The sequence below is a fragment of the Aythya fuligula genome, chromosome 3 (assembly GCF_009819795.1).
Source record: "Aythya fuligula isolate bAytFul2 chromosome 3, bAytFul2.pri, whole genome shotgun sequence".
NCBI classification, from domain to species: Eukaryota; Metazoa; Chordata; class Aves; order Anseriformes; family Anatidae; genus Aythya; species Aythya fuligula.
The window spans coordinates 15,879,857-16,001,752 of NC_045561.1; the positions used below are offsets into that span (position 1 = coordinate 15,879,857).

A 121,896-nucleotide genomic window follows, 5' to 3' on the forward strand; every position below is an offset into this window, starting at 1 on the left:
AAATAAAGTAAATTGTCACACATCAATCATTAGCATATTTGCCTAAGAACCAGTGTGCAGAATTCATGCAAAATCAACAGCTTATTCAAGTAAATACATATTCATCATTATTCTATGTGAAATATTGCTTTCTGAGTGTATTCACTGAATGCTAACTACATTTCTAACAAATATACCAAAATAACTGTTCTTCTGTTACTATGGAGAGGGAAAGGAGAAAGTACTGTGTTTGAGGACTAATTATGAAGTCTTTAGAGTAAGAACAAGATAATGTGATTCCCTTGTATACATACATACACACACACACATACACATATATATATAATTTAACAGTCCAACATTTTACATTCAAGGTTTTGGAGAGAGAAATGGAAAATTGCTGACGAGTTGGTCTGGAGACAAACTGAAGAGTTGTTTTATGGGAGGGACGTTTTTGTCAGTCTGAGATACAAAAGGGGAAAGGATAATTCTCAGCTGAAGTGAAGCAAATGTGAGAGCAGATTTAGAATTAGCAAATATGCTACCTCTTAAATTGATTCTAGCTCACTGGACACAATCATGGCTATAATAGCCGATCCCTTCCACATCTTCTGCAGCCCTGCTAGCAACACCAAGCAAGGAGATATATATATATGTATATCCTTGAAGGAATCAGTATGCATATGTGTGCACATACACACCTGCAGACACACAGTCATTCGATTCCTGATCTACATAATATGATTTTCTTGTAGCAAGTAGGATACAGTTGCTCCACTTCACTCCCCTGATCCATTACAAGGAACTAGCTTTACATGTTTTATTGCCATGGGTGTAGAAAAACTCGACTGCAAGTCCCACTGATCAGAGAGCCAATAAGGTGAGGAACGCTCCCCGCAATATGGAGCCTGCAGAAGCATTGCCAAGCAGGGATTGCAGCACTGCCAAGTGTCACTGCAGCAAGGCGCAGAGAGGCTCAATACTGTGTTAAATAGAAGTTGGGATGTGCTGCATTTCCTAGTATAGCTAAAAATAACATTTTACTCTTTATCACCTTTTTGCAAAGGATTGCTAAGCACTTTGCACAAATTAATGACGTTCAGGTTGCAAGCACCCTTGTGTTGTAGTTTTCCATATGGTTGAGGTTTTTTTTTTCATTCCTAATAGCACGTTGCTCTCATTATTGTGCAGTAGACTTTTTGTTTCTGCACATCAGGCCTGGGTTCTTATAAGAAAGTGATTATACTTGCCTAAATGGAGATTCTGGTGACAAGATAATTTACAGCGCTCCGTTGCATAATCATGGAGCCAAGGTCAGGGAAACCTTTGATGTAGCATAATGAGGGCAGTTGTAAATAAAGCACACATCATGAAAGGGTTTAGTCTTAGTGAGAACAGACAGACAAGAAAGAATAGACAAGAAAGAACCTCCAGCACTCTTGCCATGGTGAAATCTTATTCCCTTCTTGTCTCCACAGATACTGTGGTTGGCTAATTAGAGAACCACTATCAATCCAATCTCACTTTTTCCCAACTTTACTGTAATTTCTACATTTGAGAAGCTGGTGTAATGAAACTGCACTACTACAGCTTCCCATTCATCAGCAGGAAACAGAACAACAAAGGGAAATGGGCTAAAAATAATTAAGAAACCAGATCAGGTGTCATGTGCATGCATCTGTGTGGGTATGTAGGCATGCAGGTCATGGAGGTAGCAGCAATAGCAGAAGGGGAGATAAGAACCACCAGTATTTTTATCTCAACGTGTGGATGCTCATAGATGTGCTCACAGCATACTTAGTAGAGAGGCAAAAATGCCTAAGCAAACTGTGATCCAATTATACTATAAAATCAGACTTTTATAAAATCAGCATTGGCGTTATTTCACATGCACTGCCATTGCTTTGCATCTGTGCAGTAACACCAGAGCTTTTCAGAAAGTTATTGGAGCTACTTTTGCACCTCGTCTGCACAGGCAGGCTGGGTGTGAGGCACAGGGTGGCTGCTTATGGGCACTGCTCCAGACAGCGCAGACACAACTGGTCCAGGACCCTTCTACAGATATATTGGTCAGACACACAGATGCCTTGGATAATCAGAGCTGCTCTCTAGTATCTGCTCAGATGAGATCACTGAGAGGAGTGGCAGGCCCAGGACAAAAGGTTGAGATAAATGAGTGGCTCTAAAGGAGTTAATGCAAAGGGTTCCCCAGCATTACTACCAGTCAGCCTAAACAAACAATTATTTGCCTATATTCCAGGAAAAACCTTAACTATGTAACTTGCAGCTCAGCTAAAATGTGTATAAAGAAGTGATAACAGGCCAAAACCTCAAGCCACTGTAAATCAACAGTATTTGCTTGCCTCTGTTGAAACACCCACTCTTTATTTCAGCTAAGGAGTTAACACCCAGTATCTTAATATGCATTTATGTTCATATTTGCACTTTGAAGGGCTAGGTAGATTATGCAGCTGGCACATGTCATACTAAATGTCACTTCCGAAAGCTAAAAGACCTACCTGGAAATAACCATTCAGAGCAACTGCCTGACATGTATAACCTCTCTGGAAAAGCCTTCCCACCCAAAGCACCTTCTTGTGATTAATCTTTCAGATAGGCAACACACAGCTCTATTTTTAAAAGCAAATTTTAAAGGAGAGAATACATTCATGAAAAGAGGAAAATGTGAAAAAATTAGCAGCTTAAAGCACTGCAAGATACAGGGAAAGAATACATCAACAGACCCCTTCAGAGACCACAGCTGTAGTCCCTCTCTTGAGTATTACCTCCTGGCAGAGACTGGGTTCATCCTTAGGATCCAGACTCAGTGCCAATCACTCCAGAGTGTTATTAAGATGCCTGGCACCATGGCAGAATTCAAGTCAGTGTTTCTTTGCCACATGTTGGAGTGGGCTAGGTGGCAAAGGTTGATGTGAAAAGTGAGCTAGCTGCCCTGTAATGACAGGGTCTCGCATCATGCAAGCTCAGAAATTAACCTCAAATAAAAAAGGTGTGCACTATTTTCTTTCACACTTTGTCTGATCCTGCCCTGCTATGCAACATGAACTATGAGTGTATAAGCACTGAAATCTGGCAGGATTTGTGATTGTTTCACAAAGACTTGTCATCCTCCTTTACCAGATAACTCCCTGTAAGACATGATGGAGGGGGAGTTGGAACACATCATATTAGAATGAATATAAATGGTAATGATCGTGCTCTTCCACAGCACTTTCACTCCAAAAAAATCTGTTAATTAACCTTGAATCCAGCAGGCTTGCCAGTCAGCATTACGGCATTTGAATTGGTAAATCTTTCAAACCCCTACTTCTAAAAGACAAGATCCTGTAACCTTTATTTATGTTAAACATTAACTTATTCTGTGAGAAACCTTTAGAAATCAATAGGGATTGGGCTACATGAGTAAAACTGGTAGAATCTGATACCAATTACAAACTAAAACTGGGCCTCAGTTGGGTATTTCTGTCTGCTTTTTTCTTTTTTATTCAGTCTTTCCATATTCCTCTTCCCCTCTGTCTGCACCCAAGAAAATACAGAATCTTCCCTCTTTAGAAGCCATTTGAGTGTTTCCTTTTCTCTTTAATCCAAAAACTGAATATTTCTTGTTAAAGGAAGGTAATATTTGACAAAAAGTGGTAGATCTGAGTGTATTTCTAAACCTGGACAGAGACCATCCTTTTTGACAAAATGGAAGCAATAATTCATGGCTTTTAAACATGAAGTACTTTATCTTTTTGAACAAAAAGCGTAGCTGAAATTACTACAGAAAGCATTAAGAAAAGCAGTCGGGGCTTAAACAAAAGGAGATACGAAATCAGCAATTTTTCTTTTTACCAAGTTGTGCAGAGGAAGAGGTGGATGGAAACAAGTGGACTTATTTTCCATTTGTGCTTCCTTTCCTCAAGTTTCTCCAGCAGCAGAACAGCCTGCTGGTTTGTTAGAGGAACTGAAAGCCCACAGATACTAGTATAGAGAAGAATATCAGTGTGATGTGAAAGGGAGATGGGAAAGAAAAATCCTCCGGCCTTTTATTTTGAGACAGCTCAACATTAAATTACATTTTGCTGCACAGGGAAGCCTTGTACCCTGAGAGCTGCAGCTCGGGTTTCTGTGTCTTCTCTTTGGTCCTGCCTCTTAGGTTGGACTCCTCCTAAAATATCACTGCCAGATGCCACATACAGCACACTCCTCACCCCAACCCAGCCAAAAAGACATATTTTGGGCCAGGAAAGCTGGAGGGCAGTGGGGACAACTCCCCCTGACCTGGCAGGGAAGCAGCTCGGCCTTCAACCACCAGGGTCAGCCCAGCACACTGAAGGACAGACAGCTTAGGTTAGACAACCCACTCAGAACATCAATTTTTTTGACTTCTCCTGATGAAAGAATTGTGTGTTAGTGTATTTTTTCAAATCAGACACTGCCTAGCTGATTAAAATTCCTGGAAACCTAGCAAGGTGAAAAACGAGGTGCATCTGGATGTTGTTTTCTGCTCATGCCCTAAAGCCATGTCAGGTTGACATAAGGTACACAGTATCCCTCCCATCCTTCTTCTTCAGTGGTGTCCTGGTTTCCATGGAAAAGGAAACCGTGAGCATAGGGTGAAAGGGAATTGCAGCATGGTCAGGCAGATGACAGGGGAAAGAGGTCTGCGGGCACCTGCCTGGCGGTAGGGACAAAGCCAGCAAGCCAGGAGTGGCTTCCTCTTTCTGCAGATACAGACAAAAAGATGTATTGCTTAGTGTAGTGTTGCCTCTCCAAGCTGTTAATTCATTTCATGTTCCTTTCAAGCTCTTCTTCTGTGCAGAAAATTTTAGAAGGAAATGCCACTGGATTACACAGCTGCTGTCTGCCTGGGCTTTAAATACGCCAATTTGCATCAGTCTGTGGGCAGTGCTGAGAACAGGCTGGAAGTTACTGCAGCCTTCCTATGTTACTAGTGGCATCTTACTTGCAAATCTGAAACAATTGAAGGGAAAACGTATAGCAGAACTATAGAGAGACAGCTCTGAGGTACTAAAAATAATATTTCTTCTGAGAAAAATGTGTGTGAGACCCAGTACTCCTGGGGGAAGCCCTACAAGATGTCAGCAGGAAGCTATAATAACTGATGGAAGAAAAATAGGGTTCCTGAAATAAAAAAAGCCCCCATCTGTGTAACTAATCAGGCCAGGAATTAAAGATATTGAGAACAAGCCTATTAGTAAGCATATTGAAAACTTTAAAAAATTTGAAAGATAAATGGAACCAGTATCGGGGTACTACCAGAAAGCTGAGTCCTACCCTTGCTTTGCAGACTCAGATAATTTGGGTAAGAACCCATCTGCAGAAATGCCAGTCAAAAGCAAAGCTCTAAAGCTTTGCAGTTACCACTCCTGTTAACAGAAGCAGGCAAATTGTTATGGGAGGCATCTCCTTGTAGCATCAGTACAAAATTTTCTAGTGTTGCCTTTGTAGTGTGCAAGCAGGTTTTCATCTCTGAGAGAACTGCTATACTGCTGCTCAGTCTTTGGGTTATGCAAGGACTTGGTGCCTTGGCAGACTGAGAAGAAGAGAAGGCAATGTGAACAGTCTGAAAATTGGCTGTCTGCTTTAACTCTTGTTAAATCAGTTCTGGTGTAAGAATTGTCTCTTGAGAACCAGACAGAGATGTTGGGCTAGGATTCCTACATGAAGGAACTGCCTTGCACGTTGGCTGCACATCCTTGTTTTAGGACTGATATGTAAGTGCAAATGAAGTGATTCAAATTTAGAATATCCTCAGACGTATGTCCAAAAGGAAAGCATAAGCATCTGCTAGTGATGGATAGAGCACACACAGATTAGAAGACAAGGCAACACTGATAATTTACTGTCATTTGCCCTTCTTTGTACAATTTTTAAAAGGTATATTACTGGGAAAATGCTGTATGTATGCAGTGCTTCCTTAGAGGAAGTTAGTAAACCCTTAAGATATACTCTGTCAAACAAAGTTGATAAAGCACAACATTATTTACTAACCATCATTCTACAGGTGCCAACCTTTGAGTGGTTACTAATGTCATTTCAAATATTTAAATTTTTTAAATATTTCTTTCAACAATTTCAAAAATTTGTTTCAACAATATTTACAATATTGGCTACTTAGGAGTGCCTAACTCCAAAATTACATGCTTCGTTTCAGTTGGCACATTTGAGGAGATGAGGGTCCAGTGTCACAATCTGGCCCTAGGCTGAAGCACTTACAAGGCCTTAATTGATAAATTCACATCTCTGTTTTCAAACAGATGTATGAGATGAAGAGAAGAGCAGACTCTAGAGTTAGCACTCAAAAACTTAAGTAAAGATGATATAGAATTATTTATAGAAACTAACTTGGACAGCTGCAGCTATGATTATCTTGTGGGAATCATTAAGGCCCTGTTTGACATTCAAGTAAGTTCTTGTTTCTGGTGGCAAGAAAGAAAGACAGCGTGTACTTTAAAGAAATTACAGGATTTAGAAATGCAGATGAAAGATTCAGAACTATCCTATTTTCTGTTCCCACTGCCCTCTTACTAACTGGAAACATTATAACAAGGAGGATAGTGGCTTCTGAGCTACAACACAGAAAAAAATGAATGTTAATTGCAGAAGAACCAAAGTATATACCTGAACAACGAGGATTAAGAGAGAAAGAATAATATTATATCACTTTTGAATCCGGGACTACCCATCGTTAGTCAGACTGTATAGAGCCCAACCTCATGTTTATTTTATATGCAGTATTAAGCAAATGACTGAATGGGGCTGCTTCTTTCACAGACCTGTGCAGTCTATTAAAAAGGCAGTATACGTTCACTGCCATGCTTTTAGGCACGTAACATAAAATTATCCTACAAACAATGGCACTTTCTATAGATTTGTGTTTCACACCTCTCCCCCTCCTTCTAACAGGACATAACTTTTCTGTGTAGCCCCTCTAGTCCCTCTTTATAAGCTACAGGAGCAGGAGTAAGCAGAACCCCACTGCTGCTGCTGACCTCGCAGTTGCCTCCACAGCCATGTCTGCAGCCACGGCAGAGATGCTCCCTGTGCTTATGTTATTGAACACATAAGTGAATAGGCTTTGGATCACGTCAGCTGCCCTCCTTCCTCCCTGACTCCTCCCAGTTGTCCCATGATAGCCGTACAATCGGCTTGGAGTTTCCACTATAGCTTTAGGGGAGCTGAAAACACATGTGCATTTTGCTCCTTGTTAATGCTTCAGCAGCACTCAAACATAAGGTATGGACCTTACTGACTCTAGAACATGAGAATTTGAGTAAATGCTTGCAAGTGTTAAAAATAGCTTTAGTCATCTGGGTTTATGCCTGTTGGACTCCCATTTGTTCATGATTATCTACCAGCCATACAGAACAATATTTCCACTTGTGGGTAGTGGGAAGAAATGCTCAAATACTACAAAGATAATATAAAAGTATGTAAAATATGAGTAGATTAGAATAAAATAAACAGAAAAGGATGTGTTGGGAAATGATCCTTTTATTTGAAACTTGGTGTTTCCCTTAGCATGGCAGAGACTGAGGTTTTTTGCTCTCTTGGTGCGTTATAAATCCTGTGATTTTCTCTAGACACAAGGTGTAGCGAGAACAGTGTAAGTGGGTGAAAAATATAAAACCTGGCAGACTGAATGGTCATAGATGTACTGCTTTTTACCAGCTCATTGCATGGATTATTTCTATATTTATATATTTGTGCTGGTTGTATGCCTACGAAAGATGTATGTTATAAATAGAAATCTCAAAAAACAGCACATCGAAGTATGTCTTCACCTGTTGCATGCTGCCAAATTCTTCTTAGGAATTGGCTCTCACATTCTGGGTAGTTTTTAAGGAGTTGATTTTGACCTTTAAAAAAAAATGTGAGTTGTATAGAAGTTCTGAAGCTACATACATTAAAGCCTGAGATGCTCAGATACTGCAGTATCTGGACTGACTGGTACCATATAAAGCTATCAGAAGTCAGTAGTTTACACAGGTTGTATTGACTAACATCTTACTTTGAAATTTAGCTGGAAATAAAGCCAAAAACCATTCTTATCAGAGTGAATTCCAAAAGGTTTTTGTTATGCAAGTCCCTCCATCCCTTCAGGCAGTCTTTTCTAGAATGAAGAGGCTGCGTTTCAAGTTAATTGAGAATATTAGACAAGATTCCAATTGGTCTGGTTTTCTTTTACTAGACTAGATCTGTAATTCATAATTTCTGGCACATCCCCCTTAAATGAGCAATATGTCACATCCCTGTTGTAAATGCTGCAACCTCAGGACTGAATATGTACAGCCTGTAAATTATACAGGGGTCTTCAGCCTCTGCCCATAATTTCTAGTTCTACCTATATGTTCCTATTTGATTTAGCAAAGACGGCTCCCTTAGGTATCTGCTCAGCCTCTGTGTGAATTGACTCACTGGAAACAGTTCTTGGCACATGTATTACAAAGAAATGAAAGGAAAAGTTGGGAAACTGGATGGAAAATGATCAGAAATAAGTTACATGAAATAACTCTTCTGTACTAGTTAATCTCTTAAAGTTTTCTCTTATATTGCATTTTGTCAGTGTATACCTCTCAAATGCTTAACTACTCCAAAATGATTGTTTTTTGGTTATTCTTACAGGAGCTAAGCAGATTGATGTTCAGGCTGTCCGTTCTGGGTGCCCTTTGGTAAGTATTACCTGCTCATTCTGACAGCTGACAACAAATCTGTTGTTACCATTTATGTGTCTTTCTCTAGGGTTTAAGAGGAAATATTTCATCTGAAATATTCATACTGCAAAGTTCAGATATTTTCTTTCCATCTGATATGCATTCTGGTCCTCTGAAAAAAAATAAAAATAAAAACAGTGGTGTTTTTAACAGTTTCTCAGAGTCTGCTCTTCAATGCATATGACATTTGTCTTCAGTTTTCATGTCTGCAACTCATCTATACAGAAAGGTGTTACAGCAAGGAGTTTACATGCTTACTGACATGTCATGCCAGGGAGATTGATTTAGGTTGGTAAAGGAATCCAACGCTTCCATTTGTTGTTGTTGTTATTGTTTTTGGCAGTGGTGGTTGGTTTTTTTTTGGGTGGGTGGAGTGGGGTAGGGGATGTTCCTATACTTTGGGAACACACTTACCTGCTATGTGATCTGAATTAACCTTTTCTTAGACCACATCCTCTAATTTGCCATTCCACAGCTTCTGTTGCTTTTGCTGAAAAAGCTTCCCTGAGAATGTAAGTCTCATTTCTTCACTGCCTATCAAGGTCACTATCGCTCTTAGAATCAAAATACCACAGTGGAAATCTCCAACTCATTCTCTTTTAGACCCATGTGGGCATCAATTTCCAAAGATAAAAATCTCTTTCCCAATTAAAACATGTTTCCTAATCTCCTGCAATTACACCAGGAAATGATACGCTGCCCTGCACAGCCTCCTTGCTTCTCTTCAGCTTTCAGCCACATTTTACATTTATAGGGGCTCTAGGGCAGACACACCTCCATGCAGTCACACTCTTTCCCATCTTTAGCCCTCTGCAGCAAGCCCACCCCATCAGGTGGTCACGTTCTTCCTGGGACAATTTGATACCTCAAGCTTCATTCTTAAGTTAATTGAAACTTACTTCACCTTCCTTTTGGAGGTACCCTAAAGGATTGTAGAGAGGTATTTCTAGAGGAGTTATACCTACCAAGATACAAATCACTGAGTCATAAACTAAAAGTCTACAAAAGAAATCGAAGCAGTTCCACAATGGAGATTCTCCCTTGCCTTCTCCCCCTGCCCCCTTTTTTATTTACATGCATAAATTTCAAAGTGCAAAGTGAATTTAAAAGTGGAAGCAAAGACAAAAATAGAAGGACAACCTAAATCACTAATTGAGGAATTCTAGACTGACTCTGACATGGAAGTAGGTACTCTTGTGTAGAACAGAAGGAAAAGAAAAATGTTGCAGAAAAGTAAGAGAAACATGTATAAAACTAAATGCTAGTCATACACATTAGTCCACTTGTGAATTATGATAATTAACCCACAGTAAAACCAGACAGGAGTATTAATCGATCACCGATCTTGAGAATGTGAAGAGGGCTGACCAAGTCCCTAGGTAATGAGCAGACCACACAGTTATGAGATGAACAAGAGGAGTGTAAAATATCCTGCAAGATGTTAAGTTGTTTGAAAGATGTTTGCCCCTCCATATAATAGAAAGCAGCATGGGCGAAAGGACTGGTGATACAAGCAGGAACTGAGATCGTTGGGAAGAAAGGCTGCTATGGGTATGTTCTCAGTGATCTTTCTGATGCTATGCACTTACAAAACTAAGTAAAGGCATTCTGAATTCCTTGGAAAAAATCCCTTGATTTCATGCCAGTCTGCTCTGAAGACATCAAATCTTGTTTTGAAGCCAGTAAGGTTATATAGGGTAAGGGCAGAAACTGGATCCCTATTCAGGGAGATGCTTATAGTTCTCCAAAGGATGACAGGTAATAACACAAATGGAGCTTTTGCTCTTTAAACTTGACATTAATAATGCCAAGTTATTCCCCTTTCCACACTTTATTACGACTAGATGCTTTTGTTATTCATAGTAACAATTACTGGTAGTGTATTAGTGCCTAGAGATCTCGACTGAGATAGTCCCATTGTAACAAGCACTGTGCAAACACCTCATAAGATAGAGAGCGCGCAGCCTCGCCCTCCCCGGGAGCTCATCTCTAAAAAGACAAAGCAATCAAGTGGCAGGAGGAGTCCGGAGTGCCGAGAGATGGGAAGGGAATCATCCAAAGGTCACAACTCAATGTCAGAAGGGAAAGCAGAACGAGGCAAGCAGCCAGACCAGTGCATTGGTGACACTTTCCCATGGACCTGACTTGGATGAGTCTGGCTCTTTCCAAAGAAAACTTGCACAAAACCTCCAAACAGGTTTCATACGTATGCTTTCACTTCGTGACACAGATGTTTATGGGCCTCTCTAATATGTCAGTTACCTAAACAACATGACGGACTAAATTTTTAAACTGGCACCTGGTAAAACATAACTGAGCAATATGAGCCCGTGTACAGCCAGCTTGAATAGTTTTGTCTGGTTTTGCTGCGTGCATGCTTGGTTCTCTCCTGTTATATCTAATTATTTGATATTGGCATATAACTGTTGCTTCCCTCAGCTCCAGCTGAAGGCCATGAATGTCCAGTGAGAAACACAAAAGCATGTTTGATACAAGGAACTCCAGTCTGAACGTCAGCCTTTCATCTGAAGGGAACACAAAGCACTTTCCACAAGTTCACAAGGTCCATTCAGCTGCAGGAGATGGCAACCTTGATAACTGGCACATAGCTGCTGCAGGGCAGGGACATGGGAACTTTGATCAAGGACCTGAGCACAAATTTTCACTGCTACCAGGAGTTACAAAACCTGTAATAGCAAATAGTGAATCAGGGAAGAACAATCAGTGGGATTTTGTTTGTTTGTTTTAAGAGAATTTCAGCTGTTTCTTGCATATTGAATACATAGAAATGCACCTGAACAACCTGGGACAAGTTAAAATGCATACACTTCAGAGAACCTAAATGCTACAATATCATTAAACAATGAAAAAAAAAATAAAAAGAAAAAAAAAATGCAATTTTAAGAGGAATCAGTTCTTTTTTCTGTTTTTGTTTATTTTGCACTGTACTCATGTTTTCCAACTTCTTAATAGCGGATACTAGAACTTAATCTTTGTCTAGAAAGTGGTATTTTAACATTATTATTGTCAAAGCAAGAAGTAAGCCATTTCATCTGACTAAACAGCATAAGAAAGGCCTTTGAATTGCTAGAAAGTTAAATCTCAAATTGCAGATTTCAGTGTTAAATATAATACACCACAAGAAATTTTATCACAAAAGATTAGAATCAGCATTAACTTGGCTTGGCTTCCACTTTGTAAAGCCCATTGCACTCCTGAGAGGGGAAATCCTTCCTGTGCAGGTGGAAAATAACTGCAAACTTTGCCCTGCAGTGAGTATGCAAGAAGCTGACACAGTAAAAAAGGTGCAGAAAGGATCTGGCTTGAAACACAATAGCAGACTTAGAGGCACTGATAAATGAAAAGTAATTCCAAGATTAGGATCACAATCAAAAAAATAACACCGACATTCTCTGGTATGAGGCTGAAAATAGATTCCATATAAAAACTGTTAATAGAATGTATCAATATTTTTCATTCTTGGATGTCTTTGAATAAATACAGCACATTAAAATAAAAGCCATTTTTAAGAACTTCCTGAAATTTAGATGCGGAAACTACGCAATTAGTGTTTTCAGTTTTCAAACCAAAACTGCAGTTTTAAAGATTATGAAGTTGCAATTCCTTCACACTTTTTTCCTTCCATCTGTCTGATCTTGTCCCCGCTTCTTGTAAAAATACTACAAGCGAGGAAAAAGAAAACAACTTTCTTTGCCTGAAAACCAAACTGACTTACAGTCAGATAATTCAAATGTTCCAAACTCTGTGGGAAATTTAGAGAAAGCGCTGAGAAATGTTTACCATTTTCAGGCATTCCTAGTACTCAGTCAATCTTTAAATTTCACTGATCAGGACATATCTAAAATTTTGAACTCTGTGAAGGATTGCTATAGACAGATTTTTTTTCCCCTTTTCAATTAAAAATAAAAATAAAAAATGAATTAATCTGAAACACAAATAATAATAATAATAATAATAATAAAAAGACAAAGCAAATGGAAGAAGTGAAAACTCTGTGTGAGTTTTCTCAGGTTGCCTAACATCTGTTAACGGTACAGTGTATACAAACACCTGTAATAAATTCGGCTAACAGTAAAAGTACACGTGGGAAAAAAAAGCAATTATTGTGTTGATACATTAGACATTAAAGCCTTGTAGCTTAATAGAAGTTGTAGAGTTAAACTGCTTGTAAGAACAGGCTTAGCACTACCGAGTTGTTACAAAGCACATCAACCTGCATGCAGAGCTGCTCATAAATGGCACATAAGCATTCTCTCGTTTCAGGCATCTCAGCCAAAAAAAATAACACCTAGGCTCCGTAGGGCAACTTTACTCTAAATATTCACTCCAGTCCAAATGGGCCAGAGATTTTGCTGCCTAACTTTGTAACTCCCATGCTCTCTTTCTGAAACAAACTGCTCAGGGCGTGCAGCCCAGGACACTCCCACCCTGAGAGAGGAATGCAGAAGACCATGTAGGATAGCACCACCTAGTGCCTAATATCACGGTAATACCACTGGTGAAAACCACAAGGAGAATAAAAACAAACACAGAAGTTTTAATAGCAGCGTGCCATGTCCAGTTTAGCTTTATTCTTGTCGTTTCTATGTCCTGGGAGATGTCTCATCTTGAACAAATATTGCTGTAATTAGGAAAGTTAGTTTAAATTCAAGATACTGGTTTGGGGTAAAACATAATCCTCTGTTTTAAAATAGGCAGGTCATTTATTAGAATTTGCACTCCAAACACCATAAATGTGCAGTGTATCTGGAAATCCAAAACACCAAAAACTCAGTTCTGCAACCATGACTCAAGTGAATAATCATGAGACATCTGTGGGACTACTTCCAGGAGCAGGAAAAGCAGCATATGTCTCCGAAAGTGCTTAGAGAAGTACAGTTCTGCCAATTTTATCACAAACCTCCTATCTGCTGGTTTGAGCCTCAGCTTCAGGAGTCAAGCACTTCCATGCGAATCGGAATTTTAATCTAAAAAGAAAAATGACTTTTCTAACTCTGAAGTTTAGAGAATTGCTTGGGAAAATGTGAGGCATTGAGAACCCTCCAATCTAGAAATCATCACAAGTAATGAAACATATTTTAAAATGTGTGAAGGCAACTGAGGGGGTGTGGGTATGAGGGTGAGGAGATGGCAATCCTGAGCAAACCCTTTGAACCTCGCCGTCGGGTGCAGTGGATCGGGAAATCAGCCTTTCAGCAAAGACCATTACACCCCAAACTCTAGAGGCTTTGCTCTGCTGCTGCTGCTGCCTTCTGCTATTTCTGAACCATGCTGTGAAAGAGGCTGGAAAGCAGCTCTCCATTGCTCCAGGGAGTAAAGAGGAAGAGAGGGAATACTGACAAATCCTATTTATTTTTCACAGGTTAAATGTGGCAACTGCAGGTAATTACAGTTGCATTAAATGGTACAACTTGTAAATACAACACATCTTCAGCAGAGAAGTAGCCTAAACACATATACAACCAAATCTAATTATATGGTTTGTTTCTTCGCATTTCCACAATAATTCTGTGTTTTCTGGGATAGCAGAATGAAGCAAACTGAAGTAGCAAAAGTATCCTCTTCACTGGCAGGAATCCAGCGGGTCATAAGGTCATGATATGCTATAGGAAATTCATTTTACTGTGTTATTGTTGGTCTTTTCACCATTAAGTGAATTTTTCTTTGCTGTTCATGTCACTTGTATCCTTCAGTTTGTAGCCAGTGCAGCATCTAGGCTACATCTTCAAGCAGAGGACTTTTGCAGGCTGATCCCACGGTGGCTCTATGTAAACGTTTGCTCCTGTGGGGCAGCAGGCAGGTCTTCCCTGTTCCTCCTGGTGGCTCCTGAAAGCATCTTTTGGCACTGCACTTTCCATCTGCTCTGCTTTCTCTTTTATTTGCCATTAGGGTCTACTCCGTGTTTTTCCCATTCTGCCCGTAGCATTAGTAGCACTCTGAAACAGACTTTATCTGGGTGGGAAATGATCGGTGAATTTTTAAATACCATTATTGATTTCACATTAATTCTCTTTATGAACCAGGAAAAGCTTTTATGCAGGGCTGTAATACCCAAGAAACCAATGACAAGTTGTTTAAAGACTACCGCCTGGAAGCAGCCTGATAGATCAACTAGTTTATTTTCCTTATTTTTACGCATATTCTTCAAACATACTGTATCTTCACTGACTAGTATTATCCATCCTGAAGGACATAACACAAAAGTGATTGCATTTTACCTGCAGCAGAGGTCACTACCTCTTGGACTTCTGCTACAACAGGTATGGATATCTTGCCCAGAGCCATTTCCTTCCTTTCCTTCAGTGGCACATGGTCAGAACAGAATGATTGCCTCTGCATCAGCCAACACCACTTCCGAAGCTTCTGTTTTAGGGCATCGAACCTGTAAAAGGGCAAGTGATTATTTTGTATATTTGCCTGTTGCATTAATTTATTTCACATCCTGTAAATCTGCTTCTGGATGCAGATTATTGACTGCTCTTTAGCAAATAATATTTTAGTGATTCTTTGGCCTCAGAAAATTACCTTTGAAATGTTTTATACAAGAGTATTCATTATGAGCAATTAATGTACTGAAAATGTCAGCACCTCGAGAAGGCATTTTATAGAAGATGAGTAAATTTACATTCGCGTATCATTCAAGCTTTCTGCACTTTTAATTTTTCTAAAACGTATGTCTTACCCATTGTTGTACAATCACATGAATTTGATAACCTGAATGAAATAATGTCCAAAAATGCCTTACTTTTATTTTAGAAAAGTAAAGCAATCAATTAAGAGTTGTTTTCTCTCTCATTGTTTTTAGATGTGATATCTGGGAGTTTGATAGCAACCCGCCGTACTTACCCTGGACTATCTCTTTGCATGCTTTTTAGTCAGAAGCCAAAAAAAAAAAAAAGGTTCAGACTGAGCTGCAGTCTACACACAGGCATTTATGTAAAGTTAGAATAGAATTTTGTATCAACAAATACATTGAAATACATTGAAAGGGCTACTTGTGCCCACTTATCCTGATATTAAGTTATAAAACGTAGTATGATTCAAAATTTTTTAAAACTTTTCCCTTTAACATGTGGAAGGAGCAGAGATTGTTTTGCTTCATTTAGTAAGGTTCATGTCTTAAAAACGATGCATTACAGTTCAAACACTCCAGAAAGTATTTTAAAGATACTGCCAGCTAATTAAATTTCAGGAGCAGCAGATTCTAATCTAACTTGCAGTAACATGTGAAGTAGCAGTATCGGTCACTTTGGCTGGTTTACAATGCTGGGAGATTAGAGCATAGGTCACTTTGCATGACTAACTACAGTTACGGGTAGCAAATACCTCTCCTGTCATGTCATTGCACCACACCTATGGGAAGACGAGCAGGACAGTTGAGCGCATTGTTAGTTACTGCTTGGCAGGAAAAAGGCCCCCCAAACCAGAAGAAACTTCATCTCTGAACTCGAAAGGTCATCCATCAACTTCCTACTTGGTTTAAAATATGCATTCTTCCAAGCCACAATACAAAACCGATTGCTTTCCTTTTTGGAAGGAGAAAGGCACAAAAAGGCTTATATCCATGAAAAAAAAGCTTACTGACTTGGCTTTTTTTTTTGGGGGGGAGAGGGGGGGGAGGAGGAGGGGATAGCACCGACTGAGATAATTGCTAGCTTTAATACTGAGTTAGCATGTATTTGAGACAAAAATAATTAGATGGCAAACAGATTAGGAATAAATATGATGCCAGTTATGTGTCTCATACACATAAGGGAATATACTTAATGTTGGAGTAAAGAGAAGGTCTGTATTTCAATTCAGTTATATTTGGCAGACCAATTAGAATTGCTCACTCACTATAATACAAATATTTTCTCTCTGCATGTACGATAGTAATGGATATTTCTCCCCTTTTATCTTACGGTATGAGTGATGAACAGGATGATTCTAATTAAAACCAACACCAAACATTCCATTCTCCAATCTTCATCTTTTTTTTTCTTTTCATCTTCACTAACTACTCTTGCACACCTCCAAAAAATTTGACTCATAAATCAGACTGTTAGCTTCTTTCTCCCACACCTCACAGGCTGAAGTTTGAAAGATAAAAGACATGTAAACATAGTCCTATACAAGGTCTTGCAACAGAACGTAGCTGCCAAGGCACTCATACAGGCCAGGGAAACTATACAATTGTGACGGCTAGACCTCCAGTATCCACTCAAACATCTTCAGAGCTATGAAAAATTGACCCGCTTATTCCACAGTCCAACACTGCCCAGCGTTAGCTATTGCAATGACATGTTGAAACAGAGTTTATACAAAGAACGTTTGATTTGATGCGTTTTCTCCCTTTCATTTTCTGATCACATATCATTGAAGAAAATAAAATGCCCTACTTCAACAGCAATAATGCTACATAAGCAGATATAAATCTAAAAAGAAACAAACTTGCATCAAAATGTACCTGGTTTTGCCAGGCAACATTACAAGACAAAGTAATTCATTTAATCATACACAGTAGTAAGATCACCAGTTCGATAAAAAAAGAAATATCAGATGTTAAGAAATGGAGATTACAAAACAAACAATAAAGTTTGAACATTTATAAACTTCTAGAACAACAGCTGGCCTACCTATCTCAGTCATGTACTTGCAGTGACTGTCAATAACCCATGTACACAAAACAGCACAGACACATTACTTCCGTTTATCCAATTCCTAATAGGAAAATTCTCTAAAATGTCAGAGTAGTCTTGTCATATTCAAATTTTCCTTCTCACGTTAGCCAACTGAGACTTGAAAATACATGAGAATCTCAGTTTTCCCATTTTCCACTTCTGCTTTGCTGTGGAGAAAAGCACAGAAATATAAGCTGAGGAAACAGAAGATGCAAGATTTTCAGTGCCTCAGCAAATCTGGCTTCACAGTACTGGACACAGACAGGTGGAGGAAAAACAGTTGATTAAACACATTTAAACCAGCTGTTTTGTAAACTGTCCTTACTGTGCTGTCACCTATACTGTATAAATTACTTCAAGGCCTAGATCACACTGATGCTCATAATCAGCAGACAATGGAGAGGGTTTTACAGTGCTACTGATGTCTTTTATACACACATTCTTCTAAAATTCTTCTCCGTCTCTGCTTGTCACCATAAAACAGATGAGATCCCAAGACAACTATCCCAATAGGCAAGTGGGAGAGAGCAGAGCATTTTCCATACGCAGCACAGTTATTCTTTATTGGTTAATTTGGATGAATTTCTGTTTTTATGTCCTTTGCATAATGAAAAGTTACATATCTTTTAGTATTTATGTTTGCCTGTGGGGGTTACATGGAGTCAAGACCAGAGAACACCTGCCTATAGGGCACAGACCACACACTCTGCTCAGGAGGCAGTGCAAGCCCTCAGTTCCCTTCAACTGCAAAATCCTTGACTCTTCCAGGAATACAACCCACCATTCCACCCCTCACCTTGGTGAGTATAAACACTGTAAGACTAGTTAGTTAGTTAGTGGCAAATAAACTTTGAAGACTCATTACAAGGATTGCCATGCTGAAAGTGAAACAAATCGGTATTCCACCCAAAACAGCCTTTACATGAAGTCCCGGAGCCCTCGGATTGGCATAAACTGAAGGACTGCACTGATCCAGCAACATTACAGTGAAAGGCGTTGACAATGGTGTATCTGAAGAAAGGGAGAGCTCACCCACTGAGGGCAAGAGGACAGAATTCAGATCTCACTAAAGAAACCAGGTCAGTGGGGAGATGAAAAGATCACAGCCAAGCTTTTGACTAATGTGATAAAGATGGGATAGGAAAACCTTCTAGATCCAGAGTAATCTGAGGTGACAGACGAGCGAGGATTCAAAAAGAGATACCTGCAGCATGTTGCCATGAAAAAGCATTATGTTTTGTCAAAGTTATCCTCAGCAAAACACTTCCTGCTGTTGATTAGCTCACTCTGCTGAGGTATAGGAATGTTTACCTCTGAAGTATTGTACAAATAGGAGCACAAATGTCCCCAGTATTTGGATAACTGGAAAAAACACACAACACTAGTGAAATCTGTAGGTATTGGTCTTTCCTAAATACATGCTAAATACACGTGATTCCAGGATCACAGTAATCCAAGCCTCCTTCACCACACAGGATCCATGCTTTCCCACCACTTACCTGTGCTAACACCTGCACATGTGCCTGAAAACTAGCTGCACTTTCAGCTAGATTATTTTTCAGCTGTATTACCTCCTTGATCTGCCTAACTGTACTGCTACATAAATGCTAGTTGACAGAATAGGGGGACAGGTTAGGAAAAATTAAAAGGAAAAGGTTGCCTGAGAAGAGCAGGATTGTTTTTTAATGGCAATGAGAGTTTAGACCCTAACTACAAAACACTCTTAAGGATATCCAAAAAGCTTTCCTGGGGAAATACCTGGGCAACCTGTCTAGTGGGTGGCATCTCTGCCCATGGCAGGGGGTTGGAGTTTGATTATCTTTAAGGTCCCTTCCAACCCAAGCCATTCTATGACTCTATGAACCACTAGCAAGGGTATCTTATGAATGAGGGAAAAGGCCTAGTTGAGCCATGACTGACAAATCCAACTGAGGGCAACAAGGACATAGACTCCTCTTGTCCAGCTGCCCAATCTAGAGAAGGAGCAAACTGGCAAGATGTACAAATATGATATGCTACACTTTTTTTTTTTTTTTCCCATCAGCTGTTAGTGTGCTTATGGGAATTCATTTCACAATCCTTTTACATCGAAAGAAGTCCTCTGAAGAAAAGGATACAGTTTTGGAGGAGACCTATAATAGCATTGGTCTAGCAAAGAAAGACAGCAATATTCTGCATATTATTATATGCAGAATTATTATTATTATGCTTTGTAAAAATGGAGAGTTCAGAATCCTACTGATAGTTTTTTTAGGGAGAAATATGCCATAGGTCAGCAAAAAAAAAAACAAACAAACGCTGAAGAAACTATTTTTTTTCATAGGTAGGTCTAAATCTGGAGTCAGGCTCTATATTCCAGCGTCCTTCTATCAAACAATTGATTTTCTGGTTGGTAGTATTGGAGGTGCTTCTTGTAAGCTTTTTTTGCTCAGGGTCTGACTCAATTCAGTGTGTTGAAAGATTTGTTTAGGCTGCGTGCTCTCCAAGGCAATATAAGAAGACATACCTGCAGTATCTGGGGGCAGAAAACCCCAACTCTACAGACAACCTGTCATATGGATGTGTTACTGGTGCAACGAGCAGAACAAAAGTAGACTCCAAGAAATAGGAACTGAGCGCAAGACAAATTTGAAACTAGAAATTAACAAAAAGATCTAGTGAAAATTCTCAAATCTAAGCCACAGACTTGAGAGGAACTACAGGTATAAGGTGTAGCCCATGTTTTTTTTTTTTGTTTTTTTTTTTTTTTTTTAAATCCCTGTACAGATATGTTTGAAAAGGGAAAGTGAAAAGCAAACCTTGAGTGGATGTTGACTGATGAGTCAAAACATTATCTCAATATTAAATACCTAGTCAAATAATTTGGAAGAATCATGCTGTTTTGACAGGTCACCCTTAAAATTACATGGTTTACATCCATTGGATTTTAAATTAATTTTAGCACAGCAGCTTTGTATCAATTAAGACTATTTGAAATACCTAAATTCAGTGCAATCCAGAGAACCAAAATTGGAGACTTCAGTGAAAGGCAGTGGGCACTGGGAGAACAAGGCTGAAAATGTAGGTTGAACGCCTGAGATAGTTCTACCATCATATGCAGTGGATTTCCTCCACTTTACCTCTTCAGCATAAACTCCTCTTATTGACTTTGGGTTGGTCTGTACAGTGAAATCTTTGCCATAATACTACCTTAAAACTGTCATTCAGACTTCATCTCTAACACAAGCTCTTGCTCCTTTCACTTTGAGACATGTTGTGCTCCTCATTTATAGCTGGGATTGAACACTCTTTCTCAAAACCGTACTGAAACAAAGGCAGCAGTTTCCCACACGTTCCCTGCACAGAGCAGAAAGCCGCACAAGTGAGCACATCCCTAAGCCCAGCTACAAGCCTGCTTATGTCTGTCAAGGGCGATGGGGTTAGTCCCAGTGTGACAGCCCTGTCAGAGGCCAGCACCCACAGCTTTGCACTAGCTGTTGGGTGAAGGCCCACAGGAACTGCATACCACCTCCCTCCTCACTCGTGGAGCAGCTGTACAAAACTGGGTGCTTTTCCCATCAGTTATCACTCGTACTTACCCTCCCTCCCCTGAAAATAAACCGAAGAAAATCCTGAAGCAGGTAAGGTATATATGCATACATGGTTTTGAAACATTACCATAGAGTGCTGTACTGATGCTTTAAAAAATCCCTACAGGACTTGTCAGCAGTTACCTTAAAAAAATTAATATATATATATAAAAAAACTGAAGCAGTGTTCAGGTTTCCATAAACATTTTGGTAGGGCAGAATCAAAATTAGGATGTTAAATAACCAAGTCCCAAGACCCAAGTGCTTATAGAAACAATATATTTTTTCTTTTCCTGAGGTCTTTACTCATTCTGCAGAAACCACATTGGTACAGCAACAGACAGCATCCCAGTCACAGTCATCTATGACGCAAGCCACTAAGGTGAGCTGAAATACAGCTAGATTTCTGGAGACGTGGATTCCAGGTAAACGGCAGGGACTTCCAAGAATCATTTGCTGTAACACGTGGAAGACTTAGCTGAAGCAGGGGTCAGAGCAACTGCAGCAAAATGGCATTAATACTTTCAGCTGCACAGTAAGCAGGTTCAACCAGTTCTAGATCCCACTATTTCTGAAATGCTCAGATCTTCCAAGCTTATGAGAAACAACCCTCTAGGTTTAAAGTCAGTAGTCGCCAGTGGGTCAGTCCAAAATCTTCAGTATAGTATTTTTAGGCCAGGGATATATTAATGGCTTATGAGATAGAAATAATAGGCAGAAGTCTTCTGCTCCTGAAAGCAGAAATGTGACACTGTAGAGAAAGCCTTAGATAAAGACTCCTGTACACTAGGTTCTATTCCTGGCCCTGTTAATAGCCTGTGAATGCTCTCAGGCAAGCCATTTCAACCCTTTGTGCCTCACTTTCATCTGTAAGGAGAGGGATACACACGTGGCTCTTTTGCAAAGCCCTCTGAACTGATTAAAAAGTGCGACAGAAAACTGACTTGTATTTCTTCTTCAAATCTAGGAGCTGTATGTAGCAGAAGGCTCTGTGGTGGGCTTTGTGTAACAAGCTGCAACAGTAGTCTCAATATTTCTTGTTCTCTCAAATACTAGGAAGCAAAGACGAGTAAAAATATTGTGTTCCACTTAACTGCAAACCAACAATTTTGTATTTTTCAATTTGCTGATTCTGAACAATTTGTAAATAGATTTAAGCCTTTGTATACAATTTAAGGTCTGCTCTTACTTATCTGTAAACCCCTTAGAAGCAATCCACAGACCACTATCCATTGAAATCTTCTATTCTAGACTTGTTTTGATCAACCGTTGAAGCAATACTCACATCCTCAGTCTCTGAAGCAAGGCCTTTCATGATGCTTTTGAATGGGCACGTTAAGGGGAATGAAATAGCGGGGATTCCAGCAGATCACCCTGGCCTGAATCATCCTGATCGAACAGTTTACACTGGCCCACATCCATTTGTAAACCCAGATTATTCTCTGACCCCACCATCTTGTTTCTTCTTCATTCTGAGATTTTGGAAAGGAAATGCTTAGCTGTACTGTCCCTTTACTTGAACAGATCTTCAAGTTGTTCATAACAATCTTCACTTCAGAAGTCATCTGAACCAGAGTTGCTCATCTGTCTCTGCAGGTTACCCTCGCAAATAAATAGGAAACTCATTATCAGTATTTCCTTCAGTACTACTGCCTGCACTACTTCTCTCTATGAAGTAGCCTCATTAGCTAAGCAGTTCTAACTACTCAATGTTAACACATAATTAACATGTTACTGTCATCACTAAGCACTCCATGGCATCCCTTTCTGCATTCAGAAAGGAAGTTGATTTCTTCAAAGCAGCAGCCAACCCTTCATGTACATACAGAGAACTAAGTATCTTTAATGCTTCAATACATCTACATTTGAAATGAACTGGCACACAACAGCTCTGCCCAAACTGCTTAAGCTGAAAGTGGCCCAAGTAAACTCTTTACCAGGTCTTGTGCCTTGCTGTTCACAGGTCACCAAAAGGTGGTTGGTGGCAAAGAACCCGTCTGACAAGCTTTTTTTTTTTTTTGCATAATTATCTATAATATAAATCACATTATGGTTTAGTTCCACGTTCTGTTCGCTCTCTTTCCAATTTAAATAAAGAAAAGCTACGTTGACAAAGGCAACATTAACTTGCCACTATGAATTGCACCCACATTCAGAAAAGCTTTTATTAGCATATCATACAGGATGGCTTAAATCATCTCCACAGTAGTCAGTACAACGTAGCCTTAATATTAGTTTGGACTGCATCACAGAAGGGTTTTTCCTCTCAGACACTACATGGCAGTAACAAATGGTTGGGATGACTATGTATAAGAATTTAAGGACTTACAAAAATGAAATTAGGATAATCAACTCCCAGCCATCACAGACAGAATAGTTTTGTTATGAGGAAAAAAGAGGAATACTAGTAAAAACTGAAGACTTTTCAGGCTTTCTAATGTGTAGCCATGAGCACTAGATTAGTGCAGCTATTTTGATACTCCATGCCTTGTAAGCCAAATGAAAGCGCCCACAATATCACTTTTTGCAACAGTGATTTATTTAATAGCTTTACACAGGTTGTCTTACTCAGCATATGAGGTTATTACCACATCAACTCAGAACATTTTTCAAACTTTTGCGTAGCTTTCTAGAGATTGCCCTCAATCCCTCTTGGCTAAATCAGTAAGAATACATATTGGAGCTGCTTACATGTAGTCACAGTATTTCTCTCCATTTACAGTATTTTGCTGGATTCCCACCATTACATCTTTAACACAGATTACCACATTAGACAATTACAAGAAGTGTTTTTATGCCAAGAAATCATTGGGTTTCAAAGTAGTTCAAGTCAAGATTTGAAGTGACGTAAGTCAAAAGTCCGCTCTGGTTCAAGGTTTCAAAGTTTTATTCTAATATCAGAATGTTAGATTATTTTATGCTTTAGGTAAGAGCTAGTTCAAGGGTCAAGATGGATGATGAGCATGTTTTCAAAAATTTGGACAGGGTACTAGAAAATCAGGTTATACTATATTGCACAACTGCAGGTAAGTTGGAGTCACTAAGGATTCATTTGGTGGATCTTGGTGAAGACAACACAACCAGAAAACTTTAACAGAAATACAAGTAAACTTCTGTATTTGCGTAGTTACTCATTTTTTATATATGCTACTAAATATAGTTTGCATAGTTCATTAATAGGCTATATAAGACTATAGGTTTTCAAGTGATACGAAATCCCTTAACTGTGTACTATAAAATAGGCGGTTTGTTACTATGGATCACCCTTTCTGCTTGAAAATTAAAGCAGTTTTATACTGCTGTTACCTGAAAATGTATTTTACATGTACATTCTAATGGAAGCTTATATACTAGCCTGGTAATTATGACAGAAACTGCCCCCAAGTAGAGTGACAACTGATCTCTTTTCCTGTGAAGTTCTCTTCACAAGTGCTTACCTTTATTATTTCCCCTCCCTTTAAGGGACAGTAGTAAGAATTACTTTTTTGATGCATGGAAAATAATTCTTCAGTTTCTTCCACCATTCTTCAGGGCAACAAAATAATAAGTCAAAGAAGTCCTTAACAGTTACGACAAGATTTCTTCATTTTTATTTGTATTTACACATATACATATATACACACAGAGGCTTGGTTTCTGACCTGGTATGAACTTAAAAGCAAGGTTTCACTGTTTTTTACCTGAAAGCATAAACATTTTAAGATTTTTTTTTTTTAAACAGAGCATTCACTTCTTTAGGTTCCATTACATCTTCACGTCTGCTTCAAACAACCTTCTGCCTAATGTGCTTTTAATTACAACCCTTTGTTTACATTTCATGCCATGATAACACACCAGGTCCTGATTCCGCAGAGGCTTCCAGGCGCTTGGATTAAGCGGGACCATGCACAGACCAACCTTTGCATGGCTAGAAGCAGATTACACAGAGAAGATCCAGATTCTTACCGCTTGGATTTTGCCATTGGATTAGGTGAAGCCTGAAAAGTAAAAAACATAGGTTAACTTTACTTACTTTTTTACAGATTTCAGGTCACCAGGTGGGCACTAACATAATAAAGGAGAAGCCTCGCACAGCGTCATCCCCAAATAAACACATTATTACGTTAGGAAGAGCGTTCACACAGAGAAATACGCCCATCCCCGAACGAAAGAGTTGCTGACAGCCCCTCAGGAAGCCAGCAGCCACCCTCCCACCCTGCCCGGCGCCCACACCCAGCAGCAGCAGGTTACCAAGGCGCAGCGCACACACACAACAAGGCACTCCGGGCGGCGGCCCTTTGCCCGCCTCCTTCCCCTTTTACACACGGCTGAGGGCCCCCAGAGCTCTCCGAGCGCCCTCCTCCAGCGGGAGGCTCGCAGTGAGGCGGCCCCGTTCCCGTCAGCATGGCGCTGCGGGCGCAGGCCCCGTCCCTCCCGGTGCCCGCCATGGCGGCCCACGCAGCGCCGCGCAGCCTCGCCTCAGCGCACCCCCCCCTTCCCCTCCCGCCGCCCTTATATCGGGCTCCGCCACCCCACCCCGCGCCGCGCCGCTCGCCCGCCCCTCCCTGCCCCGCGCCCGATAGAAGCGGCGCGCCCATTGGCCGCCCCGCCGCCGGCCGGCTGTGTGGGAGGCGGCGATTGGCGGAGCGCGGCCGCCAGCGGCTGCCTCCCCGCGAGTGTGTGTCTCCGGCAGTGTCAATGGCTCCTCCTGCCACGGAGCAGCGACGGGCTTGAGCCGGGCCGGGCCGGGGGCTCCTTTAAGAGAGCGCTGCTCGGGGGGGGCCGCCGAGGGGGGCGCCGAGACATCGTCCCCCGCAGCTCAGCGCTCGGGAGACCTCCGCGGCTCCTCCGCCTCTCGAGCACAGCCGGGAAGGAGGAGGAGAAGGAGGAGAAGGAGGCGAGGAGGCGGCGGCAGCGGGACCCGCACCCGGAGCCCCCTCCTTCCTGCGCCCGCTGCGGCGAGGCGGCCGCCCCGGGGCTCCCTCCTTCCCCCGCGAGCAGGCGCCGGTTGCCGGAGGACCCCCCCCCCCCTTTCCTTCCTTCCTCCTCCTCCTCCTCCTCCCTGCCCTGCCGCCACCCACACGAAGCCGGCAAATGAACTCGGTCCGAGCCGCCAACAGGAGACCCAGGCGAGTGTCCAGGCCGCGCCCGGTGCAGCAGCAGCAGCAGCAGCAGCAGCAGGAGAGGAACAACGCCGCCGCCGCCGCCGCCGGGGATCGGGGTAAGGCGGGCAGCGCCGAGCCCAGCGGGGAGGTGGTGGTGGTGGTAGGGGGGGGGGGGGCGCCGGGCCCGGCCGGGCAGCGGCAGGAAAAGCCCAGGCGGCGGCAGCGGGGGCTCCCGCTCAGGCCGCGCTTTGTTTGGCTCGGGCTCTGCCCCGGCTCGGGGCTGCGGGCCCTGCCGCCGAGCGGGAGGGAGGGAGAGGAGGAAAGAGGAGGGGAGGGGAGGGCTCGGCCCCGGCCCTCAGCCCCCAGCCGCGCTCCCACGCCCGCTGGGGAGGGTGGGGGGCGACCCCCCCCCTTCCCCCCGTGGCGGAACGGGGCCAAACGCGGCCCGGGGGCGGCGTCCCGGAGCCCCGCGGCCCTCCGCAGCCCGGCCTCGCCTCGCCTTGCTGCGCAGTTGGGCGCCCGGGCTTCGGTTACGGGGAGGGTGAAGGGGGGGGGGGGGGGCCGGGCGGCCATTTGGTGACCTCCCTCCGCCGCGCCGCCCCCCGGCCGCGGGCCCTGGCGCCTCGAGCCCTGAGGGCCGTGAGGGAGGGGGCCGGGGCCGGGGCCGGGGCTCGGCCTGGGCGCTGTTGACAATCGGAGCGCAGGCAGGGAAGCGGCACCATTGTCTGAGGGGCCGGCGGGGCTGAGCGGAGCGGGGCTGAGCTGAGCCGAGGGATAACGCCGAGGGGGGAGCCCGGCCCTTAATGGAGGCCGGAGCCCGATCGCTGGGCGCTGCTGAGGGGGGCGGCGACGACGACGAGGAGCCGAAAGAGGGGGGGGGGGGGGGGGGGGGGGGGGGCGTCCCTGAGGCCCGGGGCTGGCACCGCCGCAGGAGCGGGTCCTGTCCTCGGGGGGTGCCAGCAGCGTGCTCCCTGCATTCGCGGATTTTTTTTTTTTTTTTTTTAATATTTTTATTCCCGTTTATTTATTTATTTATTTAATTATTTATTTCCTAAAGGCGAGATGGGGGTGGGATTGGAGGAGACATTTTGCATGTCTTATCTGGTGGATGGGGGGGAATTTTTTAATTTTTCCTGCGCTGGCTGTCACAACTCTCGCAGGATGAAGGCGAGGCTGAGCCCGCGGTGCAGTTTTAGGCGTACGAATGTCTTCTTAAAATCCCTCCCCCCCCCCCAAAAAAAAAAAAAAAAAGCAAAAAAAAAAAAAAAGCCCTCATTGTCAGCTGAATGTCTTTTGTTTGAGTATCCAGGATATCGCATCGAGAGCGAGGTATTTTAGCTGTGGAGATGCGTCACCGTAAATATCCCGGCGTGTTTGTGGCAATCAAAGGGTTTTAATCGAACGAAGTAAATAAAATTCAAGCCGAGGAAGTATTTTTAATTCTCCATTCCTCCCCTCTCCCCTCCCTCCCCTTCCTTCCCCCGCCCCCCCTCGCACACATTGGTCAGAGCAAAGAATGTTCCCCGGACCAGCTCGCTGTGTCTATACCAGAGGATGTGATGTCTTATGCCCAATTATGGGGCTTGTGTAAATCTTCCCAAATCTTCGGCAATTATATAATTAAAATGACTTCACTGGTAAACTGACATTACAAAAAAAAAAAAAAAAAAAAAAGCACTTCCTTCTCTCAATGATACGCACTGAGGATTTTCATCGCTGACGTTCTGTACGCACAACACAGAATTTTTTCCAGCCCCTGAGTTTTCTTCGTATTTTAAACAGATGAAAATACAGCCTCTAAGAGGCACCCGGAAAGGCGTGCTTATAAATTACACGCTGTGATTGTTCAGTTTTACGTTAGACTGCCTGTCTCAAACCATTCACATGTTACTAATTTGCTAAAGATCCAGGCAGAAACTTTTCCTGTTAAAATATGAGACTGCAGTTTATTTGCATTACTCTGATATTTTGTGGAACTCTGGGTTTACCTTTTTATTTTATTTTATATATATATATTTTTTCTTACATTGTTACTGCTGTTTACCACTCAGTGGTGGTAACTGCTGAAATTACTGCTCCATATGGGTCACTGCTAGCTTTTTCCTTCCATTTTTGAAGGTCAGTTGCACTAAGGTCTGGCTTGCTGAAAAATGCATTATTAGCATTAAGGGCTTTTGTGTTAATTTCATATTTACATTTAGGGTATCTCTAGCACATTTCCTATTCCCATCTCAGAACTTGTATGGTCAGATTCAGTATCTCTGGAAGCGAATGCCACTTTTACCTGTGACTTTGATGGCTTTGTACAGGGCTGTTACTGGAGAGGATAAGGAAGAATGCTACCAAATGAGGAGTCAGTATAAAAGGGTTAAACTATACCACACAAGTCAGCACTGACTTTTTTCACCTTTATTCCCAAGCAATGTAGGTCGTCTTAAAAAAAGTCTGTATAAAAGAAGCAGTGTAAGTTATTAGCCGAGGGTTTCTATTAAAATCAGATTTAAATTTGTTTTAAAATTATTATTAGATAATGTGAGTGTGCCTGTGATTAAATTAAAATTATTTTTTTGTTAAAATTGATTCTGCTCGTCCTTCACATCACAGTAAGGAGGATCTTACAAATACTGTAGAACAGAGTATATAGTGCAGCATGTAGTTAATCTTTGGAACTTCTTGTTGTTTCGTATCATTAAGGTGGATTGCTTAGTAAAATGAGTGCTAGATCCTGAACTTTATTTATTATTTAATGCTGCATAAGTACACTGTGTTTGCATCTGTGCAACAGCTGTTAAAATTTCATTATTGTGTAAAAATCTAGTTATGACTCCTTTTATTAATACATTGCTAGGAAAAAAAAAGGTAAAGAAATTCCCTGTCAAAGGTTCCTTGTAAAGGTTTAAAAATCAAATAAAGCTGTGTTGTATAATGTGAGATTATTCTTAATTTAATATATTTTATACATGTAGTATGAATAGATCTAATGAACGTATAATGGTGCTATCTATATTATAGATTGGTAAATAATGATTGTGTACCTTTATTCTGATTACTTTGGGGAAAGGAGATCATAAAAATCCCCCCCCCCCCAACTTACTGTGTTGTACAGCCAAGATAAGATGTCATCAGAATATAGTTCCCAAGATGTTTTGCCTTATGTTCTGCTGTTCACACCTCCCTCCATCTAAATTAGCCACTCTGGCTATACTATGCTACTTCTGTTTTACCTTCTCCCTCCTGATCTTTCCACAGTCACCAGTGGCGTTGCCAGTGGTTTCTTCTGTGGTTTTGGAATTCTGCATGAAGGATACAGAATGGATGGGTCCTTTCATTTTATTTAGGACAATGGTCTGTCCAGAAGGAAATTGAGACTGGCTGACGTCTGTGTTTAAAATATTCCTATGTTTGCTTATAGTGCTTTTTATTTATTTATCTATTTTCTGTTTGGCTGCAGTTTTAGGAAGAAAACAAGGTTAGACGCTTTAAAAAAAAAAGTCAGAATGCAGCTAAACTTAACCTCAAAGCTATCATGTATGATATTTGTTTTTTTCTTGTTTTTACTCCTCTCAAAATTATAACTGCATTAGTGCACATGTGCTTCTTCATGATGTCAGCACATTACTGTCTGTGGTATTAATGAGGTTCTGAGCGTTATGTCCAGTATTAAGTGTTTTCAGGATTGGACCTTGCATGTTGTTAAGCACCACATGTGTAGCACCATCACAGCTGGTGGGGTTGCCGTGATCCTGCTTGCCTCTTTTATATGGTTTTGGTATTCACGTGACAAGGCAGTGAGCTGGCTGTGCCAAAAAATAAATGCTTTTTTTTTTTTTTTTTTTTTTTTTCTTTCCCAGGTGTAGTGCCAGTACAAGGGAAGGGATAACACTGAATGCCTGTGGGTGTGGTGGGACGGTGGCAGCTCCAATTTAGATTGGGCTAAGTTGGGTCAATACTTACGCAGTTGGGGCATATGGAATACAGCTCGTATACCTACCTGGCAAGCTTGCTCATTTTTTTCCTCCCTGTTCTGTTTTCCAAACAAAACAAGACTTTCATACCCGTACATTCTGTCTGTCTGTCACTCTGCAACTTCTGAATTTGTTAGCTCATTCCAGCCAGATTTGACAAAGGGGTGTGAAGTTCTTAAGTTTTGTGGAAATAGTTGAATGGGCAGAGAAAGAAGACAATGAGGGAAAGACAGTTGTAACTTATCCTCCCTACCCATGCCAAGAAGCAACAGCCAGCTGGCCTGTCAGCACACAAGGTAATTGAATTAGTCACTTGTCTGTATAGGGGACACGAGTGCTTGAAGTACTGAGGGGAAGAGTAGGTTAGGCTGTGCAAGACACAAACATGTAGAAACTAAGCTCCAGTAGATCTCTTGCTCACACAGCTTGAATTTTGTAATGTTAAGATAAATATCTTGGGAAAGTTAAGGAGTCTTGATTTGGCCCTGTTTCAAGTGCATGTGTGTAAGCGTGTGCGAGATTATTTTTTATTTTTTAATATATGCACCAAAAGGGCTACGTTGGTGTGTGCTGGCCTGTAGCAGTGACTGAATTAAATGACTCTTATTCTGAAGCAGATGCCCAGACTTGCATCAAAATAGCTAAATTGGTTTCAGTTTTTGTAGGATCATCCCTTATGGCAAGAAGTCAAGAAGTCGGGCATCAGTTGCTCCAGGTGGAAAGAAATCTAATACAGGTTTTTCCATATTCCTTAAAATAGAGTTCTAGGCTGTGAAAAAATATGTTTACATACAGATGCGTAATCATTGTTTCTGCAGCAAAAAGTTTCTAAAGTCCGCCTTGCAGTTAAAAAATTAGGTTTTATGAACTTGGTACTGCAAGCCCTACTTTTCCTTCTCAAATCCTGATTTTTCATCATGAGTACAAAAGAGGCGTACTTGTTTACTTGTCCTATATGAAGGACAATAGTACAAGTGCATAAATTTATGCTAAAGATTATGTATCTCTTTTGCAAAGATCAAAGCTGAGTATATTTGTTTTTGCTAATAATGCTAATTGCCCATAGTTTTGGTGTATTTTTCATAATTCATCAGAATATTAACATATGTTAGTTTCTGAGAACCAGCAAGTCTTTTCAGATTTTGTTTCTGTGTTCCAAAACCCTTGAGCTGAATAGTTGAGGTTAGCTAAATGAAGTCTCCTCCACTGGTTTATTTACCACCTTCCTGCTGTGTGGGAGCGTTACGCTCTGTCCCCTTCCTGCTCCAGCGCTACCTGGGAGCAGCACAGTTATGGAGTGGACCAAAGCTGTCCAGCACGTGTCAGGCTTATTGCAGGTGTGCAGGGCATTACACATAATAGACATTATGGGCACTGAATATGAAGAATTTAATGTATATGCATAGAATCAGAGTACCGTGAATGTTTTGTCAGCCCGGCAGCTGCCTGGGAACGTCAGACTTGCTGCTTACTTTACATAGCAGCTTCCTCACCAGCACTGTAAATCTGGTGTGCCCGGCGAGTGCTTCAGTTTGCAGTGTACATACAAAGTGACTGCGGTGTGTGGAGGTCTGTTCGGCGCAGTAAGTGTACTTATTTTGCATATGCACACTGCTATCAGTGAGGAGGCCAAGGGCAGCCACTGCAGTGAATACAACCCCTTTGGTCACCATCTGCTCTGGGTTGCTTCTACAGAGGAAGTTGTCTTGGGAGTATGCTCCAGGTGTATTGTAATGCGGGTCACCTGTGGCAGAGCTCAAACTTCCTTTTACAGCTTGTGGCTGGGAACTGTTTGATCTGCCATAAAGAGGGGGTAGTGTATTCCTCTAAGATTTCTAAATCATGCTGTTTGTAACGCGCAATGGTAAACACACTTAACGTCAAGTAAGTAAAGTAAATCAGAACTGTGTAGTATGTGGTTAATAAAAACAAAGGAAAGAAGATGTAACTGAACTAATAGGAATTTATAAAATGAAAGGTTTGTTTGCAGTTGATTTTTGTCATTACTTAATCCTCTTCTGTTTTCAGACCATTAAGTACTAATGCTGATTTTTTATTATGTGGTGCTTTTCTTTTTAGCACTTGAAAAGGAGGGGAAATATACTTAGCATTTTTTATTATTGTTGTAAACTTCAGTATGTGAACATATCCCTAGAATTTTAGTTTGAGTCCTTTGTATACAGTGAAATTATAAAACGCCTGTTAAAATTTTACTTTTAGGAAGCATTTTGAATTGCTGTAAAAGAGGAAGGCGAGGTCTAGATATAAATCCTGAAGTAGAGAAGGCACTGCATGGGTATCTTTAATTTTACTTCCTACTGGAAAGTTTAACAAACTCTTTTGAGGCGGTTAAAATCTCTGCCTTTGGAATGCTTCTAAGAAGGTAACTAACTGTTGCATAGCAATCCTTGTGGCTCTTCTCAGTACATAAGGTTTGCTTGTTGTGCTGCTGCCTGTTCTTAAAATGTTATTGTTCATAGAAGCTGCTAGGATGCAGGCAAGCAACAAATGACCACTTGTAAACCATTTAGTCCTTTCAGCAGGCTTTTAAGGACTGCTCCTTATGCAGTCCTCTGAGGTATTTCCTTGAGCTGCATTTTGACAAGATAACTAAGTTATTTTAGAGCTTCTTCACTAGAGGAAGGGGTTGTCTCGCTATTCCTGCTTCTAAGCATGTTTTTATACCTGGCCTTGTGTTGTCACTCCTCTGGTTTAGGCCAACCCTGAACCAGAATGCCATGGAAGCTAAGATTCAAGAAAAAACAAACAAAACCACCACCACCTGAATAGTTTGTTGCTGGTTAAGCACTTGGAACCGGCCAACTGCAGAGTTCAGTGTGTATGAGATGTGGTCCTCAGGTACGCACCTGGGAATGGGGGGAAAGGAAGCGGGACTGCCCCTTGTTGTCATGGCTAATATCTGTTCAAGCAGTTGTCAAGTGCTAAAAAGAATGGTATTTATCTTCCAGTGCAAGTGATTCTGTGTTCCAAAACTGATTAAATTTTATAGCTCTGTCAGGTCAGCATCAGCCTAGTGTTGATTAAGTACATAGTTTTTCCCCTTTTTTGTTTTTCCTGACTTAATCGAACCTCATAGGTATAAGGATTAGTGCTGTTACTTAATGATTGTTTTTGCAATTGTTAGTGAAAACTGATTTGGAAAATGATCTAAACCTCTTAGCAGACAGTGCTCTTGGGCTGGGAGATGGGGAATGGCTGGAAAATATTGGGAGTGGAAGGAAGGAATACACATTCATTACTCTGGCTGTAGGCTGCTAGAAGGGTAGTCTCCCTCTGGTTCCTGAACACTGCGTAGGGAAACAAGCATTCCTGGGAACGAGGTTGGGAAGCAAAAGGTCTTTTATTTTTGTCCTACTGTGAATTGCCATTACAGGGCAAAATTAAAAACTGCACTTGGAGATATTGCACTTGTTTTGAATAACCACTGTCCAGATCAACAGAAGAGCTGAACTTGCAGTCTCATGATCATCATGCTGTGTGCATGCTTTTATACCAAGGGGCTGGTTAGCATGAATAGGTCATGTTACAGTAACTATTTCCTTTTGGTAATCCTGGTTTGTAGTGTTTGGAAACAGCCTGCTTGCCTTAAGGGCTCTGACTTGTGGGTTTTCTTCTGTTGTGTGCATTTAGAGGCAGAAGTTTGTGAGTTTAGTCTCTGCTTTCTGAACAGGGGTGAGCTCTAACTCTACAGATTGTCTAAATTTGGAGCTATCTTTGTATTTGGACAGGCTATTGCAGGATGACAGGTTACCAGATGTCAGCTGATCTGTGATATCTGATGCACCATAATTGTTCATGTGTATGCTCTTAGCCTGTGGCAAGTGGAAGGTAATTTGAGTTAGCTTGACCCTCTTTCATTACCTTCTTTCAAGGCACTCCCTTGTCCACGTGGATTGTTAGACCTGCTGGAGTGCCTGGCTAAAACAATAATCCAGTTTCTGTCTCCAAGCTAGTTTGAGCGTATCTGTACAACAGTAAGATGAGGGCTTCGCCAGAGTTTGCTTTATCGTTGCTGTTTTGAGACTACACCTTTCTGAAGGAATGATTACTACAAAGATGCTACCCTGAGAATCAGTCAGATGTTATAATTACCAGGTGTGTTTTTCTCTCGGCAAAACTTATGAAAGCTTCATTAGCACATCATAAAATACTACAGTAGGTTGGTTATTTCACAGTATCTCGGTGTACTTCTTTCTCGTGTTTAAAGAAGTAGGTTTTACTTTGCAATTACCAAAGCATCATCTTAAAGAAGTCAGTTGTTCTAATGCCGCAGTAGTGCTTTTTGGGTGTTCTGGTTCAAAGCTCACTGAAATCCTGCCTAGCTAAAAGATTCCCGTTGACCACAAAATGGCACCTGAGTTTCATCTGAATTGACACGAAAGGTAAAACAGTCAACTTTGTTCGTAGTGCTTAGTTATATGAAATTTGAGTTTGTGACAGTAAATATGTAGCTATCAAATCTGCCTCATCAATAATTATTAAGCATATAAAATACTACTTAAATGCACATGGGACAAGAAATGTCTCAGTAGTCAGGTGTTGCCATTCTGTCTTGCTCCCTGACTAAATTTCCAGGGCTCCCAAAAAAGAACATAGAAGTGCTTCTTGAACCTACATCAGTTCCCACTCTTTCCCAAGACAAATCTGGTTAGTTAATTACTGCATTACTGATCCTACATCTGTATGACAAATAGTGTCCTTCCCATTTTTCCTTATTTAGCAGATAAGAATTTCTAAGCGAAAACTACATAAAATGTACAGCTCCTAAGTTTGTTGTACTTGGGGAAAAATGGACGGAGAAGTGTAACTCTTGGTATTCGGCCTTCTGGAGACACAGGCCTTGGTGCTGAATTAATGTAGTTCTCTGAGAAATAAACAGTTTTGAAGGTGGTCTATCAACATAGCTTTAGAGTAGGCTGCAATTGATTTAAAAATAAATAAATAAAAACAAAACAAAACATTTCATGCTGCAGAAACACAGCAAAACTTCTAATTTTAATCATTTTTCTGTGATCTGAGGACAAAACAGATGCTTTTTGGCTCAGTAACTCTTCCCCGATTATCATGAAAGCAAGAGTCAAAAAGATGTTCCAACAGCTGATGTATCTGCACTTCAAACTAGATGTAATAACCATCCAGATGAACATATCTGCTGTTTCCTTGAGTTGTTGCTATCTTGGAGGTGGATGGACAACAGCTTTAAATGGCTGTTACATTAAAGACTTTTGCAAGGTGTGACGTTTCATCTTGTTCTGAAGGTGATAAGACCTGTTGTTCAAAACAACGAGAGCTTACTCTAGAATTTCACTTGCTCAGTTACTTGACCTGCATTGACTGCAGCGTCAGTGTTGATCACCGATAGTGACAGAAGATCTGAGCTCCATCCTTTCTCACCTGGAAGGTTGCAAGACTGAAGGTCTTTAAGGTGGCTGTTGTATGTGAAAAGGAGTAGCAAGTGTTCCATCACCAAACAACCATCTTGTTCTGATCCCTTTGGTTCCTCTCTGTGTCCATTTTTAACTCTGCAAAGGTATACGGTAACGGAGCCTCTAAGGCATATGCTTCAGGTCGCTGCTGAGAGAACCTCCTTCAATGCAAGTTTTGAAGCCGTTTGGCTAGCTAAACATCGGTGAGAAGGCAGGAGATGAATGTTTTTGGCTACTCTTGTAGTCTGGATGGCTAGAGGAGTTGGTATGGTTGTGATAACGGTTAATATCTGAGTGACTTCAGGTGACCTTCAAGAGTAAGTTTAGACCCTTTCATATCTTGCCAAATTTCTCAGTCACGGCAGCTCGTGATCAATAATATGTTGATATACTTGATGGTGTATCCACTACCAGTGTGGATATTTTGCCATGGTCAAACTTTTCAATTATTTAAATCTTTTAATTTAAAGTAAAGGGAATACCTGACTAGGTTCACTGGGTATCTAATGAAGTCCTGTTTGAAGAGAAAGTTGTCATGGTGCATGTCAGTATGATCCTGCCTCTCCCATTTTGCCTAAGTGACTTTTCAACAACTGAGTTTGAATGAAACTCATTTTTAATGTTAGCAGGAAATGAAGTTTTTTTGACAGCTCTCTCATCTAAACCTTTTTTTTTTTTTTTTTTTCCTGAATTCAACAGAAGTGGGAGAGATAAAATTCTGACTTTCAGTTATAGGCAAAATAACCTCAATGTGTAACTTGAAAAGAAAATATATTGGGTATGTAAATGTTGAAAGAAATACTTTATCTTTTGGAGGCTTTTTGCTTTGGTAGAGCTATTAACTATAGCTTCTGTAGTTGGAGTGAAAATAAGACACATATAAAGGAAGTGTGAACTTACAAAAATCTGTTTGAAATTAACTTTCCTTTTTTATTTTTGACATGTTATTCAATTTATTTTGAAATTTTCAATATTGACACTGTATTAGTTCAGTTTAAGTTAAACCTTAATTTTTCATGCTCACTTCATTAATTTTTCTGCTTATGTTTTCTGGACAACTTTACCAAGAAACTGAAGACTTGAGCATCTACTCTGCTGTGGGTTGCTTTAACAAATTAATACAGTGGAAGTTAAAAATGGTTTGCATGTGGCAAAATCACATTTTTTAACTATTTGAAAGGCATACCAGGCAATACCTGCCCTTCACTGATGCTGTAGAAGTGGATTAATTCCCATTTTCTTGGGCAGATCCCAACAGGCAGCATAGCTTGTCATTTACTTGTCTCCTTAATGGCGAAGATCAGAGTGCTATGAGCAGCCAATGTATTTTTTAAATGTGAGGTTTTAAAGTGTTACACAGTCAGGTGGAATTAAGAATAATGGTTGGAAACAGTGAGCATCCTAGTGAGTTGGACACAGCAATTTTCAGACTGAATATACTTTGGTTGCTGCCCTGTTGATTCTCCTTACCCGCAAGGTAGGACCTCCAGAACTCCTCTCTCCTACTGGTGTTAGCAAGCAGGTAACAGTCCCCTGGAGAAGTACTCTAACGCCTGGGGAAGGCAGAAATTTTCAACTGTTCCTATCACTTGAATGATGCCACTTGCATAATGAGCGGGTTTTAAATAGTAGGAGAAATCTGAAAGTCATCTGTTTTGGTGTCTTTGAAGTTCTGATGCTGTTGCAGTCACTAAAATTCTGCGTATGTACCGAGTTAAACATTCGCTATGACCTCTAATGCTTGAGTGTAGGGCCCTGTTGGCAGAAAGGTTTTATTTTCAGTGGTAAAAATACTGTGTGTATGTTCTGGTGGCTGGGGGACTGCTTGAGCCTGGTTAGTTCATCTTTTCGGGATTTCTGGGATATAAAGGTGTATATGTTTTTGTTTTGTCATCTTCCCCTGCGCTCTATTCTGTGCTATTGCAGAAGTGGCCAAATATATAACAGAAAACTATTTTTAAGCTTTGGCTACAGAATTTCTTTAATTCCTCTAGCTTCTGGAATCAAAATATGGTTTGAGAAGGGGGCAAAGAGGTATTTTTTAAACGTACTTTTTTTTTTCTTATAAATACACATAGGTGACGAATGTCCTCCCAAGGCATGTCTCGTCCCCTCCCCCCATCAGATATTTTTCACATATGTGGAGACAAAGTTCTGAAATACCTTTCTCCAAAGCTGGCTGGTAAAGTCTCAATACATAGATGAAATTTCCTTTGGTCGGTGTGTTTATATAAGATGTTATGATCTTACGGATTCAAATAGAAGCTAGGTTTTTTCCTCTTATGAAGAGACTCACTCATGCATATATACATATTCAGTTTCTTTCCTTAAAGCAACCAGAGTAATTCAGTGGCCGTTTCCTCTTTCAGCAGTTTCAGTAACAGTGGTAGGTGGAGTTAGGCTAAGGAGCAGGTCCTGGTCCAGGAGGTTCCTGACTCCTCACAGAATTTTTTTCCAAAGTCAATTCTTAGAATATACCAAAAAAAAACAAAAACAAAACAAAAAAAAAACTGTTCAATCATTCAGTGGTGTATGTGTGGAGGAAATGTCTCTCATCCCACCGTGTTTTCCTATGGCAGTTATAGTGATGGCCTCGAGTAATTTTGAGTACAAGCAAGTATTTCTCTTTATTTTACTGGTTTGGATGTTTGTTGTGTACCAGTCTTGTGTCTCGTAGAGTTCAGCTGTGTTCCGTAGCCGCGCTCATTGCACACCTCTGATACAGTGAAGTACCAGTGCTTTGACTTCAGTGGGGAATGAAAGTGTTAAGAGAAGTCCTAACTTGCCCAGTCACCAGGGCAGTCTGTAGGCACCATCTTGCTGTTGATTTAAGCAGTCGGATTGTAGATAGCCACCAAAAGGGATTTGATGCTCGTCTGTCCTTCCTTCCCACACCGCATCTGTACAAGCAGGGGACGTTGTGTAGGGGAGATGGTGGGAAGAGGTCTGTGCTGTCTTTTCTGGTAGCATTATAGCCCTAAATTGGTTTCTTTTGATCATGGAATTGCATCTGTGGCAAAGCTTGAAATTGCACTTGATGCTTTCTGTAGTTGGTACCATAGTCGTGGAGCTGTGCTGTTTCTCTTGGTTCAGTACCTGCCTTATTTTAGTGCTCAGCTCGTCCCAAGATAAACACAAGATGGTTGGAGTGGGGGTTGTTGTTCTCAGCTGTAATTTGTCCTCTGGTCCCAGCTGATCCCTGTTCAAGGTGGGGATCACTGAACAGCTCAAAATACGGCCGTGGTGGTGCTTTGATCGTTCAGGGCTGCATTATTAAGGTAAAGGGGAATTGCAGTTGGCTTGCTTAATTATGCTGGGCTGAAACCTGGAGCTGCTCTTGAATTGCCACGAGCTATATGGCCATCTGTCACTGGGGCAACAACTTGGAATACAAGGGGCAGCTGGAGGGGGTGAGGCTTGCTTCAGCTGGCAGACTTTTTTTTTTAATTTGCCACTACCTGTCAGTCAGAGCCCTTATTCCTTGGTAAGGAAGAGGGTAGGGGTTCCCTTAATTACTAGTGCAATTAATTAAAATAAAAATCCCAAGAGGACAAGTGGACGTTTCTGCAAGAATAAATTGCATTCATGTGTTGTGTATTCTGTGTTCTTATGGACCTGTTTTTTTGCAGTTTCAAGATGTAACAATAATAGGACAGTTGTGAAGCTGTAGGTTCATCTCTGCATGCACCGAGCCAGTCATATAATGTGATAAAATTATTCTTACTGAAATCGTGTTATTTTGTGAAAGCATAAAGATAGAAAGAAATATGTAGAGCCACAACCCAGAGAAAGGGCCATGTGGAAGATGCAAACATTTAGATTTTGCACGTTTCTTAAGAAATCTCTCATCAATGGTTTTGTTACGGGTTTCTGAGTAAGGACATCTGACCTCTTAATGGTGCTGACCATGGTTGGATCTGTTGCTGTGAGTAGAGGAAAAAAACCAAAACACTAAAGCCTTGTTTTATCTGAGGAAGACTCTGGCCTTACAAACAGCAATTGCTGGGAAAATAGCTGGAGAACACATTGCAGTTGGCAGGCAAACAGTGTGTGGCTTTTAGTTTGAAATGGTTTGAATATTTTTATCGGAAGAGGAGGTACCACTGCCTCTCTTTTATTTTATTAAATTGGTTAGCTTCCTTGCTTTTTCAAATCCAGGAATGAGTTGATAGCTCACTGTTGTCAGGAGGACTTGGATTGCTGAGGGTGGTGTTTTGCATTTGCTCTTGCATGAGCCTACTTGCTGCTATTTTTTTCATCCCATATAGCCAGCTCATATGCCTGGGCTAAAAGGTAGGAAACAGAACAGTGTTCATAGGGGATTCCTGGTTCTTAGTCACAATGCCGACAGGTGCAGATGGTTTTCTGCTCAATTTAAACTAGCTGCTGTTGCTTTCTAAAGGACCTTTGTAAACTGTTAATGTCTGGCGTACATGTGCTGTGTCCGCTGCTCCCCACTCTTGTAGCATGTCCAGTAGACCCAGAGACTGTTAAAGGGAATGGCTAACACGTCTTCCACCAGCACAAAGTTGATAAAGTCTTGGTTTGGTCTCAGAATGGGGCTCAGTGCTGACTGTGCCTTTACAATGTCAAGAAATAATTGGGAGGGCCCACAGGCTGAGTGTGGTCTTCTGAAAATGCTCTGCGATGTCTGGAGCATCTCCTCGTTGGGGTGTGCAGCTCACAACAGTCTGCAGTTAAAACTTCCCGTACAGCTCTCCTCCCAAGTCATATCATTTGCTGGGTGAAAGCAAACTTCTGACTACATTTTCTCCTGATGTAGTGGAAGCATTTGTCATGAGTAACTGCCTCAAGAATTCCCAGGAAATTGAATAATACAGAACTAAATTTAATCTGAAAAATACAGTTGGATTAAAAAAACAACAATGACAGAACAACACCATTGTTATTAATTAAAGGAAAGTACGTTACAATTGTAAGTACCAGAGGAGACGCAGACAAACTGTGCCATTCCTATGCTGGCAAAGTAAAGGTCAGTGCCACGTTCAAAATTGTTTTCAGTCCAGTTGCTTCTGATAAATGACTTGTCAGGTGTAGTTTGGATTTTCAGATGCTCAGGTTCATGAGTTAGTTGCTTTGATTTTGATCTCTGTTCTCCCATACAGTGATTCCTAAAAGATACTTTAGCAACAACTTTATATTGGTAAGCGTGCTGTCTCGTCTGAGGCGGTCACATTAAGCAGGGTAGGAGAGGGAGGAAGCTGTGGGGTTGTGGTATGTGCATGTATGTACTTTAAATGGTGTTTAACTTGTGTTTTAATACACAATGGCCTCCCTCTCTTGCCTTCATCTCTCTTCTTTCTTGGGAATCCAGAGCTCTTCAGTCTTTACAGTGAGCAACCAGTTCACATCAGGCCTTTGCTTTATAGAAGATGAAAAATTAATTGAGTTGCTCTCTACCCAAGCAGCTGCAGCTCTGTGTCTGTCTGCTGAGGGCACCAAAAGAGGTATTGTTTTGTTTGTGTTTTTTTTTTTTTGTTGTTGTTAAATCATTGGTGATTTTTGTTGCCATATAGGTTCTGGAAGTTTTTAGCTTTGTATGATTCTCTTAACATCCCCAACGCTTTAATAGCTGAGGTTGGCTGATCTTCAGCCACAATCCGTTACTTCCTTTTTGCTGGAGGGAAGCTGCTGCCCTTTCAGTTCCTTTCATAAAGAACACAAACCTCTGCCTTAAAAAACTGAGGGCTAGCACTTGAGTGTGAAACAAAATTAAATCCTTCAAAAATCTTGTAATGTCACGGCTCTTCACTTATTTTTTGTGGGAATGGTCACGCTGTCTGACTGGTAGCTGGGCACAGCTATGGAGTGAAGGGCTCTAACACATGGAATAGAGAAATGGGCACCAAAACGCAGGAGGTTTTTAGTCTTTTACCTAACTGCTGCTCTTAGTCTTGTTAGCACAGTACTGTTGTGTATGCTTAATTGTATGTATTCAGCAGTTTACTGCCTGGCAGTAAATCATGTCTGAGCTTTAAATATGAATTTTCCTCTCCAATGCTAGGTGATTATAAATGTTTAATGTTTATTTTTTTTCGTGTTAGTAACTGCTTTTAACTAGTGCATTTGATCCACGAAGTACCTAATGTTGTCGTTGTATGCTTTACTTGATACTAGGTGGGAACACCAATATATGTGAATTGCCTCTCCGTATGTTTAATTAGAAGTAATGGGTGTATATATAACTTGAAAGAGTTATCAGCCTCCTGCCTGTATGTGAGGCCACTGCTGCTGCTAAATCTAGTGATTGTACCAAGGTTTAGGAACTCCTTATTTATATTACTGTGGAGTGTTTCTTGTACCTGGAGCCTGTGTATGTACATCTTCTGTTGAGTGGTATGGACTGCTGTATTGCCTACAAATGAGTTAAAATGTTAGGATGATGCAGAGCTGTTACCTGGCACCAGCAGCAGAGTGCTTTTTTTTTTTTTTTTTTGAGGATGAGGAGGCTGGTGGTAGGGAAAAGATGTGAATAAGCTTCTTCAGATGAGATTAGAGAAGAAGCTACTAGAAAATGGGGATTTCTAAATCTGTAAAGAGTAATTCCTCTTGTTATATGCCCTATTTAGCAGTATTGGAAAGAACTTCTTTACAGAACATTTATTTTTAATTGCAGTAGGCATAGCGGTCTAATATTATTATTATAACCTAAACTCTGGCTAGTCGTCTTTTTTTTTTTTTCCAGTTTCCTACTTAAAATTGTCTTGCAGAAGAACTTAGGTCTAGATTGCTCCTCAGTTGGAGTGTTGTAGCCCTTGTATTGGTGATGGATTCCCTTGAGTGGGTTGGGTTGGTGTCCCTGTTGTATTGAGTACCCCCCACCCCTGCAATAACTTCCGTGTAGTTGGTTTTGTTGCCTCTATTGTTATAGCTGTCTTACCATATGTGATATGGCTACCCAGGTAATAAAAAAAAAAAAAATAGTTGTTTTTTGAGTGCTCCATGCATGTCAGGCAGAAGATCTGAAAACAAACTTACAGTGCCTATTTCTAGAGACCGGTTTGTGATGGAAGCTTCAGCGATTATGGGTGGCTGGAGCAGAAGACAATCAAGTGCAGGTACGTGTCTTGACTCAGGATGGGTGTCCTGCAGCCTCTTCCAGGCCTTAAAACAGAGCTGCCAGATGCAGGTATTTCTGCCTCACGTGGAGCAGTCTGCTTTGTGATCACAAAGTAGGGGCAGCTCAGTTGTTGGGTGCAGCCTTAACGTGTAAAGACATTCAGAGGAAGCTTGAAGAGGAAAAGGCAGTGAAGCTCTCTGCAGTGTTTCATGCACTGTTACTGATGGGAGTGTTGGAGGTGAAGAGTACAAAACCTTCTGTGAGAAGGGGCTAAAGGTAGAGAATCCTAAAAATTGGTGGATATATTTTGGATTTTTTTTCTTTGCCTGAAAAACTAGGAAAAACAAGTCACCTTGAAAAAGAGGTAGCGTATCCTGGGGAATGGTGCTGTGAAGTCTTCAGTCTATTATGCGTACTTTAAACCCAAAACATTTTGAAATACTTGGAGGAAACAGCCCCTGTGGCTGGTCACTTCTTGTACAAATTAGTACACACTGGAATCCTCCTTTGCTGCCTTTTTTTCTTTTTCCCCTGCAAGTGAAATTTGTAGTCAGAAATGCGGAAACTCAAACTTCATAGGAACTATGCATTAGGTAATCCTAGCTGTATTAATAAACTTGTACTAGTAATTTTTTCTCCTGTGTGATAAATAATAATGTCAGATTTCTAAAACAAATAGCAGGGCTTTTCCCACAGCTTTCTGTTACAGCTTGTTGGGAGGAAGTAAGCAAAAGATGAAGAAAATGTGGTAGAGGAGAGATGGTGTAGAAGTCTGTTCTTTCTGTTCCAAAAAAAAAAAAAGCCTTCTGGAAAGGGTTTTACAGCTCTTGGTGAATTAATACTAGATATCACTACATAACTGGTAGAAAGCTTTTAGCAGTGTTTTTTCCTACCAATATATTTTCTTTTTTTTTTTTGAATTTGGGAACAAAAAAACAGTAATCAACTATACGCAAGAAAACTAAGCCCAATGGTGTATTTATAGTATCTGCAATGTAGGACAGGTTGTTCGTGTTGGGGGGAAGTAAAGATATATGTGGGGGGGAAAAAATCAAGATTGCTGTAGAAAACTCCTGTGTTCAGAATGGTGAGGCTTAATGCATTGTGAAACCTAGTGTCTCGAATTACTCTTTAAAACTGTTTCTGTGTAAAACAGCTACTAAAAAATCACATGAACAAATACTACTTTAATAAATACACTAACACTGTAATGATCTTGTTCATTCTGTTGTTCCAGAATGCAAACAGGATTTTTTTTTTTAACTGAACCACGGTTTGTGAATAAACATTAGTTGTTGGAGTGAATTCTGTAGAATACATTCTAGACAGTTTTTGGTGCTTGTTAAGCATGAATGTATCAAAGATGGCTAGGATTCCATATGGTCAAACAAAATACAGCAGGATACACTGCAAAATACACTTGTAAAATATCCTTGATACATATTAAAACACTCACATTATCTCCATTCTGCTAGTGGCAAAAACAAAAACAATGAGCAGTAATCCAGGGTTACTGTTTTGGATGGAGTACAATTAACAATTGATGAGTTTCATGAGCCTTTGTGCTAAGGCTGAGCTCCATACTTGCACTAACCTATGTAGGCATTGGTCTGTCAAGAAAGTGGAAAGGGTACATGGAGTGACTGCCTAAAAGGCAGTGTCGTTGGTCTGTAGATCCTTTATGGAGGTCTTCCTCTAGGAAGGCTTGGACGCTGTAGAGAGGCTTTCCTCAAGGTAAGGATGCTGGATGCAGGGAACGTTCACCAGTGTTCCCTGAGACATTGCAGTTCTCCAGGATCAAGCAGCGCAAGAAAGTTAAAAGGATGGGAGCAGAATCAAGTGGGGCCTGACTCTTCACTGCATTATTTATTTATGTATAAATAAAATCTGGTGTTTGTGTGCAGACATGCATAGCTCTGTTTTGTGGTAGAGGTCTCAAAATTTCCTCCAGAAAAGATGGACCTCCTATAAGTCCTTTCAGAGACTGAGCTATGAAGTCTTTTTCTGGAAATGCTTCTAGAAGTGTCTTTCTCCATAAATGTTCCTTTACACCTTGAAAAGGTATTTGAGGTTTTTCTGAAAGGAAGTACATCTCTACGATTTTTTTCATTTAATTCTGCATTTCTGAATGTGACTGGACACTTTCAACTGCCATGATATTTTCCCAGAATATCACTGTAGGTAGCTGAGTGCATCTGTCTGCTGCTAGCGATGGTTGTGCCTACCAACTGCAAATCAAGATTCATTCCATCATAGGTCAGGCTCTGGCCCGTTTCTGATTCCTGTGCCAGCAGCAAAAACCCACACAGCACTGACATGAAATAATTCACCAAGTGTTACACAAAGATAGCAACCTGATTTGATGTTCAGGTCTTATAGGCTTTTCAGTCATGGCTTGACTGATGCACCAAAATTTTTTTGTGCTCCTTGTTTGTCATCAGTGGTGGGATATGCTCTGACATCTCCTGGAGAAAAAATGCTGTTAGTCAGCTACTGTACAGCGATGAGGTTCTTCAAGGTGAAGTCAGTATTTAAAAGTAGCTTTCTATCCTTGCTGCCTGGAAACCTTCCCTTTTGCAGATTTTTGAATGACGTCTGCTTGTCCAGCCCTTACTTGAGAGTACAGAGAAGCCAAAGGCTGTGTATGTCCTTTGCAAGTTTAACTGCTCTCCAGACACTTTTTGGGGGTGAGGGTTGTAAGTTTCTGAAATACGTCTGCTTTTATGGCATCAAGATGCTCTTGTTACCTTTCAGGGAAACAACAGCCATTCTGTTAAACTTCAGTTGTGGCTGAATGAGCTTTGTTGCTTCTGTGGAGTTTGCAAGTGAAGAAAAATGTGAGGTTAAATGTGGTTAATAAAATGAAGGACTTCTGGTACTGAACTGGTCTCCTAAGTGTTGGCATAAGGTAAATTAATTTAGATCAAGCAGTGTAAACTGTAGTTCTTGTCAGCAGTGGTGTTTGAAAGAAGCAGCAGTTGAAAGAATGTGAGCAGCAATGTCTGTTTCTGTTTTCTTTTTTTTTCTAAACCTTTCCTGGCATAATTCTGGAAGACATGAATCATTCATACGCTTGTGAGTCAGGTAAAGAGCATCGTGAGATGGCTGTAGCCAGTTCTGAATTGGCTCCATCAGTTTCAAGCAGGCCTTTGAAGGCAGAGTTCTTAACCAGTGTGACCATCATCCCAGATGTAGCCATCGTCCCAGATCTCTGACTAGGAGAGAAGAGTTGGCTGTGAAGTAAGCCAGCAGGAGCAAAGGAAAGTGAACCACGTTCATGTAATCCCCAAAACATGGTCAGCGTGCTGGTATATGCTTGTGCGAAAACATGCTCAACGTGATTACTTGGTGTGCTTTATTTTCTCCTGTTCTAGTTGTGCTAGTTGTTGCCACGAGGCCACCAGGATAAGGTGAGGTGGTGTTGGGTCCCCTGGGCTTGTGTTGGAAGTGACCAACGTGACTGTCTCCCTAGGTGCTGCTGTGAGTGGGTAACGCTGGAACAGCTGAGTAGTTGACAGGTGTGTCAGATTGCTGAGGTAAGCACAGGTGAAACTGTGACAGGATCACTTGTTGAAGGAAGCTGAAACCAGAGTGATTACCAAGACTGACAGAAAATAGGGCAAGCAACATAAATTCAATTTGCTGATGTTACAGCCATCTTAGTGAAGTCTATAAATTCATTAGTTTGAGAGCATATTTCAGGAGGGAAAGCAATCACATGTGGCTTCACTTTCAGCAAATCGTGACTTAGAACGGAGGTGTATGAGGTTGCATATATTATTACTCTGGGTTTCTAGTTGGCATGGATCATGTCTAGCAGATAAATTGTGGGGTGTTTTTTTTTTTCAGTGTGAACAAGCATGTGTTCTAGCGAACTTGAATTTACAGTTGCAAAGATCTGTGAAACAGGAATTGGCACAGTAGCATTCCTTGTATTTTAGACACTGGGAGCCTAAAACTACAATATGGAAAAAGTGAGTTATCTTTTTGTACTAGGAAGATACTTACAAAATTGTACAATCACAGTGCACAGTAATTGTGTAAATACTTCATTCTGGTGAAAGAAATGGGAGAAAAATACAATTTTGAAGGGCGCTGAAGCGGGTTGTACTTGTGAGCCAAGTGCCTCCCCGTTCTGGCACAAACAGAAGAGTGGAAAAGCATGAGATGGGGACAGGAAGAGAGGGAAAGGAGCAGAGCTTGCTGTAGGTACCTGAGTCACGCACCCACCTTTCTGTGCTGGGGCCATACATGTGCCTGCTGGGGTTGTGGGCCTGTACTTGGCCCGCTGTGCATGGGAGGGCCTGGCAGCGGGGGGTTATCACTGGCCTGCCTCCATCCTGCACCTGCGTTTTGGAAGCTTTGCTCTCTTAAAGGGAGGTCAGTTGGTTGTTTGGGTTTTTGTCAGGCTTTTTCTCACCTCTAGTGGCGAGGGATAAAACTTTCCTGTATTCCTGCAAGTAAAGCTCTTAGTTCTGGTACAACCAAATTTGAGCAGTGTATGTGAGATCACACCAGCCAGTTCCTTTAATTCAGTGTGGCTGCGTCCATGTCCACCTTCTGGGTTACATGCAAACATGTTCTCCTTAGCTTTTGGAAGTCTGTAATGTACAAACACGAGGAAGGAAACTGCTCAAGTCCTCCTTTTTTAAAACTTATGCTTAGCGCCTTTGACCTTTATTTTTTCTGCTAATCACCTTTGACCTCCTGTAGACATAACTAAATTGACAGTGATCTGATAAGCTACTCATCAGTGTCAGTTTTGTAAAAAGATTGCTATTACTGTAAAATAGCTTTTTAAAAAGTGGTCTTCAACCAATAGGAAGCTTCTCTAGCTGCAGATCACTTTTAAAAAGTTACATTTTATACTTAATCAGATCTCTTTAAATTACTGTGCTGCTGACACTTTAACTTAAACTATTCTTCATATTCCTCCATAATGGGCTTATTGCTAACAAAATATATTTGGATACACAGAAATTCTTTGCTTATTGCAGTAACACTTTCTGGCATAGAAGGTAAGCACCTTTACTTAGATATGCAAGCTACATAGTTGTGTAACTTCACATGTGTACAGTTAATACTATGGTCTGGCCCTCCGTCCTGATGTCTGGGACTTGTGGGTGTGTGGAGTACTCAGTACAATGAGAATGGGCTGAGGTTTTTGAGATGCTAATGCACAAGCTTTTGTTTTATAATCAAAGTATTCCTTGGCTGAAAGCTTTGGTGTTCTAGCTAGACCAGGAAATGTGAAATCTAGAGGTGGTATGCCGGTAAATACTTCAGCTCTTCATACATTCATCAGGAGTGGGGAAGCTACCTGGCTGTTCAGCACACTGAAGTCAAGGCATGAATGAGTTGTCTGTCCTCTGAGAGCGACTTCTCTTTGCTGACCACATGGGTTGTCCAGGCTCATAACTGAGGTCATCCTTCAAAAATTGTTGGAACAGCCCTTTGAGCTTTTCACTTGAGAATTCCCTTAACTTGTTGTACCTCCAGTGAGACGTGTTACCCAAGCCTTGGCTGACTTGGGCAGGGCTTACGGTCTGTTGGCATGTTCCAGGCAGACTTACAGGAAAGGGCTGGGTGCTTGTGAGACTCTAAAGTGGTACCCAAGGTACCATGGCTGTTAGCACATTACATGGAAGTTTAAACACACTGCTGCTTTTCTGGAGGGTAAGAAAAATGGTTGAGAGTTTATTGGGACAACAGGGTTTTACTTTAAGGTACTTTGATTTGTTCGTTCATGCCAGGATGCCAAGATATTTCTAAATTAGAGTACTGAGAACTAGCTTTAGCTGAGGTTTTATAGACGCTCAGAGAAGACAAGGGAACACTGAGTTGTTTTCAGAATTACAGAATGGTTTAGGTTGGAGGGCACCTCTGGAGGTCATCTAGTCCAACCCTATGCTCTAGTGGGGCCGCCTAGAGCAGGTTATGCAGGGCCATGTCCAGATGGCTTTAGAAGATCTCTGAGGACGGAGACCCCACAACCTCTCTGGGCAACCTGTGCCAGTGCTCAGTTATCTGCACAGTAAAGAAGCCTTCTTACGTTCAGATGGAAATATATATACACACTAAAGCACCGGAAGGACTTCTATTAAAAATATTTATATATTATAATTTATATATATATATATATATATAAAAGTCCTTCCGGTGCTTTAGTGCTCCCTATTTGTAGAGCTGTAAGTTAAGTTTTGCACTGCTTTGGACCAGAGAAGTCTGTCTTTTTTTTTTTTTCAAGATAATATTTGAACAGTTTGTCCTCCAAAAGAGATAATTATCTAGAAGATTATTTGTCATACAAAACTTACCTGAAGGTTTGTTAGCCAGCTGCCTTGTTTGTTATGCCGTGTTCCTTCTTAATGTTAATACTCTTTACTCCTGCAGCCTTTTCAGGATACAGCCAGGTGACCTAAAAACCACAATAAGTTAATAGTATGAAGTGATAGCCCTCCTTAACCAAGGTATTGTGGCTGACCTAGCCCATTGTACTAAGTAAAATTAATTTAGCTAAATGAAAAGTGTTTATCTTTTCTGGTGGTTCGGTGTGCCTGGAACTGTTCAAGGGCCATATGCCTGTGACTATTTTCCTATAATATATTTTTGTATATATATCAAAACTGTTTGCAGAAGAATGCCTCAACAGCTATGCACGTGCAAATGGCTGCATTTCTAGTCTATATGTATTTGCTTAATACTTCTCAGTACTATTTTTCTTTTTATGAAGAGCTGAAAGAAAGGATCAAGCTGCACAGGCCTGTGGAACAGTTGGGAATATGATTGGGAGGAGGGGAGTCAGCACCAGGCATGGGGTGGAGGTGTCTCAGTGGGACGGCTGCTCTGGGGAATTTTGCATCTTCTGATATTCCTATTAGCTTTCCAGATGAACTACTCCTTCTCAAAATACTCAGGAAAATATTGTTACACATGTTCAAACAGCTTTTACAGTTCACGTACATAATTTTTAAGAGCTTTTTATAGAAACTTACTATACTAAGGTATGACAAATTACAGGGAGTTTGTGGGAAGTGTGGTGGGTCAGGACTTCAGAACGGATGTTGAATAAATGGCAGCTTTTCTACCTGGTCTTACAAAGGGTGAATTTCCAGAACTATGGGAATTAAATGAAATGGGAGGTTGGTGCAAAAGTATGAGGAACTGCTTAACAATAAGTAAAGTTCAGGGTTCTGCTGAGGATATACAGAAAGACTGGACATAAAAGGGAGTGGAGAGATGCAAAACAACGCTGAAAGCTTTCAGCACCTACTTGTGGATGTCTTAGACAATATTAGAAACTGGTAGTTCCTTTTTGTCCTGTGAGTTATGTTTGCTATCAGATAACCAAGCTTATGATGCCTATTTGAAATTTGTCTCTCTTAATGCTGTTATATTTTCAAAGAACAAGTAACAAGCATCTCTTACTTGAAAACTAAAATGTCTTCAAGTGAGGCTGTCCGTATTTGTGTTTATTTTTTCATCAAATCACGTTTACATATTGCTTACTGAAACAGAGTGGTGGCCAGACTGGGACTAGGAGAGAAACAGTTGAGAGACAGTGAGAAAGCGAATCTAGATGTATTTATTTTTTTGCTTCAAGAAACTGTCAATAGTTTAAAAATACTTCATCAAGAACCAGGGCATCACCTGCGGAGTTCTGAAGTTGAGAAAATTGAGTGCAGACATCTCAATTTGGAAACTGTTGAGCTGTCACTACACTTTTACTTCAGAATTTCTTAAAATAAATAAATTAAAAAATCAGCAACTAGTAATAGTTTCAAAAAAAAAATAAATTGAAATCTAAATACAGTTTGACTTCTGATACCTCTTGCACACGCATGCCTTAGCAGTTACAGGTGCTGGGCTTTTAGTCTCTGAAGCTTTACTGAAAACTGAGTTCCTGGGTCAAAATCAGTTTAATCATGTTATTAAAATGCATTTTTTTCTGAAGTGGGAATGCATTTAAATACATAGATAAATCCCCATGTAAGAGCTACTAATGGTCTGTAATGACAATGTTAATAGAAAATACAAATGGAAATCTAATAACTACTTACAAAAAAGCTCTTAGAAGTTCACCAAAGCAGCATTTCATGCATGATACTGCTTTTAATGGGGGGGGGGGGGAAAAAACCCTGCATCTGACTGCATGTTTCCACTGAAGTTGAAAACGTTGAAGTAAAAACTAAGTGGGCATTGTGCAGCGATTGGTCTGAGAACTGGATTAGGTTATGAAGTGCTGTGGAATGGGCTGGGTAACCAGCGCATGTAGAATTAAAACCGTGTTTACATTTAGAAAAACCTAGACTAGAATATTTTAGTATAACAATTGTCTTTCAAAGTAAACGTGGTTATAAAAAAAAGGTTTTTTTTGGAAGGAGTTAAAACAAACAGAGGTAGAAAATTGGATTAATGTCTCGAAACTATACCATCTGGTTTTATAACTTTAAAAAACAAAATTCAGGATGTGATTTCTGCTGACGTCCAAGAGCAGTACATTAGCTGCTGTAGTGACTGGTGGATTGGTGTGCTTGGGAGATGCGTGTTCTTCAGGGCAAGGAAGAACAGAAACCCTTCGTGTGCAGCTGCTTTCTTGAGCATCTAATACAAAACCTGTTTCTAGCTTTTCTGGCTTGTTTTCTAACACATGCTGGGGATGGAAAACATTGTTTTTCCAATTTGTGTTTATGTAATACGTTGTTATTTTAAAACGGAGTAGAAAACCTTTTTAGCTTTATGTGCCAGAGTAGGAGGTCTGAACATGGATGTTCTGTACAATTTGCTTTCTCATAGCAGCTTGGACCTAGGCAGACTTCTAACCATTACTACCACAGTACTCCAATGTTCGTAGCTTTTTAATTTTTACTGTAGTTATTAGCAAAATTAAGTTCAAATCAGAGGATGTCTGCTACACTGGCATTTTATAATTCGGTGTCAGCTTTTGTAACCCATCTTAATAGCATACACGTATATGCTAACAGATACGTAATGAGTAACCAAGAAGGTTCTTCCTGATGTTGCCTGCTTTTACTGCAGTCCATGGGCTGTTCTCATAGTCATTTCCCTGAAGCGACACAGAGCCATGCTTTCCTGCTCTTGTCAGGCCCTTTAGAGTTTGTAATCCAAGTAACAGAATAATAGGCAAAGTCGCTCTGAAACATTTTCTGAGTAAATAGGGATCAGATACGTCTGAGTCACAGCATGCAAGCCTTGCCATGGTTAGGAGCAAGCCTAGTAGTTTGTAATGAGCTTGAATTTTACATTAAATACAACATATTATTGTCTGGTCCAAGGATAGTAGAGGCTTCTTTTCTTTTTGTGTCTTACTTATCACTGAATGGCCTTACTAAAAATAAATATATACTGTAATAGAGGTTCTGTCTTTTTTTTGGTAAAGAACAGTAATTTGGGGGATTTACTGCTTTGCTTCCCCCCCCTTTTTTTTTTCCCTTTGGTGTGTAGTGTATTTAGTATACTGTTTCTAATCATATTGTTCAAATAGTGATATTTCATAATTTTTCATTTCCACTATAACATTTGAAAGTTATGTAAATGTTGATTTTTCAGTACTGTGCTTGGCAGGGGGGTGGAGGAGGAAGTGGTGTGCCTGTTTTAGTATCATTGTAATGGTGAGATGGGGAAATAGCCAACTGGTAGCAAATCTCGTATTTTACCTTCTGCAGTTGACACAGTTATTTAGTGACAAGCTGTTGTACATCTGAAATTGTGACTATTATTAGCTCAAGGTGTTTTTTTCTTCACTGCCGTATGTCTAAGTTACGGGCTGTAGCTTTTTGCCTCTGCGACTACTTGGTGGCCTTTTGCTCCTTCCTAGGCTAATGGTTGGGTAAGTTGCAACTGCAGCCGAATAGGACTTGGAAACTTTGCTTGGTACAGTAAGCAGCAGCAGGGATTTCTTTTTTCTTAAAAAAGAAAAATGCTTTATAGTGTTGAGAAACAGTACAAGCCAATAGACTATGTCAAAATGTTACCTGGGATCTGTAAAAACCAAAGTATCAAACTATGAGATTTTCTTGCTTATCCTCTGTTTTCCTACAGTAACGTTAAGTTATAGGGAGTGCTTAGGTTGATGGTTTCTGGATCTTGATTTTTATTTTATTTTTTTTCCTTCTTTGATGTAACATAATAGGGATACAGAGAGGGAAGAATGACAGCCCAAACCAGTAAGCTTTGAAGTGTTACCAATCTACTTTTTCCTCTTCTTGCTTTGAGAGGAAAAGGCCATACTGTCTGTACCCCCTCTTAACCCCAGCACACAGAGAACTGTATGGTCTTTCAAATCAGTTGCCTTTTGGCTTTGTTGTTGTAGTCATACATAATTCTTGGCATTACTTCCTGATTTAATGAAGTTTTCCTCTTTCTGGTCTTAAAATAGATGAGAGATTTACCTCTGGATTCCTTAGAGCCTGAACTGGGGTTGTCACAAACTTGCATTGACATTTTCTTTTTTTTTTTTTTTTTATTTAACTATAAAGAGCTGTATTGTTGCTCAAAAATGAATCCCTTATACTAAGAAAGAAGTCTTCATCATCTGAGGGTAGTCTGTGTAGACTAGAATCACAGAATCAGTTAAGTTGGAAGAGACGATTGAAGATAGTTATGTGCTTCCCCAATTTTTCTAGTCAAAACAGAAGTTTCTTTAGCAAACTTCTCTGGGTGTCATGTAGACTTCTCCAAGGATTATTAAAGGGTTCCAAAAATTCCTGTAGTTCTGTGTAATCTGTTTTAGCTTGATCTATTTGTTCAACAAATTCTGAAATACTTCAGCTTATATCTTTTTTCTTTGTTCGCTACTGCGAGACAGATCCCTGGTAGGCATTTCAGAAACCCTTCTATTTGGGAGAGCCTTAGGAAATTCCTAGTTCTGTGTACCAAAACTGTTCCTTGACATAACCAGGGTTCAGCTGGCCCAGTGTATGGATAGACGCCAGTTACTTCTGCGGCTGAGTCTCTGTAAGGCAGATGGCAAGGATTTCTAAGTCTGCTACTACAGCTAGTAGCAGGACCCTTTGCCACCACCCCTTCCTTGTGTCACATCAGCGCTCTGCAGGTGTGGCTTACGGCAAAGAAATCTGTGGGAGGCTTCCATTTCCTGAAAATTTGGTTAAATGATTGTGCCCTGAGATCGTGCTTTATGGGAGTTACGCTTGAACAGTTGCAGTAGTGTTTAGTCATACTGAGATTTCTAGCTAGGTGGATTGTTTTATTACACGTAAGCTTTCCTGTCATTTCAAGGGGAGTAACGTTTCTCTCAGCCAGGTTTCTCTAGGCACCCATGCGTTGCAGGAGAATCTTCCTGCAGGTGGATCAGTTACGGGCCATAGAAAACTTGAAATATAGGATGTAAGTGCATCAAGTAAAATCTGTGTTCTCACTGAGTAATTGCTCATTCCTATACCGTGTTTTTTCTGTGTTTTTTCCCCAACTTTGTTTATTTAAGATACGAGAAATGCAACGGGGGGGAGGGGGAGGGGGGAATTGTCAGTTCATTTTTTAGTTGTGGCAGTGCTAAAGACAGTTGTTTATAAACTTCTAATTCATTCTTTCTGGAGTTTATGGGTATCAAGAATGTCCAGTTCAGTCTAATTAAATAATGTAACGTTTCGGCTTCATAGCTCATCAATTCTGATTATTAGAAATAATCCATTGTTTCAAATACCTGTTTTGGATACGATTGCTCTGACATTTTACTTGAAAAAATATCTAGCCTGAGCCAGGTTTTCATACAAGATGGACTTGCTGGTTTGCCTGAATGGCTGTTCCCTAAAACTGACTCAGTTGTCCTTCCAGACCCCAGCCAGGGTCTGTCCTCTTCCTAATACTTACATTTTGGAGGCGGGTTTTCCTCCTATCGATATTCAGCAGTTTTACCAAGAGAAGTGAGCTTGGAAGTGTCAGGAACTGTTGAACCAACAGCACCATTGAAGTGCATGTGTTCTGGTCATTTTTGGTATCGGATAATCTCGTTTCTTCTTATCAGGAGATGGCATCGCAGACAAGGTGGGATGTTTGAGAGGAAGGGGTTTGTCGTATTTTCCATAACAGCAGCTGTAAAGATGTGGGCAGAGAGTTGCATGCATTCCTGCTGGTGCTTAGGCACCTTAAAATACAGCCATTAATTAAAACACGTTGGTTGATCAGAACAATTGCTGTGATCAACTGTAATGCAGAATAAAACGGGAATACTTGAACTTCCTTCAGCGTGCTTTTGGTTTGTTTTTATTGTCATCACTGGCTATGCTTTTTTAATTAGTTGAACGTTGCTATATTTCAGCTAAAGAGGAGGATGACCTTCAAGACTGGTAACCTCTCTTCTCAAGCAAATATCACGAGATAGAAATTTAAATTGTTCCAAGTCTGAAACTTGCTTCAGTAGTCCAAAATAAGGAGAGGGGAAAAACTCAGTGCATAGTAGTCAAGTCTTCTTCCTTTACTGCTTAGAAATGTAATGAGGAAGGGCCCTTAAGTGACTTCCCTATGTAGTGCTTAAACAGTATATATTCCTGCACCTCTAAAACTTACTTGGCCAGCATTTTCACTGTATCATCAAGGAGCCATGCACTAAGGCCACAGTTTTATAAGTGTTGCTTTATTAATGAGGAGTGCATCCAGAAAAGGATCTTTGTCTCCCTTCTCAGTGAAAGCTTGTCAGAGCAGGATTCAAGCTGGCTATTAAGCAAGAAGGGAAATACTCTTAATAAAATACTTGTAAAGCAGCCACCTGGAGATTTTTGTTTGTTTGTTTTTTAAGTTGGCTGTAATACTGTTATCGGTTTGGGAAAACAGTATGATCTAGAAAAATACCAAAGGAAAAATCCATCTTCTTATTCTGGTCTGATAGTGTTGTTTGAAACCTGCCGGTACTGATTATTAGAGCTGTTTGCTCCAAGAAAGTTTTCCTGGCTTTTCTAAAATGAGTTAGATAACAACTAACTCAAGTATGCAGGTAGTTGAGCGGTTTTTCTGTATGCCTATTAAAAATGTGCATGCTAATGTATTTCTTTAGAAATTCTGGCTTTAACTGGGTGCTAATACCTTGGGGTGAAAGTGTTCTGGAAAGAAACTAGAATTTTTCATCAGATCCTTGTTATCCCTTTTTGCTTCTGGTGTCTGAAAAGGAAAATATTTTTCATAGTATTTGGAGGGTTTTAACTGCTCTCCACATGTGGTTTTGTGCTAGGTAGTTTTGGACTATGAGCTCTTTAGTTAATGAGGCTCAGAGATGTGAATAGCTGCTTTTGACTGATCATACATTTTAAAGAAATGTAGCTGGAGACTAGTCTGGGGCTAGCAGACAGTTTATCTTGCCAATTGTCACCTTTTACTTTCTCTCTGCTTTTCTCTCTGTGCCAGCTCTAAGAACTTCAGTTTCTGTCATGTGAATATAAGCTGCATTCAGCATCTGTTTGTGACCTAGGCAGCGGGCCTTACAGCGAGAGGAGCTGGAGAAAAGGTCAGGTTCTTAGACAAAGGTTAATTTCTGTTTGTCCTGGTTTCAGTTAGGACAGAGTTAATTTTCTTCCTAGTAGCTGGTAGGGTGCTGTGTTTTGGCTTAGGATGAGAAGAGTGTTGATAACACCCCGATGTTTTAATAGTTGCGGAGCAGTGCTTACACCAAGCCAAGGATGTTTCAGCTTCTTGCTCTGTCCTGCCAGTGGGCAGGCTGGGGGTGCAGCAGGAGCTGGGAGGGGGGGGACACCCAGGACAGGTGACCCAAAGCAGCCAAAGGGGTATTCCATCCCATCTGGCATCATGCTGGACAATATATAGGGGTGGCTGGCTGGGGTGGGCCAGCCAGACTGCTCGGGGTTAGGCTGGGCATCGGTCAGCGGGTGGTGAGCAATTGCATTGTGCATCACTTGTTTGTACACATTAGTAGTAGTAGTACTATTATCATTATTGTTGTTATTGTTATCATTATTTTTTCCGTCTTAATAAACTGTCTTTATCTCAACTCATGGGCTTCACTTTCCTGTTTTCCCCCTTCCCAGAGAAGGAGGCGGGAGGGTGAGTGAACGGCTGTGTAGTGTTTAGCTGCTGGCTGGGTTAAACCACAACACTGGGTCCTAAGAATAACAGGGAGGGGAAAAAAAAAATCTCAGTCTCAAGAAACTTTCTGTATAAATGCTAAATCTAGCTATTTTCTTATTAAAATATATATATATAGAGAGAGAGATGTATTGTAAGTCTAACATGAACTTTTGAGCAAATAAAAGTAGAGCTGAGCATCTATCTGATCTATTCTTACTCTTTTTAGGCCATCATGTTATGTGCTGTGCATGACCTAATTCCAAAGAGTAATAAGCTGTCTCATTTGGATAGTGATGTTTAAAAGCTTAAAATGTAAATTCCAAAAAGATGCTGTTCATTCTTTTTCTGTGTTGTGGTTCCCCCCCACCACCTGTCTTTCACATTTACCAGTTCTTAGTATTTGTTTAAACAGTAAAACAGCATTCCCTCATCTTGGAAATATTTAATCTTAATACAGAAAAAAATCTAAATACTACATGTGCTAAGATTCTTTTGTCAAACAAACTGTAACCAGTTACAATAAATGTGAATATTGTTAAGAGAGTGAGATATCTTTGGTTTATCATCAGTTAAGAATTAGTATTTATACCTAAAATGTTCTAGCAGTCAGTAATGGTTATTCTGTCTCGTTGTTCCTTTCCATAAGGCTGAATATCCTTATTCCATATGGTGTTCAGTAAGTCTGAGCTTTCTGGAGTCAATCTGAAAGCAGGCATTTTTAATGTTAGGTCTGTCCCTTTTCCAAACTGAAATCCTGCTATTCTGAATGGAGATCTGCCTCTGAAGCTTATTCTTGCTGGGTCTCCTCCAGGTCCAAGCAGCCTCGACTCTCATGTCAGATTAATCCTTCTCGTTGACCTGTGCCATCGGAACATTACAAAAACGTCATCTCTTTGGTTTTATCTCTATGCGAGTCAGGTTGCTTTGGATATTGTTTGAAAATATTGTAGGACTTAATTATAAACATTGCATTATGTTGTAATTATCAAAGTTGTTAGTTTTTGTGTTACTAGTAAATGAGCGTGCAGGTACTTTTTATTTTAATATTAACATTTTCTTTTACCATTACACCTACTATTACTGTATACATGTATAAGCATACTGTGGTTTTCTTTTGACTTTTTTTTTTTTTGAAATTCACTCAGGAGAAGGAGTGCTTGATTGTGAAAGACTATTAAAATGATGTTAGATCTTGCTTCAGTGAACTTCTTGTAGTTGGAGTTGATTAATTTTATGCAGTTCTTGAGTTTTTTTCTTTGTGGTTGTACACCCAGCTAGTGTCCTTTTCTCTCTGAAGTTAAGTTGAATGTTCAGATTGCAGAAGAGACCACTTCCATTTAAGAGAGAGCCCACTACAAGTTATGATCTGCAATGCATAGTCTAAGCCTTAAATGCTGCCCTGGATCAATGGGAAAGCTTCAATGTGAGATTTTTGCTCTGATGTAAGGTGTGGAATGTACGCTTTAAATATGCAGTCACTTTTTAAAAAGTGGATACAGTACCTAAAAGTAAGATGTCCCTCAGTTGCTTGGATGGTTTGTGAGGACATGGGACAAGTGTCAGTTGCCGTATTGAAACACACACCTGCTTAACAGCTCACTCCCATTTTTTTTTTTTTTAAATTTTAAAGAAAAATGTTGGGTGGGTGTTTCCTTTTATTGTGGGTTGACAACTTGTTACTGAGATGTTTGCATTTTTGTAAATACTTTATGTGCAAATGCAAAACTTCTGCCATGTATTTCTGTTTTCCATAAGTAACTTTATTTTCATTCCTATCTCTTTTTTGTATGTGCATCTTCCTTTTCCACTCCCTTAAGCTTCATTCCTCTCTGTTGCATTGCAGTTCTAGGCAGTGAAGTAGTGGGAGCTGTCATCTCAGCAGGTTGGCAGCATGTCTTCCCTGTGGTCTTCCCTTGTGGGTCTGGGGAGATTCACTCCACCCAAAGCCACGGAACTGTATTGGGTTTACATCTTAGTTGTTATTTTTGGCTTTTCTTCTAATTAGAAAGTGTTGGGGTTTTCTGTCTTAGTTAATAGTTTATTTCATTCAGAAATTATACCAGTTCTACTTAAGATTGTGTGTGACTGACCTTTATCACTGTTAAATTTGTCTGATGGGCTAGATTAATCATTGCTTTGTTCAAAAAGCCTCAGTATGAATTACTTTGTTTCAGAAGTGTTCTTCTAGGAGCTGTTCCCTATTCACTAGGTGTTTCTCTAGTTTAAAACTGATCAGTTCTTTGTAGCTTCATCTGCCAGTGAGTACAAATCTTTCTACATTTCCCCTGCTACCCTGTGTTTTGGGACTATATAGAAGAACAATACAAAATTGAAACTGCAGTGTTACAGATATTAAATTAAGTAATTCAACTCTACAGAACAGGATGTGAGTTTCCTCTCTTGATGACCTCCACACCCATATTTTTCTGCTAAGGTTATATTTCTGCACTTTTTTGTTGTTGTTTTTTGTTTGTTTAAAAACATAGTATTTTGAAAGCTTTCATGAGCCCTACTCTGTTTTCATGAAGTCTGCCTTCATTGTTTGAGAAGGCTCTTGGAAATCTTAATGTGTAAGAAGTGAAACCACCCGTGCATGTTTTTTTGTGAAGAAAATGGTATGGTCATGATAAACTTTCTCTTGAGCTGCTCCATGTGTCTTTTAATAAACTATTTGGAAAGCCCTTTATTACTACTTACTGTAACTTACTACTGTAAGTTACATTCCAAACAATGTTAATTTTATGTTCTTTAACATACACACGTAAAAGTACACACTTAATAGCATTTGTGGAAATGCAAGAGTCATGCTTATGGCAGCTGACAAGAGTGGCAGATTAAACTTTTAAATAAATGCAATTTTTCTTTAAAACTATTTTATATTCTTAAATAATACAACTAGTGTAAAGTCTACAGGTAAATGTTTGAGAGCAGACCCCAGCTTAAATTAATCTTTTAAAACTGCAAATGTATTGACTTAAAATTGTGACAGCATCTGGCAGTCATTTCAGCAGGTGTGTACACGAGGGCATTGATATTACACACATGCTCCCCTGAATTTGTTTAATGACTTTATAGGGCAAACACTCTTACCATCAACAGATGTTGATAATGCATTTTATTTATGTCAGTAGATGCAGTAGCTAGTACCGTTGCACATTAAAATTGGGTTTCTAAAAATGACTTGTAGGCACAGAGTCTCTGTATTTTAAAATTGGCTTTTCTTTGGGGAAAAAAAAAGTCTATCATGTGAGTGTTTTTAGGGGAGCATTTTCAAAATGTTTTCTTAGCACAGAAAGTTCCCAGGCAAAATTGAATGTTGTCGTGTTACTCCTTTATGGAAGGGTAACACAGTCTTCAGGAAACAGTACATCCTGAGAACTATTGCTCTGAGAATTTATCCTGTAGCTGTTCTACTCTGTTTGGAGTTTGAAACGTAGCATTTGGGAGATCAAAAACAAGCAGTGAGATGACTTCTATAATGGATCACTTCAGACTTCCAAGTTTCCTGATAGTTACTTTAAGTGAAACACTGTGGGGCACATTTGGAAAAATATTAGCAGTTTCTGAACAGTGTTATTGTTTCTGAAATATTAGAAATTTTTCTGAGGGTTGGCCCAGCCCTTTGTGAGTGTGACCAAAACGTACTGGTGAGGAAATGAGGCATCTCATCCACCCAACTCTCGTTGCCATTCATCTGCAGCCAGTGTACTAACGTATCCTTCAGGTTGGAGCCTTTTGCTTTCTGAAGCACTCCTCTGCCCCATTAGCTGCTCTGACCATCCTAAAGCAAACAGGAGCAGCACCTCTGGTGGCAGTGCCATGCAGCAGCAGGAGGAGTGGGGACTGTTCCCACCCTTGCCCCGGGAACCCTGCTGCTTCCCACGCTCTGCGCATTCACACTTCCCTCTGGTGCACTTCTCTCGTCTTCCTCATCTGCCTTGCCAGCCAGATGGGAGAAGGAAGGTTTTAATTCTTACAGTACCTGCTGTGAATCTGAGTGAATGCATGCATCTCTTAATGTCATCTGTGCTAGAAGAGTGATCTTCAAGCAGGACTTGTGCCATCCTCCTAAATCTGCTGCAAGAAAATGAGTGTATTTTCTTTTCTGCTTAAGCAGTTTTTCAGTGTTTCAGCCAAATTGACCTTTACTTCCATTCTCCCTGCCCCCAGAGGCTTCTGTCTTCTTTCCAGTGGTAATATGTTTTGTTCTTAGTAGCCTGCGTTGGCTTTCTTCTAAGAACCCCACTGGGTTTTGACATTGCTCTCTTCATCTCCTACTGAGAGATCAAACCTGTGCTTAGCTACTTTTTCATAGTTTATTATGTTTTTTACTGTGTTCTATGTGGCAGTTTTGAACTATTGTATTTACATCAAGAATGGGGGAGGAAAGATCATGCATTTCTGACAGGTGCTTTGCGTTCAGTGCGAAACGGGGAAAGAGGCTGAAGAGAAGACCCTCAAAATCTCCAAGTAGCATGCTTCTGGGGGTATCCGCAACAGAATTCATACTGTGTCAGTCCTTAAACAGAAATAAGGGGTGCGAGTAGTGACATACTCAAATGTTTTAATACATTTGGGTGCAAGAGTTTGGCTCGAAAGAGTCTCGCTCCTGGCTGCCACTATATAATCCAGGCCTCCTTCAGACTCGACTGCTGTTACTACCTGTGAAGGAAGCTGGGTGCTCTCTTGTAGTGGACTTTCTGGCTTTCTATTCCAGCTGCTGATAGTGTGATTAACTTGGCAGCAGTATTTTCTATCAGAGATGGCAAAGAAACTTAAAATTTGATGACTGAACTTTGGGGGTGTAGTTAGTTACCTGTGAGTTGTCAGTAACGTCCAACAGGAGTGTGATGCCAGAGGTGGGCTGGGTTCACAGGAACATGTGCTGAAATTCGTGTATTGGTGGTACTCTGTGTAATGAAAAAATACTTGAAATTTTACAAATTTCATTTAATGTCCTTAAAAGTCTGTGCTGGTGCTGCAAAAGGGGGGCTGCTTCTTCCCCGTCGTGTGGTCTCATGCCCTCCTTGTGGCTGTGCTGACCTGGTGGTCTGGCCGAAGGATAAGCATGGAGGTACTTCTTGCAGGCTTAGTTTTCACATGGATTAAATAACTGATGACACACTCCTAGATTGCCTCGAGCTTGTTTTGCGTGTCCCACCAGCCTTTTGTCCCACCAGATTTTTGTTATGGCCTTTGTTAAATTATTGTAACTTTATGTGATGCTAGTCATAGGAGATGCAGAGATAAATAGTAATTCTTTGCTTGTTTTTGATCTGTTGCATAACCTTATAAACAGTGGAAATGTAAGTTTTTTCATTCATTGCATTCAAGTAATACTCATTGCGCTTTCTGTACTTTTTTTTTTAAAGAGGATTTACTCTTTATATAAAATTGTACTTTAAGCAATCAGTGTATGCCGTTAAAGCTACCTCTGGCATTATGTCTTCCTTTTCCCTTTTACTGAAGAATTTGTATGCTGGCTGGGGCTTTTCCTGGAATATTTTGGAAAAATCTGCCATGGGTTTTGAACTAAGTACCATATTTACTAAGGGACTTCTTGATAACACCTGATTAATAATTGAAGCTACAGCGGTATTCATTATGATAGTGTTACAGAGGTGAAAAGTTTGCGGTAATGAGGTAATAGAATTGGCGTAGTGAATAACACGTTTGCGAATAAAGTGAAGTTGTATTTTTAATTGCTTTTTAAAAAGGTAGTTTATGGTGTAGCAGCTGTGTGTGTATATGTATTTATATATATATATATATAAGTATGTGTGTAGCACAGGTTGAATTCATCTGTACTTTTGAGTGTAATTTTGTATTACTACATATATTCCACACTTCTTCAAATGTTCACTGTGCTCTAGCACTTCCCCACCCTCCCCCCCAAACTGAATGGGTTTATTTAAAAACTTCTGTAGTGTTTTTGTTATTTCTAAAAAACAAACAGAAAAACCCTACAATTCTAATTAAGCTGTTTTGTTGTTGTTGTTGACAGATGATGATGTGCCTGCAGATATGGTTGCAGAAGAATCAGGTCCTGGTGCACAAAATAGTCCATACCAACTTCGCAGAAAAACTCTTCTACCTAAAAGAACAGCTTGCCCTACAAAGAACAGTATGGAGGTAACTTTTAAAGTTGTTTTTTAACTGTAGTTCTTGCCTCAAGAATAGGCAGTTAATGAGTACTTTTTGTAATTTATGTAATGACTGAATTAATCCTTACTTATTTTGTTAAAGGGTGCCTCCACTTCAGCTACTGAAAACTTTGGTCACCGAGCTAAACGTGCTAGAGTATCTGGAAAATCCCAGGATTTATCAGGTAACAACTCTTTGTACAAAGATTGGTGGGATGCACTTTGATACCACTACCCCTCTAACCCTCAAAAAAAAAAAAAAAAAAAAAATCCCTTTCTATTCTTGAACTAATAACCTGCAGTGGAAGAACACTGGTTTTAGTCTGACTTCTAGAATATGGTCTTTCAGTCTGCATGTTCTACTGCAGATGCAGTTTGTGTTGTTTGTTTAAAATTTATTTTTTTTATTCTTCTGAAGTGCAGTGCAGTTATGTCTAAGGTATTCTTAAAAGTAATAATGCTGCAGCAAAGGACTAGGTTTGTTTATGATTTCTCATATTATTCCAGCATATTGTTTGGAGGTAGAAGTAGTTTTGTTATGTCATTATTGCGATTTTCAGCGTGCATGTGAGAAATTATTTAAAAAATAAACATATATGCAGATACACCTACACGCATATATGCACAATGTGTATTATGTGTACAGTGTGTATATATGGGTGTATTTATGTTCACATGTATACATGCATAAGCACACACACTACTTGTTCATTTTTTCTGTATCCTTTTTCAATCTCTGCTTCTTCCCCTTTTTGTCTTCTATGCACTTTAATTCCGTGAGATCTTTTGTGACTTCTCCCTGAAAAATCAGTGCTAGCACTTGCCAGCTTCTGTTGATGTAGTTTCTGTTGCTTTTGGGGAGTGTTGGTGGACGGGTGTCTTCTAGTCCATTTCTGTCTTAACCTTGCAAATTAAACCTGAGGTGCTGGCATGAGACTCTGGTCAGTTACGGCTTCTGTTGAAGTCTGTTCCTTCAGGCTTCTCACCCTGGTAGTACAGATCTCTATTTCAAGTCATCTGTCTTCTGTTTTCACCTTTGCTTTATATCTATCTCCCCTTTCTGTCTTTCTCTCTTAATTTCTGTAACTAAAAACCATTTAACCTTAGATTTATGTCCTTGAAATGGTGAGAACCAAATGAACATCAGCTTTTGTCATTTTACTTCCAGTTTCACTTCCTGACTTGATACCTAAAGCCTGGTACAAAGTCTTTCTTTTCAGTTTCTCTTGCCAGTTCCCAGTTTTCCTTCAAGGCTATATACTTTTGATACATCCTTTACTATGCTCATACCCACCTCCTTGCTTTATTGAAGGTCAGTAATTTTATTCAAGTCCTCTGGTACAAATTACATCACAATGGTAATTTCCAAATGAATTTTCCATGCGTTTCCTGTATATTCCTTGTGTTGCATTACTGAACTCGTCTGGGGAAGGTACTGAACTATGGAAACTTCTCCAGCATGGAATTTCCAGAGGAATTGTAAACAATGATTTTCTAACTATATTCTTAAGAATGCATTCAGACCAGTCACAGTTTGACAAGAGAGGGTACTTGTCAAGCCACTTTATATTGATCTCTCTTCCAGTGTGGATGATCATTACTTTATTTTCCCCTTTCCATTTCTTGAGATGTTCCTCTAAATTTGTGCAAATACTGATTGCCATAAGATTTTTTCTTGCCTTTTTGTTTGTTTGCTTTGTTACCATGGATAACAATAGCTATTGTGACTGAGTGTGAGCATGAAGTTTTCTGGAACATCACAAGTGGAAATGGTATATTATCATTTGGAACATATAACTGTTCATTTCAACTAAAGTTCTAAAATAAAGGTACGGGACTAGTGATGTCGGGATATGTCTGGGCAGAGAACCATTCCTTCTTGTATGGGCTCTGAGCTGAGGAAAATTTTGGGGGAGATGAAAGGAGAAATGCTAGTCAACCAATGTATTCAGCTGGATTAGAGCCAGTAGTTGGAAAAACAAGAGTATTATGTATTTTATTACTGATTTCAGGCTTAATGTCTCCATGAAACAGTTGATACTTAAAAATTTTAGCGTGTTCTTCCTGACAGTATTTCAGACTTTTTCTGGTGATTTCAAATATTGACAAATTTTTCTTCTCTGCAACTGTGTCTTCAAATAGTCTTGGTAATGGACAATATGCATTGCAATCCTGAGACAGAAAGATTAATGCATATATAAGAACCTTGGTAAGAAAGTTGTACATTATTAGAAAATATGTGAATGATTTTTCACTTAAACCCCTCTAAATAGAATTCCAAGAAATTAAAAAAAAAAAAAAAAATAAGAAAAAGATATGCTTGAGCTGTCTTGCTTACATCACAAGTAACTGGTGAACCTACAAATTTCTTATTTGTATGGTATCTGAATAAAAAGTTTACCGCTTTTAGATCTTGTAGGTACAAATACTTTTATCATATGCTGATATTCATAGTACTTCCTGATTTGCAGAAAGATTTTAAATTTGGTATGTTCTGTTTCCTTACGTCAACTGAACTGTCTGCTTCCACTTCACATGACTTCTCAACCTTCAGTACCATTTGTCATGTCATTTTAATCCACCGACACACTCTTCCTTTTTGTTTATTACTGTGCAGGGCTTTTTTCTCTCTCACTATATCACTATATTTGCATATTCATTTTATACTGAGCAGTTCATACTGGCTTTTAATCATTTTTGGAAGACTTGAGTTCAGGGACAGACTATTTCTTTTTGATGACCCCTGGAGTTACAGTAGATACTGAGACTCTAGGTTGTTGGATCACTTGTTGCTTATTTCTTACATCAGATACATGCATAGCTCATGGTTCACAGAACTTATTATCTTTTATTTTTTCCCTATTGATTTTTAAGTTATTTTTTCAAGATTGCTGCCTGCCATGTTTTCTGACAACTATTTCTTATCAAGAAAACATTGAGTGCCTTCTTACAGAACAAAATATATCTGTCCCTATCTTCTCTATTAAATGGACAAAAAATGGTATCCATACAAGACATAATTTACAATTCAGGATTCACAGGATGGCATTCTTGATCTCTGTACGACAACTGCAATTCAATTTCAGGCAGCTTTTCATGCCCTCATCTTGGTTTCGCTGTACTAGTTTCTATCTACTAAATGATTTAAAAAAAAAAAAAAAAAAAAGAAACTGAATTAGCTTCATGCCTATCTTGTGGAAACAGAATGACTCAGCCACCTTTTTTTCTAATTTTCAGTTGTCTTATATATTAACACGTTATTAAAATGATCAATATTTGAATTGATGTGTCAGGGTAATGATAAAGATTGGTAGTAGAGGTGGTAGCCTCTTGCACTTTGTCTTTTTTAACACTTCATTATGTCAACAGGAATAAAATTAAGGTTAAGTATGAAATGCATACTTACATGAAAAAACTTAAATACCTTTCTAACTACCAGAAGTAGCAGCACACTAGTGATTCTAGTTTGGTCACCAGATGATAGGCTTTTAAAACTGAATTGGACTATTTTTGTGAACTGGGGAGAACACAAATACATCATTGCTTTGATAAATTACTAAAAGATACCAAAGCATGAATTTCCAAAACAAAACCATGGGGTTCTCTCTTGGATTCAGGTATTCTAGGTATTCATGTTAAGAAGTAGCGAACCTTTTAAGATTATATTGAAGAATTCTACCTAGTAAAACCATCACTATCTCTGAAATCACCTAAACCCATTTTTGTAACTGAGTGAAAAGGCAACTTAAAATTTCTTACTTCTAAAGGACTTTGGGTAAAGGTGGGAGAGGATGGGAAACACCTGTAAAAATTGTCGTCTTCATTTTGTAAATAGTGTCTAAGCTTCCAAGTAGATACAGCCTGAAAAATTGCAAGGTGTGATACTGTTGGTTTTGGTTTTCCTGAAGAATACTTTTTTTGACACCTTCAAAGTTCTCCTATCTGTCCCAGTGAGGAAATGCACCTGGATTTCAATTTTTATTGAGATGTGACCTAGGGAGGAAAATGAAATGTGAACTGTTGAGCAATGGGAGGCACTACACTAATGAAACTCCCCCCTCCATACAAAGTTAATCAAGTCCTAATATAGGTAAATTTAGCGGAGGATGAAATTCTGCAGGCTGATTAGGCAAGTAACTGATTGTCTTGGAAAGAAGATCATGTTGTATGCCTCAGGGATTTGTGTGCGTGTGTTAAAAGCCCAAGACAGGTCATGGAAGACCTGTGAGGATTTACTGCCTTGCGTTCACAACATTACATTTCAGCTTGTAAGAATATCTCCACATCTAACTGGAAAGCTACCAGGAAAAGATGAATTCAAAAGCAAAGCCCAGCTATCCTGTGCTGCATTTCAAGGGTAATTAGGACTGTAGAATGAGTTGCTGCTGCCTGCTTGATACAGAAAAAAAAACCTTTATGTCCAGTGGAAAAACGTCGTCTTAAAAAGAAGCACTGATTGCATGGGTAATATTTTTTCCTAGCTGTATTCACCTCAAGGGTTGGTGTATAGTCTGCAGATCTTGGTCTCTCAAAATCCATCTTGAACATAAAAGACATTTCCAGGCTACTTGCTTGTTCTTTAATAGTTCTGGTAGTTTACTGGCTTCAGCCTGGTGCATAAGACTTTATTATTATTAATGAAAAGTAAATGCCTTAATCTGGCATTAGTAGTACTGCTGGTGACAAGAACTGTCTTGTCCAGCTTCTGGATACCCATGCTAGTGGTACCCATGCTAATGGTTCTATAGCTTGTGAATGAGCTACACCAAGGAGCTGATCCAGAAAAATAATAATTTGGAGGAGGGCAGGTAAGGATGAGGAAGAAAACTTTTTTTCCTCTGTCCACAATCAATACTACAAACTTAAAAATATATTTTGGAAGAGAATAGCTATGAACATAGGGAATAGCGAGACTTTCCCTTATTCCTATGGATTTCTGTTTGATTAAAGTGGTGGGTGAATATTCAGAGCTTATGACTGTAAGTCGTGTTCCTATAAAGACCAGCAATCAGTACACTGTATAAATTATCCTAGCATCTCAGAGGAAATCAATATTTGTGAATCACTTGCTGCACCATTGTATGAATGTTACCCAAAGAACAAGTTTAGGGGAAGTCACAGGAGAGTCAGTAATATTTCATCATTTCTACTAAATGGTCTGACCACAGATGTGAGTACAACACCCAGGAGGAAACGGGGACAGACACACAACAAAAACACACAAGTGTGCTGCAGCTTTAATCAGTTCTCTGATAGTCCATAGCTTCTGGTAATGTGGTCTGTAAACCACAGCTTAACATCTCTGCCGAAGCCACAGTCCTGGCCCTTGCAGTTCATGTATTCTCTCCCTTCTAGCTGGAAATAACTGAGCTGTTCATGCTGCTTTGCCCGTGGAAGGCTTGAGGCTTACCTTGTGTGGTGTCTTGTTTTGTTTGGGGTGGGGTAGGTAGATAAATATTTTTGGAAACCATTTTCCAGAGTCTCACTCAAAGTTGAAGTGACCATGAGACAGAAGGCCTGCTACTTGTCTTCCTGTAATACTCAAAACCGTTGTATTGCTCCCTTGGTTCAGATGTTCTAGGAAAAAAAATTAATAATGCAAGGAGCGTTATATGGATATAATTGCATTATGAATGTAGCAGGAGCTTTTAATGCCACGCATAGAAATCTAAAATCTGGAAGCTGTTCTGTATGGCTTTGCCTGAGAAAAGACTCTAAAGACAACAACCAAATAAGTGACCTTTGCAAATAGAACATCCCTGTAGTAAGGATACCTGATGCAGAAGGTCCTCATGAGAATTCAAACTGTATAGATGGGCTTTTCTGTATGAACTGTCATGTGTGGCAATAGTAATAATAGATACAGTGGCTCTTGGTTAGTGAAACATGTTTAGTAGCTGGTTTTTGTCAGTCTGTAACTTCTACCTGACTCCAGTGTCAACCATTTACCTCTCTGTCCTTGGATTTAGATGAGGGGTATTTAAAATCTGAGACTTTGGAATTCTCATTGGGAATGTTGCAAATGGCAAGCTGGTGATTTATTTTGATTAGAATTTGGGCTGGTTAAATATGTCAATCTCACATAGATTACTGTTTAATAGCAGCACCTGCAGAACAGTATCTTCAGGAAAAGTTGCCAGATGAAGTGGTTCTAAAGATCTTCTCCTACCTGCTGGAGCAGGATCTCTGCAGAGCAGCTTGTGTGTGTAAACGCTTCAGTGAGCTGGCTAATGATCCAATTTTGTGGTAAGTGAAAATGCTATTCCTCATTATCTAGAGAAAATATAAGATGTGCTGCATGAGATGCCATTACAATAGAAAAATTGAAATGTTAGTTAGGAGTTGCAATTAGTTGAATTAAAACAAATTGTATTTCAATATATCTAGTTTACACAAGTATCATTTGTTACCTACAAATACCTGTGTGTGTTAAACATTAAAACTTCTGATGATCTCGTAGTGTAGACAGTAGTTGGCTGCTTTAGAATTCAGTGAGGTATTCCTTCAGTAGCCACTCCTTCCCTTTAACCTTGCTCAGGTTTCTGTGGGAATTCTGCCTGACTCAAAAAAGAAAATTAATGTCTTGATGTTAAGTGTTAGCTTGTCTAGCGTTAGATATTTTTATTTGGTTTTGTTTTCATTTTTTATTGTTTATTGCTTAGATACTGAAGTTGTTTTCCCACATATGAATTCGTCCCAGCCCTGGGTTATTGAGAGGTTGAATAAATGGGTTCTAAATTAACATTATTTGTAAGGGAAAGTAACATGCTTCACATGCTAGTGTTTGGTCTCGGTTTTTGTTTTTCTGTTTAGTTTTGGATAAAGATTAGGACTAAGAGAACAAAGCTTGAGTATGACATCACAAAAGTGATGTTTTTTTTTCTGTCCTAAAGACAATTTTGGGGGTGTTGTGTTAGCTGAGTTAAAATTTCTAAGATTTGATGTCATCCTCTAAAACTAAATATCAGCAGGCTTAGACACTGCAATTGTTTGTATTCTGGCATTAATCAAAATAATCCAATTGTTGTGCTTGGAGTGCTATTTTCTTTTTAAATCAGTGCAATCTGTTCGTTGATGGAATTTCTTTTGAGATACAGTGCATCATTGGTTTTCTTTGAATGTGTTTTGCAGGTTTTTTTTATCAAGGTGAGGATGAATTGGTAGCACACTTTATCTTAAGTTTTGTAATTCTTACTATGCTAGCTTTCATATGCTAAAACACTTCTGCAATTCATGCACAAGTAGACTCTAATTCCAAAAACAGTGTAGCTAACTAAGATTTCTCCCTAAATTGAAATTACAAGTTGAGAAACATGTTCGTTTGGATTCTGAAACACATTTCAAAAAGTATTTTACAGAAACACGAAAGCCAGTCCAATGGAGAAATTGTTTTGAAAGTGTTTTGAAGTGTTTGTAACTGATTGTGGTCAAATTTACTGTCACTGACCATATTAAACAACTTTAATTTTCTGTGTGGTATATTAAAATGGGAGAGTTTTGAGTAGTACACTAATTTTCTTTCCTGATTCACACTTCTACTCAGGAAAAGACTGTATATGGAAGTATTTGAGTACACACGTCCAATGATGCATCCTGAAGCTGGTAAATTTTATCAGATTAATCCAGAAGAATATGAACATCCAAATCCCTGGAAGGAAAGCTTTCAGCAACTGGTAACAGTAGTATTAATTTATATTCCAATTTCAAGATGGTGTATAAAAGCAAAACCTTACTTTAAACTCAAAAAAAATAAGTCATTACTATATAATCAGCTATATTTCAGAAGTAAGGTTTTTTTGAAGTTAAAGTAGATGAGCTGATGAGATTAAGGAGGTGGGTAGAGATCTCTCTACTGTTACCCAATAGGGAAATATCTAAAGTTATTTCCTTTTCTGAGGCACACTTTAGAGAAAGATCATGCTTAAGTGGAATGTTTGAGCATCTAGCTCTTCTCTCTTGGGTTTTGTTCATGTATTGCATCAATGAAATTCTGTGGAAGAGATTGTCACGGTCTGTGGCTCGCAAATAAACTTCAAGTATATTGTTGTTATCATGTATATTTTTAAGCCTATGTGCATGCTGGTTATGAGATTCAGATGCTTCTTCCACTAGTAGGCTGAGCAGTACGTTATTAACATCACTTGGGCTTAAATGGTGATTTACAGCTGACGTGACTGGAGCTAAACAGATTACCTTTAAGGCATGTGATTGAACCTCTAATCCAAAATATCAAAATACTATAAGAATGGCTTATATTTGAAAAATGTAGGAAATGGAAATAAAATATCAAAGCGAGTCTGTTACACAATGCAGTGTATATTGGTTAATGAAGCGCTAAAACTTGTTGAAGACAAACTTGGTATCTGAATCAGATGCGCATGTATACAGGAGTATTTTTTCCTCACCACGTAAGTGCAGTTTGTTCTGTGGCAAGCAGCTAGAAAATCAAAAGATGGAAGCTTGTGGAGTAAATAAGGAATGTGAAGAGCTTACTGACAAATTTAAGTTACTTCACATGCCTCTGGCTGTGTAAGTGAGCTAGTTGATCACTTTTAAGACACAGACTTTGTTTTTGATGCTGCCATTTTCAATTGGGTGCCCTAATGTAGGAGGTCAAATATGACCCTTAGTTCCCAGAAGTAACCATTATCAGCAACTGGCTTGTTAATTAGGGGATTAGTGGATCCCTTGTCTGTATGTACATGCAGGTGTGTCTGGCTTTGCATTCAGATCCACCTATCTGCAAGCTTACGATAAACTATTTTGCCTGTTTCAGTACAAAGGAGCACATGTAAAGCCAGGTTTTGCTGAACACTTCTACAGTAATCCTGCACGATATAAAGGAAGAGAAAATATGTTGGTAAGTTTCTAAAGCAGTTATTCTTAAGAATATTTGTATGCCTTTTTATGGAAAGCTTTCTAAACTTCTTACTCTTCTTCTAGTATTATGATACCATTGAGGATGCTCTTGGTGGAGTTCAAGAAGCTCATTTTGATGGACTTATCTTTGTTCACTCTGGTATATATACTGATGAATGGATATATATAGAATCTCCAATCACCATGATCGGTGCAGGTATTTAAACTGAAAACATCTTTGTCTCAAAGCATGACTTGTGTTCACTACCACCTTTATTACGAAGATATTTTTGTATATTAAATATCTGGTATAAATGCCAGTTTGTCTTCATGAGCGTAATGAATAAATACTTTCTGTACTAGTGTCACTAACAAAAAAATGGCTGATGCTTTGGACTGAAGTACTATTATCTGCTTGTTAGTTCTTGGAATAACTTATTTATCTATTTTATTTCATCAGGAGGAAAAAAAAATTGAATTTGTCAGGAAGTATATTTGGTTATGACTACAGTTGAAATTTTCAGTTGGTTCTTATGAAATTTGTTTTTATATCTTATCTCCTGAGTAGAATCCAGTCCAGAATCCAAGACCAAACTAGTATCTGTCCTATTTTCTTAAGCATTGTAACTCCATCTTGAGTTAGTAAATAAGAACATCTAGCAGAAAGATTCTGAGACTAGAGGTTTTTGTTTTGTTCATTTCTCAGCTGTTTCTCTAAAGAAGAATTCTGTATGGAGTAGTAAACAAACTCTTCCCTATTCTAGAAGTCTTATGTAGCTAATATAAAATAATACACATGTCCACAAATTGCGGTGCTAAATTAGCAATTTGCCTCTCCTGTCCTTACTGTCAGAATGCTAATCCTGAGTAGTACAACAGAGTGATAAGAACTTAGATTCTCTTTATCTGGTACAGACCTCATTTAAGAGGTCTTCAGTGTCTTTGCTTCTACAATGACCATAAGTCAATTGCCAGCTATGCCTTTTTTTTTTTTTTTTTTTTTTTTTGAGATAAAAGTGATACTGCCTTTTTTTTCCTGACCAGAAAAGTCCCTCCTTTTCAGGTATTTTTGTTATGTATACCAGTTGTTTTGTTCTTTAGTGATCCTCTTTCTGGCACTTCTTGCCTGGCTTTTGCTCTCTTGGAGTGAGAAATGCTTTGACCAACTGAGTAAGATTAAGACTTAACACTACAACAAAACTTGTCCATGCAAATCTGCAAGGTGCAGCTGAATTAGTTGTTGAATTAGTTGTTGGTTCAGGACTGCACTTCAGTACTAACCTCCTGAACTTCTCCACTTTTGGTGCTCTGGTTTGTGTTGTGGAGAGGCTTTAGAGCACAAATGAGATTTCTTTTGGATGAGGCTGATTTAAGATATGTTCTTGGTATACACTTGTGGCACTCCAGTAGTCAGTGTGCATTTGGTTGAAGGGACCAAGCTGTGACTAACCTAAAGTCAGTCTTATCTTCCCTCACTGTCCTGCAATGGACATGGTGTGAGTGCCTGCTCCTCAGTACTACTGATTTTACTCTGTAGGTTCCACTACCGTTGTGTTGCAGTGCTCATGTAATGCAGCCATAGCTGTGGACCAATATCAAAATACTGACCTGGCTTCTGTTTCAGTTAAGGGATGACAGTTATAGTTACTGGTACAAATAGGGCAAGAGTCTTTCAGTGTTTAAAATCCAGAAAAAAAAATGGATCAGTACTATTCAAAGATACAAAATATCTCAGTTGCTTCCTTCATGAAATTTGAAAGGACATCTCTGATACCTGGTTGAACTTCTGCATACCCTCAAGTTTACCCTCTGCTTCAGTAATTCCCTTCCACTGCAATTAACCTGTTATTCAGAAAACAATAATTTTAACTGCAGTTCTTTAAAAGCAAGGGATTTGTACTGTGTTTTTGTAATAGAATAGCTGTCTTGAGGAACAAAATCTAAGAGTAAACCAGAAATGTGAGATGTATTTGTTTCAGTTTCTGGCACTGTCTCTTCACTTCCTCAGACTTTCTGCACTGAATGGTCAGTAAGATTGTAGAGGGATTCAATTTTAAAATGTCTGAAAAGAAAACAAAGCGAACCACTAAGCCTTGGAAAACTACCTCTTCTCACTTTAGTGTGCCTTTCAGAATGGTGCAATTAAGACAGCAGCAAATCTCTTTGCAATTCTGCTCAATTTTAACACTTGCTTCCGTGGACTTCTGAAGAAGCATAGAATTACTAGAAAGGCAGCTTTACATACTTCAAGCTTTCAAGATTTTTTTTTCTTTCCCAAATAAAAAAAATTTTCTTACAGAATAATGCCTGGTATTCTATGCTTGCTGTTCAGTTTAATTTTGGTATTTAAATTTGTTAAATCTAGGGGAAAGAGTCTGGTTCAGAAGGAAACCTGTAGGGATATTACTGTAGTTGCAGAATCATAGTATATGCTGACTTACAAAGGACCCACAAGGTTCATGGAGTCCAACTCCTGGCTCCACACAGGAACTATCCTACCTATAAATTAAACCATGTCTCTAAGTCTTGTCCAAACACTTGTAATCAGACAGGTTTGGTGCTGTGACCACTTCTTTTGACCTGCTAGCAGTGATGCTTACTGCATTTCCAGAACATGGTTGGCCTTTTTGGCTGCCAGGGCACACTGTTCACTCATAGACATCTTGCCATCAACTAAAACTCTCCAGATGCCTTTCTGTGGGGCTGCTTTATAGCCTCTTGTTCCCCAGCCTGTATGTATATCCAGAACTGCCCCATTCCAAATGCAGAATCTGACTTGATCTTGTTAAACTTCACGAGGTGTGATTTTTCTTCTCAGAGCAGTCAGGCATTGGAACAGGTTGTCCAGGGAGGTGTCACTGTCGCCGTCCCTGGGGATGTTCAAGGAAAGGTTGGATGTGGTGCTTAGGGACATGGTTTAGTGGCTGATACTGGTGAAAGGGGGATGGTTGGACCAGATGATCTTGAAGGTCTTTTCTAGCTTTAATGATTCTGTGATTGCTCAGCCTTTCAGTTCTTCAAGATCTGTCTGCAAGGCCTCTCTATACTCAAAGGAGTCAACACCTCTTCCTGATTTAGTATCATCTGCAAGCTGAGTTTGTTTGTGTTTGAGCCCTGCATACAAATCTTTTTTTTTTTTTAATAAATGAAGCCTTGAACTGACTATAAAATAGAGCCCAGGGAAACTCCACTGGTGACTGGCCACCAGCCTAACATAACCCCCTTTACTATATCAATTTGAGCCCAACCCATATTATGCACTTGTCTAGCTGTATGCTGCATGTCTTGTCCGGAAGGATACTTTGAGAGACAGTATCCAAAGCTTTGAAATCCAAAAGAAAAAAATCCCATCTACTGGTTTCCCTTGATCAACTAGGTAAGTAACCTTGTTGTAAAGGAAATTAACTTACTAGAAATGGCAGTTTATGTGAACTCACAAGTAGGAGACAAGAGTAGACCATCTCTTAGGAAATCGATGCGTCCAGTTCAGTGGACAGAAACATCTATGAACTTCTTAAAAGTAAACTCTATTTTCCAGGGTTTGGAGGGGAAAACAAGTGGTGGAGTAGGGAGTCAGGTATATGCAGGAGTACAGGTCTTCCGTGAAGTGCTCATCTCACTGAAGATGAGAAACATCTTGTCTTAACTGTTTAAGCAGTTGTCCAGACAGGTATCTTGATCTGATAGTCTGCACTATATATGTTTTTCTGTATTTTGGGAGACACAGCTTTCATTTTTTTCCTTTATTTTCCACTTCACTTACATAATATGCAAGGAAGTGAAAAAATGGATTATCAAAGGATTTTTTCCAATCATGAAAAAGCAGTAGTGACAATAATAGAAATGATTATAATTTTAAGGGTAGCAGAATCTAAAATAATGTAGACTGTCATAATTAGATACTTCCTGTGTTCAAGAAAGAACTTCAGTATGACTGACCTCTTCTTTAGATACCTGTTCTGTATCTTTAAATTGAAAATATTTTAGCCAAATTTAGAGCTGTGTTCTTTTCATAGATTTTGTATGCTGCAAGATCTAAAAGGATCTCAGCATCTTTTGTGTGATGTGATTGAACAGGGTCATAACAATTACTTCATGTAGAATCTAGCATGTTTTTTTCCTATTAATGTACTGAAAACTTCCTTTTTTTTTTCAGAATTTTAGAATTCTGAGGCAACATCCAATTAATTTGTTTAGGCAGCCTCTTATCATAGGCTTTGTGTTAAATTATTTTTAAATCATCGCATTTTGGTCCTTAAATTGAGAACCAACTCTGATCTTGTGGGGGTATTGTCTGCATCAGACGATGGCAAAATAGAACTCTTAAGAGAAACGTTTTGCTTGATTATAACACTTGAGGCACTTTCTTTTTCCATTCTTTTTTTGGTTTCTCTCTTGTAAAGTGTTCAAAGCCAGAAGTTGAAATGGATATGTTTGTTTGAATAATTCTTCTGCAAAGATGTTGCAGAGTATTTCTTTGCATTTAGAATACAATCAGTCCTTGAACATGTCCCTTTCCCTTTACGGTCTTTTCCTGGAGGGGCATCTAAATGCACTGGTTTTACTAATTGGGATGTTCCATACTGAACATTTTGGGACCACCCAAACTCAGACCTGTAAGTTCTCTTCTGTGCTAAGAGGAAGGAGATACCTGTAGAGTGACCTCAAGCAAGAGCATGGCAAGCACTTCCAAACACAATTTCACAGATCTATCTGCTTTGTTTAGGTAGTGCTTCAGAGCATCCACAGTACAAATCCTTGCTCCCTGGGATTGATCACAATCTTGATGTTGGTTTATGGCTCTTATTTTCTGCCATGGACCACACTTAATTTTCTAGTTTGTTTGGCTGCAGTACAGCGGGGCCATTCTTTCTCAGGTGCTGAAGTGTACTAATGTATATATGTCAATGAATTTGTGTGATGGAGAAAAACAGCTAAGAGAAATGTGAACAGGTCACAGCGAAGTATTTTGTGACAACACACAACCTCTTTTAGGTATTGGCTATGGCTAAGTGCATAGTGGTACAAAGAGATTAGACTGCCTTAAAACATTTGCAGCTCTGCAGTAGTGAAAACAGATCTGGCTTTTAAGTAGTAAGAACAAGCTGGGTAATTATGTAAATATTGCTTCATTCTGACTGGCACCTTTCTGCCTGAGTGCTAAAGAACAGGACATACCACTTGTCTGTACCTGGTGTCAACAGGCAACAGAAAAAGATCTGCTGGTGAGAAATGCTGTGAATAGGCTCTTCAGTAAAATGCAGAATTTAGGGCAAATATCTGTCACATTTGCATCTCTCTTGTTCCACAGTTGCAACTCCAAATCATTCCCATAGCTTGCTCTAATATGTAGAACTTCCATGTTTGCATTTAATGTATGAAGGAAGGTTTCTGGTTTGCATATTTCATGTGCAGATTTGAATTGGACAAACTCTTGCTTGTGAATGAGTATCACTGAATTTATGCCACTGTAAGACTGTTAACTTGTGCTCCCTCTGCTGGCTTTTTTAATACCAATGTAAACATTATTTTCCCTTCAGATTAAGGATAAAGAATATAGCACAGCCTTGCTTTTTCAAATTCCAGATTGTGGGAAACTGTAAATGAACTATTTTGAAAAATTCTCTCTATGTTTTCAGAAGTAGAGTTCAGTCTAGTTATGTGAGATTTTCTTGTAAATGAAGAAATGATTTAAACATTGAATCTTACATTTGAGAGGCATTGAGGGGTCACATGTAGGTCATGAGCAGCTTACTAAGTAGATGCTTAAATTGGTTCAAATTAGTGGTGGAATGTATGTATTTAGCTTTAATAAAAGTTCAGAATACCAAACTAAATTGTATTTCGTAACAGAATTACAGTGCATCTAGACTGGAATCCAGGTTTGTTGAACTGTTTCTTCAGTTTGTATTCAGAAAACATGTTGGTGTTTTGTAGCTAGTGTCTTTTTGTTCTTGTACAGGTTTTCAGTTTGTGGTTTTCAATTTTCCTAGAAATACTAATAAACTAAAGTCAGAAAAATAAGCTTTCTACAAGAGAAGATTTTCTCATGTTATTAAATAATAAAATGGTACAAGATCATTTGAGACTAGTTTCTTCATTCTTTGAAATTCACTGTTGTCAAGGTCTTCTGACATCAAGATTTTTGTGCCGTGAATCACATTAATTTTCTTTTGTTGTGGCTTTGAATAGAATTCTGTAGAATTCATTTTCACTGACATACACTAAAATGTAAACTTCTTAATGTTTTACAGCTCCTGGAAAAGTAGCAGATAAAGTTATAATAGAAAACACTAGAGATTCCACCTTCGTTTTTATGGAGGGTTCTGAAGATGCCTATGTTGGATATATGACAATCAGGGTAAGAATGTCAAATTTGAGTGGAGCTTTTAATAATTTCTCTTCAATACCTGAGCCAATAAATAATATATTTGTTTTCCTTTTTCAGTTCAATCCTGATGACAAATCTGCTCAGCACCACAATGCACACCACTGCTTAGAGATTACCGTGAATTGCAGTCCAATTATAGATCACTGTATTATTCGAAGTACTTGTACGGGTTAGTGGGCTTTTTATTGTTTGAAATTACCACTGTTTAAAGTTGACTAGTCTAACCTGTGTGCACAGAAGGGGTACACAAACTGTGATCCATATTGCCATATTTTTTATGCACGTGTTTAATACGGGTCTGAAAATCTTACTTGCCTTGAAACGGCATCGTTCTGGTGATTTACTGGTGTCTTAAGACCTTTGTGATGACACATCCTTTGTTTTCTGTTTGAGTCAGTTTGGACTCACTGGGCAGTTTAAAACCTGAGAAATGACAGGAGTGTTCTTACATAAAACTTAGTTGTTTCTGATATGCATAGTTATAGCTGGCAGGAGATGACATTTGAAGGGGGCATACGTGGGACTTTACATCAGGTTCACTGCAATATGCAGTATTGGGATTTGATGACATTGAAACAGTCATGAGCTGTAACTACTGTGCTTAAGTTTCTTGACAGGAGTGGAAGGGATTTGACATAAGCATGAGTTGCTAGCTGTACTGACAGAAGAAATACACTGTGGAAGGTTGACACTCATTTCAGCATCAGATGATGAGAAATTTATACCACCTGAATTGAGAAATAACAGTAGTTTAGATTCTGGAAAGAAAGGGTCAGAGGCAGTGGAGGTCTGAGAAGATGGATGTCAGTTCGTAGTCACGGGACATGAAACATGACAGTTCACGATGACAAGACATGGTAACGTCTATGCATATGGAAAAAAGCAGATAAAACGGATTTGGAGCATCGGGAAGAAGAGGTGCAGGAGTACTAAGATACTGAGTCTTTGCATGGAAATCAAGATACAAACTTACAGCTAGTGAAATGGAATAGATCTACACAGCAGGCTGTGCATAATAGTTGCTCAGCTCAACATAAAGGCAGGGAAGCAAGGAGATCTTCAAATAGACGCAAAATTAGCCTTTTCTGGTACAATCAGAAGGAAAATCTACTGGGAACTGTAATGAGGAGAGCAGAAGGAAAGGATTCCTTGTACATGCCTTGTAGAGGAAGACAAGCTCTTTCTTGAAGGTTACAGGCTGCAAAATACTACTGCATTTATGGTCAAGACAGCTCTATACTTTGCATCATCTGTTTTACTTGAGACAGATCAGCTAGTATGTGAAAGTATTAACAATGAAGAAGAATGAAGGACAGCTAGCTATTCAAAGCATCTTTTATTCTTTTATTTTACTTTTTGTATCTTAAGTATTGAGAAAGCTGAAGTAAACAAAACAAATTTATTCATTAAGTTTCTCTATACCAATATTGGGTACTCTGATAATGAATGAGAGGAATTATTCTAATTTCTTGGACCACGTTCAACGTGTTTAGAGAAGTAGCTTGAAGAACTGCATGGCTTTGTATTTAATGGAACATACTTTTACATAAGCCAGTAGGTCTTGATGATCTTGTGAAAAATGTTTATTAAATTTAAGATTTAATTTTTATGACCACTGTTTATTGTAACAAACTTTTTGGTAATTTTGGTCTACTGCCCTCTTCAACCCTCTGGACTTCTGAATTTTTGTTGCATTGTATTTTTGCTTTTCTGCTCTAAAGTTAACATTTCTGGTCAATTTTGGAGGCTGTGGGCAGGCTATACTGTCAACACTTATCGATTATTAATTTTTATTGACTTTTTAATCCTACCAAGCCTTGCTATAATCTACTCAGGAAGTATTGTTTTTTTAAAAAAAAAAAAAAAAAAAAAAAAAAAAGTGGCAGTCTGCCAAAAAAGCCATTTACTGTTTCCAAGTCAACGGCATCTCTGAAATATTGATCCATAAACATTCAGAATCTCTCTCCTAGTACATGCTTGATGCCCTTTCTGTAGATCTAATTGTGTTAAAGCCTGTTTCTAGATTGTTATATTGTTATATGTTAAATTCTTTATGTAATATGTGAAGATGGGAGCCGTGTAAGTGATTTCAGCTGGAGGTCTCTTACTGCCAGTCCAAAGTACCTTTGAAATTTTAAAATAAAGTTTAAATGGGAAGATCCTGAGTCTAGATATTCTGTTGCATCCATTGCAGAAGAAATCTGGATTAGTTTTCATCTTGATAAAACCAAAAGTTGATGGCAGTATGCCTCGTTTATTCTGTTAAGTAATGTTTTTGTGTGCAATCATGATATTCTAAGTTAAAAACAAAATAAAAAAAAAGCCTAAACTAGTAAGATATGCTTGGTCCTTCTAAAGAACCAATTTCACCCAATCAATAAGTCCAGTGAAGTGAGTCAGAATGAAGATTGCTTTTATAATCAAAATGTGATAGAGGTATGCTTTTAGGACATCTTACTGGGTTCCCCCAAACGCACAATTCCTTAATGTCATGCAAGAGGTAGAGGAAAAGGAGTGAAAACAATCACGAGATGCAAGAAAGGAGAAATGATTAGCAGTTAATATAAATTGGAATCAACTAGGAATTGTAAGAAACTGGGAAATTCTTCCCCTCAACAAAATAGTAGCCCTTCAAAAATGTCCCCTTGTCTTCCCCTAAGAGAAACAAAAACAAAACTAAAAAACAAGATGAGAAATTATTCAGAAGAACCAGCAATTGTGCCCTAACTTGGAAAACAGATTTCTAGCAATGATGCTGATCTGTCATAGATACGGAAGAATATTTGAGAAGTGTTTAATTTTTGTTCTATATTTAATGAGAATAGGTAGGAATGATAAATGTGCTCATACCCTAGAGGAATAATGAGATATGTTCTACTCTGACAGTAACCATGGATGAGGTTAAACAGCTGTAAAAACAGCCATTCTAAAATCATACAAGAGTTTAAAGAACGGGCCAAGAAATCTTCTGAACTCCTGTTAGGTATAAGCAGTAACTTGAAGCCTGGATTGGGTGGTGAATGAGAACCTGTCAGGGGTGGGTGGGTGAGAGGGGGGGTACTGACACTAAACAGGATGAAATACAGCAGTGCAATCCTACTTACTGGTCATGGATAGAACAATGAGACAATGCAGGTGGATGGTCAGTCAAGAGTTAAAAATAATTGAAACAAATATAACTACAGATAATGTTAATGGCTGCCTTATACCGTTAGCATTTTTGATGACTTTGTCTGACTAAGAGAAGGTAGCAGTCCCAATATAAACTATGTAGATGCCTCAAAGACACTCAACTTTATCTTGCACTGCTTTAAAGCATCTGAATTACACAGAACTAGCAGCACACATTGAAGAAATTATAATTACCCCATGAGTTATTTTTAAGATTTTGTGGCTTTTTCAAAGTTGGCTCCTTGACTTCAAGCCACTCTAATGTTATCAATGACTTGCAGAGAGGATATAAAACATGTAATGATGAAGTTTGTAGATGATTTAGGGTGTTATAAATAACCAGGAGGATGTGTTACTGTGCACTTCTTGTGACATGGGCTCTCAAACAATATTCACATGAATGCAGAAAAGTGCAAAGTAACTAGGAAATAAGAACAGCCTGTTGTATGCAAGTGATAAACCTCTATCCTGGGAAGCTGTGTCCTGGGAAAAGCTTTATGGAGTCACTGTAGGTAGACAGCTAAATATGAACCCATGTGTAGCTGAGAGGTCCAAAGAACTAACGTTAGGCATGGAGAAATATTGAGAGGAAACAGCTTGGATAGTGCCCATCTTCAGTCCTGGTTCAGGTCAATCCTCTTCTTGCTGGTGCTCATGGCAGCATGTTGAAAATTTAGAAACAGGTCAACAAAAAGTCCTAAAGGATAAAGCAGAAGAATTCATTTATCATGAAAAGCGTACTGATCACAAACTGTTACTTCTGCAAGGAGCAGACTGAAGGAATAGGTCATTTGCACTAAAATACATGCCTTAGTTTTCTGTATACAATGTATCTTTACCCAATATTTGGATACTGAAACTGGGACAATTCAGATTAAAAACTGAAGTGTAAATTCACAAGGTAACAACTGTGCAACAAGCTCTAACAAGCTTTAGGTGGTTTCTCAGTTGTTCAAAACCTTCAAATCAAAACTAAATGCATCTGAAAGACACGTGCTGACATTCCAGCTACTAGAATCGAAGCAGGAATTAACCCGGGGAGTTGTTGCAGTCTGTATTATTCATACGGTCAGATCAGACAACCAGAATGATTTCTTCAGGATTTTACAAAAGCCTGAATGAGTCTATGAATTATTAAGGGCTAGTCTTTGTGGTATGCTTGAGGTAATACGAAAGCTTACTAACAGGGCATGTACCGGCTTGCTTATTTAGTGGTGTTTAATTGAAGGGAAGGTGTGTGGTATGTAGGCCAGATATGTCGAGAAGAAATGTTACCCTTCTGAAATCGCTGTGAATCTGCCTTGGACTTTAGTAGGAGTAGAATTGCATGTTTTCATCCCTTGTGGAAATGAGGGGATTGAGCTGGTCTGATGAGGTCCCAAGCAGTTTTGAGTCCCCTAGCTACCTGAAGAGTTTGTTTTCTGGGTAATAAATAGCGTGGTAGGTAAAATCACCCAAGGAGATGCAGCAAGGAGCATTGTAACTCAGCTGGGAAGAGATGCCTGGATTGCTGGGGTGTAGCTCTGTGTGCTGCCTTGTGCTGCTGGTGCTGCTCATTTTGAGTTAAACAGGGTGTTTCTGTATGCTACAGCGTTGTTAGTTGTTTGGGCTTTGGAAGTATTGGGTTCCTAAGTTTTAAATGGAATTAAAAGAAGGCAGCAGTTACCAAAGAATTTTATTACATTTCTTGTGTCTTTTTGTTGTAAACGGTGTATAGTGGGCTGGCTGTGGGGAAACAAATGGGAACTTTCATGAGCCTGAGTTATTACAGAAACTGTTATCTATTCTGGCAGTCATACGCAGCTGCATAACCTTGGAAAAGTGATTTTAAAAAGCACCTCCTGCCTCAGATTTTTCTATCTACAAAACGATGACGCAGGTGTTTTTCCACCAGCGGCTTGCAGTGCTTTGGCACTGCGCATGGCAGATCTTTTTGAAATATCAGTTCACGCTAACTTTTCTTGCAAGACTAGTGCCAGGCTATTTATAGATAACGCTGTGCTTTGGAGCTATGGTAACTGTACTGTTTTCTTGCAGTTGGCTCCGCAGTATGTGTCAGTGGCCAGGGAGCTTGTCCTACTATCAAACACTGTAACATCAGCGACTGTGAAAACGTTGGACTTTATATTACAGACCATGCACAGGTATTTTCTGTATCAATTTTATTACTTTGATAAAAATTGTTTACTGTTTATGTTTCCCATCTTAATTTACTTTTCTATTTTCCAGGGAATATATGAGGATAACGAGATCTCCAACAATGCATTAGCAGGAATTTGGGTTAAAAACCATGGAAATCCCATTATCAGACGGAATCACATTCATCATGGACGTGATGTTGGCGTTTTCACTTTTGACCATGGCATGGTAATGTTTATTTTCTTCTTTCGAAGAAAAGTAGATGATGTTGCGTAGCTGAAGTCTTCAGACTTCGCTCATTATTAAAGAAATATTTTTTTTTAAAACATGCTTTTACATGTGAATAGTTATTTAAAAATATGCCTACTGCTGCTTCTTTTGCTCTTTCGTGGCCAATTTCGTTTTAAAGATAGTTTTAGCTGAGAGATTTAAGTACTTTTTGCAGTTGATTGGCAGCCTCTTATATTGAATTATGATGAAATGATAAAATATCTCATGAAGTAGGGTATAAATGGTAGGCTTACATTTACACTATCACTTTGTTCTTTTTCTTTCAAAATAGAACAAAACTAAGTTTTTTTTTCTGGTAGGATTCTGTACGTTTGGGTGGTAGAAGATGTGAAATAAAACACTGTGTGGACACTTAATCAGACCTATTTTAATGTACATCACTGAAACGGAGTATGCCCAGCTTCTCTGGAAACAAGACTCATTTTAGCATGGACTTAGTTGTTGAATTTTATCACAAAATTTTACTTCAGAATTAGTGCATTCTTTCATAAAAATGTTTCTGTGGGATGAAGGTGATATATTCTATGTGCATATAAACTAATATGTAATGAGCGTGCATATTCCTTGAAATAGAAAGCAGAATGGATTTTTGCCATTCAAATAAAAGATTATTTGCTCATTTGATTTTGGCAAAATACTCTGCAAGTCTTCCAAACAGTGCCAAATCATTGTTTTTCCTGCTTGAATGCTGAACTCCTAGTCCTGCCCCCCCCCCCAGCTGACAAAAACAGCAGGATTTTTTCTGGTCACTTTTTGTTATAATTATGAGCACAAATGTGAATTGCACATTAAAAGTACAGAATGTGAATCAAGTACAGTGAACTAAATGTCAGACTAAATGAGCTAAATGAGGGCTACTGAGGTTAATGCTGCTTGCTTTCAGATCAAGTGGTGTTAAAAAAAAAAAACAACAAGATTCCTTTTTACTGTCACATTAGTAGCACAGAATTTGATTATCTTGTTGTAGGAGTTGTATACTGCTTGTAGGGATTTGTAGAGAGCGATAAACTACATAGGCAGTTGCTTAGGGCTTCCTTTTTTAAAGGTGCTGTAGATAAACAGCAGCTGTCGTGATGAAAGCCTCCTTTTAACAGACTTGATTTCAGCACACCGTTGAAGAAGGTCAGCCAAACCCAGTGCACGTGTTACGTACCATCAGATAGTACCACATATTCCCTTCCATACATTTTGTTCTTAGCCTTGCTACCTGACACAGTGCTTGGCTGGTTGTGACTAAATATGTTAGGCTTCTTTTCTGGTGAGAAGACCGTAATTATTTAGCGTGTTCTATCAATTGATATTCTGTTAGATAACAGAGTAGATAGTCTGTTATTGTTCGTAAGTAAATGTCTGTTACCATCCAAGTTGTAATTTTGCTGGTAGATCTTAGTTTCCAAGAAAGATAATACTTGTAAAAATGCATGCATTGAACACTAATGGCTTTGACTAGCCAAGAAAGATGAGTCCCAAGTCGTATTAATACAAACATAACTTGGGTGTATTCTGGACTTCTGTTTTCTCATTTCATTTTCTCACTCATCTTATGCCCTTCAGAACTACCATTCCTTCCATATCCTCCGTGTATTTCATCTTATTATCATACTCTCCTCCCAGATTTAGTGTGTTCAGTTACCTAACTGCATTACTTAATAATTTTTAAGTTATACTCACTCAGTGTTTGCTCCAAACAACAGCCCAACATTTAAAAGTAATCTTACTCCTAAATTAGATGTATTAATTCAGGTACTAAATGGCTTTAACTTTTCTGATGAACTTTTTACGTGAGATTTTTCTACAATTTGTGTGTTGGGAGTGTTGGTATAGGTAGAGATCTAGATACCTAGCTAGAAAGCTAGGTATCAGATTCCTATTGAAAAAAATAAGGCCTTTCTTTTGGGAAATAGATGTCCATATTTTCTATAAATACTAAATGCAGCTATGGTAAACACAACATAGTGAACTTCCCAAAAAATCCATGATATTTTATCATGGGAAAGAGGAAGAAGAGAAGCAGTTGCCTTTAGAAGATCCATATTTTGATCCCCAAGTGTGTCTACGCTCACTAAATTGTGGGTCTTTCTTCCTTTAGTTAGGGTATCTTCCTGCTTTTGTAAGGACTTGTTGTGTTGCTTTAATTCTAGCTCAGGCTTGGTTGGTTTTTGATGAGAATTATGTCTGGAGGTAGTACTAACAGAAGATGGACTGTGTATAGAAACTACCCATGCTTTTTTTCTTTCCACCAAGTTGTTGGGGAAGCAGGAATAAAGGAGCAATGCAGTGCTAGTTCTAGCAGTTTAATTTGCAGTTTCCTGGTATCACGATAAGTTAATCAGGATGTGTACTGCTGTTATTTTTGCTGCTGGCATAAAACCTTCATACTGGAGAAGAGGAGGCTCAGGGAGGACCTTATCAATATCTGTAAGTACCTGAGGGAAGGATAGAAAGGTGAAGCCAGGTTCGTTTCAGTGGTGCCCAGTGGCAGGACAGGAGGCAGTGGGCACAGACTGGGACACAGGAGGTTCCCTCTGAAGGTCACACAGCCCTGGCACAGGTTGCCTGGAGAGGCTGTGGAGTCTCCCTCCTTGGAGATCTTCAACAGCCCTCTGGATGTCGTCCTGGGCAACCTGCTCTAGGTATTCCTGCTCAAGCAGGGGCATTAGACCAGATAGCCTCTAGAGGTCCCTCACAACTTAAACCATTCTGTGAAAATCTTCTGGCTAGCGGAAATTTAAACGTGGTAGGATTTTGCTCTGTTAGGCACTTCTTTATCCTCTCTTATGTCCTAAGGAGCATATTTGTTCTGTATTGGGCAATGTTATACCAGCACAGAGCTCTCTTCTAGCAGCCCTCTGGCAGATTTTTATTTTATATAAATATTTTATATTTATTATTTTTTATTTTATATATTTTATATTTTATATATTTTATATATTTTATATTTTATATATATATTTTTTTTATTATTATTATTTTTTTTTACATTATACGTGTTCTAGAAATGTAGTTGTGTGGGCATTTTGCAGAGTGATGGCAAACCTAAGACATTACGTCTTTGTTTTATATTAGCTCAGTGTTTGCAGGCTGCCACTGCCTCATCTAAGCTGTATTAATGTATTGTATAAGCACTCTTAATCCACTTCAGTGGATATGTATATCCATATATCCCTGCAAGACTTAAACAGGCTCTGAAACATGTAATAAAGTGATCTCAGATACAGGAAAGCTTGCAAAGGTGAATGCTTCAGTAATTCCCTGAGGGGAGCTGTCTGTGTGTGTAGGCTTGAGGGTTGGTTGAAAATCTGGCTAGGATAAGCTTCTGGTATAAGTACTGAAGTGTTTAGCAAATGAGTACTGAAATGTCTTGAAAAACAGTAATAATAATAAAACTAGATTGTGCTCACTTGATTCATTTGAAACAAAAGCATTTTGTTTTCTTCCAGCTAGAATGAATACACAGTCTATACTATCCTAATACTGTGATCAGTGTGGTTTCACAAGCAATATGGAATACACAGACATTTTCCTTTTTACATAAAAGAAACAATAACATATTAAAGAAAATGTGGCTAATATTTATCTTAGCTGCAAATAAGAGGGATGATCCTCTTGTCTCACATACTAACTATGGTTAAATGTGCAGAGCAATGCAGTCTTTGAGATACTTAGAGTTTAAAAAAAAGGGGGGGTGGGGGAAGGAATGCAACAGCATTGGCCTGTATATTTGGGAAGTATTTCAGTAAGTAGGAAGAAAAATAGGTCAATTTTTACAATATACTATCCTTAAGAATGGCCTAGTTCCACTATTGAAATGCTTCTTAGTCATAAATTCATTTGAAAGATTTCCCCCTGCCTCCTTCCATCTCAAAGCCTGCTTTTTTCAGAGTCCTCTGTTCTGTATCAGGCCAGCCATAGAGATGATGATGTAACACCATTGCAAAATGTAAATATCCTTTAAGTGACACTGTATCTTTCAGATACAAATCCTACATACCTACCGTATGTGTGCATTTTCTCTACTTTTTCTCTTGTTTCTCATGCGGTATATTTTTGGCTGTACATATTTTTCTTCGCTTGTTTGTAAATGTGAAGCAGGATAAGTACATTCCAGTACCAAATTCCTACCCTACACATTATTTTCCCGTGGGTTTCTGTACCGCAGTGCCGACTCTGAAAGGTTAAAGAGTGCTTTGTTTTTCACTTTCATGTTCTCAGACTGTTCTTTGTGTTTTGATGCTTGTAGAAACTTAACCTCTTATTTCTAAACCAGCAGTATTCTGCTGTTTGCTGGGGCTTGTGCCAAACATTGAACAAACAGGCATTAAAAATGCAGCAATGGCCCTGGCATCCCTCAGTGTCTTACACTGATGGCTCTTGCCAGGTGCCTGAGACAAGTTGCCAGACTAAACTGTATTTGATCATCGTATGTAAACAACAGAGAACCTTCAAATGTACTGTAAGAATAAGCTAACATAATTTCATGACTTGAAGTCGAGAGCAAGGCATAGGTCTTCATTTTCATTGTTTCCAAATGAGAAATATAGCACTCATTCTTTTAAATATTACAAATCAGATCATTTTAAAGAAGTGTTTACATAGTCCAAAAATGGTAATGAAGCTTTTGCCAGTTTCTATGTAGAGTACATAAAAATTCAGTTGGCCTTTTGCTGCAATAGCAAATTTTTCCTATGCCCTAAAAATAAAGGGCTTGTTTTGCATCTGGAATATGTTTTTCTTTATGCTGCATTTGTTTTTTTTATAAAATCCATCAACTCTCAAATAGAGACCATTCCAGACTTTTAGGCAGATTTTTATGAGTGTATATTTTAATGTTGTCAGTCACATTTATTTATTTATTTAAGTCAATACAAAGACAGATACTCTTTAGCAGTTCTTTCTATCTTGGTCTTTTTCGTGCCCTGTTGAGACTGTGAGTTTCAGTAAATATTTAGGAAATCTTAAAATTTGCATGATTTCCTTTTTTTTTTGAATACCTGTATTTTTCAAACAATAATGTGAAATGTCTGTATTTCTGTAATACTGTAATCCTTGAAATAAGAAAAAAATATATAAAAAATACAGAAAAGTTGTTCTGAGAAAAAAACAGTGAACAAAATTGCATCAATTAAAAAATGTAACCCTAATATATTTCAAAGCAGTATTTGTTGGACTAGATAAAATGTAGAAAGCACAAACACAATGAATTCCTGAGTTAGTCTTGATGTAAAAAGTCTCCTCATCTTGTCCAACTTTGCAGGAAAGGATCTTTGCTATCACATACACGTTGTATGCTAAGTAGCGTGTGGAGGCATCAACACTACAATTACTGTGGTGTGTGTTTGCGTGCAATTACTTTCTCTGTTCGGGTCTTAACGGGATACACCGGTGTTGTCTTACCCACACAGCAGTCCTTCTGTCATTGTAACTGTCATTTTGTGCCTACAGCTAATGCCTTGCCTGGTATTTTAAATAAATCTCGTATGGAGACTACTTCCCAATGTTTTAAAAGTAGCTTTCATATATTATGAAGCTTTTTTTTATTAGTAGCTTTTCATATATTTTAGATATTCAAGGCCTGTCTGGATGCCTACCTGAGCAACCTGCTGTAGGGAACCTGCTTTGGTAGGGGGTTGGACCCGATAATCACTTGACATCCCTTCCAACCCCTACAATTCTATGATTCTGTGATTCTTTCTACTTCAAAAATAGTATTTTGAGTCTGCTTAGACTTGGTATTTTTGTAATCTGTTTTCTGCATGCATCCACATTATTGGAAGTACACAGTGTCAGGCTGGACAGGGCTTTGAGCAACCTGATCTAGTGAAAGAGGTCTCAGGCCATGGCAGGGAGTATTGGACTAGATGATCTTTAAAGATCTTTCCAACCCAAACCAGTCTATGATTCTGTGATTGTTTATTCCTTCTTTGTTACTAATCACAGAGCCTTTTTTTATATTAAGCAACCCTGTTTGCAGCTTCTGTGTGGCTTCTGTGACGAAGCACATCTTATATACCCTTTTTCTTGTACCCAAGCAGTTTTCATAGTTGCAGCATATTTGGCACTCAAAGATAATCTGTGAAGTAATTAAAAAGGTACCAGACCATGAAGTAGTATTTTAATTGAAATGATGTATTCCACCATGAAGAGGATGAAGGTTTTTTAATACCAAGTTGTCATCCTGCTTAAGTTTCATATACAGCCTCTCTTCAAACAACACGGGGAAAATAGTGTTTCCTTTGGGGATGAGAATCACAGAAGGCTGCCTGTTGGCATACAGGTGTATTTCTAAAGAGATCTTTTTTACATTTCCCTGTCTGTTATTGTACGGCATCTTCAAGAACTCTGAAAATGTCTCATCTCACTTTGAGACAAGACCTAATCCTAAATTCTTGAAATATATTCTGAATATTTACAAAAAAGAGTCATTTTCCATTTGACTTATCACACGGGCCTGAGGAGCCAGCCGTGTACACTGATAGTACTTTCTGGAGCTTGCTTAATCAATGTAGTCCCTTTCCTGTCTGCAGTCCTCAAAGTAGGGTAAAGCACATGCTGTCTTGATTTCTTCATTAAACTGCATATATTCTTGCTTGTTTATAATTGACAAATATCCCTGCAGTGTCTAAATGAAGTGTGTAACTGCATGGGGGTGTTTATTCATTGGCAGCTCACACTTGAGGAAAGGGAGGTTACTATCAAGCACTGGAAAAGTTGCTTATCTCCCATAGCCATCCATATGCATTTATTCTGACTAGTCATTACAAAGAATTTTAGGACACTTCTTCCCAAATTTATTATATTCTTATATGTATATGGCAGGAAAAAAAGCAGGTTGTCTTCTTGACACTGTCCTTCTTATATTAGATGCGTGGGCTTTGTAGCTGCTAAAGAAACCTGGTACTTGGTCCTCTTTGAGGTGCTGTTTTTACTTGTAATTCAATCAGTACTAATAAATAGCAATACAGAGTGTCTTTAAAATGGTATTTTATTTTCGGGGAAAAACAGGATATAGTGACAGTAGCTGTTCTCATTAGCCATGTAAGTACTGATGTTTTGTCAGCTTTGATGCTGTTCCTTTTAAATGTCCATGGTGTTTGGAGGGGAGAAAATAACATCTCAATGTTCAGCCTTCACTTGAGAAAAGACATTTACAGGAAACTTTGTATGTTTTGTGTCTTAAGGGTTATTTTGAAAGCTGCAATATCCATAGGAACAGGATAGCAGGTTTTGAAGTTAAAGCCTATGCCAATCCTACAGTAGTTCGGTGTGAAATTCATCATGGCCAGACTGGAGGAATCTATGTTCATGAAAAAGGAAGAGGACAATTCATAGAGAACAAAATCTATGCAAACAATTTTGCAGGTGTATGGATTACCTCAAACAGTGACCCAACAATAAGGTATTGTTTTCCCTGTTGATATTTTACTACTTAGAATGAGAGTTGATCGGAATGGGAAAAGTGCAACTTTATTTCATTTATTTCTAATGAACTGAAAATATTCCTGTATATGTAAAAATGAGATTACCATCTGTGTTTGACTGAACTGTGTGTTTTAATTTGCATGTGTATTTGGAAGAGCATATTTCTTGAAAAGACACAGGAAAAAAACACTATTTAAAGTCTGAGTACTATACAGTCCTAGACTTTATATGTTGTGTAGTATTATTATAACAATTTTGTAATGTCCATTTTTTTTGTTTTTTAGGGGCAATGCAATTTTTAATGGGAATCAAGGTGGTGTTTATATCTTTGGTGATGGAAGAGGCCTTATTGAAGGAAATGACATTTATGGTAAGCTGATTTGATTATTGCATCTTAAATTCAGAGAAAAATGAGCATATGCATTGCATTAAATACCATTTTTGTTATTAGGTAATGCATTAGCAGGAATACAGATTCGAACAAACAGCTGTCCCATAGTTCGACACAACAAGATTCATGATGGTCAGCATGGTGGAATTTACGTGGTAAGTATGACCCACAAGCAGGCATGCAAACTTAGCTTCTGTTCATAGAAACATTGCCAAAGTGTATATTATACATAAAACATTTGTACTTAAAATGACTAAATTTCTTAGGTTAATTATAATAGGCTGAAGCTGGTGCTCATGTTTAAAAGATTAAGGCTCTTACAAATGTTCCTAAATTATTTCTGTTAATAGAGTACACCATTTAAAATAGGATGGCAGAACTTCACTTGTTGGATAAAAGCTTTTAATAAAATAAATTTAGAAATCTATTCAGCTTTTTTGAGTGTTGCGCATTTACGTGCATTCACTAACCTGAGATACTTTTTTTCCTTCAAGTTATGATATGCATTGCAGTTGTAGTACAGGCATGTACTGCAAAAGTGAGGAATAAAGCACAATGAGCTGTCAGGCCACCTTGAGCCATATCAGATTTTATTTAAAGAAATATCTGCGTGTTTTCCTACCAGAAATTACTAAATGTTTAGCTAATGCTGCATGTGTTCATCTGCTCATTCAACAGATATAACTTCATACTGTTGCTTTGCTTTTAAGCACTAAAATGTGGTAAAGATGTCACTTTAAGTGACATGCAATTTTTTGTCAGTCTGGTGGACAAGGGTGGATGTACGTTTAAGCGCCACATGTCACAGCTTTCATCTGATCGCATGGTGCTGGGGAAGTACCTCTTCTAGCAAAAGCTACAGAGATTAGCAAATACTACTGCAGAGCCTTCAAATATGGTGGTTTAGATGCAGAGAGTTCTTAATTTTATGACAAACAGTCAAAATTGTAATGTTATTTTTTTAGAAAATAGTGTGAATATATACTCAAATAGAAGGGAATTATATTTCCACAGTAAAGAATCTATGTTGGGGATGGTGGGTGCAACCAGATAAACAATATTTGCAGTTAGCAATTTTTCTCAACTCTTATACTTCTTGTATTTAGCATGAAAAAGGACAAGGTGTGATTGAGGAAAATGAAGTTTACAGCAATACTTTGGCTGGGGTCTGGGTGACAACGGGGAGCACTCCAGTCTTGAGGAGAAACAGAATACATAGTGGGAAACAGGTGAGTTTTACTTCGCATGTTAGAAGGGGGGCAAAAAAGAAGAAAGTTCTTTTGTGTTTTTATATTTTACTTTCAAACTCCTAATTTATTTTTCTGTATGTTAGGTTGGAGTTTATTTTTATGACAATGGACATGGTGTGCTAGAAGACAATGACATCTATAATCACATGTACTCAGGGGTTCAGATAAGGTAAAATGTATTCTGATTCTTATGTCTAAACAGACATGGTGTTGTGCTATTTTATCCTGTTCTTGTCACTCAGTTTCTAAAAATAACTTCTTTGGAATTCAGTATTTCTGAATATCCTCTGCTTCAGTAAAGAATTGCTTCTAATATAGCCTGGTTTTTGACCAGAAAGTGTGACCTGTGAAGCATGTAAAAATTAAAACCTGTTTGCCTGCTTGAAAATACAGTATTTTATTCAGGTTTCCAAACAATGAGATCCATTGGGCATTTCTACAGAGGTGCTTCAAATCTTTGGCCTTGAGAAATAGTAAAATGTGTTAAATGACTTCTTTGTGTATGTATCTCCCTAGAACTGGAAGCAACCCCAAAATAAGACGCAACAAGATCTGGGGAGGTCAGAATGGTGGTATTCTTGTTTATAATTCTGGTAGGTCTGTTTCTCTCATTTATTCAGAACTGTTTTATGTTCTGCAATATTATCTCTTCTCATTTCTTCTTCTTTTTTTTTTTTCCACGCTTCAATTTAAGGCCTTGGATTTATAGAAGACAATGAAATTTTTGATAATGCAATGGCTGGTGTATGGATTAAAACAGACAGTAACCCTACACTAAGAAGAAATAAAATTCATGATGGAAGAGATGGAGGCATCTGTATATTTAATGGGGGAAGAGGTATATTTTTTCCCTTGCTAGCATGTATTGAGTATTCTGGATAAGAGTTCAATTTCAGATTAAGCTGTGTCCTTTTTAAAGTGCTCTTTAGAAAACTAGCTCTTGTCTTTTGAAGTAATAAAATAGCTATAACAGATACATAGTAATGCTTTTTAGCCTTAATTACATCACTAATACTGAACTCTGTGGGGGACAGAGAGGTAATTAATCCAAGAAGACTGTTAGATTGCTGTTTAGGACAGTCCTTTTGTCTCATCTGTTTTTGTAAGCTTCGCCATTTCACTGAGACAGTATTGAATTGAAGTTACTTAGCCAAAATATCGCATATGAACATTTCATGTTTTGCCAGAGTCAAAAAATTTAAGGAAAAAAAAAAAAAAAAAGATTTATAAAGTAATCTTTGTACACCTGTTAGATTTAGAAATGGTCCTCTTCCAAAATCTTCTGACTATTGTTTGTCAGCTAGTTTTGTGAAAACAGCTTTTGATATTTTGTAGTTAAAATGAGATTTAATTTTAAACATTTTAAAGTCTTGCAATAACAAAAATGCAAGTTAAGCTTTGTGTTGACAGGATGATAGTTTTAGAAGACAAGAACAAAAAGATGTTAGAAAAATTAAAGAAAAGATCAGGAAGTCAAAAGATTCAGTCTTTCCACAAAAATAAAATGGCACTTAAAGGAATTTTCTGTAATGGTGCATGCATTTCCAAATTCTACTATGTATGCCAAAAAAAATACCCTAATGTGATTATACACTGAGAATGGCTTTAAACTTGCATCACTAACTAACTTCAGTGCTACTGATGGGTATTCCCCAAATGAAAGTAATACCTTTCACAGAAGGATTACAGATAAGGAAATGTTAACAATCTGAAATGTTTGTTGGTTCTGTAACAGGTCTTCTGGAGGAGAATGATATCTTCAGGAATGCTCAAGCTGGTGTTCTTATCAGCACCAACAGCCACCCTGTGCTAAGGAAAAATCGAATATTTGATGGATTTGCTGCAGGTTTGTGTTGTTCAAATCAAATTTTGAAGTGTTAGGATAAGCTGTTCACAAAGCTAATTTTGTGAGTTTTGTCACCCCACAGTACTTAGATATTTTCACAAGCAATCAGGATATCCTTCAGTGTATTTTTGAAACAATTTCAGAATTGTAGCAAAAAATCTTTACAGTAGTCCTGGAATTACTCGTGTGTTGAGAAATAATGCACATTCTGCCTTCTCATTTTTCTGTGAAATACTTTTTTTTCCTTTTTATTTTATAAGTAATTGGTAAAGCTGTCTAGAATGTTTTGTCACTGCTTTAAAACAAAGGAAACATATAGCAAATATATTTTAAGATTTGAATTGCATCTCAAGATCAACTTTAATTCTACAAACTTGAAAAATTATTGAAATGAGCATTTCTGACTCCAAAAGAGATGAAGAACGTTTAATAACGGTTTCTGTGTAATTTATTGCTTAATGACCAGACTTCCATACGTCTTGCATTCTATTCCATTTCAACTACAATCACATTCTTGAGTTTTCTCCCATCTTTTTTTCAGAAGAAGCAAGTTTTCTGAGAAGGCGTCTCTAAAGGTGTTGTTTTCTGTGTGTAGTAGGGGGGAAGGATAGGTTGCTGGAGCAGTCCTGGACAAATGACTTGGAAGACATGGGTTAATAGTAAAAGCTAAGATTTAAATGATTTTTAGGTCCCTATCTTGAAAATGTATATATATAATAAAAAGGTACTTTAAGAAAGGTAAGTTATGTGCACAAGAACTTTCACATATACATGAAGATGGCAGGTTAAACACCCAGAAATCATATGTTCCTTGAAAATGTCTGATAAAAGTAGCATTTTATTATCAGATAAACTGGTAATATATTGTTACTGCCATAAACCATGCATGCCGGCTGTAACTCTTTGAAAGGATTCAACAAGTATTTGAACCTCAGTTTTGTAGCGGTTCGGAGTCCAATTTCCAGCTGTGTCATTTTACTTTTTCCCTGAGCTTATGATAAAAAAAATACACAAAATCAACCCTCACAACTTATGAGAGAGGTACAAATATGCACAACTAACTATTCCCACTTTCTTTGCTTTTCTCTGTTCCCAACCCAAAAAAGGTATTGAAATAACAAATCATGCAACTGCAACATTAGAAGGCAATCAGATTTTCAACAACCGCTTTGGAGGTTTATTTCTAGCATCTGGTGTCAATGTAACAATGAAAGGTGAGCCTGAGCCCTTCTTTGGTTTTGTTTGTTCACTTTGCACTTCTTAATTTGGTGCTATTTTGGTTTTTTATTCTAACACTTTTTGGTTCAGATCTGCTATGTTTTTAAGCTGAGTTTGTAATTAAACCTTTCAGCTGAAGGTAGTAAGCCAAGCTAAGCTATCTTAGATTTTTAGACAGTCAGCTAGAAACTCTTAAATGTAACTTAAGGTTTTGCTATTATTATTAAAACTGTTATTAGCTCTTCTGTCTCAAAATTGTTTCTAAACTGGTCACTGGGTTTTAGCTCATCTCTAATGCACACTCTAAGCTAGTATAATAGTAAATCTTTTGTCACAAATCTGAAAGCAAGAGTCTAGTAAAGATCCATGCCTCACTTGGCTGCTAGGATCTAAAAGCATGAACATTTGTGATCCCAAATCACTTTTTCAGAAAATAGGAATAGTTTATATACCTACTATGTCCATGTCTAGGAAGGGAGTGTGCATGAGACAGGGTCATTTTGGAGGAGTTTGGAGTCCACTATCCATTCAACGCATCTTTTAAATGCTGGAGGTGGTCCTAACTTTAGGCCTAATTCTGGTTTCCTCTCTATTTGAAGGGGTGTATGAAAGTCCTCGTGGTAGACTAGAGGCTTTCAGACATTGGATTTTCAGACATCTGAACAGAAAACTTAAACTGGTTTCTCTGTTTTCACTAGCCAGTTCACAAAGAGTATTTAAACAAAGGCTTATCAGATGGTTTGTGCAAAGTGCATAGAGCAGCAGTATTTCTGGTCTGAGGACAGCACTGCACTGTCTGGGCACCTGTCTTGTCATTTGGCATTGAGTATGTGATGTGCTTAAATGCCAAAACTAAAGTGCAGGCAGAACACTAACTGTTCCTAATTGTACTAGCTCTTAAAAGGGTGGGCAAAAAACTAACATCTTTAATAATAATAATAATAAAAAGTAAATGTATTCATTGACTGAGGTGTAATTAGTGTGTTTTATTTTCCCTAACAGATAACAAAATAATGAACAATCAAGATGCCATAGAAAAAGCTGTCAGTAGAGGCCAGTGTTTATATAAGATATCAAGTTACACCAGCTATCCAATGCATGACTTCTACAGGTAACAACTTATTTTTCTTCACCTACAGTATGGTTTTTCAAATAGACTCTCACACATGTTCTTTTAGCAGGACCCCTAACAATTGCCATGTCAGTAACAGACAAAGGTGTGTTTCCCCTCACCTGCAAGAGAAAAAATTTAAAGTTTCATTGCCTTTAATTTACTGAATTGGGAAAGGTATGGTTACTATGAACATAAACCCTAAGTGATTACATGGCAGAACTTTTTTCAAAACACACAACTGAAAGTGTGCCATGAAATCCAAGTTTAAGTAAAATTCTCAAGCCTTAGTCCTGTTCATATCTTTTCTTTAAGTACTGTTCTCCCCACCCCCCGACCATTTTTCCCAGCTCATCAGTTTTTGATTCATGCGCAATGTGATGTATTTTTCTTCAGATGTCATACCTGTAACACCACAGACCGTAATGCCATATGTGTGAACTGCATTAAGAAGTGCCATCAAGGACATGATGTAGAATTCATTAGGCATGATAGGTACGTTTCAAACAAGTACATAAAGCAATTTTGGCAATGCAAGTGAACAGGAAAACTAAAGAGTTCTATTTCTTTGTAGGTTTTTCTGTGACTGTGGTGCTGGAACACTGTCTAATCCCTGTACGCTTGCTGGAGAGCCTACTCATGACACAGATACACTATATGACTCTGCTCCACCTATAGAATCTAATACATTGCAGCACAACTGAATTCCTTTCAGAAAGAAAGTCCTGCCATTCTAATATCATAACTGTTAAAACTTTTTTTTGGAGGAAGTTATACTTGCCCATTTCTGCAGAAAGAGACTGTATTAAAGCGGATGTGTGAGGTGTTGACACTATGGAGCTCAACCTACCAAAAAAGAAAGTGGCAATATGTTGACTCAGGATAACAGAACTGGGCGTTTTAGCATTACTGTGTAAACAAAGACTTTGAAGGGACAGAAGTGAAGAAAAATAAGCTGCAATTTTGTACAGATACCAACTTCTGAAAGCTGGTGTTTTTACAAGTAGCATTGAAACGCAGTCCAATTTGCAGTAGTACTATTCTGTAGACAAGCAGCATTCTTTGTTGCTGCCTTTATGGACATGGGTACCAATTGCTTTTGTAACATGGTAAAAAAATGTGAGCTAGCACTTCTGCATTTCTTTTGATTTTTTTTTAACATTTATTCAGATTGAGAAATATGATTTTAATGCTTTAATCTCATGTAGTTTGTTTCTAATTTCAAGCAAAAAAAATCTTATTGTACTTGAATGTGTCCTGTTTTGTTAGCACACCTAGACTTGCTGTAACTGTACTCATGTCCCAGTATGTACGTTCTTTCTATGAAAGAGAAAACACTAATCTTAAATTATATCCAGCAATTTTTCTGGTGTCCTCTGAAGTTAGAATAATCTCCTTCCCTGCCCCAGCAATAGTCTGTACTCAAACCACCCTAACAAAAAAGCGAGTGTTTTAATGAGACTTCCTAGAATATAATGCACTATAAAACAAAGTACCCATGTAACTAAGTTTTGTGAGTGAAATTTTACTATGTTTTAAAGTACACAGTAGAAAGTCTCCTCAAAACAGTCTTGTATTTTACTCTGTTCATAGTTTTTTTTGAACAGTCTGGACATTACTTTACATAACCTGCTGGAAATCACAGCAAGTTCCTGCTCTAATGAAGCTGAGACAAGTATATATACAGCCCTATACCGTTTCATAGCTTTTTTCCATTTATGTGTATTGGTGACAGTGGGTAATCAACAGCCTGAAAGTGTATGCATGTACCATAACATCTAGACTTAATATATTGTGGAGTACTCAATAACCATTATGTAGAGGGTAGGTAAGAATTAAAGGGTTTAATTTCCTAGGAAAGACAATGGAAAAATGGTCATTTTTAAAAAATAAAGTTTATTAGATCATAACGTTGTCTGATACCACCTTTTTGAGAAACTGCCAGTACAAAAGCATTTTTGTTCTTAAAGCTGATTGATCATAGTGATAAGTTTCTGAACTGCATTTGCATCACTTGTTGCATCATCTACCACCAGGCACAGATACCTAAAGAAAATAAAGTCCTTGTTACTGAACACGGCCACCAAGGGTCAGGAATATAAGCTTCCTCTTACTTGCACAGCTTTAGAAGACACATGACTTTTTTTCTCCCCGTAGTATAAAGGCTGCTGTCAGCCTTCAGTGCCTTATTGCAGAGGCGCTGCAACCATGGTTCCTGCACGACTGATTTCCCCCAGTACCCACCCAGCAGCTGTCAGCAAGGACTTATTCATGCATTCCCTCAGTTCGACTCAGGTCACATCCAGCCTAGCACCTATGCAAATCAAGCTCTTAGCCCTGCAGACTAGCACATGACCCAGCCTCAAAATACTGCATTACTCATCATATCGGCTATCTCCCAGCCAGGGTTTCTTACATCCCTCCCTCAATGCTTGTGAAGTACCTTTGGCATTCATAAAAATAGTTTTTCCTTCCCCCTCTGCTGAAACACTGAAATTGTAAGCAAAGCAGAAGCAGCTGCCCAAAGTTTAAGATGTCTGCCTAGTAAGCAACGTGTAACTTAGAAATGGAGAACCAAGGCCTTACCTAAACAGTCTCAGTGATATCATTGTTTTTTCAAACTCTTTTGCTTTTCTGTGCCCCTTCTGAATAACTTCCTCTGGAATATCAGCAAGTCTTGCTGCATTGAAGCCATAGCTTTTTGGACACGCTCCTTCGATGAATTTATACAGGAATGTAATAGTTTCCTGGCTTGGATCTTCATTCTCATTTTCAACCATACATGCCTAGAAAGATTTTGTTACCACAAGTTAGTGTATGTAATACTTACAAGACTAATAAATGCATGAAACATCACTACCTGTTCTCAGGACACCTCTGTGACTCTGAGCAGCTGTAGAAAATCATGAACAGCGTAAGATCCGCCAGCCATGAGGAAGATTTGTGTATCACAGTTTATTGTACTTACCATGTGACCAAGCCGCACAGCAACGTTCTGTGAATAATCCTCTACTAGGGAGTGGTAGTGTGTGGAGAACAGGGTTCGACACCTGATTTTCTCTGCGAGTTCTCTAACAACTGCACTTGCTATAGCTGTTCCGTCAAAAGTAGCCGTGCCTCTACCTGGAGATGAAATTGAAAAGTTTTGGTATACTCAGGAACAGAAGTGGCAAAGTAAAGCATCCGTAGTTTACCTGCTACAGAAGACACCCCTATTAAGCGTTAAGACTGAGCAATAAAAGAAAAGATGACATTCTAAAGAAAGTTATGAGTTTTCATTGACAAACATTACAAACTGGTCCATGGCAAACAGCATGGAGGGGAGAAAACCAAAACAGCAGTGAGGAATAAGAGGCACGGGCAGGGTGAGCTCACTGGAGTATACGCTCCATAACAATCTCAATCTCTTCTGCACTGCAGGAAGAGACATTTCTGCTCTGAAACATGACACTGACTTGCTCAAGGTTTTCTGCAAGTAATCATGCAAAGGCATGCAGGAAAGCTCAACTAGAAATAGGTTAATAGGGATTGGGAAATAAAAGGTGTTGTGTTAATGCCCAGGGCACCCAAGAAATTCATGTTTTTAAGAGCCAGTTACATAGATACTGACTAGTTAAAAATTATTAGCATTATGATAAAACTATATATTTGAATTCTGATTTAGCCCAACAGCCTCACAGCTGGTCTTTACATTTTAGACAATTTCTATTACAAAACAGACTAAATACCAAGTTCATCCACAAGAACAAGGGAGTGCTCTGTTGCATGCTGGAGAATGCTCGAAGTCTCGCTTAGTTCAACAAAGAAGGTACTTTCACCTTTAAAAGAAACAATAACAAAATAGATACAAGTCATCGAAGAGATGAAAAACACAGCTAAAACCTCATTGAATCTGCACTGGTATCTTAGTCAAGCCAAAATGAAACTTAGCAAACTAAACATTAACAAAAACATAAAGCATTTTTTTCCAGCATGAAAATGATGGGTACCCATTTGCTGGGAAAAAAAAGCAGGTTTTGGTTGCTAAAGAACACAGGTACACCTCATCTGTCCAGTATTAACAGCAGTGGTCAGATATATTAGCTATATGAAAAAAAGCCACAAAGGAAACAAGACAAGATTCTTTTCCTCCTTCTTAAGTGCACAAGACACAGGCCTGATGTATGTGTGATTTTTTTCTTTCTTTTTTTTTTTTTTACATCAAGAACTCACATGGAATGATTCATTTCCAAGTTTCTGATGTGCAACAACACATGGGCTTAAGTTTTTGAAACAATTTAAATACTCTCATATTCACTGACCCACATCTTACAGCACAAAGCTCACAGAAAAAAATTGCACCTTAAATGAATTGTGATACCACAGATATTACCCGATAAAAATAAACATTTTTCAAGCCCCATGACATTTGGCATACCACCCCAGGCAGACTTCCCTTTCCAGTTGTGTCATCCCTGACTTCTATCCTCCTCTCCATCCAAGAATTTAAATATTCTAAGAACTGACAATTACTGCTTCCAAAAAGAAAGCCTGCCTGTCTCCATCATCTGAAGAAATTGGATTTCAGCATTAATGAACACATCCTGATTGAAACAAAGGACCTCTAGTCCTTGAGGGAAGATAGCAGAACAACCTTTCCACCGCAGATAACCTAACAACACTTCCCTATTGCAGAGCATTTAGAAAAAGATGCCTGTATAAGTAGAATATTAACTGTATAACATCCCAAAAGATACTCCTCAGATTTGGTAGGCTTTTTTAATATTAAAGTCTATAACAAATGATTGTTAATGTCTGTCAAAAATAATGGAGAACAAGCTTAACAACCAAATCAAGCATTCCTAGAATTGAACAATGGGAGACACAGAATTAGTCACCCAGCTCTCCATGGAAACATGAGACACTGTCCCCTTCCAACCTGCCACCCACCCAAAGCACAAAGAGAGCATCCAAATTTACTAGGAAACTCATCCTGTGGTAAAATCCCTTGAACAGCTGGATTGCAGAAACTCACCTGACATAATTCTGTCTGAGGCACCGAGTCTTGTAAATACTCTGTCAATTGGTGTAAGCCTGCAGACTTCAGCAGGTACGTAGCATCCCAGCTGAGCCATTATAACCAGGAGACCAGCCTGCAAAATAAAAATTAAAATGGTTTAATATTTGTTAAGTCTTTGGAGTTTCAGTTCCACACAGAGGACAAGGAATGAAACCATGTTTCCCCTGTAACAAACACTAGGGGACACAAGACTTGCTACTGCTTTAAAACCTGCAGATTATAGCATCATAATCTCAACTAGGACAAAACTACTCTGAAAACCTTCAAACCATAAATTACCACAGTAAATGGTGTTTATAAAGCAAATTCCCTGCTGCTTTCCCAGTTGCCTATGACCTCTATTTTAATCTTGTTCAATTTGAAGCATCTTTTGCCAGATGATGCCAAGTCCTGAATAATGCCACCTGAAAGCAATAAAAGATGCTTTCACTTTTTCCAGCCATCTCTCACAAGAGTTGTAAAGTCAGTATAACTAGCAAATCTACAACCTAAGCATGGGCATTTTCAACCACAATTATACTTTGTCTTTAGAGTATAATTGCTGTATTGTACTGCAAGTCCTGCAGGCCACCCTTGGGACCTCCTTTGGCTTTTATGAACAAGTAAATCATGTAATTCCTTCATGCAAAACGTACAGGTACTCTGGAACATTCAATTTTATGTAGATGGACAATCACCTGTCTCATGAGTGTTGATTTGCCACCCATATTTGGGCCAGTTACTAATACACAGGAAGCTTCGCTACCACTGTCTTCATCTTTGCTGCCTATCATGATGTCATTAGGAATAAAATCGTCCCCAAAGAAGGTTTTTGTAATGCATGGATGGCGTGAATTTTTAAGTTCCAGGAAGGGAGGAGCGCTATCCACAGGCAGTAGAATTACAGGTCGGCACAAAGGTCCATCACCATCTTGACTGTAGTTAGCAAGGGACATCAAGACATCTATAAGATTAAGAGAAATTCCAGTAAGTCATGCTTTATCTTTCTTTATCCATTCACTGGAGTGCATTTACGCATTGAACAGCATTTTTGGAAACATTTTTTCCCATTTTCCTGTTAAAGGCAACACCCAGGAAGTGCTCCTGAAGAGCAATTAAAAGGTGGGATATTCACAAGGTCTTTCCTCACTCCTTCAAGATTTCTGCTGATGTCAGATTAAAAATACCCCCTCTAGTTTTTAAAGTCTTTAACACTTGAATCATTTCACTTAGCTTATTTTTTATATACATGTATAAATATTATTTTTCTAGAATTGTTTTTTGATTTGGAACAAGGTACGTGAGGAGGAAACCAACTTCCATGACAGTAAGTTAAGAACCATAATACTGCTTAAAACTTGTCAGAATCAATTAAAGATTAATCATTAAAGAATCAATAAAGATTAAAATTCTGATGGCCTAGCAGAAAGCAGCACAATCCCCCTCAATTAGCCTAACTCTAAGGTTCCAAACACTGGCTGCCTACAAAGTAACACCATGTTATGTGATTTTTAGAGACTTTCTTTACACACATTACAACTTTTAAACAGATGAGCCTGAAAGCTCAGTCTCCTTTGACTTTTCAGTACTGGTGCTAGTGCCATCGTGTAGCTAATGTGTTTCCCAGCTCTCCCAACCCACTCAGAACTGGTTCCTAGACAGCTGTCCTCACGGTCTGCCTGTCCTCCCTTTTCTGCTGCAGTGGCATCTGAGATGCTTTTCATTTTCCCCTGGAGACATCTTCTTAGGGCTGAGAAGAGAATCCTCTTCTCTAAGAAGATAATACAGGAGACTGTTCCACCCCAGACTTTAAGGAAAGTTTGGGGAAGTCTTCCTATTAGGCTACCTTTGTCAAGGTACTGAAAACCACCACCTTTTATTTTATCTTTCAAGGCTGCTAATAAAGCAGTCTGCTTGAACAGTGACTATCAGGCTAGGTTTCTGTACCTCCATCTGCACTGTCTTCATTTAATAGGAAGGTACTCATCGATCCATGAGAGACCTAGTTGCAGTGTGAGACCAAAAACGCCACACCGAGCTGTGAAAAATGCACACCTACAATCACACAACAGGAATGAAGAAAGAGCTTGCACATGGCAAGACCCAGCAACCCATCAGTTCTGCCTTTACTGACAGGAAGGAAGCGAGCTGCAACTGTTACCTATTAATGCTGTTATCACAGCCACAGCTTTTAAACCAAATCAAGGGCTGGCTGCGGGCCTTTTTTTGCTTATCCTGGTCAGATTTTATCAGTTACTATGAAAGATCATTTTTGCTATATGATAAAACTAAAAAAAAAAAAATCCTCGTACCTAACACGGCGATGCACTCCACAGCTGCCTGCCAGTCCTTGCTGTTTTTATCGAAGTTGTAGAACAGGCGCCTCATGCAGTCCTTCAGCGCCGCATCTCTCCGCTCCTCGGCATTCACCATGGCAGCCAGCATCTTCTCAATCTCTTTGGTCCAGTAACGTTTATACCCCTTCCTGGTTGACTTCAGCTCATATTCTTCAGGTAGATTACGTGATATCACGCTTTCTGGTATTTCCATCTGGTACCGATTTTTGCCGGCCCCCCAGTACAGCACAGATTTGAAGCCAAGCAGCTTGCGCTGCTTATCTAGGTATGCGTGGAGATCTTCCTCAACAGCTTTAATATCCTGCAGTGCTTTGTCATAATCGGGGTCAAAACCAGCCTTTGGAGTGATCACTCCTGTCTTTCGAGCCTGGTTGTGATCAAAAGCCGTATCCCACCTTTTAAGCTCCGCGCTCAAGTCTGGAAAGCGTCCATCTGGATTTTTGGCTTTGCGTGTGACTAACTGCTTAAGTACTTTAGATTTGAAGTCAGCAGCAATTTCTTCCATGACATCGACAATTTCATTCATTACTTTAAACCCTTCAAGTGCAGACAAAAAGTCAGCAATTTTTTTCTTGCTGTATTTGATTTCTTCATAAAAGATGGCCCTGCTGTCAGGATGGTTCTGACTTTTCAGCGGTGATCCAATACTGTGAATTTTGCTGAGCAGCCTTTCCAGGTCAGGAAGTTTCTTCAGGTGCTCGCTAACTTCAGACATTTTATCTGGCACTGCCAGAAGGTCCTCGACAGCATCTAAACGATCATTGATGGATTTGGGGTTACAGAGCGGAGCACAGAGCCACTGTTTCAGGAGCCGCTTCCCAAAGGGCGTACAGCAGGTATCGATCCTTTCCAGCAGAGTTCCTTCCGTGGTTCCGTTGGTTCCATTCCGCAGAACTTCCAAGTTCATAAGGGTGACTCCATCCAGCACCATCCGCCGGTCAGTTTTGGCAAAGAAGCTACTGGAACTCACTGTTTTTGCGGTATCGATATCCACAGGGATGTACTCCTCAAAGTTTGCCAGCGATAGCAGCTCCTGATCAATCAGACATTTTTTCAGATAGAAGACACACCCCCCAAGAGCTGACAAGGCTAATTCACTGTTTTCACCAGGAGTTAATCCCAGAGAGTCAGTCTCTGAAGTCAGAGACTTGATCACGGAGGGCAGAGAACACCCATTTTCAGAGTTCTGTTTCTCCTTGAAATACTCTTCTTCAAGAAGAACTTTTAGTGTTTTAGATGCGTTCCAGAACTGGGAGCCAGGAAGCAGCCCTTCCTGAATGCAACACACAAGTGAGCCTTTCAGTATTTTCTGTGTGTCCACAGACAGGTTCCCCTTCTCAAACAGTACCTGCACGGGAGTGTAATGTGCTACTAAAGTCCTAAACCTTGAACAGTGCCGGTCATCTGAGAACTGGCCTACGTAAAACTTTCCAACTGATGTGTCAACAAAGCAGACCCCATAAACACGCTGTCCGGAGGAGTCTTCTTTCTCCTTAACACACAGCAGGTATTTGTTATGGTTCTCCGATGGATCACAATCCAGAATGCTGTAGGTCTGAGTGCCTTTGGTAATGATTCTGCAGATTTCTCGACGCACGACCCTGTCAAACTTTGTTGGGTGGGCCATTGACTTGCAGCGCACTTCCATCATTTCAGGAGTTTCTGTTTGCTCAACACGGGCTATCTTGTAGCCCTTCTGCACTAGAACGTCAGAGAACCTGCCAAACGCAGTTTCTGGAAAACCCGAATGAGCCCAAGAGCCTTTCATAAATATCAGGCCCAACTCATTCACACCAGTGACTGCATCCATGTGATACAGCTCGTAGAACTTTCCAACTTTGTAGAAAATCACTGCATCGAAGTTTTGACTTTTCAGCTGCCACCATCTCCGCATCCCTGGGGTACATTTGTTGAGATAGTCTTCAGGAACATACAGAGTACATGGGTCATAATCAGGGTCATTCTGTCGCCTCCTGTGTGCATCTTTCTTCTTCCCTTCCTGAAGCCAGTCAAGTTTCTCATGTTCCCATGCTGCAAAGCCACCAGTTCCTCCACTGCAAGCATTTGCTTGAGACTCAAAATTATCAGGTGCTGCAAATGATGTCAGCTTAGACTTGGCCTCCAAGGAAACTGTTGCTGCTCTCTTGGGTGCTTCAGGGCGCCCATTTTCTAAGCTGCTCCTTTTAGAAGGCTTGCTCACGTCTCTTCTCTTTCGTTTAGAGGAGACTTTTATGGGACTTTCCGCAATGCTCTCTTCATCGGTCTCTGCGTCAGTAGATTCGTTTTCATCCACCCCGCTACTAGCTTCCTCGCTGCTTGCTGCTTCTTTCACATCAGGCTTGAACTCCACATCGGAACCATCATGATCACTGTCAGAATCCAACACCCTTCTTCTTTTGGCTTTTGTGGCACTTCCCTTGCTCTTTAACCGCTTGTTGCCCTTCACATCCTCCTCACTGTTCGGGTCATCGCTGTCACCTGATGCACTTTCATTTGATTGCTGTAAAATAAATTATTTAGCCTATTAAAAATTCTGGCTACAAAGTAAAATATCATATCTGCAAAAAGAAGCTTAGAAATGCAGGATAATGCAGTAGCTATGATGCCTGAAGCAGAAGACAGGGGAGTCATAGCCAATTCAGTTTATACTCACGGACTTTTTTTTCCCCTCCCACTGGATAATGAACAGCTGGCTGCCTGTGGCATAATTACTCTTCTTTGTATTCCTTACTACTTCATAACATTACATTAGTGATCCTGATTAAGAAGCCATTCTAACGGGATAAGAGGTGTATGGTATATGAAATTTAGCACAAAGAAACATCACCATCAGCTAACAGTGGTGTGATTTTGTTCCTACTGACCTGACCTGTGTCAGAAGTATTATTGGTAGAAAGAATAAACAGGTCATGTTGGCAGAGGAGGTAAGGAAAACCACTACCACATCAGCTCTTTCGTCATACCATTCCTTTCCAAAGAAGTTTGTTCCAATGCACATGGCAGTACTCAAATAGTATTTGGATTATTCACAAAAGAATGTGAACACAACACAATAAAAGATCTCCTTTTAGCTGCCCCACTAACAAACTGGCATTAACAATATAAGAATTTGCACTTTGGTGCAGCTCCACAGGCTCCAAAATCCAATTTAATGCCTTAAAATAAGCACTCAAAAAGCATGAATTTCTGCATTATGGCAAAGGAGAATTTCAGATTGAATTTATGAGAACTTGGAACATCAAGAGTAGAGAAGACAAATAGAGATGCAGCAGATGAAAAGTATTTTGAGTCGGAAAGTGGGTAGGTAACCAGGGCTAACTTGGGAGAGATCAATGAGCAGAGATGATATACTTTAAAATTATGTAACTTAGTTGAGGTTAGGGAAAACTAAAGAAATACTAGACTTTTCTTTCCTACTAGAAAAGGTGAGACACCAGCATATAATCTAACAGCACAGAGGCAGTGCAAAAAAAGACACTGGGGTACATATGCATGCATAATTAAAGAGCAGATAGTGGCAACTGAACTACAAAGTAGTAGGATATTCCTTGCTTAGCTCCAAGAGACAGATTCTAAGATAAAGTATTATTTCTAAAAACAACAGCAAGTAAGAAATAATTTACCTCCATTTCCTCCTCCTCCTCCTCTTCAGTGTCCGAAGGCTCGCTGCATACTGCCAGCTCAAGTCGTTTAGTTTTATCTTTACTCATTGCGCTGTCAGCCAGCTCCATGGCTTTTTTAATTTCGGGTTTTGTGCTATAAAACATACCTCCCTTCTGTGTCTCACCATCTGATGAACCTACAAAACAGCAACATGTCAGACACTGAAGTTGGTCTAGCATTTAACCAGTCCTTTAGTTAGTGTTCATCCTTCACTTTTAAATATATTCAAACCATTATATATATTAAACATACACTATAATACATATTAGGTATACATTATAACATATATATTCTCTTTCTCTCACATCCCTTTAGCGCCACGGTTCCCTCTTCCTTTGTAGGACACAACTACCTATAAACAAAGACAAAAACAAAGGCAGCCAACCTAGACTGGTTTTTAGAAAGGAATCCCAGAGAAGCTGGGATTCATCTTAACGCCATGCTCAAGAAGTAAACTGTATTTATAATGTACTATGTACATTAAGCTTGGGGATAGAAAGAAGAGAGGAGTACGCTATAGATGGGGAAGAATATTTTTTTTTTCTGCTTTGTAAGTTTAGATGTCAACATGTTCTCGTGAATAACTTCAAAGGCTGCTATAAACTGAAGATTCAGCTCCAAGTTAGCTGCACTTGTACAAATACACTGCCTTTTGTCCACTGTTATCTCAAATATAAGCCAAACAGATTTCTTCCTCACATTAATATATTTGAGCTCACAGTAGCTAAGGATGGAGTTAAAAGCAGCTCCTTCTACAACATACATGCCACACACAAACAAACTGGATCTCAATTTTTTCTTTTGCAAATGCAGTGAGAAAACCTAGAAATATTTTGCATCAATAATGACAACTGAACAGTGACAGGAGCAGATCTCATCATATAATTTAACTGCATACTGAAGTCTGCAACAACCTCATATTCATTTAACCAATCTGTACATAAAACACTATTTCTCGCAAGCCCAACTGTTAAAAAGCCTAGCCCTGCGGTATCTATATTTATTCACAGTTGCAAGCAATAAAAACAATAAGAAATCTTTCCACTTTCTTAACCAATAAGACTCCAGCACTCTTAATTAAATTAAAATGCAGCTTTTTAATCTCAATTTAAAAGCAAAGCATGCATTTTAAATATCTTACTCTGTTCTGTCTTAGTCACCTTTCTTGTAGGCACGCCAGCATCTCTGTGCTTGGGCTTCTTTCATACATCTTATTCTTCTGTTGATAAACAGCTCAGTTTTCCCTCACCTGTATTTGCTTTTAAGCGTAACTATAAGCTGTTAAGAATATACTTGATTCTTTTAGAATACCTTCAGATGCCTACAGTAATAACAGTACCATTTTAATTTAAAAATGATTTTGGCTTAATTGCAATACACTTCAGTGTAAACAAAAGATGACTACATGATCACACAAGATGGAATTGGCTTTTTTTAAAAAAAGAACCTTTTGAAATCAAAGTTGTTTCATTGGTGAAATAATCAAGTCCTACAGTCTACCAAAAATACCATATTACACCCAAAGTACTCGTTTGGCTTACACAATAACAATTTACAGAATCGCGGTATGACTGTTTACAGCAAATGACTTACAGTTTTCAGCCACAGTAACATTATAAATCATTATATAACGATCATAATTACTAAGAACAGGTTTATTATGCAAAATTCTGATTTAATTTTTATTACGTATGATTTTTACATCAGTTGGCTAAGTCATTTCTTCAAGATGACAAGCGCCAATCCTGCTCTGCAGCTACTAGCACCACCCTAACACTGAATTCTCAAGTTAACATTTTAACAAAGCTGTATTTCAAGGCTTACAAGAAATAACATCAAAAAAGAAATAATTTTAGCCACCTGACCTACATCTTGTGCCTGATCTTTTTATTCTAATCAAGCTGCAATTCCCAAATCTCTGCTTAAAATTTAGGTTTGACAGTCCTAACGTATTTCAGGGATTTATCTTTGATATTCTTTATATGCATGGCATAAGAAAAAAAAAAACAAAACTCTATGACCTAAGCAAACTTCAAGTTTGCATTGTCATCCAACAAACAAGAGGGCAGAGTGTTTTATATTTAAAGAACAGTATAACCATAAACACACCTGAAACCCACAAAAATTTGTTTTCTCTACACTTACAAAGTGCAGAACATGCCTAATCTTGGTTTTGCTACTCGTTTTCTATGAAGAACACTATATTCTTCCAAAACATGGGGCATATCTTCATTTCGAAAACATTTATTTCCATCCCTTACCTTTATATGGCCTCAGGTATTTCACGCTGACCCAGCCCCTTGTGGGACTGTCATCAAAGAACTGCACGTGGATCCGGGCGGATTTCCCCTTCCCCCGGAGGATGGTCCCCTCGGTGGGATGGTTGTATATGAGACACGGCCACCACGGGTAACCTTCCATCTTGGCCCAGACTAAGTCACCGGGCGAATAATCACAGGAGGGGCTACAAGGACAACAGGTGCAGGGGTTAATGAGCATTTAGCTTTTTGAACAGCTCTTATGAAGGTAACAGCACGCTGCTTCTGAGCAGCTGGAGGTCTTGGAAAGCTCCTGAGCGGCGTGACCTGCATCACACGGCCCATAAAAACAACAGTATTCAGACCTCTCCTTAAACCACTTTTCTCCTTTGCAGATTTTGGCCTTTTCTTTTGCCTCCCTGATGCGGCTCCCACCTCCTCCCCCCCAGGACCCTACATCGACCCCCTCCCAGCCAGCACCTGAAGCACCGACGGTGCTGACCCCAAGCAGGCCGGGCCCCAGCAGCGCCCCCATCCCCTCCCCGGCCCCTCCGTGCCCCCCACCCCACCCTACCCCACCTCACCCCCGCTCACCCCGCGGCCGCCCCGTGCCGCCGCCCCTTCTCGGCCGTGGGGCGCGGGGGGACGGCGGCGGCCTGGCGGCCATCCCCCTCCTGCTCCTGCTCCCGTGCAGCGCGGCGCCGCGTCTCCACGCCGCCCGCTGCCGGTGTCGCTGCCGGTGGCGGCGCCGCCGCCCGCGCCCTGGGGAAGAAGCTGAGCAGGGTGCTCTGTCGCGACATGGCCGGCCGGGAAGCGCTGCCCGCCGACAGCGCGCCAACAGCGCCCGCGCGCGCCAAGACGGCCGCCGCGCGCCCCGCCCACCACCCGGAGGCTCCGCCCCCTCCGTCCCGCGCGCGGGACCCGCCATTTTGGGAGCCCTTGTGGGGGCTGGTGTGTGGTGGTGTGGCGGGCACGGCCTCAGGTGCTGCGCCTCAGGGCAAAGCGAGTTTATCTTTAAACCTTGTGCCTTGCCTACAGCGGAGCCAGGCAGTCAGTGGCGATTGTTGTGATTGATGTACAGCTGGGAGGATCCTTCCCACAAAACAGACAAACAAAAAAACACGCACACACACATATATATATACACATCGCAGGGAAGCTGTGCACCTGCAATAGGGATTTTCTTCCAGCCTTTGCTGCAGAAGACAAGAGCATTAATGCTGTGGGAAGGATGCTGGCTGTGGCCAGAGCAGAAACTTGGGTCAGCTGCCAGCCCTGCTGCCCTGCTGAAAGATCATAGAATAACAGATTCATTAAAGTCATAAAACACACAGAATCACAGAATATCCCGAGTTGGAAGGGAACCACAAGGATCACTGAGTCCAGCTCCTGGCACCACACAGGTCAACCCAAAAATTCAGACCACCTCCAAGACCATTTGGTCCAACCATTCCCCTACCACTGTGATAAATGGAGTAATAATTTGTGTCAAGAAGATGGTTGATATTAATAAAGAAGGAGGAGATGTGGGAGTGTGGCCATGGGGGCTGGCAAGCCCCGTGGTTGATGGTAACATCAGACTGTTAACGATTGAGGCAATCAGGAATGTAAAAGAGTTTAGAGGGAACAAAGAAGGGTGATTCAGGAGATGCCATGCAGTCTCGGGTTGCTTGTTCTCCAGCCATTAAGGCACAGAAGTTTCTGGGTGTTTGCTGTTGCTGAGCAAAGTTGTCTGACCATTGAAAAGTTGTTTTTGAAAAGGACTGCTGTGGGGAGAAGGGTGTAAGAGGGGAGCCTGTCCTCAAGATAAAAAAGGCAACACGATATAATGAAGTTATGTCATCAATAAAGAAGTAGAAAAAAGGAATGAAAAGGAACAGGCTAGCAGAACAGTGACCAGGACAAGAACAGGGACATTGATCGTCTCATGGAGATAGGTTCAGCCAAACTCAGCAAACCGCTCAAAGAAGCTTGTACAGAAAGTCCATGTGGGACCACAGTCAGAAACATGTGGTTTGCCAGACAGTGAGGGAGCTGTGGGCTCGTTTACTGATCCGACTGCTACGCCATGGGCCCCTCCGCTGCTACAGATGACCTGGACGTGCCTTTTGACCTAGGCCCTATTGGCCTTGAAAAGGAAATGGATATGTTTTTCTTCAATCTGGGAAGAATAGGATACATAAGGTCCGAAGGCCGAGTTGCTTGACAACTTAAAGCGAGACATACTGTTCCCACGACTAGCCCTGGAATTCTCCGGTGTTTGTAATCAAGAAAAAGGAATGGGAAATGGAGACTGTTATAAGTCATGGAAGATATGGGAGCACTTCAGCCAGGATTACCAACTCCAACTATGCTCCCCTAGTCAGTCGTGGACATTAATAGTAATAGACTTAAAGGATTGTTTGTTACCTTTTCTGATTGTACATATGTATAGGCGTACTCGGGTTTAGTATGTTAAAGCAATGTTCTGTATATTTAGAAGGTTCGATGTTTATGTGTGCATGCTGGTAGAGCATAGACTCCCCACGTACCCAGCGCTGTCTACTTGTCTTTTATAAATATTACTAAATTCGGATTGAGTTGAGACTTCATTTATAACACCACCATTGTCACCCAATAAACCATGTCCCTAAGCACCACGTCCAACCTTTCCTTGAACACCCCCAGGGACAGTGATTACATCACCTCCCTGGGCCTGTCCCAATGCCTGACTGCTCCTTCTGAGAAGAAATGTCCCCTAATTTAAGATGGTACTTTAGCTGCATTTACTACCAGAAAACTGGCAGATGTGCAGTATGCCAAAGTAAAATTACCTCAAAAGTAAGAGCATCAGGTGCTCTGCAGAGGAGATGGAGTTACCTGTTTGTTTTTTACAGCATGAGGGTTTTTGGGATGTCTTCTCTTAGATGTCTTCTATCTGGTGCTCTTCCCATGTTTTTGTTTGTTTGTTTGTTTGTTTGTTTTGTTGTTGTTGTTTTGTATGTATGTGTTTTTGTTTTTTTCATGTTCAGTGGTGAGACTGTCCCTTAAAAGCAAATTTTTGATGTGTTAGAATACAATCCATGTCATCTTAAATAGTGTGCTTAGTCTATAATACTACAGAGCAAAATAAGAAGTTATTTTTATCTGCATACATTCAGAAGAAAAGAATGTCACTAAATGTCTTTTAGATTAGCTCTTTCTTTCACTAAAGTTGCCGTTTAGGATTGCAAACCAAAATGTCTTCTGTTCAGCACAGCTGTAGCCTTCAAAAAATGTCTCAGGTGCGCTACCACCGAGCTAACTTCGGAACTGCAAGGTAGGGACCTGACCACAAGAGGTCAGGCAAACCCCAGAAATACCAAAGTATTTTAAAAGCATACTTATTCCAAATGAATCATCTCTGTTTAATTTCAGTGCATAATTTCTATTTAATGTATGTATTGCCTCCAAAACAATCTGATGTGTCCTCAGCTACACACATCTCAAACTTAAGTAGAAAGACATTTAGCTTCCTGAGAACACCATAGGGGATTCCAAAGTATGCAAGCCATGAAGAACTTCCAAGTGCAATGTGCTACATACACTATAACCTGCAGTATACTGGCAGGTTAGCCAGAACCAGCTTTTGAATATCTCCATTAGGGAGACTCCACAGCTCTCTGGGCAACCTGTGACAGTGCTTGTTCACCAACACAGTACAGAAGTTCCTCCTGATTTCAGAGGAAACCTCCTGTGTTTTAGTTTGTGTCCACTGCCTCCTGTCCCCTGTGAAGAGCCTGACTCTGTCCTCTCCGCACCCTCCCTTCAGGCATTAATATTCAAACCAGCATTATTAATAAGTTCCCCCCAAGCCTTCCATTCCTTTGGCTAAGCAGTGCTAGCTCTCTCAGTCTTTCTTCATATGTGAGATGCTCCAGTTCAAGGACCACATGGTCCAGAAGCTTGAACAAGGGGCCTGGAGTGTGCAACTTTGAGAAAATCAATACTCTGAGTTGCAGCTCTTTAATTTGTCCTATACGGTGATAGAGTTTCTCTGTGTCTGTGATGTCCCAGTGTCTGGATCTGGGCATTCCTGCACTTATGGTGATGGCCACTTAAGAAATACAACATTGGAAATATATCCAAGTCCCTGCTGTAGAAATTCTGTATCCAATGTCAAGTACCCTCCCTAAAGCAGGGTAGCTCTGCACTTTGATACCACAGGAGGTACTCATGACACGTTACGTTCACACTGTTCACACACGCGCACATTCACAGCTACCTAGTTGGTACAAGACTTGGGAGACTAGCAGAGGCACGTATTGGTGTACCAGTGGTTTGAGGTAGCTGTTCAGGAAGTCCCTCAAGGTCTTTCACTTCAGCGTGTGTGCATGTGTGTGTATTTTACATAGATAATTTTGTAGTCTTGCAAATAGCAGCCTTCTTGGACGTGGTCTGGGTTATACAATCCATTGCTGATGCTAGTGGATTTGGACAGATTCAGCAGACTCGTTGGTCAGAGCTTATCAGTTTTTGTGGTTTCAGCAGGACTGCTAGTCTCTGGAGCTTATCAGTTCATGGGAGACTTTCACATGCTACCACTTGGCACGTACTTTCCATCTCTTCAGCCTGCTGTTTTCTACTACCTATTTCTCCATCCACACATATACCTGTAGAGCTATTCATGCAAATGAGCACATAGGGGGCTTTTGTGACAGGATTTTCAGTTTCTCTCTAGTATGATATATAATTCTACTTGTTTTTCCACCAGTCTCAGCAGGGTAGGGTCTAGCGTAATGAATACATGAATCTTCAAAGTTTTTTGGTAGGAAGCTTTGAAAGGTAATTGATATTACTGAAAACTTACTATAAACCTCTCTCTGTGTCCTTTCTCCTTTTTTTTTTTGATCATTATATTGATCATTTTTTATCATTATTTCTCTTTTGCAGAGAAAACCATTGGGAATTGTTAAAGTGCTGTAGCATAGACTTTACACCAAGCTCAGCTTAATATAAAGAAGTGCTTTGTCTTCAGTGCTTTGGGAAGCACCTCCCTCTCCCCCTGCCAGTGCATGCACAAATACACCCACACTGCCTTCAACAGTACTTTTTATCTCCCTAAGTACTTCTGTACAACTTCCATTCTAGGTGTATTGGAAAAGGCACGGATTTGGCTTTTTTCCAAGATAGTATCTCAAAATTTTTGAAACTGAAGCAACTTTGAAGAACACAACTTGGTTTAACAAATTATATGGCACCTTCTTGGCATCTGATACAGGAAAGGGAAATGGACTGCTGATCATGTTAATGGTGGAGCAGAAGGAAACTTAGAACACCAACCACAACAGACCAGCAAAATAAAGATCAACACTTGGTTATTTATATTCTTCAGGAAAAAAAAAAAAAAAAGATAGAAAGGAAGAGTCATTCCTGAGGTGAGGGATCACACAGTTCTTGAAGCTGCCAGGCTTGGGGAGAAGAGTGAGGGTGCTCTTGGCAGAGGCTATGCCCTTGCTTACCAGGATGCAGACCTACAGCCTCTGAATGGGGTGGGCAAAACAGGGTACTGGTAACCACAGAACCAACCCTAAAAGAAAAAAGAAAAAAGAAGGGAATGGATCAGGCCCAGAGTCAGCTAGCACTGCTCAGGCAGGGACTTGATACCCAGGGCCAAGAAGACGTGAAGCTGCTGGGCCTACAGGCAGGGCCATGGGCCTCTGAGGCCTACTGGTGCCCTCAGGAGAATGAAGGCCTTGCATCCTGCAAGGTATTGATGTTTTGTAACGTCCTGAGTATCATGTATGCTATTTTTATAAAATTAAAAAAAAAAAAAAAAACACAAACACAAACAAACAAAAAAACCTGTTTTTTAAAAAACTGCTTTTTATATTGGCTGCTGCAAACACCTAGTGATTCTATCAAAATCAAGTGAAATAACTGGCATGCAAATAGCTTAGTGGGAAGTAGGAAGAAGACTCCACTGCTTCACTTGATTAATGCATGTCCTTTCTCTGAGGATGATTTGAACTGCTTTTACACCTATAGAGGTGAGATGATCAGACGTAACCTTAAAGCAGTGCTAAATGCTTTATGGGCCTTACCTTGGTGATAAAGTGTGCTGGACCGATCTAATAATAATGAGCTGTTGTTACATTGTGAGGTGGAACAATTTACAGACATAATTTCATCATGCTAATATAGACATGACGGAATACAATGTTGACCTTGTTAAAAATTTGACCCCAAAAGGAGAATTCCAGCATGAGATGTCTGTGTATTATGTGAACTGTAAATAAGGTAACCAAGGAAAGGCTAAGGGTTAAATAAATATGACCATGGCAAAATGTTAATGAGGACTGATGTCACTCTGACATAAATAAAATTCATCTGGCAGAATGGTAAGTGTCAAATACCCTAATATACAAATTTTGTGCAGGCTGGGAAAAATGACTGTATAAGGGGTTGTTAAAAGTTTTAAAGGGTATTTATCCTCCATGCTGTTTTCTGCTTATTAGTTTCCTCCTCAACATCCAGCATACTTAAAGGGCTAAGCAAGAGTATGAAAATAAATTACAAGTTAGTGTTCATTAACTAGCTTATCGTTCTGTAGCTAGGCTGAGAAACCACCATGCTTTTTGCATCTGCAGACATGCAGCTTCCTTGTACCAGTTTTAGAAGAGTTTGTTTAGCAGCAAGGTATGTGTGATTATTTACGGTCCCTTGAATTTCACAGTCTGGTGCTAAAACCATTTTACTACTTTCCTTAAATGACAAAGCAGTGAAAAGAAGAGATGAAACTGTAAGATTTCTGAATAAATGACATTTTAAGATACTTTGTTTGCATTATGCCTTCATTTAGATGTAAGTCTTTACGTGAGATCATAGCTGCTGGAATAGTCTAAATGTAACCCATGAAACCAACCAACAATTTGAACAGACTGCATCTCCAATTCAGATCTTTTTCTCATGTGATATACTATAGACACTATAATAATAAAATGTACAAAAAATAAAATAAAATAAAATAAAATAAAATAAAATAAAATAAAATAAAATAAAATAAAATAAAATAAAATAAAATAAAATAAAAAAGCCAGAAACAAAAGGGAAATGGGCCATGTCTGAAGATGACTGAACCGTCTTCTGCTGATTTCTTTGGCTTCAAGATGTTCCTGGTTTTTAAAAGTGCAGTGGCCACTCAGTTATCTTGCTTCCTGCCATCTGTTTTATTGTGCATATATTAATAGTATGAACACACAAGTTTTTTGATGATATAGCTTAACAATTTTGTGTTACAAATAATAAACGTCTAAATCTAAAACCAAGCAAATAACCAAACCAAAACAAAAAAACTGCAATCAAACAGCCTAACCTGTGTAGCACAGGGCATTGGATTTCCCTGAATCGACCCCTGTTTAAATCAGACTTGTGGAAAATAGCTTTGATGTAAAGATTTGCAAAGACAGATCATGGCAATGGTCTGTTAATTAAGTAGCACAACATCTCTACAGCAGTCAAGCAGGGAATATAGGTTTAAGCTACGTGGATAGGATTAAGCAAGTTCCATTTTTTTCCTTGATGCTAAATCTGGCAAATGCCTTCCAAAATGTGTTTATTTGTTGAACATCAGGAGGTGTAGATCAAGACAAGGATGAGGTGACATGGACTGAGGTGATCTATTCTGCACTGACACGTGCACTGTGTTTCACAGTGTCCTGTGTTTCAGTGTTTGTGTGCTGTAGGCACTGGCATTTTCACAGATGTGACATGAAGCAGCTGGGAGGTTAGACTGGTTGCATGGCAAGTCTTCTATCAGTGTTGCCCGAACCTGAGAAGTCAAAGTTCATAGTTGTTGACATTCATTCATGCATAATTTAAGGTGTAATATCTATCACTGAATTTGAGTTTTCCTCAAGGTTACCAGGAGACAAGGTCTCATTTTAAACACTACCTTTGCATTGTTATTTTTGCTTTGTTTTGCTTCACATGTAGTGGTCTTCTGTTTGGCACATTCTCCATTCTTCATAGTCTCAGGAAGGCAATCTCAACATAGAGGACTCCCATATCATTGCTTGCCTTGTGTATTACCATGTGTCTTGAGTATCCTGTATTAATAATAATACAGAGCAGCTTTTTACTAATAGAATTACACCTAAATGATTTTGTCTTGTCTTAGAGCATCTGCTATCTCCTCCCACATTCTTCCTTAAATCTTAATGGAGAATCTCAGAGAAAGTCCTGCTTCATAGTTAAACTAGCTCATCCAATTGATGCACTTTTTAAACACATTTATTTCTCTATGAATGGAAAATATGCTTAATTAGTTTGAAACACTTTTTTAATTGGAAAAATGGTTAAATATTTTAATTATATTCTGCTCATTTTCTGGGTAAAGTTTATATTCACTGTCTTTTTTCTCTTCCCTCAAGTGTTAGCTTACTCACCTCTCCGCCAATTACAGCTGGGCAGCACTTGCCACAGAGATTCATAATTTTAGAAGAATTTCATGGAAACAGATGGCCCCAAGTTTTTTGTGCCTTTTTTTTTTTCTTTTTCTTTTCCTTTGGTGAGGACTGCTGAACTCCTTTAGCATCTAATTTAAGAAATCTGTAAGCTGACAGCAGGATAGGACTTGTGCTATATTGGCATCCTCAGACATTAAAAAACATAATAAGTTTTTCAAATGTAATGAACTTTTAAATTTGCCTGGTAATTTTTGAAGCTCCAGGTAGCCTAATTTTCAAATGCTTCCCTGGAAAGATAAAAGCTAAGCACATTCCTTCCTTTCTAATAAAAGCTTAAATTTTCATGTAATGCTGGAGATTTGGAAATGGGTTTCATGGAAGGTATCATGTATTGTGAATTTTACAGAACAAACAAACAAAAACGTGGAACTGTCTGTCCAGAAGTGATCATCTTTCCAGTAGTTTCTGAAGGATTGTCCATTTTCATTAACTGTCCACTGAGGAGGAGAAAGCATCTATCAGTAGGTGGGGAGAGGCGAAGGCGATAGCTTTACATCTTTATTGGATCTTGCTGGAGTGATTGAAGATGACACAACAGCTGAAGATGACACAGTGGGTGACAACAGCGATCTATCAGCTGGACACTGCCTTCCTCATCTGCCTCAGACAGAGGAGATCAAGCAAAAGTTTCAGTGACAACTAATTTCACTGCAAAGTTAGACATTAACTCATATCGCAGACATTCACTGACTCTGCAAAGATACGAGGAGCACTTTACACAGCACACTCTGTTAGCTCTGCTGCTGGCAGACCAGAGGTGAAGTGATCCCCTGCACAAGCACAACGGTGAATCCAGATGGCTACAAAATTGATGTGTTGACATTGATCTCAAAGAAGTCTGCCTATAATAACTGCTAATTGCCATTCAAGCAATTTCTCCATCAGTTTTGAATGTAGTCCTGAGTCATCAATAATTTGTTTCTTCTCGATTAATTGAAAAGCAGACCAGCTTTTTACCATCCCTGGTGTAGCCCAGGGATGACAGGTCACACTGTTGTCGAACCACACTGAGACTGGTTGCATGTAGAAACACAGATCTGTTCCTTGGTGCACAGCATATTTCCTCTAATATATTTCCTCCCATGCTTCTGTGGATGGTGGTGAACTCTTTTTTTTTTTTTTTTTTTTTTCATAGTGTGGGTGCACTGTAATATCTGCAGCATTGAGAAGCTGAAACAGCTTCTTTTGGAGCCGTCAGAACAAAGAAGTTTGCCTAAGTAGTGAAACAAACAAGATAGAAAAAGAAAAGTTAGCCCAAAACAATGAGGGGAGAAAAAGAGAAAAGGAGAGAATAACGGTAATGATAAGGGGCATGGGAGAGGAAAAAAAAAAAAAAAAAAAAAAAAAAAAAAAAAGTGGTTGAAAAAGAAGGCAAGAAATCAATGGGAGCAGGAGGAAAAAGAACCTAAAGAAAGGTGAGAGTGTATCTGCAGCTGGACAGCTTCTGGAGCCCTTTTGAGGGAACACCCCACATCTCACAGCCTCACCAGCACCTCCATGCATTAAAAGGAGCTGTAAGTCTCCAACTGCATCTGAACCTCTTTGGGTGAAATGCTTTGCCTTTCTGCCAGCTCTGCTACCTGAAATAAAGTACATCTTCATGACTTCAGCAAGTCGTAAAGCTGTTCCTTACTGAGACAGATTTATTGGAGTAATATCTGGGGTTGGTTTGTTTTTATTTAAAAGGACTTTCTTTTTTTTTCTCACAGCCAAGCCAGAGAACGTGGCAGGGACCAGCAACACCACTTAGCATGCTGCAGCAGAGGGAGCCACATAATCACCTTCCTCCTCACTTAACATGTCTCAAGGAAGTCAACACTTGCTTACGTGGTTAGAAAATGATCTATAGAAATAAAAATGTGTGCTCAGGCCTTCCCCATCGCTGCACTTCGCTTTTTCACCAATTATGAAATCAGAACTGTCCAATTAGGAACATAATCAAAGAGAAAGACGGTGCACACAACCCCACTGTTCTGTTATGGGTCACTCTGTCTCATCTAACAGGTTAAATAGGTCTTAAACTACTTTCCAGCAATGCTGTGCTTACAGAAATACGCATTCTGCCTGTCTGCTGCAGTTACCAAAGCACTGAAGAAAAAGCACTAATTACAAGAGTATGTAATGTGCTTTATATTGGTCTCAGGATAGCGATGTTTATTTGTTTGTTTGCTTGTTTAATCTCTTATCTTTCATTAAGATGATATTCTGCTTGCTAGGACACTGGATACCTCCATGTGCTTCACACAGTAAGATAATGAAATAAATAACCTAAATAGAGATATAGTTTCTGATGACACTGGTATCATTTTAAAGTTTTTACTATCTTTATGCTGTACTTCTTTTACAATAAATTACTGTTAGAAAGCCATTACAACTTTGAGATCCTTTTATATAGGAAAAAAAAAAATCTAATAATTCTAACAAAATTCTATAAATTATTCTTTCTTATACCCTCCTACATAATGTTTTCAGACTACAAGACTACAGAATCTGGCTAGCCTGATTTGTTACTACTTGGCCTTTTCCAGAGCAGTTGCTATGTTAAAACAAAATAGTATGTTGTAATATTTTAGCTTTCATAACCTTTTAGGTCATTTGTGTAACTGTACAAAGCTCTAATACAAGATAATTTCTTAGGAAAATTCCAAGTTTACACATTATTGTAAAGCCATAAGCTGTTTTTTCTCCTTGTTACGGTTGGTAGCATTTTTTAATCCTGCCGGTATGTACACTTAGTAGTGAGTTCTTAATAAATGTTTTTCATTTTTGCCATGCTGAAGTTGCCTTTCTCTTGGCCTACACATTTTCACACTCTTAACTTTTTGTCCCTCTTTCCCTTATTTCTCTTGGTGAAATGCAGCCCAGTTCTTATTTGTACTGTTCAATCTATCTCTAAAATTATGTGTTAAATAAGAGTTCCCCTGCCAACAACAACAATAACAAAGTTTTATAAAGTAAAAGTTGGATGATTATTCATTTTGAAGTATAGAGGAAGGTAACAGGAAAAAAAATGAAGCTAGGTGAAATTCTCTCTGACTGATGAATGATTTTTCTTAGGTTTGCTAAGTAGCACATTAACATTGCATAGGCATTATTAAATTCTTAAGAGTACATCACTGCCATGTAAATTTCCTTGAGGCATGTGGTTAGATCACTAAGTATTTGCGTTTGTCTTTTGAAAGAGTGATTCATACATAGCTGATCATAATTTCACATCAGATATACACTCTGTGCAACTCCCCCCCCCCCCCCCCAATCCT

The 121,896-nt window shown here is 39.4% G+C and overlaps 2 protein-coding genes and 1 long non-coding RNA gene across 5 annotated transcripts; 1 reads left to right on the forward strand and 2 right to left on the reverse strand.

The window, feature by feature from the left end:
* Positions 1–24,676: 24,676 nt before the first annotated feature.
* On the reverse strand, positions 24,677–25,392 carry LOC116487679. Of its 2 annotated transcripts, none has more exons than XR_004253092.1 (2): positions 25,223–25,392; positions 24,677–24,950 (listed from the first exon to the last, which is right to left on the reverse strand). It is a non-coding gene; the product is annotated as an uncharacterized LOC116487679 (long non-coding RNA). The 2 variants fall into 2 exon arrangements; XR_004253091.1 differs by having other exon boundaries at positions 25,204–25,392.
* A 37,222-nt stretch (positions 25,393–62,614) lies between these two features.
* Positions 62,615–98,741, forward strand: FBXO11 (F-box protein 11). Of its 2 annotated transcripts, none has more exons than XM_032185240.1 (22): positions 62,615–62,737; positions 62,852–62,933; positions 68,850–68,994; positions 70,292–70,421; positions 71,525–71,608; positions 71,692–71,824; positions 77,862–77,968; positions 78,056–78,167; positions 83,207–83,313; positions 83,399–83,536; positions 90,778–90,995; positions 91,303–91,388; positions 91,470–91,564; positions 92,516–92,638; positions 92,743–92,828; positions 93,176–93,252; positions 93,354–93,497; positions 94,395–94,505; positions 95,612–95,719; positions 96,726–96,834; positions 97,231–97,329; positions 97,409–98,741. In XM_032185240.1, exons 1-22 carry the CDS (start codon positions 62,630–62,632, stop codon positions 97,536–97,538), a joined length of 2,532 nt encoding a protein of 843 aa, XP_032041131.1. In that variant the 5' UTR covers positions 62,615–62,629; the 3' UTR covers positions 97,539–98,741. The 2 variants fall into 2 exon arrangements, with proteins under 2 accessions (XP_032041131.1, XP_032041132.1); XM_032185241.1 differs by having other exon boundaries at positions 68,853–68,994.
* On the reverse strand, positions 98,711–110,950 carry MSH6 (mutS homolog 6). Its single transcript, XM_032185239.1, has 10 exons — positions 110,745–110,950; positions 110,154–110,356; positions 107,853–108,028; positions 104,185–106,729; positions 102,571–102,836; positions 101,849–101,966; positions 100,563–100,652; positions 99,803–99,957; positions 99,421–99,620; positions 98,711–98,880 (listed from the first exon to the last, which is right to left on the reverse strand). The coding sequence occupies exons 1-10, from the start codon at positions 110,948–110,950 to the stop codon at positions 98,799–98,801; spliced, it is 4,041 nt and encodes a 1,346-aa protein (XP_032041130.1). The 3' UTR covers positions 98,711–98,798.
* Between the last annotated feature and the right edge of the window lie 10,946 nt (positions 110,951–121,896).

Bases quoted from the DNA above. Each gene is read 5' to 3' on its own strand.
- FBXO11 (XM_032185240.1), top strand. From the start codon at position 62,630: ATGGTTGCAGAAGAATCAGGTCCTGGTGCACAAAATAGTCCATACCAA. The intron at 91,389-91,469 runs GTAAGCTGATTT...TTTTGTTATTAG, and splicing joins TGAAGGAAATGACATTTATG to GTAATGCATTAGCAGGAATA. The intron at 93,498-94,394 runs GTATATTTTTTC...GTTCTGTAACAG, and splicing joins TATATTTAATGGGGGAAGAG to GTCTTCTGGAGGAGAATGAT.
- MSH6 (XM_032185239.1), bottom strand. From the start codon at position 110,950: ATGTCGCGACAGAGCACCCTGCTCAGCTTCTTCCCCAGGGCGCGGGCG. The intron at 108,029-110,153 runs GTAAGGGATGGA...GCTGTTTTGTAG, and splicing joins ATACCTGAGGCCATATAAAG to GTTCATCAGATGGTGAGACA. The intron at 98,881-99,420 runs GTAAGGCCTTGG...TATTTTCTTTAG, and splicing joins ATATCACTGAGACTGTTTAG to GTATCTGTGCCTGGTGGTAG.